The 144,179-nt window shown below is 32.4% G+C and overlaps 2 protein-coding genes and 4 long non-coding RNA genes across 9 annotated transcripts; 3 read left to right on the top strand and 3 right to left on the bottom strand.

Annotated features, from left to right (window-relative positions):
• Nucleotides 1-24,060: 24,060 nt before the first annotated feature.
• LOC143074538 (uncharacterized) lies at nt 24,061-36,486 on the bottom strand. Its single transcript, XR_012977922.1, has 3 exons — nt 36,467-36,486; nt 34,523-34,596; nt 24,061-24,640 (listed from the first exon to the last, which is right to left on the bottom strand). It is a non-coding gene; the product is annotated as an uncharacterized LOC143074538 (long non-coding RNA).
• A 5,600-nt stretch (nt 36,487-42,086) lies between these two features.
• LOC143074537 (uncharacterized) lies at nt 42,087-55,194 on the bottom strand. The gene is made up of 3 exons (XR_012977921.1): nt 55,094-55,194; nt 43,789-43,862; nt 42,087-42,925 (listed from the first exon to the last, which is right to left on the bottom strand). It is a non-coding gene; the product is annotated as an uncharacterized LOC143074537 (long non-coding RNA).
• On the top strand, nt 47,467-52,630 carry LOC143074536 (uncharacterized). The gene is made up of 3 exons (XR_012977920.1): nt 47,467-47,712; nt 51,787-51,962; nt 52,416-52,630. It is a non-coding gene; the product is annotated as an uncharacterized LOC143074536 (long non-coding RNA).
• A 24,695-nt stretch (nt 55,195-79,889) lies between the features above and the next one.
• On the top strand, nt 79,890-106,080 carry LOC143075871 (coiled-coil domain-containing protein 74B-like). Of its 4 annotated transcripts, none has more exons than XM_076251455.1 (9): nt 79,890-79,989; nt 88,877-89,053; nt 89,527-89,716; nt 90,380-90,508; nt 93,560-93,625; nt 95,940-96,078; nt 96,434-96,611; nt 96,907-97,064; nt 103,961-106,080. In XM_076251455.1, the coding sequence occupies exons 2-9, from the start codon at nt 88,919-88,921 to the stop codon at nt 104,097-104,099; spliced, it is 1,134 nt and encodes a 377-aa protein (XP_076107570.1). In that variant the 5' UTR covers nt 79,890-79,989; nt 88,877-88,918; the 3' UTR covers nt 104,100-106,080. The 4 variants fall into 4 exon arrangements, with proteins under 4 accessions (XP_076107570.1, XP_076107569.1, XP_076107572.1 ...); XM_076251454.1 differs by lacking the exon at nt 79,890-79,989 and adding an exon at nt 80,141-80,330; XM_076251456.1 differs by lacking the exon at nt 79,890-79,989 and adding an exon at nt 86,388-86,410.
• A 3,693-nt stretch (nt 106,081-109,773) lies between these two features.
• LOC143075870 (replication factor C subunit 2-like) lies at nt 109,774-132,735 on the bottom strand. The gene is made up of 9 exons (XM_076251453.1): nt 132,555-132,735; nt 130,193-130,304; nt 128,891-128,997; nt 125,807-125,908; nt 123,463-123,563; nt 117,926-118,083; nt 116,354-116,419; nt 114,920-115,114; nt 109,774-110,114 (listed from the first exon to the last, which is right to left on the bottom strand). The coding sequence occupies exons 1-9, from the start codon at nt 132,632-132,634 to the stop codon at nt 110,001-110,003; spliced, it is 1,035 nt and encodes a 344-aa protein (XP_076107568.1). The 5' UTR covers nt 132,635-132,735; the 3' UTR covers nt 109,774-110,000.
• A 3,449-nt stretch (nt 132,736-136,184) lies between these two features.
• Nucleotides 136,185-138,164, top strand: LOC143074534 (uncharacterized). The gene is made up of 3 exons (XR_012977919.1): nt 136,185-136,311; nt 136,627-136,756; nt 138,000-138,164. It is a non-coding gene; the product is annotated as an uncharacterized LOC143074534 (long non-coding RNA).
• Nucleotides 138,165-144,179: the final 6,015 nt, after the last annotated feature.

Genomic DNA, 144,179 nt, shown 5'->3' with positions numbered 1-144,179 from the left:
CATATTTCCCATTTCCATTCTCAATTTCAATGATAATGTGCATTAAGGGTTCATTGTAAGAGTGAAAAGTGCAGTGATATAGACATACACATTTTGTATTTGTATAAATACATTTATGTTTGATATATATACGAATCTGTAACAAATTTTATATTGATAAACAAAATAATTATCTAAGGTTTAACTGTATCTGTTCAAATATTTAAAATCTGCAGACAAAGTGCAAGATATAATAATTTTGATAAACAAGATAGATCATAATAATTGTGTAATATTAATTAATTGGTGATTCGAACATTACAATTGAGGGGGTTCTTGAGAACAAAGGGAAATGTATTATGATGTTGTAATTATTATGAAAGTCAGTAATCATGTTACATATAAAGAAATTAATAATTGAGGCAAATATTTATGAATTAAACTATGTAAGGTTTGGTAATTAAATGATATATATAGCAATGTAACGACAAATAAAAAATAAATCAAGATCGTCGAAGGTCACCATATAAGTCGGCATCAAGTCAGGAATATATGTGTTGTGTCTAACTCTTTCATTTGTTTCGTAAATTTTCATTTGTTGTAGATTTTTTTTTTTTTTTTAGATTTTTTCATTTTATTATATTTTTTATTCTGTATTAAATATTTGAGAGCTAATTTGCTGCTGAGAAAAAAATGAATACGAAATATGTGAATTGAAATCACTAAGTTGTTGCTTTAAATCACACATGGCGTGAATACCTGCGAATTGAGGGATTGTCAAATTTTTCAAGTATACCTCTCGTCTAACATATATGTTTCTTGAACATGTATACGTATCCTTCAATCTCATCTATTACTCATGTACCTTGGTTATGAACGAGGAATTGAAAAGTGTCCAAATTGACATCTCAAGTTTTATACTTTTGATTTACACTTTGCAGTAATTAATCCAAATATTTTAACGACCCTACCTGAAGCTGTTATGTCAGGACAAAATATAAAAAGTTATCGAAAGATTAAAACATTTTGATTAAACTGTTATCGTAAATATTTTGATATTATAGTTTATCTCACAAGAGTTAGCTTGTCATGTAGTTTCTCGTGTTGGTTCCAACGCGGTATCAAGAATACTGGTGAACACATGATTGTGCTTTCATGTTGGTTGTATTCTAGTCTATGTTCATAATTTCTTGGACAAAATATTTTGCTGATCAACAATGCTAGCCATTTTTACACAATTACATCAAATTAGTAAACGACCATAAGAGTTTTCACAAACACCGCGGGGATAAATAAATCAAACAATTGACCCCAAAATAATGACCAATCTAAACGAGTTTAAAAAGAGTTGAATGCACAAATATTTTCCTCAGAGCATTCAAAATATATTATAGTGAGAGAAAAAGCATATAAAACACATGTAAAAGGTATTATTTATATCATGTTGAACTATCATAACTATATATCTGTTGTACAAGCTATGCATGAATTATAATAGTCCAATTTTGTACATATTGTAAATTGAACAAGCATTTTTGGACAAATTATAAAGTTAACATATAGTTTACGAATTTTGATTTGTACATTATTTTGTACAAGTTATATAATTTGTACAGAATGATAACTTACACGATATATGAATCTGGGACAAATCCACGGTAAACAAAAGAAAGTCTGACAAACTAAAAATATCACAGTCGAAAAAGGACCGAATCACCAATAGCAAGGTTCTGAAACGTGGATGCGACAAAGAAGGATAAAAAGTAACATATATGATAAATGTAGCGAATGAAAGTTTCTATTTCATATTTTGAATAATGAAATGTTTGCGAGCTGCTATATAAATAAACCTTGGCATTATCTTACTTGACTCGGTGTTTGAAAGATAGTTGTCACTGCTGCTAATGATTCTAATATTGCATTTTTCTTTAGTAAGTTGGTGATTAAGGCTTCTGGAAGCCTTTAGCTCATATTTCATTATGTTTCAAATAGAATAGAGAACGGACACAGGGAATGTGTCAAATACACAACAACCCGACCAAAGAGCAGAAAACCGCCTACGACAAGTAATGTAAAATTGACAATGGAAATGGGGAATAGGTGAAAGAAACAACCACCCGACAAAAGAGCAGATAACAGCAGAAGGCAACCAATGAGTCTTCAACGCAGCGAAAAAATCCCACACCAGGAGCCGAGCCTCAGCTAACCCCTAAAAAATGTGTACTAGTTCAGTGAAAATTTACATCATATAGTAAATTCAATCTGCCTGTAGCGTCTAGACAATCCAACAGCGGCACCGGGCTTCAGCTAGTCAATTAACAAAAATGTACTTGTTCATTGAAATGAATGCCACACTTAATAAACTCCAAAACATTTAACTGAAGCAAAATTTAAAAAAAAAACACACTCACACTTTTTTTGTGTCGTTGTTCTCCTCTTATATTTATGCGTTTCCCTCAGCTTTAGTTTGTTACCCCGATTTTGTTTTTTGTCCATGGATTTATGAGTTTGAACAGCGGTATACTACTGTTGCCTTTATTTAAGGCTTACAAAGCCTATTGAGACATTATTGCATGTGACTGGAACAAGCAGTAATTTTGGGGCCTTTTATAGCTTGTTGTTCGGTGTGAGCCAAGGCTCCGTGTTGAAGGCCGTACATTGACCTATAATGGTTTACTTTTTAAAAATTGTTATTTGGATGGAGAGTTGTCTCATTGGCACTCACACCACATCTTATATCTACAGAAATGCGAAGGGTGAAAAGGGGGGAAACATGTTTGTGTATCTCAACCCCCTTACCTCTACCGCGGGGCCAATGTGGAGTAAACAAACGCACAACAATTAAACCACACACCATAACTCACCTCAAAATAAATCCGAATTCCATGTTAGAATAGTGAACAGAAGAAAATGATTATGAGCAACATAAATTAACAAAAAAAAACATTAACAGTTATTGAGTTACCAGCTCCAGACCTCAATTAAACTGACCGAAAGTTTATATGTACATGATCATATCTTCATCATATGAGAATAAAACATAACCTCTCCCGTTGAGTACATGTATCATATATAAAATTGAGAATGGAAATGGGGAATGTGTCAAAGAGACAACAACCCGACCAAATAAAATACAACAGCAGAGGGTCACTAACAGGTCTTCAATGTAGCGAGAAATTCCCGCACCCGGAGGCGTCCCTCAGCTGGCCCCTAAACAAATATATACTAGTCCAGTGATAATGAACGCCATACTAATTTCCAAATTGTACACAAGAAACTAAAATTAAAATAATACAAGACTAACAAAGGCCAGAGGCTCCTGACTTGGGACAGGCGCAAAAATGCGGCGGGGTTAAACATGTTTGTGAGATCTCAACCCTCCCCCTAACCAATGTAGAAAAGTAAACGCATAACAATACGTACATTAAAATTCAGTTCAAGAGAAGTCCGAGTCTGATGTCAGAAGATGTAACCAAAGAAAATAAACAAAATGACAATAATACATAAATAACAACAGACTACTAGCAGTTAACTGACATGCCAGCTCCAGACTTCAATTAAACTGACTGAAAGATTATGATTTCATCATATGAACATCAGGCACAATCCTTCCCGTTAGGTCAGATGCCTATTTAATAACATAACTCATAGCATACAAACACTGGCTTTCAAGAATAAGAATAAATGTGTTTATTCCATATTGATAAGATATTAGTAAATTTTTTCTATATGAATGGGATTATGAATAAATAAGCATATTCAACTGCGGAAAAAAGATATTTACCGCGCATAACGTCGCGTGCTTTTACGTGTATAATTTTGGTAAAAAACGTTTGATTTACAATTGGTTTTGGTAAACATTTTTCATTACATTCATTTCTCTTTGAATATGGAGTAAAACAATTTCTGTCTTTTGTTTCGGTAAATATGTGATTTAATTGACTTTGAAAAACTTATATTCACTTCGGCCGTTGGCCTCAGTGTATATCAGTTTTTCAAAAGTCAATAAAACTACACATTTACCTCATCAAAAGACAGTAATTGTATATTACAAATTGATAAAATTTAATAGGTTTTTTCTATATGAACGAGATTTTGAATAAATAAGCATATTCACCTGCGGAAAAAGTATATATTCACCGCTCAAAACGTTGCGTGCTTTTGTACCGTGAAATTCCTCGTCATTAGGTTTCAAGTGTCTAAAATTTGCCATTTGTTTTGTTTCTACAAGCTTTAGTGTTTTTTTTTCATGCCATCATAACCAAGAGAAAAGAAAAAAAACTAACAGCAAAGGATTAAATTATCCAGAAATTTCATTCCAAGTGCATGGAATGTATATACGTAGGACAGATGCAAAAATAAAATGTCTATGTCATAATTTAAATTATATATTATTGTACTTACAAATGGCAATTAATTATTTGTTTATACCAAATAGCTACTAGCAATTTATTATCACTAAAACATATAGTTTTCGGTCAAACATTTCTTTCCGAGCTGACTTGTCCAGTTTCAAAATCCTGATCTCCAAAAAATTGTCGTATCCTTCAATGTAATTTACGAGTCCATAGGCTTATGGCTATGCTTGCACATAATATAACAGACAATCACTAACGTTTTCGTGTTCATTTTATCCTTGTTTATTTATATTATAGAGAATAATTAATTTCAACCCATATTTCAAAGTGAAAAATAAAACTAGAAAAAAGGCATTCAAAAGTTTTGCCTATGTTAAGTTAAGATTGTAATCATACGTACAGGACATCGTCCTAGACAAATTCATCATCTGTATACATGATATAACAAGTTACCGTGTGAATCTTTAATTATTAACTCTAACAACGAAAGAAAAATATCAGAATCATGTCCCGAAACTAAAGCAACTATCAAAAATGTCAATTGAAAGCCGCAATGTAATCTACGAGTCGTAATCTACGAGTCATGTGATCACAGAAAAGGAGTGTATCGATGAAAAAGGAGTGTAACGCATGTAAATATCTTTCCTTTCGACCACCTCTTTCATTCCGAAGTTCCATTGGCGGCATGGTTTAAATTGATGACCAAAAAAATAACGCATCCAAATTGTTTACCATGAGGTAAGTCGAAATATGTTTACTATTCATATTTTAGTACATGTAACAAGTTTTTGAATTACATCTTTTCAAAATCAATTGTTTGTTTTGGCTTTGCAATTTCAATAATTGATAATCATGCGTGAAAATTTTGCGATCACGAGTGCAGAAATGACACAATTAATGTTGTGTAAATTTCAGTCTTTTGTCCCGTAAATTACAACAACTTTAGAAGTAAAAAAAATTAGGTTTGACAGGTTATATGACTACGAATGAAGATTAGTTTAGAACATGTATAAACAATTATCTTTTTTTATTAATCGTAAACATAACAAAATTATCAAAACACTATTAAAAGATTAAAATTAATGCATATAGAGAATATTAAAAATGTTTTTTTACAAGCTGTACCGATTCTAATTTTAAACGTCATCTATTATCTTTAGCCTGTTATTCCATAGAATATCTAATCTTTCTATGCTATTATTCAAAATTTTGAGACTAAGATAAGTTTGTTTGTGATTATTAATGACAAAATACAATGACAATTGTTCCTGTTTGTAGTCTCGTAAATTACATTGTAATTTGATGCGTACAATTCTCATCTGTGAATGAATTTTTGTTATTTCATCCCAAACATCAGTTAAAATTTAAAAAATACATTTGTTTTGGAAAAAACAAATATTATTTTAACATCAGTTCAAATTTAAAAATACATTTGTTTTGATAAAAAAATATATTATTTTTCAGGTCAAAATGGCGAAGTCTAAGTCACAAAGGATGAAAGAATATAGAGAAAGGAAAAAAGCATCTCTAAGAAAGAAGTGGTTGATACAAGAAAGTAATAGAACCAGAGAATATTATAAACCAACAAGTCAACTTAACAGTAAAGAGAAGAAAGCAAGACGTGAACGGATGAGGGATAACGTTTCAGCGTACAGAAAACGACAAATGGCATTGCTCAATAAAACCAATAATGTTGCACTTTTAAATGAAGCCGATCTAGATGAATCAAATCCGGTGGTTTTAATTGCAGATGAAAACGGCGTTTCGTCAACATCCACAAACCAGCCATTGATTGTAAAAATGACAGTAATATCTGCAAAAAGTAAAGAAGGAAAGCAAAGAGCTTCGCATGCATTAAAACGAGCAACCAATGAGATTCGTAACTTAAAGACACATAATAAAATCTTAAGAAAAGTCAGAATACTTTGAGAAAAAGATTGGAACGAGAGAAGAAAAGGAACAGTGAAAAAAAGAACACACCTCGAAGCAAAACTGATGCACTTATCCAAAGAGCCGGTCTGACACCAGGCACAAGAGATACAGAAAATATAAGAAAGAAACTGTTATATGCAGATTGTGTATCAAAGGAAATAAGAGAAACATCAGAAGAAAATCCTACACAGAGAAAGCTGGTTGGAATCGTTGTCTCAGGAAAATTCATGAAAAAATACAAGATGCTTACTGAACTGAAGAAAAGTACGAACATCAACTGGAGAACACAGGCACAACGTTCAAAGAAGCTGAACCATGAAAGACAACCAAGGAATATGTTTCTGAGACAAAAAATTGCCAGTGATGTAGAACAATTTCTTTGTAGGGATGATAATTCAAGATGCATGCCAGGCAAGGCTGATGCTGTTAGGAAAGTCAAGAAGCAGAAACGTATACTAAATGATTATTTACATAATATTCTAATTAAGTTTTGTGCTGAACATACCTACCGAATATCACTGACAACTTTGGCACGTTACAGACCAAAGTATATTTGTCTTCTTAACTATGCATCTAGAAATACGTGTCTTTGCCAAAAGCATCAAGACTTTGCATTAAAACTTCGATGTATGAAGCAAATGGGTGTCACAACCTGTACTAGTCCAGACCAGTACGTAACTATGCATAGAGATAATGGCATACAAAAAGATTTAGAAAAGATAACACTAGAAAAAGTAAATTACAAGCAGTGGAAAAAGGTAAAAATTATTGATGGAAAGGAGAGGATGAAGGTAGTGAATATAGAATTAGGAAAAGACGACTTCAAAGTTGAAATGGTGAACAATTTGAATGCTTCACGTGCCATGTTGATATGGTCAAAGCGCAGTATACTGCAGTAAGAGACATGAAAAAACAACTTCCAAACAACCACGCACTTGTCCAAATGGACTTTGCAGAAAATTATTCTTGTCAGACCTTAGAAGAAATACAGTCAGCATACTGGAATGCTTCGATGGTAACTTTACATCCAACTATTAAACATATTCGTTCAACCGATGGTTCCATAGTCCATTTCAGTACGGTTTATGTTTCCAGTATTCTTTAACATAATACCAGCATGGTGTATACAATACTTAAAGATCCTATCAATCACCCGAAGGACGAAAACCCTGACCTTACCAACATACATTTTTGGACAGATTCACCTACCTCGCAATACAGGAATAAATCTATTGTTGACCTGATAAGTTCCTTCGAAACCAAATTCAGTATCAAGCCTTCATGGCATTATTTTGAATGCGGTCACGAAAAAGGACCATGTGACGGCATAGGTGGCACAACAAAGCGGAACGCTGATAATGCCGTCAAACAAGGGAAAGCTACCATTCAAGATGGACAAGATTTTATGGCATGGACATTAAGTGAATCAGCCAGTCAAATAAGTTATAGATACATATCTACAGAGGAATTTGAAAACAGTAGAAAAGAGATTGAGAATAGACTAAAAGAAATCAAACCAGTGAAAGGTACAATGAAACTTCATGCTGTTGCTGCTATTGCTGATGGACGGATCCTCACGAAGGAGACAACATGCGTATGTCAGGAATGTTTTGGAGATGATGGATTTAAGGAAACAACCAACTGTAATTGGACTGTTCAGTCTGTTCTCAAAAATCGTGATCAGTTGACACCAGATGTCCATCAAACGGAGATTGATGAAGTTGAAATACAAAACAATGAAGTACCTACAGAAATAGAAATATCTTAAGTTGATCACATTAAGATAGGGTCATATGTAGCAGCGATATATGATAACATTGTTTACATTGGTAAAATGTTAGAAATAGATGCACTCGAAAAAGAAATGAACATATCTTTCATGGGTCGAGGAAAACTGGAAGGACATTATAGATGGCCTAGCACAGAGGATACTGTTTGGATAGTTTTCACAAAGATACTTTGCAGAGTTAATGACCCTACTCCGACAGGGAGATCTAGGAGAGTTTTTGTTTTTCAAATTGAAGATGTTGCTGAATCAGAGAGACGTTTCAGAGAACATTTACACTCATGAAGTCTTTTGTATACATAAAAATCATGACTTTTGCTACGACGTCTTTGTCTGGACATAAATAGTGAAATATTTGACTATGATAAAAAAAAAATGTAATTTACGAGCCATTGTGGAAAATCTGACAAAAATATCAATAGCGATGTTTTTTTCAAAAATACAATTTAACAAGAACATTAAATTAGTGCATTTGACTATCGTAAATGTATAGTAAGACCTCTGCTTGGTTAATTTAATAATTGTAATCTACAAGCCAAAAATATGTAATTGACGAGAAACTATTTTATAAGGATAGCAAACAGTTCAGTACATTCAGATTGGATTTCAACAATAAAATTATCACATTATGACCCTTAGTAGATGTCTAAAAAGCTGTTGTATATATTAGGTAAAGCCATTCTAAGTCGAGACTTAATTTGAAAGAAATCTTTTGCAAAACATTAGTTGTGCAAATTTGTCTACCATCTATTTCAATCTGTTAAAATCATTTCATTCAGAATTTTGTTCATTGTTTGAGTTTTATATTTTGCAAAGGAGTTTATCTTTTCATTAAATTAGCTGTATTTGTCACACAATGTGTTTTGGTTCATTTTCAATTGTTAACTTCACAGGTGGTCATCGACTCTTATTACAAAGCCCTTCTTACCCATCTTCCTGTTAGAAGGGAAACAAATATTAATTTTTATGTGATGCTGCAGAAAATTTGGGAAAACGTTGTATAGATATGTATGTTACTATTGGAACACAAGCCAAAGTAAATCTAACAAAAAAAAATTCCGACCTTGATCCTTGAAATATCACGCTTATGTGAGAATTAGTGTTACGTGTATAATTTTTTTTTTTTTTTATGTACAAGTGGTTTCGGTAAATAATTGCCATTACATTTCTCTCGGAATATGGAATAAAACAATGAATGTCTTTTGTTTCGTACATACATCATTAGGGTTAGGGGTACGATCATCCTTAGGGTTAGGGTGACATAAATCATTAGGGTTAGGGTTACAGACAGCATTAGGTACGGGTTATCTACATCATTAGGGTTAAGGTTATATACATCATAAGGATTAAGGTTTGAGACAACATTAGGGTTAGGGTTACAAACATCATTAGGGTTAGGGTAAAAAACAGCATTTTGGTTAGAAAAACATAAATTATTAGGGTTAGGGTTACAGACAGCATTAAGGTTACTGTTACATACATCATTAGGGTTAGAGTTCATACATCATCAGGGTTAAGGTTACATACAACATTATGGTAAGGGTGACATAAATCATTAGGGTTAGGGTTATAGACAGCATTAGAGTTAGGGTTACATACATCATAAGGGTTAGGGTTACATACATCATTAGGATTAGGGTTACATACCTCATAAGGTTTAGGGTTACAAACAGCATTAGGGTTAGGGTTACATACATCATTAGGGTTAGGGTTACATACATCATTAGGGTTAGGGTTACAGACAACATAACGGTTAGGGTTATAGACAGCATTAAGTCCAGGGTTACATACATCATTAGGGTTAGGATTACATACATCATTAGGATTAGGGTTACATACAGCATAAGGGTTAGGGTACCATACATCATTAGGGTTCAGGTTACAGACAGCAGAAAAAGAGGGACGAAAGATACCAAAGGGACAGTCAAACTCATAAATCTAAAACAAACTGACAACGCCATGGCTAAAAATAAAAAAGACAAACAGAAAAACAGAAAAACAATAGTACACACGACACAACATAGAAAACTAAAGAATAAACAACACGAACCCCACCAAAAACTAGGGGTGATCTCAGAAGGGATAGGTTATATACATCATTAGGGTTAGGAGTACATATTTCATTAGGGTCAGGGTTACATACAATATAAAGGGTTACGGTTACATACAGCATTAGGGTTAGTGTCACATCAGCATAAGGGTGAGGGTTTCAGTACTACCTGTGACTTTATCTTATTAATGGTGGTCATAAACATTATATTCACCATGGTGGCCCTATATGTCCATCATCCTACCCCCTGTTGCTTTTTTAATACACAAGATATTATTCAAAAACTTGTCAAGGATAAAGGGAAATCTTGAATGCATTGAAGTGTTAAAATTATATAACTTACAGGTCATGTGTCTCAGGTAAAATGGATATGTATGTGTTTGTCAAATTTAATAACTGTGATAATGACAAGAAATTCAAATATAAAATGAAATAATAAAACTAGTTGAACAAACAGCTTAGTTAAAAAATAAATGTCTCATGACTATTAGTTTTGATATTCTACCTTTTAAATACTTTTTAATCAATTTTAGTTATTTTTTAAATTAAGTCTATTTTTTTGGTAAGTGAAGAATAAATGAATATCATTTTCAAGTATACTGCAAACATTTACAATGCATGTCTTTTTGTTATTGACAAGGTGTTTCTCAAATTAATTTTCTAAAATCAAAATGGTTTATTATTGTAGATAGACTGATCTGCATTCAACATTGTTTAACATATGATTAAGATTGTCTTTAGGACCTACGCTAAATAAAATTTAGGCAATTCATTATTTCTCTATTGAATAAAATATTTATAAGTATTTGAAATATTCATTACAGCAAAATTTGATAATATTTTTATTGTCATATGATATTTTAAACATGATCCATGTTTTAGAGGTTAAGCATTTCTTTACTTTTTGTTCTTGGGTAAGAGACATTATAATGAAAAGGTAAATAATTTTCAAATGGATTATCTCAAAGTTGTTTTGTTAATTTTAATATCACGGAATAGTTGTTCTTCATTAACGTACAACAGGCACAGTTTACACACTCTATCCTTTCTAGGAATTCTATATTGTTCACTATTTTCTATTTCTAAATTATGACCAAAAACTCTCTACCTATTGACACAATCAAGTTTACAGTTTTTATCATAAGTTTTTATTTTAAGATTTTTCTTTAAATTCATTTTTTGTTAAGGGCTTTAAGAGTCTTAATTCATTCAAGTCCCTGCAATTACTAACTGTATCTAAAAGGCCTAGGTTGATTGAAATATTCTTTGTAAATGTATACCAAGAATATGTATCATGCCAGTCCAGCACTATCGACAATATAATACACTTGAAAAAAAAATATGATTTAATTAATAGACCATAAAAGTGTCACCATCTTTAGAAGTGCACTTTATTTGTTCTGGAGACAAATTTTGAAAGAAATTAACCAAACTAAAGATAACATATTTAATAAGTTTCAAGACAATTTCTTTAAATAATTTCTTTTCATAAGATTCACTTTATTCAGATATATAAGAACATTTTTCATTATGATTAGCATTTTTAATGAACATTTATCAAAATTTGATGATAACTAGGTGGGCATTTGGAAAATAAGTCTTTTCAGTGATTGTTTTTGCACAACTCTTGTTTTGAGATTTGAAGAAAATTAAGATAAACAAAATTAGTTTTTTCCTAAACCATATAATGATGCTTGTATTTTTTTCTTAAAAAATTTAGATGTAATCAAAATTTATTGTAAAAGGATTGACATTGATCATCTTATTTTTTTATTTAAAATATCACTTGCATGATTATTAGTTATTATTAATAGTGTAACGAAATGGGGGTCCCTTGAAATGGAACTTGTTTTCCCTAAAATTGTGTGATGATGTTGTTAAAACCTTACCGTTAATTGACTGTTTTTATTATATGAGCCAGTCCATGCGAAATGGTACAAAAACAAAAATTTTCCGAAATTCTAAAATGTGTCCATAATTATTGGTAGTAGACTTGTGATTTATAAAACACATTTACTTTTCCTAATATCCTTAAGCTGTGAGCTACACGCACCTGCAAGTGTTGAGACCCCCCGCCTTTTAGTTTTATCATGATTTTTAATGAATTATTTCATATATTTCAATCATTTTCAAAGTACAGTTTAAATGGCTTGATTTGCCAATTGATAATGTTAACCCCGGTAGCAGTGGGGATAAGGCTCTCGCTTACGATGCTGATATCAATGCAATCAGACCAGGCAACGATTCGAATCCCGTGCAACGACGGTTGATTTATATGATATTAAATAACTTAACTTAAGGTAGCACAATACAAAGATTTTATAACTCATACTCCAAAGTTTTAAAATGCTGTAACTTTCTTAATAATGCTTGAAAATTTATAAAAGTGGTAGTTTTGTATAGCTAACAGATTACTCTTTCAAATAAATGCAATGTTAGTATTATGCAACAATTATGTAACCAATTATAATGTTAACTGTGTCTAAAATATTGTTCACCAAATTTCCACTTCCAAATGAAATTAGCTTCTGCATAGGTATCCCTATAGGGTTTATTTTATTATATGTTGTTCCTATGGCCATTATCTACAAAAGGGTGTCTCAGATTTCAGATAGAATGTATAGAACAAATTTTAGACCTAATTGAACATTATCTTCTTTTATGTGGTTAGGATGTTTACACTAATTAGAGATTTATGAGAGAATGGAACACCATAGAGACAATCTGAGACACCCTTTTGAAGCCCATGATGTGTTGATTAAGATTCCGTTAAAATTTTCTGTATAGTTAAAGAGATGATAGAGCTAAATTCATTCAAGTGAACTTACCCAGACTTTGCCACTAATAATTGATTACATAATGATTGCATAATAAAAATATTGCATTCATTTAAAAGATTAATCTTTTATCTATCTATATATATCTCTTTTATTATTTTCATAAGAAAGTTACAGCATTTCAAAGGTTAGTGATTGGAAGTAAAAAAATCTTTGTATTGTGCTACCTTAACTTAAATTTCAATTTCTAAAACACAAGAGGTCATAGTTTTTGTATTTTCCCTCATGTTTTAATGTTGTCTTTCTTTCCTTAAACCGGTAAAACTGAAGAAAATTATTGACTTTTGTCTCTTTAGTGTCGTAAAATTTTAAGTTTCTAGTCGGTATAGCATTAGTCCGGGGAACATAGGATTTTACACTTGCTCAAATACCAAAAATTCAGATATTTCTACGTCTTTTGCTGTTTTAATTGATAAATTCGGGATAGAATTGACAATCTTATGAATGTTTACATTCATGTAATTTTTTTCGGATAAAATCGTTTTTCAAAAATATTATAACAAACTTTGATAGCTTGTCCTGTAAAGTTTACCAAAAGGACTTTTTGTACCTTTTCGCATGGACTGGCTCATATATTTTTTGCATAACTTTGCTTTTTAACTTTTTATTATTCTTGTCCCTGTTTTTACAATCGGAACAGCTGTGAATTGTTTACTTCAAATGACGTACAACACAATGACGTCATAACCTAATTTTGTTATGACGTTGGCTTTGGATTTGGTAATTTCGGTGAATGGTAGGCCAAAATGGTAAATGGATTACCTAAGTATAAATACGGTGGAGTAAACGGATAAGACTTCAGTACGACTTTACCCTGGGCAAGTAACACACGCTAATTCCAAGCGATTTAAAAAAAATATACATGTACCGAAATCATTTACCAGACTAAGTAGTAACCAGACTACTTCCGTATAGTGTGGGCTTATTAATTCCTTAAAAAGTTGCATTTAGAGAATAACTATTCGAGAGAAACGTTATCTTTTGACATTGAATTTGATTTACCATTTGCCGATAACCAAACTAAACTTTCGAAGTATTTATATTTCCGCTATCCATTTTCTTTACGATATTCTAATAAAGTAAGGTATTTATTTGTTGGACTAGATACTGTTAAGCATGAACTTACGAATAATTTTAGCCATGGCGTTGTCAGTTTGTTTTAGATTTATGAGTTTGACTGTCCCTTCGGTATCTTTCGTTCCTCTTTTATTACCACTGGGTCGATGTCTCTGCTGGTGGACATTTTGTCCCCTAGGACATCATCCGTCCAGTAGCAAAACTACAATTGCATGAACTTACGAAGAATTTTTAGCCATGGCGTTGTCAGTTTGTTTTAGATTTATGAGTTTGACTGTCCCTTTGGTATCTTTCGTCCCTCTTTTATTACCACTGGGTCGATGTCTCTGCTAGTGGACATTTTGTCCCCGAGGACATCATCCGCCCAGTAGCAAAACTACAGTTGCATGAACTTACGAAGAATTTTTAGCCATGGCGTTGTCAGTTTGTTTTAGATTTATGAGTTTGACTGTCCCTTTGGTATCTTTCGTCCCTCTTTTATTACCACTGGGTCGATGTCTCTGCTGGTGGACATTTTGTCCCCGAGGATATCATCCGCCCAGTAGCAAAACTACAATTGCATGAACTTACGAAGAATTTTTAGCCATGGCGTTGTCAGTTTGTTTTAGATTTATGAGTTTGACTGTCCATTTGGTATCTTTCGTCCCTCTTTTATTACCACTGGGTCGATGTCTCTGCTGGTGGACATTTTGTCCCCGAGGATATCATCGGCCCAGTAGCAAAACTACAATTGCATGAACTTACGAAGAATTTTTAGCCATGGCGTTGTCAGTTTGTTTTAGATTTATGAGTTTGACTGTCCCTTTGGTATCTTTCGTCCCTCTTTTATTACCACTAGGTCGATGTCTCTGCTGGTGGACATTTTGTCCCCGAGGACATCATCCGCCCAGTAGCAAAACTACAATTGCATGAACTTACGAAGAATTTTTAGCCATGGCGTTGTCAGTTTGTTTTAGATTTATGAGTTTGACTGTCCCTTTGGTATCTTTCGTCCCTCCTTTATATACTATTTGTATGAATTGTTGATGTTTAACGCATCTTAAAGTTAATACAAGTTGATTTTTATTTAACGAGTCTGTTATTCTTACAAAAACCTAAACGGAACCAAACTAAGATCTACCAGAATACCACAAAGTACCACAAAACCTATACAGAACCAACCTTAGATCTACCGGAATACCGCAAAGAACCACGATACCAGAGTACCACGCTACCAAAGAAGGGTCGCCAGTTATAACTTTAGTTCATATATACTTATACATTGTTATAAAACACATTCTTATAGCAACACACTAAGGGTTACACATTTATAGTTTAACATCAAAGCCTGACCGCTCGGTTTTCGTTACAATAGTAATAACTCATTTAATAATGTTAAGAAACAATTGAATACAATGTACATCATGTACATTTATATAAACCTTTTACTTAAAAATCAATTATTAAAAGTCTGTTTATTTCAAATGCTAGTCAATAACTTTATCTTTGACTTTTTGCCATTTCTACTCAAGATTCTTACTAAGAAGAAAGTAAAAGAATAAGAAACAAAAAAGTTTTAAAGCGACAAAACATACAAAAATGAAAAAAAAAAAAAATTAAAAAATAAAAAAAATAAATAAAATAAAAGACAAAAAAATTATAAAAAAATTAACAGACTAAAACGATATTTTATTCTACATTTTCCAAAAAAGGTGAAATGTCAATTTTAAAAGAAACCCAAGTTATCTGTACAGGTAAATTTTAATGAAACATACCAGCTGAAAACTTCAACCCAGGTTGATTTTAACAGGTAACGTAATTAGATAAAAAAAGCTACCTATGATTTATGACCCCCAATGGCCAAGATCTCAAGATTGAATACACCAATAAATGTTCACCATTGGACGTTGACCATGCAAGAGGGTGTACATAACTAAGAGGATGTCACAGGTTGTACTGTACATATACAGCATTAGGGTCAGGGTTATATACATCATTTATAGGGTTAAGGTTAGGGTTATACACATAATTAGGGTTAGGGTTATACACATAATTAGGGTTAGGGTTACATATATCATTAGGGTCAGGTTTACAAACATTATTAAGGATTAGGGTTACAGACAGCATTAGGGTTAGGGTTACATCAGCATTACGATGAGGGTTACATACAGCATTAGGGTGAGGGTGGCATAAATCATCAGGGTTAAGGTAATGGACAGCATTAGGGTAAGGGTTACAGACATCATTATGGTAAGGGTTACAGACAGCATTAGTGTTAGGGTTACCTGCATCATTAGGGGTAGGGTTACATAAATAATAAGGGTTAGGGTTACAGTCAAAATTAGGTTTAGGGTTACATACATCATTAGGTAAGTGCTATATACATTAGGGTTAGGGTTACATACATTATTAGGGTTAGGGTTACATACATCATTAGAATAAGGGTTGCATACATCATTAGGATTAGAGTTTTATACCTCATAACGGTTAGGGTTACATACATTATTACGGTTAGGTTTGCAGACAGCATTAGGGTTTGGGTTATAGACATCATCAGGATGAGGGTTACATACATTATTTGGGTTAGGGTTACATAAATCATTAGGGCAAGGATTACATTTATCATTAGGATTAGAGTTTTGTACATTATTAGAGTTAGGGTTACATACATCATTACGGTTTGGGTTACATACTTCATTAGGGTAAGGGTTATAGACATCATTAGGGTTGGGGTTGCATACATCATTAGGGTTAGGGGTACGATCATCATTAGGGTTAGGATAACATAGATCATTAGGGTTGAGGTTACAGAGAGCACAAAGGTCAAGGTTACATACATCATTCGGGTTAGGATTACAGACAGCATTAGGATTAAGGTTATATACATCATTAGGGTTAGGGTTATAGACAGCATTAGGGTTAGGGTTACATACATCATTAGGATTTGAGTTACATACATCATTAGGGTTAGGGTTATATACACCCTAAGGGTTAAGGTAAGAGACAACATTCGGGTTAGGGTTAAATACATTTGGGTTAGAAATACATAAATTATTAGGGTTAGGGTTACAAACAGCATTAGGGTTACGGTTACATACATCATTAGGGTTAGAGTTACATACAGCATTAGGGTTAGGGTTACAGACCGCACTAAGGTTAAGGTTACAGACATCATTAGGGTTAGGTTTATAGACATCATTAGGGTTAAGAGTTACAAACAGCATTAGGATCATGGTTACAGACATCATTAGGATTATGGTTACAGACATCATTAGGGTTAGGGTTACATACTACATTAGGGTAAGGGTAATATACATCATTAGGGTAAGGGTTATACATATTATTAGGGTTACCGTATTATACATTATTACGGTTAGGGTTACATACATAATTAAGGTTAGGGTTATAGACATCATTAGGGTACGGGTTACATACATCATTAGGGTTAAGAGTGGCATACCTCATTAGGGTAAGGGTTACATATATCATAAGCGTTAGGGTTACATACATCATTAGGGTAAGGGTTACATACATCATAAGGGTCAAGGTTACAGACAGCATTATGGTTAAGGTGACGTACATCATTAGGATTATGGTTACATACATCATTAGGGTTTTGGCTACATACATCATTAGGGTTTGGGTTACATACATCATTAGGGTTTGGGTCACTTACATCATCAGGGTTAGTTTTACAGACAGCCTTAGGTTTAGGGTAACATACATCATTAGGGTTATGATTACATACATCATTAGTGTAAGGGTTTTATACATCATTAGGGTTAGGGTTATAGACATCATTAGGGCTAGAGTTATAGACATCATTAGGATTAGTCTTACGCACATCATTAGGGTTAGGATTACATACTTCATTAGGGTAAGGGTAATATACATCATTAGGGTTAGGGTTCCATACATCATTATGGTAAGGGTTTAATACATCATTGGGATTAAGGTTTTATTCATCACTACGGTTAGCATTACATACATGATTAAGGTTACGGTTACATACTTCATTAGGGTAAGGGTTAAATACTTCAATAAGGTTAAGAGTTGCATACCTCATTAGGGAAAGGGTTAAATATAATTATTAGGGTTACCGTTTTATACATTATTACGGTTAGGGTTACATACATAGTTAGGGTTAGGGTTATAGACATCATTATGGTAAGAGTTACATACATCATGAGGGTTAAGAGTGGCATACCTCATTAGGGTTAGGGTTACATACATCATAAGCGTTAGGGTTACAGACATCATTAGGGTAAGGGCTACATACATCATTAGGGTTTGGGTCACATATATCATCAGGGTTAGATTTACAGACAGCCTTAGGTTTAGAATGCCAGACATCATTAAGGTTAGGCATACATAATTAGGGTTAGGATTACTTACATCATTAGTGTTAGGGTTACAGACAGCATGAGAGTTAGGGTAGCATACGCCATTAGGGTTAGGGTTCCAGACAGTACTAGGGTAAGGGTTTTATACATCATTAGGGTTAGGGTTACAAATATAATTTGGGTCAGGCTTACAAACATTATTAAGTGTTAGGGTTACAGACAGCATTAGTATTAGGGTTACATAAGCATGACGGTGAGGGTTATACATACAACATTACGGTTAGGGTGACATAAATCATTAGTGTCACGGTTAGGGTTACGGACATCATTAGGGTAAGGGTTACTGACAGCATTAGTGCTAGGGTTACATGCATCATTATGGGTCGGCATTAGAATTAGGGTTACAGACAATATAAGGTTTAGGTTTACAGACAGCATTAAGATTAGGGTTACAGACATTATTAGGATAAAGGTTACATACATCGTTAGGGTAAGGGTTATAGACAGCATTAGGGTTAGGGTTACAGACATCATTAGGGTTAGGGTTACAGACATCATTATGGTTAAAGTACCAGACATAATAAGAATTAGGGTTACAGACATCATTAGGGTTAGGGTTACAGACAACATTAAGGTTAGGGTTACAGACATCATTAGGGTTAGGGTTACAGACAACATTAGGGTTAAAGTTACAGACATCATTAAGGTTACGGTTACATACATCATTAGGGTTAAGGTTACATACATCATTATGGTTAGGGTGTTATACATCATTAGGGTTAGGGTTGCATACATCATTAGAGTTAGGGTTATATACATCATTATGGTTAGGCTTACATACATCAGTAGGATAAGGGTTACAAACATCATTTGGGTTAGGGTTATATATATACATCATTAGGGTTAGAGTTACATACAGCATAAGGGTTAAGGTTACATACATCATTAGGGTTAGGGTTACATACATGTTTAGGGTTAGGCGTGCATACATCTTTAGGGTTAGTGTTATATACATCAATAGGGAAAGGGTTACAGACATCATTACGGTTAGGGTTACAGCCATCATTAAGGTTAGGATTACAGACATCATTAGGGTAAGGGTAACTGACATCATTAAGGCTAGGATCACATACATCATTAGGGTTAGGATCACATACATCATTAGGGTTAGGGTTACAGACATCATAAGGGTTAGGGTAACATACATCACTTGGATTAGGGTAATAGACATCATTAGGGATGGTTACAGACAGTATTTGGGTTAGGAATAAAAACATCATTAGGGTAAGGGTAATATACATCATTAGGGTTAGGGTTCCATACATCATTATGGTAAGGGTTTAATACATCATTGGGATTAAGGTTTTATTCCTCACTACGGTTAGCATTACATACATGATTAAGGTTACGGTTACATACTTCATTAGGGTAAGGGTTAAATACTTCAATAAGGTTAAGAGTTGCATACCTCATTAGGGAAAGGGTTAAATATAATTATTAGGGTTACCGTTTTATACATTATTACGGTTAGGGTTACATACATAGTTAGGGTTAGGGTTATAGACATCATTATGGTAAGAGTTACATACATCATGAGGGTTAAGAGTGGCATACCTCATTAGGGTTAGGGTTACATACATCATAAGCGTTAGGGTTACAGACATCATTAGGGTAAGGGCTACATACATCATTAGGGTTTGGGTCACATATATCATCAGGGTTAGATTTACAGACAGCCTTAGGTTTAGAATGCCAGACATCATTAAGGTTAGGCATACATAATTAGGGTTAGGATTACTTACATCATTAGTGTTAGGGTTACAGACAGCATGAGAGTTAGGGTAGCATACGCCATTAGGGTTAGGGTTCCAGACAGTACTAGGGTAAGGGTTTTATACATCATTAGGGTTAGGGTTACAAATATAATTTGGGTCAGGCTTACAAACATTATTAAGTGTTAGGGTTACAGACAGCATTAGTATTAGGGTTACATAAGCATGACGGTGAGGGTTATACATACAACATTACGGTTAGGGTGACATAAATCATTAGTGTCACGGTTAGGGTTACGGACATCATTAGGGTAAGGGTTACTGACAGCATTAGTGCTAGGGTTACATGCATCATTATGGGTCGGCATTAGAATTAGGGTTACAGACAATATAAGGTTTAGGTTTACAGACAGCATTAAGATTAGGGTTACAGACATTATTAGGATAAAGGTTACATACATCGTTAGGGTAAGGGTTATAGACAGCATTAGGGTTAGGGTTACAGACATCATTAGGGTTAGGGTTACAGACATCATTATGGTTAAAGTACCAGACATAATAAGAATTAGGGTTACAGACATCATTAGGGTTAGGGTTACAGACAACATTAAGGTTAGGGTTACAGACATCATTAGGGTTAGGGTTACAGGCAACATTAGGGTTAAAGTTACAGACATCATTAAGGTTACGGTTACATACATCATTAGGGTTAAGGTTACATACATCATTATGGTTAGGGTGTTATACATCATTAGGGTTAGGGTTGCATACATCATTAGAGTTAGGGTTATATACATCATTATGGTTAGGCTTACATACATCAGTAGGATAAGGGTTACAAACATCATTTGGGTTAGGGTTATATATATACATCATTAGGGTTAGAGTTACATACAGCATAAGGGTTAAGGTTACATACATCATTAGGGTTAGGGTTACATACATGTTTAGGGTTAGGCGTGCATACATCTTTAGGGTTAGTGTTATATACATCAATAGGGAAAGGGTTACAGACATCATTACGGTTAGGGTTACAGCCATCATTAAGGTTAGGATTACAGACATCATTAGGGTAAGGGTAACTGACATCATTAAGGCTAGGATCACATACATCATTAGGGTTAGGATCACATACATCATTAGGGTTAGGGTTACAGACATCATAAGGGTTAGGGTAACATACATCACTTGGATTAGGGTAATAGACATCATTAGGGATGGTTACAGACAGTATTTGGGTTAGGAATAAAAACATCATTAGGGTAAGGGTTACATACAGCATTAGGGTTAGGGTTACATACATCTTTAGGGTTAGGGTTGCATTCATCTTTAGGGTTAATGTTATATACATCAATAGGGAAAGGGTTACAGACATCATTGGGGTTAGGGTTACAGCCATCATTAAGGTTAGGATTACAGACATCATTAGGGTTAGGGTAACTGACATCATTAAGGCTAGGATCACATACATCATTAGGGTTAGGATCAAATACATCATTAGGGTTAGGGTTATAGACATCATAAGGGTTAGGGTAACATACATCACTTGTATTAGGGTAATAGACATCATTAGGGTTAAGGTTACAGACAGTATTTGGGTTAGGAATACAGACATCATTTGGGTAAGGGTTACATACAGCATTAGGGTTAGGGTTACAGACAGCATTAGGGTTAGGGTTACTGACAGCATAAGGGTTAGGGTTATAGACATCATTAGGCCTAGGGTAACAGACATCATTAGGGTAAGGGTTACAGACATCATTAGGGTTAGGGTAATAGACATCATTAGGGTTAAGGTTACAAACATCATTAGGGTCAATAGGATTAGAGACAGCATGAGGGTTACATGCATCATTTGAGTTAAGGTATGAACAGATAAGGGCTAGGGTTACAGACGTCATTATGGTGAGGGTTATTGACAGCATTAGAGTTAGGGTTGCAGACATCATTAGGGTTAGGGTTACAGACAATATAAGGTTTAGGTTTACAGTCAGCATTAAGGTTAGGGTTACAGACATTATTAGGATAAAGGTTACATACATCATTAGGTAAAGGGTTATAGACAGCATTAGGGTTAGGGTTACAGACATCATTAGGGTTAGGGTTACAGACATCATTAGGGTTAGGGTTATTGACAACATTAGGGTTAGGGTTACACACATCATTAGGGTTAGGGTTACAGACATAATTAGAATTAGGGTTACAGACATCATTAGGGTCAGGGTGACAGACAACATTAGGGTTAGGGTTACAGACATCATTAGGGTTAGGGTTACAGACAACATTAGGGTTAAAGTTACAGACATCATTAAGGTTACGGTTACATACATCATTAGGGTTAAGGTTACATACATCATTATGGTTAGGGTGTTATACATCATTAGGGTTAGGGTTGCATACATCATTAGAGTTAGGGTTATATACATCATTATGGTTAGGCTTACATACATCAGTAGGATAAGGGTTACAAACATCATTTGGGTTAGGGTTATATACATCATTAGGGTTAGAGTTACATACAGCATAAGGGTTAGGGTTACATACATCATTAGGGTTAGGGTTACATACATCTTTAGGGTTAGGCGTGCATACATCTTTAGGGTTAGTGTTATATACATCAATAGGGAAAGGGTTACAGACATCATTAGGGTTAGGGTTACAGCCATCATTAAGGTTAAGGTTACAGACATCATTAGGGTTAGGGTAACTGACATCATTAAGGCTAGGATCACATACATCATTAGGGTTAGGGTTACAGACATCATAAGGGTTTGGGTAACATACATCATTTGGGTTAGGGTAATAGACATCATTAGGGTTAAGGTTATAGACAGCATTTGGGTTAGGAACACAGACAGCATTTGGGTAAGGAATACAGACATCATTAGGGTTAGGGTTACAGTAACATACAGCATTAGGGTTAGGGTTACAGACAGCATTAGGGTTAGGGTTATAGACATCATTAGGGCTAGGGTAGCAGACATCATTAGGGTCAGGGTTGCGGACATCATTAGGGTTAGGGTTACAGACATGATTAGGGTTAGGGTTACAGACATCATTAGGGTTAGGGTTACAGACATTATTAGGATTAAGGTTACATACATCATTAGGGTTAGGGTTATAAACAACATAAGGGTTAGGGTTACAGACAGCATTAGGGTTAGGGTTACAGACAACATTATGTTTAGGGTTACAGACAGCATGAAGGTTAGGGTTACATACATTATTAGGATAAAGGTTACATACATCATTAGGGTAAGGGTTACAGACATCATTAGGGTTAGGGTTACAGACATCATTAGGGTTAGGATTACAGACATCATTAGGGTTAAAGTTACAGACATCATTAGGGTTAGGGTCAGGGGTCGAAATTAGCGCTAGTCCGGTAGTCCGGGACTAGTAAAATTTGCGTCGGACCAGTAGATTTTGTAAAACCCAATGGAGAACCTCCCCCAATGTATTACATGCATTTATTCAGTGCTTCGTGGTTTCAGTTACATTATATTTTCTGTTGTTCTTTTTTTTTTTTATATATCAGCTGATGCAAATATTATTGTCTCTTGTTTTATATATAGCTTTCTTTGTCGCTTATATTATTAGTATATTAGTATATGGGGTGAGAGCGAACGGATCAATTCGATTGCAGTATGTGTAGCTGCGGACCAATAGCTCTTATGATCTTTTGAACATTACAGCTCCGGTTCCGCAACTTAGGTATATGTAGATATGTAAATCATATATATTATGAATTACATATGACATTTTAGATATTATTTTTCAATGAAGGTGACCTAAAAAATAATTTTCCACAAAAAAAACAACGAAATAAAAATTAATGTTATAGAGAAATCATTTTTTTTCTCTCAATGAAATTATTTACACAGGAAATGCATAATAATACATCTTTAGGACCATAATGAAGTAAATAAACAGAAAACAGCAGCATACTCTTTTCTATTATTATTTTTCTTTTTAATTTAAACAATGGGTTTTTTCCATACTATATAATTAGTTATAAATATACAAACAATCTTAAAAAAATCATAATCTGCGGAACCGTAGCTAAAATTATACACTACATTAAACATTAAAAGACCATATGCATAGAAGCATGCAGATGTAGACAGATGGAATATACCAAATCGGCCATTTTTTCCCTTCAATCAAATTCCTCCTGTAAATAAGTATTCCGTTTCTATTGTTTAATTTCATCGGGTTAAAATGTCCCGTTAACGTCACATATTCTAATTCATTGTATCTGATTATATAATTATTTTTTTATCATCGAGCTTACGAATTGTATTTCTTGTCATTTGAATTAATTCCGATTCGGATTTGGTCGAAGGTTACAAAAATCAGCACACATATAAGCAATGTTCTTCACTGTGACGTAGTTATCTGTACCAGACCTTTGAGTTCTTTTTGATGCAATATCATGAAGTGGTTCACACATTTTTGGTCCCTTTTCCCAGCCATACTTAACAGGCAAGCAAGTTAAATAACAATTTAGCTGACACGCAAAAGAACCTTCAATTAAAAAAAGTTTGATTTATTATTAAATAATGTAATATATCCGGCACAATTTTAGATGTAGAATAAATGTAAATATTTTATTTTCAATTATAATTATTCCTTACTACGATTTGCCGGATAGAATAACAAGAGAAAAAAACTACCTGAATTGAAAAAGTGGCGAATGATACTATAGGGACATAAATAGGCTGATTATATTTTGTGGTTTCTGCTGTTAAACCTAATTCCTGTTGTTTTCAAAATAACAGCAAAACACATTCGAAATATTGACAAAGGGTATATTTCAGGGGAAACAAAAGCAGATCTACAGTTTTTCGGAAATTTTCAGTGTTAATTGATACTGTTCTGACCTACTCGAGATAATGCCGTTAATTTCTTGATGATCATGTTTTTAAACAAATATATTTTAAACCTTATGCTATATTTGTTGTCAAAGACTACAGGTATCTTGGTGTATTTTTTGCTAGAAGTGGATCATGTTTAACAACAAGAAAAATATTTAAGAGACCAGGAAACAAAAGCAATATATAATTTATTTTAAAAATTTGTCGAAGACAGAATTTTTCAATTGAATCTCAATTAGATATGTTTGACAAAGCCATTTCACCAGTATTACTTTACAGTTCAGAGGTCTGAGGTTTTGGAAATATGGATGTTTTCGAAAAAGAACACTTGCGTTTTTGCAAGATCCTATTAAGCAGATAATACCAAATAGCATTATTTGTGGAGTACTCGGACGATTTTCGATCTCGATCACAGTTAAAATGTGAATGATTTTGGTGTAGATTAGTAAATGGTGAACAGGAAAAAATCTCCTCAATTCTTTACTTATTGCTGTTTTCTATTTTTGGAATTATGACTTTGAAAGCAAATAGTTGAAAGGAGTAGGTCCGGTAAGGGCCGATTTCAGCTTCAAATTTCAGGTTCATCTGATTTTGGACACTTTTTAAACACTCTAGTGTCTATTTCATTTGGGGCAATATGCGCAATTGTTTCTACATAGGCGGTAATGGTAACGTTTTCTTCTGTTGCTCAGCCCATATCATAAACTAGTATATGTATGATGGCTTGTTTCGAAGCTGAGACATTTTTACATATGTGGTTAAATTTTCGGGGTAAGAAGTGTTATTCCTTTTTCCGTAAATTAGCAAACCCCGAGTATCCTTTTGCGATGTGGCTCCTCATGGTAAAAAATCCCATTTTTGACACAATAAGTTCTTTAAAAATTAAATACTTTGAACACATTTAATGGCTCCATAGTTTTTACACATTTATTCTGTGTTCCCTTACTTTCTAAATTAACACAAATGGTTCAGCTCAGTCATTTGTTTATCATAGAAATGTGTCAAATATCACTACACAGAGATCTTTTGTTTACACGTGAAAAATTTAATACTTTGAACACATTTTATGGCTCCATAGTTTTTACACATGTATTATGTGTTCCCTTACTTTCAAAAATGAAAGTGGCCACATCCGTGTTCATCCTCAACCTTTATATATGTTATGTATTATTATCAAATACAACTAACATTTCAATATTAAGAATGAACACAAATGCGGACACTTTCATTTTAGACGGAAACCGTCTAAAATGTAACTAAAATGCTAAAATGTGAAGATTTCAGTAATTTAGCATGACTAGTGCCCGATATATGTGCATTGTATTGTCAAAACCAGCCAAGATTTATGTAGCGGAAGCATTCTCCTTTCCAATAAATACATAAAAGTTCACATTTTTATCAATTTTGTAAAACTGCTATATTTTGGGGCCAAAAAGGGGTCTTACTGGACATTTTCCTTTGTTAACAGCATTTTCGATAAATGTGGTCTATCAAATGTATGGAGATCCAAGTCTCATTTTCTATAGATTGGAGAGAAAACTGTGTAGAACTTAGACCAATATAATTAAAATATTGATCTCTGATTACGTTATACTGTATATGTAGTATAACGTAATCAGAGATCAATATTTTAATTAGATTGAACTTAGACTAAAAGACCAATTTAAACAATAATTGTCGTTTGAAATTTTAAATTCAAGTAAAACAATCTGTTATAAAATATTTAAGAATAAATTCTGTTTTGAACGATATTTGCCCTCATAACTTATGTTAATGCAGATTTAGCTGTCATCGTTTGCCCATTAAGTCTGACAAATGGCATAAAATTCAAAGAGACGAAAGAACCTGCAATGTATGTAACTCAAATGAAATAGGTGATGAGTACCATTATATTTTAGTTTGTAACTTTTTAAGTTCAATCAGAAAGGGAAAAAAATGTTACCGTTATATTGTCCAAAAAATGCAAATACTGCAAAATTAATCAGAGTTATTCTCATCAACTGATATTATTGTATTAGAAAAAACTAGCAAGATGTATTATCGATTGTCGTCCCTCTTGATTGGTTAAATTATGTTCAACATACACAATAAAATAAACTGTCTTTTTCCATATTTGTTTACGCATTTTCTTTTAGTATTATATCATAATTGTATACTAATTTCTCTGTAATTTCTCTGTAACTATGTATGTTAATGAGAATAAAATATTCGTATTCGTATAGTTTTTTAAAACAATACCAACAAAAATTAATACCAAAAATAAAATCATCATTTTAGGGCCCAGAACTCCATCACAGGTTGACGAATTTTCATAGTTGGTAGAACTTGCTTTGCTGATCATGTCATTTTTTGACTAGTTTTTTCACAGGTTTAGATATGTTAGCTAATAATCGTAGTTGTTTTATCAGACAGAGCCTCTAGTTTTTGTTTGTCTTGTATGATTTTCAATCCAAAATTCAGAATGGAGATGGGAATGTGTCAAAGAGAAAACAACCCGACTTTAGAGCAGACAATAGCCTCTTAGTTTCTTTTACATATTTCGGAGTTTAGTAAGACGTCCATTATCACTGATTTAGTATACATCAGAATAAGTGCACATCCCCTAAAAGTAGAGACCGATAGATATGCTAAAACCTATAGCTGTGTTATATTTTAAGTGTTACATTTTAGTGTTATGTCGTTGTTCTCCTCTTATATTTAATGCGTTTCCCTCGGTTTTAGTTTGTTATCCCGATTTTGTTTTTTGTCCATGGATTTATGAGTTTTGAACAGCGGTATACTACTGTTGCCTTATCTATATATATATAAATCACAAAGATTATGAAAAAATGCAACTTAAAGCCCCAGTCCCACTAGACCACGACCGCACCAAGCTCATCGCGATCTAAAATAAATTCAGATCGTGGTGAGATCGCGGTATGAGCGGCATGAATATGTAAAGGAGTAGGTTCAGTAAGACCCCTTTTTGGCCCCAAAATATAGCAGTTTTACAAAATTGTTAAAATGTAAACCTTTAGTTATTTATTGGACAGTAGAATGCTTCTGCTACATAAATATGGGCTGATTTTGACAATACAATGCACACATATCCGGTACTAGCACCATTAAGTCATGCTAAATTACTGAAATCCTCGTAATTCTAGCATTTTAGTTAAATTTTAGACGGTTTTCGTGTAAAACGAAAGTGGCCGCATTCGTGTTCATCCTTAATATTGAAATGTAAGTTGTATTTTATGATAATACATAACTTATATAAAGGTTGAGGATGAACACGGATGCGGCCACTTTCATTTTTACCAAAAACCATCTGAAAAGTGACATTTTTCGGCATATTAGGTAGATTTTTCATATTTGAGCTTGAATCGGATCGTTTTTAATGACTAAATCTGTTAAAATCTTTCACATAAACTACCGGACCTACTCCTTTTGTGATTTCACGATGCAACTACGTCCTCATTACTCTTCTACAACGATCCCGCTACGATTATACTACGTTCTCACCGCGCTTATTCGGCGACCTCACCACGCTTATCAAGATCTTTCTACGCTGATCACGTTCTCACAACGACTTTACTACGAGTTATCCGATTACAACACGATCTTACCACACTTCTACTGCGATTGTAGCACGTTTTACCACGATTATACTACGTTCATACATCGATCTTACTACGTTCTCAGCATTAACGCCAACATCGGGTTTAGAAGTGTTATTCTTTTGCTGCACTTATGATGCTCGACATGTTAATATTGACAGTTGAATATTAGTTGGTCAGTTATATTTGACGATAGTTTTATCTGTACCGTATCAATATAGTTCTATTCAATTCTACTTCTGATTAATAAATAGATTTCTCGGAAACAATACAGTCATGCCACCAAAATCTACTAGAACACGTGGGCGTGGTGGTAGATGTTGATGTAGAGTCAGAGGGGGCTCTGATAGTAACGAATCCGGATCAAGCAGAGTTGTCGGACCTATCAATCCAACCTAAATTACAACCTATTGCTGGTCCATAAAGCTCAAATGACGATATGTTAGTGAACAACGGCTGAGATGACACATATGTGTCAATAGATATAGGAAGATGTGGTATGAGTGCCAATGAGACAACTCTCCGTCCAAGTAAACCATTCTAGGCCAAGGTACGGCTTTCAACACGGGACCCTGGCTCACACCGAACAGCAAGTTATAAAGGGCCACACAAAGTACTAGTGTTAAACCATTCAAGTGAGAAAATGGACAAGAATTCTTAATTACATACAGACAAACAAAACCAAAACACAGATTTAATATATTTTCTGTGAATATGACAATGAGAATGATGGTCGTAGTAAGACCATAGTACGATTCTAGCACGCCCATGACGTCCTCGTCACGCTCTTCCTACGACCTGACTACGTTCAGGTGTCCACCAATTACTCCCTCTAATTTAGATCGTATGTAAAAGTAACCCTACTCTGACACAAAATAGTGCTTTTGATGTCCTTGTTTACTTAAACTAACCAACAAATTTGCAGAAATGAAACTTTTGGTGAAAGAGAAATATATCTAGACGATTTTGAGCGAAAACTTACTTGTCTATGGGTTTGCATTAAAAATTTTGGATTAATGCGCTCCATAGTATACTAATTTAAGATTTCCAGAAAACCAGGGGTTATTTTTGGAGTACCTCTGTTCGAAGGTCAGTTATTTTGTTAGAAGGCTTTAAAGGTATGGTGAAAATATGACATAGAAAGCTGATATATGTACAATTCAGGATATACCTGGTTTCTATGAAGTTAAACTTAAGGTAAAATATTTAGAAAGCTGTGAAAATTGCAAAATTTGGTTGAACAGATAGGGATTTTTAATTGATGGTCTGAAAACTTCACACTACGACCATTATTCTCATTGTCATTTTCACATAAAATATATATCTCCAGGTTATGTTTATCTGTATGTAGTTCTTGTACATTTTCTCTTACGACTCAACCATGCTTCTCGTTTATATAGATTAGACTGATGGCTTTCCGTTTGAATGTTTTTACACTAGTAATTGTTTGGGCCCTTTATAGCTTGCTTGTCGGTGTGAGCCAAGGCTCCGTGATGAAGGCCGTACCTTGGCCTAAAATGGTTTACTTTTATAAATTGTTACTTGGATGGAGAGTTGTCTCATTGGCACTTATACCACATCTTCATATATCTATTGACATATCTGTGTCCTTTCTGCTATCATTCACTAAAATATCGTCATTTGAGCTTTGTGGACCAGCAAAAGGTTGTAATTTAAGTTGGAATGGTCGGTCCGGAATCTCTGCTTGATCAGGATTAGTTACTATCAGAGCTCCGTCAAACCCTAACACCAAGCCCATGTGTTCTAGAAGATTTTGGTGGCATGATTTTCCGAGAAATTTATGTATTAGGTAGCAATACACAGTTAGAAGTTTAGTTTCGCATTATGGCCCCTGTGAATTTTTTAAATATGAAAGTTTTTATACAATAAAATTGATTTTTAGATAATTGAAGAATAATATAGCCTTCTTAGTGGGTTTATATGAACATTAAGATTGTTTTTAACATGTTTTATAGGCCATTTATATGATTGACAGTCCGTATTTTCCTATCCGTACCGTTCATAGGTCCATACATTATTGTAGTGTTTATCAACAAAGATTTTGCGCTCGATCTTTTCAATTCAATTTTATGGAAAAACGAGCAGATAAGCATATGATTTTTTTGGGACCACTTGATAGATATAAACCTATGGATTCAGGAAAGGTATTACTGTAATTGATTGAAATTTTCCTTTAGACCAAATTTTGGAGACTTTTGTGACATGTTCACCCCCCTTTTTGCTATATTTTGTATTTAAGAAATGCAGATTGTTGCCATGGTTACACCAAAGAGGGATTATATTTCACCCTTATGACCATTAGAAATCAAATCTATGGAAGATTCTCTTTCTATAAGTATATACATGCATAACACACATATAAAGCCTTCTTTGTTAGACAGGAGGGGAAAGAGGGTGTTTAAAAATTATGAGTGTCAATTTTAAGTTTTTTTTCCTGACTGGGTATTGCTACCTTAATCAGAAATAGAATGAATCGAATGGTATTGATATGGAACACAATGTTGACGTTATTACTGATAACGTAGTAAGATCGCGGTATGAACGTAGTATATCGTGGTAAGAACGTACTTTAATCGCAGTAAAAGCTTGGTAAGATCGTGTTGTAATTGGATAACTCGTGGTATGGTCGTAGTGAGAACGTGATGAGCGTAGAAAGATCTTGATAACCGTAGAGAGATCGCAGAACAAGCGTGGTGAGAACGTGGTATAATCGTAGCGGGATCGTTATAGAAGCGTAATATGGACGTAGTAGCATGGTGAAAGCAACGAAAATTTACATTTTAATGCCGCTCATACCGTGACCTCACCACGATCTGAATTTTGTTTAGATCGCGGTGTGCGTTGTGCGATCGTGGTCTAGTGGGACTGCTGGGGCTTTACTACGCTTCTACCACGACCTCATTCCGCCACGACCGCACCACAATTGTTTTAAACATGTTCAAAGTTGGCCACGCTCATCACGATCTTGAAGACCTCACCACGACCGTGATACGACCTTACTATACTGCGATCTACACGATCGTACTACGATCATCAAAATTTGCATTTTTTTCACAGATCGTAGTGCGATCGTGGCCTAGTGGGACTGCGGTATTAGATAAAGTTGAAGACGAAGAACATTTTATATGTCAGAGTCCCCTTTATAACGTTTTAAGAAAAGAATTTTATGATAATATTTTAATAGGTTGTAAAAATTTTGAAAAGTTAAGCACAAGTGCCAAATTTAATTGGCTTTTTATACAAGAAAACGTAGATGTATTGAAAAATATTGCTATTTATATTACAGTGAGTTGACTGTTAGTGTTGCTCTCCACCAATTGCAACTCATTCAAAATTTTGACCAAATTGCAAATTGTTTTATTAAACCAAATTGTTCAACTGGTCAGAAAATTGAACAAATTGTTCAGTCAAAATGTGAAAGTGCAAGGTGATAAAATAAAATATACTTACAATCCTATAAGACTTTAACTCCACTTTAATGATGTTGTGACAAAAATTAGTTTATCAGTTTGTATAGTTATATTATATTCATTTCCATGCTGAAGGGGAACCGTTTATTTTGAATTGCTATTAAATTGTCCAAACTAAGCTTGCATATAGTTTTTCTTTCTAAAAGTATTCTATATTTATAAGAATCAGAAATCATTTTAAATAAAACATCATATATTCAGTAAAATATGTGTGAAATAACAATATGCTATTGATAAATTTTCAGGGGAGATAACCTAAAATATTATTCTTTTGAATAAAGACTTTTTGAAAGAAAAGTTATTATCTTCCCCATGGAAACTTCCTACAAACATATATTGCAATTTTACACATATTTTACTGAATATGAAATGTTTTAATTCACATAATGTCTGATTCTTATAAATATAGAATACTTTTTTGAATTGCTATTAAATTGTCCAAACTAAGCTTTCATATAGTGTTTCTTTCTAAAAGTATTCTATCTATAATACTAAAATTACGAGGTCCAATTTGTCAGCCGTCATCACGTGAAAACGACGAATAAAAAAATTCAACTTTATATATAACTAATATAGTACAAAGGTGTAGATTAAAAATTACACCACTCCAGGCCCTTTTGTTTTCCACGTAATTAATATTGCCAATAATTAAGAAGTTCCGGGTCGAGTCCGATACTGATACCAATAGTATATTCACCTGTTACCGATTACCTTATCTGTACGTTCCGCATCTGACAGGCGCACCACCAAACGGTGTATTCAGGATTAATATGTTATATAGTATTACACGGGTCATAATCACAGGGTTGACACTACTTAATTGTCAAATTGTTACCTATTGTAGTATTTTAATCAGTTAGACTTTCTATGATAACAATACGAATACTAAAAATCTGGACTAAAATAAGGTGTATAGGTACAGTTTTCAATTTGTTAGCGGGCATGACGTAAAACAGCGAATCAAAGAATTCAACTTTATTTATGACTAATATAGGACAATGCTGTTGATTAAAAAGTACTCCATTCCAGGACCTTATGTTTTCCAAATAATTAATATTATCAATAATTGATAAGTTCCAGTTCGACGGGTTCAAACAGAAAGATTTGAAAGCGGAGAAAACTGTGTATCTTATAATCGGCATGACTTTATCAAATGACAATACTAATACTAAAATAAGGCTTGCGCATAGTTATATACTTTAATTCAGTCGCGGACCTGCGATATCACGGGTGTGTTCTAGTATTTATAAGAATCAGACATTATATGAATTAAAACATTTCATATTCAGTAAAATATGTGTAAAATTGCAATATATGTTTGTAGGAAGTTTCCATGGGGGAGATAATAACTTTTCTTTCAAAAAGTCTTTATTCAAAAGAATAATATTTTAGGTTATCTCCCCTGAAAATTTATCAATAGCATATTGTTATTTCACACATATTTTACTGAATATATGATGTTTTATTAAAAATGATATCTGATTCTTATAAATATAGAATACTTTTAGAAAGAAAAACTATATGAAAGCTTAGTTTGGACAATTTAATAGCAATTCAAAATAAACAGTTCCCCTTCAGCATGGAAATGAATATAATATAACTATACAAACTGATAAACTAATTTTGTCACAACATCATTAAAGTGGAGTTAAAGTCTTATAGGATTGTAAGTATGTTTTATTTTATCACCTTGCACTTTCATGACTTGGCTGTGGTTTTCTACAGCAGTTGGTTCAAATTTGTGACCAGTTGAACAATTTGATTTTAAAAAACAAATTGCAATTTGGTCAAAATTTTGAATGAGTTGCAATTGGTGGAGAGCAACACTAACAGTCAACTCACTGTAATAAATGTTTGGAACTGAGTAAACTATCAATATAGTATTGATATTTTTTTTATTTAAGACGTTGAGAATATTTGCCTGTTAATAATAGATATTTTGTTATGCCTTTATTATGTGCATGACTCTCATCTGGTTGTGGTATAAGAATTGAAATAGTTAAATTCATATTTATAATTTATGTCAACATTAGTGTAACAATTATAAAAATCATTGTAATAAATTACTTTGCTTTTTATGGGCCCTTTGATTGGAATAAAATTATCTTATGTTATCTTATCTTATACATTTTCAATTTATGAGACAGCTGAAGCACGCATCCTTTGACACATTCCCCATTTCAATTCTCAATTTTATGGAATAAATTTACAAACTTTATATTTTGCATCCTATAAATGAAGCAGACAAGATTATTAATTTCAGTCCATTGAGTAGCTAGGTAGAAGATTTTTGTTAACAGTTTACGGACGACGAACATTGAACAGACAGACGCAATGGTAAAAACTCAAATGACCGTTCTGCCCTGGTGAGTTAAAACGAATTGCCGGTTGTCATCATGATGATAGTTCACATGCGACTGCTTTATCATTAAGTTATATGTGTACCTTCATAATTATACAGAACCACGAATCCGAAAAGGATCAAAACAAAAAACTCAGTCACTGAACATTCCATGATTCTGCAATGCAAACAAAAACATACTTTTAGCTTGAACAATATATTAACATGTAGCAACGGCGTGCCATTTAACGTTTGTTACCAATAGAAACAAAAATTACATTTACATTTAAAGATCACCGAACACAACACAGAATAATTATTATAAGTGAAAGACCAAAAGCGAATCACACTGACGACCAAATGGGGAACTCAGTTATAGGAAGTATAAGATGCACTATGCAGTTTCACTAATGATGTTGCTTATGTAGGAAGTTTGTGAAAAGCTACCTTTAGCGATATGTTACAAAAACAGGAGGAGATCCAATTGGATACAATGGCTACAACTACTGGAATAGATCATAATAGTAAGTTCAAGTTAATGATGTCATATCTTATAGGAGGTTACATGACGATGAAAAGTTACAGTTAATTCCTATAAAAAGATATGTTTTAAATTAATTCAAAAGAGAAATCAACAAGGGTGGATCAATATTTTTAAAAGGGGCGTAATAACAAAACAACGGGCAAACTTTAAAGATGATGCCAAGCAGAGTTTATTTGACGTCTACAAATGGTATCTTTATGCATATTTTTTTGCAGAGCCATTTAATTTTTCATTTGATTAAATGATTTCTGTATAATAACCCATTTTGTTCTTGTAACAATTTCACAAAAATTGAGAAAGGAATTGGAGAAAAAAGTCAAAATAACAACAACCCGACCTTAGAGCAAATAAGAGCCGAAGTCCACCAATTGGGCTTCAACACAGCGATGAAATCCCCCGACCCGCGGGTTAAGCTGACCCATTTACAAAATTGTGTATTAGTTCAGTTAAAATTGACGTGATACTATACTAAAAACATATGTAAAAAAAAAATCAAAATCAAAATCGAACAAGACTATCAAAGGCCAGAGGCTCCTGACTATGGACATGCGCTATAGTGCGGCGTGGTTTAATATGTTTTGTGAGATATCAACCCTCATCCTATACATCAATGGCTAGCCAATGTAGAAAAACAAACGCACAGCAATACGCACAGTAAAGCTCAGTTTAAAAGAAGTTCGAGTCTTATGTTAGAATAGGTAACAAAAGAAACTAAACAACATGACAATAATACATAAATCAACATAGGACTATATATACACTAGCAGTTTCTGACATGCCAACTCCAGACCTCATTTAAACTGATATAAAGTATTATGTCTTCATCATATGGAAATCAATCACAATTAGGGATTTAATATCATACCATCATAAAATATATAAAATGAACATTTCATGGAATCAATTTAAAAATTACATTTAAAAAATAGAATGTATATGTATATAAAAAAATATTTTTTAAGCTGAGTTTGATTGTGTGTATTGATACGTGTTTCTTTATTCTACATAGGCTGAGGTATAAGGGAACTGGAAGGCTGAGATTTCACAAGACATGTTTAAGCTAGCCGTGTTTTGCGCCTATCCCAATAATTCAGGAGCCATTGTCATTTGTTACTCTTGTATGTTTTTTTTTGTTGCTCTTGTATGTTTTTTTATTTAAATTTTGGTTCATTGATATGTTTCGGAGTTTAGCATGACGTCCATTTTCAATGTACTAGTACATATATATGAATTTAAATGACAGCTGAGACCTGCTTCCGGGTTTGGATTTTCTCGCTACATTGTTTTCTGCTCTTTGTTCGGTTTGTTGTCTCTTTGACATATTTCCCATTTCCATTCTCATTTTCAATGACGATGTGCTTTAAGGGTTCATTGTAAGAGCTATATGGTTAAAATACAGTTTTAATAAAATAAAGGTACATATGTTTTCATATACATTGTATTTACCCGCAAGAGTGAAAAGTGCAGTAATATAGACATTAACATTTTGTATTTGTATACATACATGTTTGATATACGAATCTGTAACAAATCTAATATTGATTAACAAAAATGTTATCTACAAATAACTGTATCTTTGTAAATATTTAAAATCTGCAGATTGTCTTTGTTATAAAGTGCATGATATAATAACTTGAATAAACAAGATAGATCATAATAATTGTGCAATACTATTTAATTAATGATACAAACATATAATTGAAGGTGATTTCCTTTTCGTTCTTGAGAACGAAGGGAAATGTATTATGATGTTGTAATTATTATGAAGCAAATATTTATGAACTAGGAGATGTATGCTGTGATAATTGAATGATATAGCAATGTAACGACAAATAAAAAAACATGAAGATCGTTTAAGGCCAACATACAGTCTGCATCAAGTCAGGAGTATGAATTATGTCTCTTTATCTGTTTCGTCAATTTTCTGTTATTGTTGAAATTATTACATTTGTTATTCCCTATTCAATATTTTAGAGGTCAAATTTACTACTGAGAAAAAATGATTACGATATAGTATTTTTCAGTCTGCAAAATATGCAGATTGAAATCACTAAGTTGTTGCTCCGATCCTTCATTTTAAAATCATAATTTGACGTGAACATGGTGAATACCTGCAAATTGGAGGAATGTCAAAATTTTCCAGTATACCTCTCGTCTAAACATACATGTTTCTTGAACGTGTATACGTATCCTTCAAACTCATCTATTACTCATGTACCTTGGTTATGAACAAGAAACTGAAAAGTGTCCAGATTGACATCTTAAATTTTATACTTTTGATTTACACTTTACAGTAATTAATCCAAATATTTTAACAACCCTACCTGAAGCTGTTATATCAGGACAAAATCTAAAAAGTTATCGAAAGATTAAAATATTTTGATTAAATTGTTATCGTAAATATTTGGATATAGTTTATCTCACAAGATATAGCTTTTCTTGTAGTTTATCGTGTTGGTCATGTTGGTTTCAAAGAGGTATCAATAATCCTGCTGAACACATGATTTAACTTTCATGTTGGTTGTATTCTAGTCTATGTTCAGAATTTTTTGGAAAATTTATTTTGCTGATCAACAATGCTGGCCATGTTTACACTATTACATTTAGTGAGTAAACGACCATATTAAAGAGTTTTCACAAACTCCGGGGTAATAAATAAAATAATTGACCCAAAAGATAATGACCGATATGAAAGAGTTAAAAAAACGTTGAATGCAAAAAATACTATTAAAATGTATCATGTTCCGAGGCCACAGTTATTTCGTAGTACATTTCTTTTAGACAATAAACAGTGTATGTAACGTGCGAATCCTGAAATGCCATTTTCACTGTATCCGTGATGAATTTCTTATGTAGAATGATAAATAAACAGACGAAAATTCACGATATTTTAATAAAATGAGAAATAATATACAATATGTACTGTTTTTGTAAATTCATGACGAATGTAATTGATGCGGATGGGTTTTAATCGCGCCTTCAGCCATCCAGGTGTAAAATTGATAGACTACACAGATAGATAAATATTAAGAATAGTTCACGAACAGAGCGTGCAAGAGGTTATAAAAGTAGCAGTCAAGTTTCGTTTGTAGAAAAATGTACCTTTTGACATGATTAATAATGTAATAATTACATTAGATGTATGTTTCATTATAATACGTTATTCTGATTGGCTAACTGCACATCACGTGCTATTCCTGAAACAATTGTACTAGACAATGACATTTATCATTCATGATGACACGAGGTCCCACAATAAAGTGCACAGGTAAATTAAATGAAAACTTGATAAAAATCGTGTTTTCATGATACTAGCTAAAAAATGTAATTATAAGTATTGAATGCTTCTTTTTGTAACTTTATAGGGTTGTAAAAGCGTTGACCATGCGCACATTTTTAGTATGAAGCGCTTTCGCGCTTCATACAAACTGTACTTCGGTCAACGCTTTTACACCCCAATAAATTTACAAAAAGCAGCATTCAATTCTTAAGTATAACTTAACAGGTTTTATTGTTCAGTTTTTTTATATTGAATCAAATTCCACTTTGTTGTTTTTATGGTGCGATTCATGTTTACTGTTGAATAATCATACTAGACTTTCATTTTCACTATAAAGCGATTCTTAACTGTTGTATATGCGATGCATTTTCACAGAAGGATTTTAATTAATTTTCAACATATAAAGTCGTTATTTAGTCGACTCTCTAACATAATTTATGAAGTCAGAATTATAGGATTGATTATATATGCATACTTTGTGAGTGAAAGTCTGAGGTAATATATCAATAAATTCCGTGAACATGGCATTTATTGCTAAAATTGTCAATTCTATATTCTCTGATGATTTGTTTAGACCCGGATCTATATGTAAATTTAAATATATCCTTTCCTGACACGCCATCAGTGTATACATTTATCTTGGACAGCTAAGGTACAACCCGGATTTGATTTTCTGAATATGGTCTAAATATACAGCACATACTTATATGACTTGCTTGCTTTGTTTGTATTTATATTTGCTTAGGCATTATTATTAAGATTGAGCACACATTTATACTAAAAAAGCAAACAAGCCATCCAAACCGTTTAACTACAAGCATAATGAAAATAGTTCTAATGGATGCATCTCAGAAATTGAAACAGCAATCACAAAAAGATCTTCATTTCACGATTGATTGAGTGGTAACGTTTTCGTCTCGCACAAAGAATTGCTCTACATTTGACGCCTGGATGGCTGCATAATTAATTTTTGTAATGCCATTTTATATGCATCTTATAAAGTAAAGAAAGTTCGAGCAACAATCGAGTCTCCTTGATATATATTTGAATTTCTCATAAATCGTTAACTAATATCTTGATCTTTTACTTACGAACAGTACAGAACTATGACGAAAAAAAACCAACATAAAACAAAGTACAGAAAAATATCGATGAACAGTACGTATACACAATGTCCGAAATCATCCATAAGTTGGTTATACCCGTGTGTATTCAAGTGAGCATCTACGACCAGCTTGCTTTTCAAATATCATCAGTATTAAAGTTATTTTTAAGCCTATTTTCAGTTGTTGCTTGTCGAATTATATATCATACAAAACAATAATGAAAATTCATCGCACCTGCAAAAATTCCACATCAGAAATGATTGCTCTTTCAGTGATAATTCGTCGCATCTATCATGGTTAAAATGAAAAGCATCTAGTCAACAATATTATGAATTCAGCTGCTTTAATAAATCTTTTTTGGACTTTAATCTTGTGATTTTACATTAGGAAGTTGTATTCTTGTTAAAAAGGTTAAAAGTTTTATTTAAAAGCAAACAAACGCAGTTTTCCCCCGTCACCTTGTATTCTACAATAGACATACTCGCATATAACAGACAGTGAAAATGAACAAACTGGATTCGCACTTTATAGACACTGATAAATGAAAATTAAAAAAAATCATCTGCGCTTTCTCAATAATATTTTTACAGTGTGTTGTACTACTTTTGGGACAAATTATATCAAAATTATAGAAAACTTTATCGGCTCTAACTGAAGATATGAACAATTTCACGTTATTAGAAGGTCTAGAATTCTTTTGACAGCTTCTGAAGTGTTGATTTTTAACCTTTTTCAGCTAGCCAAATCACTACAGTACTTTACTTTAAAATTCAGGACCAATTCATTTTACAGTGAAATTTCACCCCTAGTTGCTATTTGAGGCATAAAACATGGAGAATAAATTTGGGAGGGGTATAAAAAAAGGTTGGCAAGTAACACTCTGTCAACACTAGGGACTATTACAAAAATCAAAGGACGAAAACTGTGTACTCAGACCTAACATATTGGATCATAGTGAGGAGAAAAAAATATATAAAAGGCCATGTTTTATATCATGTTAAACTATCATATATCCGTTGTACTAGTTATGAGTGAATTATAGTCCAATTTTGTACAAATTGTAAATTATCAAGCATTTTTGGACGAATTATAATTTGCATGTATAATGTAAACATACAGTTTACGAATTATAATTCAAATTATAATTTGTAAAAAATGACAACCTGACACAATATATATATGGAACAAAAACACGGTTAACAAAAGAAAGTCTGACAAATTAAAAAAATCACAGTCGACATAGAAGCGAATCACCAATAACAAGGTTCCGAAACGTGGATGCGGCAAAAAAGAATAAAAAGTCACACATTTGATAAATGTAGCGAAATTGAAGTTTCTATCCTATATTTTAAATAATGAATTAATGTTTGCCAGCTATTATATGGATGGAACTTGGCTTTATCTTACTTGCCTCGGTGTTTAAAAGTTAATTGTCACTGCTGCTAATGATTCCAATGTTATATTTTGTATTAAGCAAGTTGGTGATTTATGCTCCTGGAATCCTTTAGGCTAAGCTCATATTTCATTATGTTTCAAAAAGAATAGAGGACGGAAACCGGGAATGTGTCAAAGACACAACAACCCGACCAAAATGCAGAAAACAGCATAAGGCAACATATTTAGAATTGAAAATGGAAATGGGGAATAGGTCGAACAGACAACCACCCGATACAAGAGTAGATAACAGTCAAAGTCTACCATTGGGTCATCAACGCAGCGAAAAAAATCCGCACCCGGACGTGAACCTCAGCTAACCCCTACAAAATGTGTGCCAGTTTAGTGAAAATTGACGTCATACTAAATCCAATCTGCCGCCAGCGGCGAGACATTCCAACAGCAGAGGTCGGTTTTAGCTGGCCCATAAACAAAAATGTACTCTAGTTAATCGAAATGGATGCCATACTTATTAAACCCTGAAACGTATATATATATGGAGCAAAAATTAAAAATACACATACATATAAGGCTAACAAAGCCTACTGAGACATAACATAACTGCCTATGACTGGGGACAAGCACAAAAATGCGAAGGGTGAAAAAAGGGGAGGCGGTAAACATGTTTGCGATATCTCAATCCCCTTACCTCCAATGCGGCGGCAATGTGGAATAAACAAACGCACAACAATAAAAACACACAGTAAAACTCGACTCAAAATAAATCTAAACTCCATGTTAGAATAGTGAACAGAAGATATTAAGCAATGCCGATGAGCAACATAAATTAACAAAGAACCACTAACAGGTATTGATATACCAGCACCAGACCTCAATTAAACTGACCGAAAGCTTATGTCTTCATCATTTGAAAATAAAAGACAACCTCTCCCGTTGAGTATCATGTCTCCTTATTTTATAACAAAACTTATAGCATACCAAAACTGGATTGAGTAAGAATAAATGTGTTTATTTCCGATGCAAACATCCTACGAGTGAATCAATATTAATCCCCTTAGGTTCCATCTTTAATGACTTTACAACAGTATCGAAACTATAGCCCTTAAGAATAAGTGTGTTTAAAGACTCCTCATTTGAGCCTTAATAATGTATGGCTTGAAGGTGTACAATAGAATGATAGAATTTACCATACTTTATTTTAGAGTTGCTCCAATGATGTTGGATATTTCAGACTCTAGCCAATGAGACAACTCCACAAGAGACCAATTAAATGACAAAGAAAGAGAAAATTAATACATTGAAATATGTACACAGAATCTTTATTTTTGAAAAATGTGAATTTTCAAGAAATTATATTTTAACTTACCCTTCAAATTGGTTGACACGTTTTGTGGACAAAGCAGTAGACTCAAACACGCCTGAATGCTAAAGGGTATACCCAACTTTCTCTTGACAATAAGATTGTACTACCCAATTTTATGATGGTCTCCCCAAAGGATTTTTGTAGGGGGAATGTACACAATTTTTTTTTTTTTAACAGATTAACCTTTTAACTTTCGGGATGTTTTTTCAAAGGATTTTATGCAGTCATATATATGCAACTGAGATCCAGAATTAATTACACCAACCGAAATCGACTGCATGTTTTATTTTTCTTAATTTAAACAGCGTGTTATGTCCAGATAGTACTATAATAAGTGTTTTAACAAGTACATAAAATACTAACAATCTGAAAATTTATACCTGCAATAATCTTTTAAAGACCATAGATACAGATGTAAACAATCTCAATATACCAAATCGGTCATATTGTTTTCACAAATAACTTCTGTAAATAAGAGTCCCGTTTCTACTGTTTATTTTATATAATCAGAGACAATGAATCGGATTATGTGACGCTGACAATATAAAATGTTTTAGCATACAGTTTTAGAGCTATTATGAATAAAATTTTATTTCTTATGTAATTTTGAATTCCGATTTGGCAAAGGTGCAGTTTCACACAAATCTAAACACATGTTCAAAACGTCCAACAATGCAACGTAGTTATCCGTTCCAGATCTTTTAGTTCGTCTTGCTGATGCGTAGTCATATGCAAGCTTACACATTTTTGGTCCTTTTTTCCAGCCAGAACTATCAAGATAGCAATTCCAAGAACAATTGAGAAAACATGGCAAAGAACCTTAATTAAAAAAAAAAGTATGATTGATCATTGTCAACTTAAATTGTCGAGTAAATTTGTATGATTACTTTATAAACCTTTTCTCTAACTTTTGTGCTATTTTCACATTTCTTGATCGGTGTGAGAAATTTTTTTTTTCTCGTTAGTGATATATCTGTTCTCAGCAAATGATTGGTTGAAATTTAATTGTGACGTCAAATTTTCTTGGTTTCTTCTGAATTTTCCTATTGTGACGTCATGAAAAAAGGCGACCATATGGATTTTTTTTGGGAACAAATCTATTTTTTTGGCGACAAGTCGACAACAATTTGTTTCTTTCAATTTTAGCAATACATATAGTGGCAGCTGAGGGTGAAACAAACATTTTTTTTTCTCAGGGTTGAAAACAAATTATTTTTTTCTCCATAAACTGGAAACAAACTTTTTTTTCCAAAAAAATCCATAGCACCCCCCCCCCCCCTTTCACCTCCCCCAACCCCCCAGAAAATCAAATGGTTGCTGCCTTATATAAATCACATATCATAACAATAAAGTTTTTTTTACAGGTGTGACATTTAACTATTCATTAATAACACACACCAATTGTATATATATAGTGTACTCTATGTTCTTTTTTTTCAGATACGCGTATGGGTGGCCACGTTGAATTGTCTTTATAGTTTAATCTATAAATGAAGCAGACGAGATAATTGGTTTCAATCCATTGAGTAGTTTCAGGGGAGAATATTTTTTTTAAAGTATACGTACGACGGACAGGCGGACGAAAATTGATGGCAAAAGCTCACGTGACCGTCTGGTCCTGGAGAGCTAACGACTCGGTTGACTTAGCAAACGTGAAAAGTGTATTATTAATTCATATTTACCTTCTTGATTACACAGTATTACAAATCCCACAACGAACAAAATAAAATAATCTGTCACTGATAATGCCATGATTCTGGAATACAAAAGGACATATTTTGTTTGGTATAAGTTATAGCAACGGCAGAGAACATTTTAACTTTTATTTATTTATTTTTTTTAATTTATTAACAGCATGACGCCACAAAATAGAAACACAAACGGTTTTTTGAGCGGGAAGGATAAAATTGTCTATAATTACCAATATATTAACCTTTTAATGTAGATGTAGTTGTTTACATATGTATCGGAAACGTGGAGGGTAAATATAAACATACAATATAAATTTGTTATTTGTATAAATGCATGTGTGTTTGATCAGTTTAATTGAAGTCTGGAGCTGGCATGTCAGTTAACTGCTAGTAGTCTGTTGTTATTTATGTATTATTGTCATTTTTGTTTATTATCTTTGTTACATCTTAATTCTGACATCAGACTCGGACTTCTCTTGAACTGAATTTTAATGTGCGTATTGTTATGCGTTTACTTTTCTACATTGGCTAGAGGTATACATGGTATAGGTATAGAGGTTGAGAGATCTCTTAAACATGTTTAACCCCGCCGCATTTTTTGCGCCTGACTCCAAGTCAGAAGCCTTTGGCCTTTGTTAGTCTTGTATCATTTTTTAATTTTTGTTTCTTGTGTATAATTTGGAGTTTAGTATGGCGTTCAATATCACTGAACTAGTATATATATATTTGTTTAGGGGGCAGCTGAAGGACGCCTCCGGGTGTGGGAATTTCTCGCTGTATTGAAGACCTATTGGTGACCTTCTGTTGTTGTCTGTTCTATGATCGGGTTATTGTCTCTTTGACACATTCCCCATTTCTATTCTTAATTTTATTGATATTCGAATTTAAGTTATTTTAGTCTAGATGCCATACAATTATCTATCGATTTGACCTCCGAGCGGACGGTCATAAGCGATATAAACGAAAATAAAGAAATTGAAAGCGAACTCGTGCAATTGAATTTTTTCTAGATATGTTTAATATCATATTGTAGGTTAAAAACATATGTTTATGATATTGTTACCAGTATAGGAATGAGTTTGTGTGGATCAAATCAGTCAATCAAGTGATTTATCTTTGATTCGCGTTCAATGTTGACATTCGTTTCCTTTTAATAACATAATTCATTCGTAAGCCCATCTCTAAAGGGTTTTAATTGGAGGTACATATTTTTTTTAATTTACATTTCAACTCTAGAAAATATCACAAACAACAATTAGAATTTTGTCATTTTTTCACTCCTTGTACTGCTTTCTTCTTCTTTCCTCCCATCTTATATAATCCTAGAGGTCACACGAATACGTACCGATTCAATGTGGTCGAATTATTCACATGCAAGTGAATAATTCATTATCGATGTTTCTTAGCTTATTTTGACAAAATTGAACGATAAAAGCGAATTACTGTTTCACTCTTTCAAATGCATAAATGATTGAGTACAAATATATAAAAAAAAAATGTTTTTAGAAATCTCGTATCTAGTGCCCCTTTAATGAGATAAACATTAATCATTTATATTTTAATCGTATCAGTGTAAATATTTATGAAATCAGCAGATTGTCTTGACGTAAAATGTGCAAGATATTACCTTTTGAATAGATAAAATGTATTGTGTTATATTGATGATACAAATATAATTGGTGTAATTTCGTTTTAGGACTTAGATTGGAAATTTAGGATCATGGGCCAAGCTGTTGGGAGGGTTGATTTCCCCGCTTCCATATTCTGTATGGGCATGTCTCGTGACAGGGGTCTGTCATTAAGTGGTTGATTTTTGTTGTTGTTGTATATTATAATTGGGTTTTTTTTATATCACAATTGTTTTTCCTATATTATTGTATAGTACTACATGATATGAATAAGAAGATGTGGTATGGCTGCCAATAAGATCACTTTCTATACAAGTCACAATGTGTAAAAAGTTAACAATTATAGGTCAAAGTCTTCAACAGACTGAGGCTGTAAGTTTTCTCTTTTAAATTGTGTTTCTGTAACATTTGTCCGGCGATTATTATATACTAAAGCAGCGTACTATGTGGTATATGGGTTTACCTTTATGTTGAAACTGTAGTTGTTTAAAACTTTTACAATATTAATTTGTTCTCTGGCGGAGAGTTGTCTTGTTGGCAATCATTCCGCAGTCTCTTATTTTTATATTGTAATTTTTTAGAAATAATTAGTAATAATAAAGGTAAATATATTTTTGAATTAAACAAGATGTAGGGTAGATACTAGATAAACCAATGACATAGTGCTTGTCATGAGTGCTAGAGCAATGCAACGACAAAAGAATTCACATGGCATAGCCAAAGGTCAGCTTACGATCCTTGGCAGTAAATAAGTATCTATACACTAGCAGTTGTTACTAGCCCCGAGTTTTGAAAGTTGTTGTTAAACAGAGCTGCAATATGTAAGATCCGTATAAGCGCTCATATACTGATGGTTGAAAGAGGGAGACAATCTAAATATTCCCGGAAATGAGAGATACTAGCTGCTCTGTATGTAATTCTGGTAAAATTGAAAATGAAAAACATTTTCTTTTACATTGTGAAAAATACTCAACTAAAATGGCCATATTTTACCAAAAAGTTTCAAATATAATCGTTGATCCTAAAAAAAATTCAAAAACATGAACATAATATAATCTTTTTATTAAGGTAAATGATAATTCATACACAATCCTAAAACTGACTTCCTCTTTCATTTCAGACAGTTTGAACCTGCGTAAAGCAGAACAAACTCTATAAAATTGTCAATATATAGATATAGGAAGATGTGGTGTGAGTGCCAATGAGACAACTCTCCATACAAATAACAATTTAAAAAGTAAACCATTATAGGTTAAAGTACGGTCTTCAACACGGAGCCTTGTCTAATTCATAATCATTGTTTATAATGTTACATATTAATATAGTCATTATTTGCAATACTTATTATGTTTGACCAACTATGTAATTGAGATACCATGAGCCTTAACCAGTTATTGTTGGCAGAACTTTGCTATTTGTCCGGCTAGCCGAACGAATACCCAGTCAACAGACTAACAGTGGGCCAACGTTGGCAAATTGTCGGTCCGTTGGTCGACCGTTGGTGTTGGCTGCACAACATTGGCCCAACGTTGGCAAATTGTCGGTACGTTGGTAGCACGTTGGTGTTGGCTGAACAACATTGGCCCAACGTTGGTCTGTTGTTGTAAATTCATATTATTATCTCATGTTGGTTATAAATAATCGGGCAAATGTTGGCATTATGTTAGTAGCAACATAGGGCCGATATGAAATTTTGTTAATAAAAATTGATTATGAAATATTTTACGCTTTATTTCTCTTGGGAGGCGGATAATTTCGATTGCAGCAGGCTTTATGAAAAGTTAATGTTATACCTAAAGTGTTTATCAACTGAAATTACATTTACAACTCTATGTTGGGCCAATGCTGGGCCAACGTTGATCATATATTATAATCTATATATAAGCCAGGTAAAATTTATACTGGAATATCATTACTGTACAGTAATAAAAAAATGTATATCGTAAACATGGATTGCCTGGTTAAAAATTTTAATTTATTGCAATCATTATTTATAATAACTTTATTCATTTAACTTTGTGAAACATTATAATTAAGCAATTATATGCAGAGTGATATTTGATACAGCCAGTCTGTTAATCAAGCACATTCTGATAAGGTTGACCATATGTTCGACAAATTTCAAAGATAGTTGCGATGGTAATTAAGTTTATAAGAAATCTGAATGTAATGGGATGGTCACTTTTGTGATTATTTCCTGTTGTGTATTTGGAAGAAAGCAGTAAAACGAAGAAAACAAAAAGAGAAAATCATGTCATCTAAGATTCAAAGAGAAAGAAAGTAACATGTAAGTTGTAACTTTAAAAAATCTGATATTATACGATCATTAAGAATGACAAATACAATCTCATTTTTTAATCTGAGGGATGTTGTTAAAAATTAAAACATATATTTTATATATTATATTTTAGGATGAACAACATTTCTTATTAAAATGTAATAGATATACCTCAAAGCGAGAAATATTAGAAAATAAAATAAATGTTATATTTCATATACAGCGTAACCCTTACAGAAATGAAAAGTTTGCTGCAATATTGCAACAATATAGCGGCAATATTGCGGCAAACAAATTTGTTTGCAAGAAGTGTTTGCAAGAAAGTTGCAGGTTGTTGCAGCTACCTGCAATATTCCCGCAATGTTACTGCAACAAAATTTGTTTGCAAGAAAATTGCAGCAAGTTTGCTGCAATGTTGCAAGAAAGAATTTGTTTGCCAGAAAGTTGCAGGAACCTTTTCTTTTATTATTTAAGGAATGACTATTTGCAACAACTTTGCAAGAAAAGTTTCTTTAATAATGTCAGACATGTAGTAATGCACCAATATTTCAAGCATTTTAAAATATTACATATGACTTTTTTTTTTTTAAAGATTTAAGGTCAAATAATACACAACATATGGTTTCTTTGAACATTCGGTTATGGAATTACTTCAAATTATCTAAATTTGTTATGGTCATACTTTATTTTACTCAGATATATCTGGATATTTGAATAATTTATTTGAAATAATCTTCAAATAACAATTAATGCTTATAAAGAATTCCTAAACTGCACGTTTATCACAATTATATGATATTTTGTAAGGAAAGAATACTTTGGTATTTATTTCAACAAATTTAATCTAAATAATTGAGTCATAATAATTTTTGTTCTACATGTATTATTATGCCTTTTTGTCACTTTTTTGTGACATTTTTCTTTGAACAATATTTTTAATTATAATATTTTCCATCAAATGAATTTAGCCTCACCTGCAGTTTAATTTCTAGTATCATTATTTTAAAATTATTTATACAAAATTATCTTTCTCATCTCAATTAGTAATATGAGCTGGTGATAGAAATGTAATGTGCCATGCCCATCTGGTTTTCATTTATCTCTGTGTAGTGGTAAAGACAGGAAGTACCATAAATTAATGTACACAGAGTTTGAGGCCAAATTAAGGGCAGAGCATTTCTTCTTTGTATATATTTCCATTATAACTTATAACACCAAAGATAAAAAAAAATGTATTTATAATTATTTTTTATTATAATAAATAACAAATATTCAAGATTTAGGCAATTGATATTTATAATTATGGGCAAATTTCAAAGGGATCACATTGAAACAATACCCTAAGCAACCTTGATCAACATATATTCAAAATTTGAACTGGACATGAACATGCATACAACAAACAAAGATGTCTTCTATCAGGAACAAAGAAATATGAATTTTACAATGGATTTAGACATGTTAGATCCAAAAGTTCCAATTGATTCTATTGACACTGGGTAGTGCAGATGATAGCCTTCAGTTGACATGACTCTTGGATTCAGGAAGATTTATGTTTACACACAATTTGGACAACATCTTTTGGTAAGTACAATGGATTTGAATGTCCACCATTTTGAATAAGTGCATGCTCTTTAACAGTTCAAATAGTGATAAATAAAGAGTCTTCTTAATTTAATAGAGTTGGCAAAAGTATTATACAATAGATTTATGCACATGAATATTATCAAAATTGTGTAAGACAGGAGATATTTTTTTAAATCTTTTTATTACTGTATATATATATGTTTTAGAAATAACATTACTTAAATTGAAACAAAAAATCTTCTAATAAAAGCAGTTTGGTATTAAATTAGAGATCTGTGATTTAACTGCCAATAAGAGGTTTGTCAACAAATGGCAACAATGTATAGCTTTCATATATATATATATACACAACTTATCACAAAAATTAACATTTTAAAGAATAGACAAGACCAATTATGTTATAGTTCAATGAAAAACAAATATTCAAAAAAACAATAACAACCTAGTACTGGCATGAGGTTAAATGTATTCAATAGTTATATGCAATTTCTAGAAGGACTTAATCACTTTTAGACATTGACCCTTTAAGTGAAACAAATTCATGCATAGCAAGTCATTTAACAGTGAGCACCAAATTTTTTATGTTATTTTGAATAGACAGAAAAAATATTAGTCATGCATTTCTTATAATTTAATTCTAAATTCCATTTTAAACCGTAAAAAACTATGAAAAAACGTTGATGACATCACGGTCACATGACTAAATTATGTATATGGGCTGATAACAAAATAACGTCAGCCAATCAGAAGACACGTTACATCCACAATTAAATTATATAGTAGTAACTTATATCTGTATATCTTTATAATTTTAGTTATTTTTTTTATGTCTACTAATTAAAATTCTTCAACTTTTATTTTGCAGTATTTTTGAAATCAGAAAATTCAACTTTAAGGACAGTGAGACTTACAGAGAAACAGAACTAAAAGCTACACAGATGTAACACGACAACCTATAGAGGACAGAGACCATTTTCAACCTATAGAGGACAGAGACATTATTTTTTTTTATTAAAACATGAATTTTTAAATTTTTAGTTTTTAATTCAAATTTTACACCTGAATTGTTGAAAGATTTGATGCAATATTGCCGCAATATTGCAAGAAATTAATTTTCCTGCAATATTGCTGCAACATTGCAGCTAATGAACTTGCCGCAATATTGCTGCAACAATCACAGCTACTGATTTTCCCGCAAACATTTGCAGCAATATTGCCGCAATTTGTTGCGGCAATGTTGCAGCAACTGTTTGCAAGAAAACTAATTTGCATACGAAAAATGAATATTTGCAGCAATATTGCCGCAACTATTTGCAGCAACATTGCCGCAAATATTTGCAAGAAGCCTTATTTTTCTGTGAGGGAACATTACCGCTGACGAAAAAATATCTCTTTTGGTCAATAATAGCTCAGCATTATTACTTAGACTGTCTTCCTCTTTCATATCAGAGTGTCTAAATATAAGAAATAGTGAACTTATATAATACATCATTTTGTAACTTTTCATAATTTAACATGATCTGTTATCATGGAACCTTTCATTCTACCATGTCAATTATTATAGTTGTATGTAATGCCATAGGTCTTAACCATTTATTGTTAATGAGTTTGTGCCAATGAAAATATTTGAATTCGTATTTTTGTATTTTGTATATTAATTTCTGTCATTTTATAATGTTGATCTTGAAGTTTATACGTTTCAGGCGAAATATTTTCTAGATTTTAAATCATTTCAATCCTATTAATCATGATGAAATATTTGCCACCGAACATTAGTATCTTCAAACAAATTGTAAATTACCAATATTTTAATAGTTTTTTTTCTTCTAAAATCTATAACGATAACATGTATGACCATTACTGAAGTTAATGGAAAAAATCTGTCTTAAGATGTACCTTATTCCGTAATGTTTCAGAAATGTGGTATAATAATTTTCTACATCATTGAAATATAAATGAATTTGCTAGTTTTATTGTATTTCTAAATCGCTTCTACTTCATTGAAATATAAATACATTAATTTTGTTAGTTTTATTGTATTTCTAAATCGCATGCAAACATATACGATATATTTGTTAAACCTGATCATACACACACTTGCATGTTTAACAGTGTTTTAGATATAAAATAGAGTATTTATTTCTTAATCTTATTTCTTAATCTTATCTAAATTCATTGCAAGGCCAAGAATATGTTGTAATTTGTATATAATTATACGGACTCAGCTCAATTTAGTTTTTGGTCCTCGGTAAACATGGTAAAACTTTTGCAAAACAAAACCGATATTTGAATAGTTTGTAGGAGTAAATATCAGTCACAAAAAGCTGACGCTTGAAATATAAAAATAGGGGGAGCGGGGGCCGGGGCGTTAAAAAAAAAGACTATACCACACAGACGGATATTTATAAAGGAAAAAGACTATAAATTATTGTCTGAATTACTTGAAGTAGCTTTTCTTTTTAATATACAATTTTACATTCTAATATAAATTTATAGGTCAGGTATTTGAGTACTACAGAAGACAAAATAAATCAGAGTGCAAAAGGAAAAAAAAAGAGAACTAGGAATAATAAGAATTATTGACATTATCCTAGCTAGAAAATGCATGGGAATGGAGATGGGGGAAAATGCATTCTACCATTTGATAGCCCAGAATGAATAACTTTAAGAAAGTAAGGTAACATAATAGCCATCCTTTATGCTACATCGGATTCGAATTTCACAGATATATATGCATAGCATGTTTAATACTACCGTTAATGCTAGTGTGTATAGATTTGACTTTTTTTTAACTAGTTTTATTTATTTATTTAGAACATTTTTTGACAAAGTTTCCTGTAACCTTTTCTACACTCAATTGTCCTGCTTAACCTACCTAGCTTGATCACGGAAGTCTAACCATTATGGTAAAGCATGCAATATGCTTTTTGTCTTGGTTTGTATCATGTGTATAGGCTAGGGAAACATAAAAAAAGAGTATTTTTTCTAACTATTGTACAAAAATGTAATGTGCCAGGACACCAGCAACAATGTATTTTTTATTTATTTATTTATTTTTTAGGAGGATTTAATATATTCTAAATATACATACATTGAGTACTCATTTATTCATTACTTTATTACAGAGTCAGTGAAATAACTTTTATGAAGATATGCTAAACTGGATAAAGGATTTAACATAAGACGTTGCCAGAAATAGTGACAAAAAAAGTGTAGCAAAAAACAAAAGGAACACCCTTGTGAATAAAAACCATGTTGGAATACAGAACTAGAAAAATAGCTGTATGAAATGAATTATCAATGCCTTCATACAGAGCTTGGATATTTCTACATAAACTGTAATCATTATGATATTATGCAAATGGGATAAATGAATTATCATGAATAGACTTTACAATTTTCATTTTAGATCTGATTTAGCAACGTATAGATACAAAGAATTTTTTAAACTTTGCTGGTTGTCTAGCTAATAATAAATTATATTTAATTATACCTTTGTATTTACATTATTTAAGAAAATTGGGTAACATGGATATGTTGATTGCATTCATTAAAATTAGGGTAAAATTCAGAAGTACAATTACTGGAGAGACTGATTGGTTGTTGGTTACTGAAACGTCCATTGTCAAATATTTCATGCATGTTCAGGAAGATGGAGAGAAAGTGGCAAAATACAAAATTTTCGGGTAGTATGTAGGCACAACATGGTATAGTGGATATGAAAAACGCAATAATTGCAACATTTAAAAAAGTAATAGTTTCGCCATGTTGAACTGATGTATGAACCAGGAGTTATATTGCAGCTGTTGCCTGGAAGAGATTGTAGTATCCTTCATATGGATAGAAAAGTTTACAGATTAAACAAACGGAGTGCCAACGTTTGATAACAGTTTGTATTACTAGGGGGTAGCACATGTTTGAAATCTTTAGTGTTAGGGCCTAATCTTGTTACTGGTAATTGAAATTGTTGTTTTCTTCATACTAGTATATAGTCCAATGTGGATAACGAATAATTTGAATAAAATCCTATATATCCCATATTTATTTATATAAGAAGAGAGAAGAATTTACTTGTAAAACAGGTGTGTTCTCATTTCGCCTTAGCTGTGAATTCCAGGTGTACGTACTTGGGTAGTGTTTGACTCGTGCATTTTAAGTTTACTTAACGTAAAGGATTTTGTCTAGCTGAAAAAGGTACAAAACTATTATGTCTGTAGCTGTCAAAGAGAATTATAGACCCCTTGACATAAAGTTATCCATATTTTGAGTGAAAGGTGAGAGATTTTTCTATAATGCCCCCCCCCCCCCCCAAAAAAAGAGTAAAAAACACTGTTTTTCACCGGATTTTTGTGACAAAAATGTCGGTTATTGAATTGGGGATGTACGGCGGGCGGGCGGGCGGCAATCAAATGTTGTCCGTGCATTAACTCATGAACCGTTCAACCAAAGCTTTTAAAATTTTAATATGTTGTTACTGACAACTAAATGAAGGTCATGTTCAATAATGGCAATTTTGGCTTTTACCGTTCATGCAGGAGTTATGGTTCTTGAAAGATTGAAAAATGGAGTTTCCAGTCGTGTCCGTGCATTTACGCATGAACTGTTCTACCAAAGCTTCCCAAATTTTAATATGTTGTTACTGATGACAAAATGGAAGTCAAGTTCAATAATGACGATTTTGACTTTTACCGTTCAGGAGTTATGGTTCTTGAAAGATTGAAATGGAGTTTCCAGTCGTGTCCCGTGCATTTACACATGAACTGTTCTACCAAAGCTTCCCTAATTTTAATATGTTGTTACTGATGACAAAATAGAGGTCAAGTTCAATAATGACGATTTTGACTTTTACCGTTCAGGAGTTATGGTTCTTGAAAGATTGAAAAATGGTGTTTCCAGTCGCCGGTGTCCGTGCATTTTCTCATGAACTCTTCAACCAAAGCTTTTAAAATTTTTATATGTTGTTACTGATGACAAAATAGAGGTCAAGTTCAATAATGACGATTTTGACTTTTACCGTTCAGGAGTTATGGTTCTTGAAAGATTGTGAAATGGCGTTTACATTCACGTTGTTGCATTTACTCATGAACCATTCAATCTAAGCTTTTCAAATTTTAATATGTTGATACTGATGACAAAATGGAGGTCAAATTTGATATTGACCCTTTTCACTTTCACCATTCATCAGTAATGGTTCTTGTGAAATTGCCAGGACACAAATAAATGTTAATAAATCCGGTTTGCTGTCGTTGTGACAGCCTCTTGTTATTTTATTTACGTGAGGGGATCGGGTGTCACAGTGTGCTCCTCTTCCCAAAGTTCTCTTTTCTTTTCTTGTTTTGCAAGACTCATTTTTGGATTATAATTAAGCTAAATTTCATTCAGTTATACCTGCATTTGTAAAGGCCTTTTTCAACTACACTTGCTTTGAACATCTTTTCCACCTGTACACAGCTGTAGCGAATCGAATAATTTTGTAAAACAAATTCTCCGATCAATTATGTATAATTATCTTTTATTTCCCATTTTCCTTGTGATTTCAATTTTTTTTTTAGAGTCCCTTTCATAAGACAATGGCCGGACAAATAGCCACTCCGTTTATTGTTGATGAGTTTGTGCTAATAAAATATTTGTATTTGTATTTGTTAAAATATTTAACAGGAATTAACACGATCTGATATCAGTTACGGTTACAAAAGAGAAGATTATACAAAATGAAACATTTAAAGCCGAATCATAATTTTATTTTAACTTGATAATTTAAATTAAAAAAGGTCAAATATTTTAATTTTTGATTCAGACGTACCTGTGGACAGGCTATATCACAAAGTCATAGTCGGTGTGACAATTTCTGTTCAAAATCCAGGAAGATATTTGACTTTAAAAAATCAACACGTTCACGGTAGAAATATAAATATTTTGATTGTACCTGTGAACAGGCTAAATCACAAAGTCATAGCCGGTGTGACAATTTCTGTTCAAAATCCAGGAAGATATTTTACTTTAAAAAATCAACACGTTCACGGAAGAAATATAAATATTTTGATTTATTTTTATATGTAATCGTCTTCACAGATGACAACATTGATTAATGTTCATAATATCGACATTAACAATGCAGAGTTTTGTAAAAATAGCTACTCCCCCCTTTTTTTTTACTGAAAAGGCTTTGTTTCTTGTAATTGAAATTTAAGATATTTTAAATAAAGTTTCTGAATTTCGGAGACAATAATAACTGTAAGTGTAAAGCAAAATTATATCCGGGTGAAATTTGATCCGGAGGAAAAAATGTCACAGTAGTTGTTATCTTTTTATCCGGAGGAAAATATTTCCCTGGTATATTTTTTCCTTTGCCGTGAAATTCTATCTGAGTAGTTAACTTATTGAATAGTTATTAGAAAAAAATTATCCTTTAAAAATACTATGAAATAATAATAGTGTATTTGAAATAAAGCGAAATTGTTAAAAAAAAATGTATTATAACGGGAAATAATTTCACAAATTATCCTTGAAAAAAATTCCAGAAATATTCAAATTAATATCATCCTTTTAAATAGAAAATTATCATGAAACATAGGGAAGAAAACCAGAAGTAATTTCAACGATCGTAATTGTGAAAATAATATCATGATAAATAAGGTTAGTGAAATACATGTAAAAGTGAGTTGTTTTCAGATCTCAGTACAAATATAAATTTAAAAGTAAGGTAGAAATATAGTTGCATTACTACTGTTAACAGTAATAGAAGAATTTGATTATGATGATATTTTTAACTATATAAATAGTTTTGTCTGGGGACAGAGATGTAGTTGATGATTATATGGAAATCAGATTGATTGATTGATTGATTGTTGGTTGCTTTACGCCGCATTAGCACAAAAAGGCTATATCGCGGCGATGGAAATCAGATAAATCATAGCATAACAATATATTGGAACAAAAGCATGTTTAACAGCTGGATAGTTTTTACCTGTGAAATGTTATCTGTCTTATTAAATCAAGTTGTGAGTCATCTTTTTATATAAATGAATATATAAAAAATAAGATTCAAAGGAAAAATTTCACTATAAAATAGATTCAGAAATATATTATATTAATATCTTTAAAATATAAATTGCTCATATATTTCAATAAATCGTTGTCAAAGCCTATCCCAGCACCCCAACTCCATAGATCATAAGGTGTTTCGAACATCTATTTAGACCAATTAGAATTAACTAATTGACCATGGCCATGTCCATCGTCAGGAGCCCAAGCCATTGCATAGTGACACTTATTATGAAAATACTGTAATTTTTATTAGGGGCTCAAATATTTCAATAAATCGTTGTCAAAGCCTATCCCAGCACCCCAACTCCATAGATCATAAGGTGTTTCGAACATCTATTTAGACCAATTAGAATTAACTAATTGACCATGGCCATGTCCATCGTCAGGAGCCCAAGCCATTGCATAGTGACACTTATTATAAAAATACTGTAATTTTTATTAGGGGCTCCAATATTTCAATAAATCGTTGTCAAAGCCTATCCCAGCACCCCAACTCCATAGATCATAAGGTGTTTCGAACATCTATTTAGACCAATTAGAATTAACTAATTGATCACGGCCATGTCCATCGTCAGGAGCCCAAGCCATTGCATAGTGACACTTATTATAAAAATAAAAGAAATGTACAACAATATGTCCCATGTAGAAATGATTGACGCAGTCAAGCATGCTTGGCCTACGATAATTAAATGTAAACATACGATACTTTTGCCTCCGTTGCGATATATATTGGAACTTCTGAAGATAGTTCTTGAAAATAATGAATTTATGTTCAATGGTAAATTTTATAAAACTTCAACTGGAGTTCCAATGGGAAATAGTTTATCACCTGAAATTACGGATCTGAGAGTTTATGAAGTCTTAAATAGTATTTTAAGGACTTTTCAACATAAACAAAAAATATCAAGTCTCTACAGGTTTAGGGACGATGGCTTTTTTATTTACAATGAAGGTACAGATGTTGAAATATCACAATTCTTTGAACATGCTAATAGACAACATGCACTTCTAAAATTTACACACGAGAAATCACAAACTAAAATGCAGTTTTTAGATGTGCTGGTATTCAAAGGTCTAAGATTTAGAGAAACAGGAATCTTAGACCTCACGACATTCCGAAAAAAGACTGAAAATTATCAGTATTTAGAGAGATCCTCATGCCACCCATCCTCTACTTTCAGAGGCATAATTAAAGGAGAAATGCTTCGCTTTAAGAGATGTACGAACGATCCAGTAGATTTGCAAACACAATATGCGTTATTTTCTGAGCGCCTCATTAAAAGGGGATATCCAAAAAATGAAATTAAAACTGTTATGCAGGAAGTGACTGCAAAACAAAGAATAGACACATTAATGGTAAAGCCCAAATCTGTATTACAGTCGCCTCCCTTGGTATTCTCCACAGTGTTTTCAAGACAGAAATCACACATAAAGAACAATATCTTAAAACACTGGGATAAACTAAAGGATGACGAAGAGGCAAAACTGTTATTTGATAAAAGACCTCTGTTTGCTTTCTGTAGGCATAAAAACTTGAAAGACATAGTAACATCAGCAACTCTGAATAATTAATATGTTGCAGACTATGAAAATAGATTCTATACTTTGTTCATTAAATTGATAAACAAGGTTAAGTAGATAAAGAGTATAGAAAAATATAAGTCAGACAGATCATGAGGTGTCGAGCCCCTAATAAAAAGTACAGTATTTTTATAATAAGTGTCACTATGCAATGGCTTGGGCTCCTGACGATGGACATGGCCGTGATCAATTAGTTAATTCTAATTGGTCTAAATAGATGTTCGAAACACCTTATGATCTATGGAGTTGGGGTGCTGGGATAGGCTTTGACAACGATTTATTGAAATATCACTGGGATACATTGAAGGATGACGAAGAGGCAAACATTTTATTTTATCTGATAAAAGATCTCTGTTTGCTTTCCGTATGCATAAAAACTTGAAAGACACAGTAACATCAGCAACTCTGGGTAATTGATATGTTGCAGATTATGAAAATAGTTTCTAACCTTTGTTCGTTAAAATGATAAACAAAGTTAAGTAGATAAAGAGTATAGAAAAATATAAAACAGATCATGAGGTGTCGAGCCCCTAATAAAAATTACAGTATTTTTATAATAAGTGTCACTATGCAATGGCTTGGGCTCCTGACGATGGACATGGCCATGGTCAATTAGTTAATTCTAATTGGTCTAAATAGATGTTCGAAACACCTTATGATCTATGGAGTTGGGGTGCTGGGATAGGCTTTGACAACGATTTATTGAAATATTTGAGCTATTATCACGCTGTCAGCCTGAGAATTGTTTAGTTGACATCTTGTTGACTTTATGATCTCCTCGTACCACAATAAAGTTGTTATTTGGTGCATTTTGAACACTGCTGCAATTTCCTGTATTTGCTTATTCACTGGAGGAAATATCTATCATCAGCAATGCTAAAAAATGGGGGTTTTACCCACATCGTCTCAAATTGCAATCTGACACTTTAAGGGCAGTCCCACCAGTGATCTGTTATGGCTTTATATTTTATACAGTTTTATAAACAAACTTGAATTACATAAATGCAACTAGCGATGGATATGGTTTAACTGAACTGTGTAACATCAGATAAGTCATTGGAAGATGATAAAACATGTAACGTGTGCCTATACACTTCGTTAGTGATGTTTTTTGACAAACAGCTGTAAAGTGTGTAAATAAAAGTGTAATATCTTATCAGTTCTTGAGTTACGCTTAATTTATAGATAATTGATAGAGCAGAACAAAGAAGGTTAGTTTATCAATGAACCCAATGTAATTATGATGATAAACAAATGTTTACAAATATATCTTTATTTATAGTTGAGAAATAAAACCATCAAAGATAATTTTTGATATTTGTTTACGATAAGTGGTCATAATTAATACGTTATAATTAAATGCAACGGTTATTATCGGCAATAGCAATAGTGCATTGAAAATGTGTTTTTCATTTCTGTCAAAATAGATATTAAATTTGAAAAATATCTATACCGAAAGGTTTAAGGGTTGATTAATTATGTCAATTTCATGTTAAAGTTGTAATACATACATGATAATACAAGGAAAGTAAATGTAAAAACCAATACGTCAGAGATTTTTTAGTGAGAGGAATAAGTTGATAAGAAAGTGCTGAGATTTGCAAAACAAAAATGTATGGTTTTTGATTGTCTGATAAATTAAAAAGTCAAATTGTCAAAATGCATCTGGTAAACGTGTCAGTTTATAAAGCAATGAATGGTGATTGGTTGCAATGTCTAGGAGGGATGTTCTCCTCTTCCCCTTATTTAGTTTCCTAATGAGTAACTGATATCTGATTGGTTGGTGAGTTCATACAGACTTAATAAAGAATCAATATTACATCAAGAAATGAATTGCACACTGCCTTCTGGCGATTTCCTCCGATCTGTAAGCATGGCTAACAGACACTTTAAGAGAGCGAAAAAAAAAAAAAAAAAAGGCTATCATGAAAAAGGCCTTCTATCAGAAAATAGAAAGATATAGATTCGCTCTCTCAAGAGGAAAAAAATCAATTGAAAAAGCACATGAATATGTTAAAATATTCACCACTGAAAGAAAAAAAAAAAAGACGATGTGATTTTGTTACTCAGTAAAGGATTAAAATATCTACCGTCTCCCTCGACCAAATTTGCAAAATCTAGTATTGCATCAGATTTCAATGAATTTGCAAGAAAACTAAGATGTAAATATCATTTTGACAAGGGTGAAAAATTTTTAACGTCATCCCTTTATAACAAAATCTGGATATGAACCGGTTATGCAGGAAGTGACTGCAAAACAAAGAAAAGAAACATTAATGGTAAAGCCCAAATCTGTATTACAGTCGCCTCCCTTGGTATTCTCAACAGTGTTTTCAAGACAGAAATCACACATAAAGAACAATATCTTAAATCACTGGGATACATTGAAGGATGACGAAGAGGCAAACATTTTATTTTATCTGATAAAAGATCTCTGTTTGCTTTCCGTATGCATAAAAACTTGAAAGACACAGTAACATCAGCAACTCTGGGTAATTGATATGTTGCAGATTATGAAAATAGTTTCTAACCTTTGTTCGTTAAAATGATAAACAAAGTTAAGTAGATAAAGAGTATAGAAAAATATAAAACAGATCATGAGGTGTCGAGCCCCTAATAAAAATTACAGTATTTTTATAATAAGTGTCACTATGCAATGGCTTGGGCTCCTGACGATGGACATGGCCATGGTCAATTAGTTAATTCTAATTGGTCTAAATAGATGTTCGAAACACCTTATGATCTATGGAGTTGGGGTGCTGGGATAGGCTTTGACAACGATTTATTGAAATATTTGAGCTATTATCACGCTGTCAGCCTGAGAATTGTTTAGTTGACATCTTGTTGACTTTATGATCTCCTCGTACCACAATAAAGTTGTTATTTGGTGCATTTTGAACACTGCTGCAATTTCCTGTATTTGCTTATTCACTGGAGGAAATATCTATCATCAGCAATGCTAAAAAATGGGGGTTTTACCCACATCGTCTCAAATTGCAATCTGACACTTTAAGGGCAGTCCCACCAGTGATCTGTTATGGCTTTATATTTTATACAGTTTTATAAACAAACTTGAATTACATAAATGCAACTAGCGATGGATATGGTTTAACTGAACTGTGTAACATCAGATAAGTCATTGGAAGATGATAAAACATGTAACGTGTGCCTATACACTTCGTTAGTGATGTTTTTTGACAAACAGCTGTAAAGTGTGTAAATAAAAGTGTAATATCTTATCAGTTCTTGAGTTACGCTTAATTTATAGATAATTGATAGAGCAGAACAAAGAAGGTTAGTTTATCAATGAACCCAATGTAATTATGATGATAAACAAATGTTTACAAATATATCTTTATTTATAGTTGAGAAATAAAACCATCAAAGATAATTTTTGATATTTGTTTACGATAAGTGGTCATAATTAATACGTTATAATTAAATGCAACGGTTATTATCGGCAATAGCAATAGTGCATTGAAAATGTGTTTTTCATTTCTGTCAAAATAGATATTAAATTTGAAAAATATCTATACCGAAAGGTTTAAGGGTTGATTAATTATGTCAATTTCATGTTAAAGTTGTAATACATACATGATAATACAAGGAAAGTAAATGTAAAAACCAATACGTCAGAGATTTTTTAGTGAGAGGAATAAGTTGATAAGAAAGTGCTGAGATTTGCAAAACAAAAATGTATGGTTTTTGATTGTCTGATAAATTAAAAAGTCAAATTGTCAAAATGCATCTGGTAAACGTGTCAGTTTATAAAGCAATGAATGGTGATTGGTTGCAATGTCTAGGAGGGATGTTCTCCTCTTCCCCTTATTTAGTTTCCTAATGAGTAACTGATATCTGATTGGTTGGTGAGTTCATACAGACTTAATAAAGAATCAATATTACATCAAGAAATGAATTGCACACTGCCTTCTGGCGATTTCCTCCGATCTGTAAGCATGGCTAACAGACACTTTAAGAGAGCGAAAAAAACAAAAAAAAAAGGCTATCATGAAAAAGGCCTTCTATCAGAAAATAGAAAGATATAGATTCGCTCTCTCAAGAGGAAAAAAATCAATTGAAAAAGCACATGAATATGTTAAAATATTCACCACTGAAAGAAAAAAAAAAAGACGATGTGATTTTGTTACTCAGTAAAGGATTAAAATATCTACCGTCTCCCTCGACCAAATTTGCAAAATCTAGTATTGCATCAGATTTCAATGAATTTGCAAGAAAACTAAGATGTAAATATCATTTTGACAAGGGTGAAAAATTTTTAACGTCATCCCTTTATAACAAAATCTGGATATGAACCGGTTATGCAGGAAGTGACTGCAAAACAAAGAAAAGAAACATTAATGGTAAAGCCCAAATCTGTATTACAGTCGCCTCCCTTGGTATTCTCAACAGTGTTTTCAAGACAGAAATCACACATAAAGAACAATATCTTAAATCACTGGGATACATTGAAGGATGACGAAGAGGCAAACATTTTATTTTATCTGATAAAAGATCTCTGTTTGCTTTCCGTATGCATAAAAACTTGAAAGACACAGTAACATCAGCAACTCTGGGTAATTGATATGTTGCAGATTATGAAAATAGTTTCTAACCTTTGTTCGTTAAAATGATAAACAAAGTTAAGTAGATAAAGAGTATAGAAAAATATAAAACAGATCATGAGGTGTCGAGCCCCTAATAAAAATTACAGTATTTTTATAATAAGTGTCACTATGCAATGGCTTGGGCTCCTGACGATGGACATGGCCATGGTCAATTAGTTAATTCTAATTGGTCTAAATAGATGTTCGAAACACCTTATGATCTATGGAGTTGGGGTGCTGGGATAGGCTTTGACAACGATTTATTGAAATATTTGAGCTATTATCACGCTGTCAGCCTGAGAATTGTTTAGTTGACATCTTGTTGACTTTATGATCTCCTCGTACCACAATAAAGTTGTTATTTGGTGCATTTTGAACACTGCTGCAATTTCCTGTATTTGCTTATTCACTGGAGGAAATATCTATCATCAGCAATGCTAAAAAATGGGGGTTTTACCCACATCGTCTCAAATTGCAATCTGACACTTTAAGGGCAGTCCCACCAGTGATCTGTTATGGCTTTATATTTTATACAGTTTTATAAACAAACTTGAATTACATAAATGCAACTAGCGATGGATATGGTTTAACTGAACTGTGTAACATCAGATAAGTCATTGGAAGATGATAAAACATGTAACGTGTGCCTATACACTTCGTTAGTGATGTTTTTTGACAAACAGCTGTAAAGTGTGTAAATAAAAGTGTAATATCTTATCAGTTCTTGAGTTACGCTTAATTTATAGATAATTGATAGAGCAGAACAAAGAAGGTTAGTTTATCAATGAACCCAATGTAATTATGATGATAAACAAATGTTTACAAATATATCTTTATTTATAGTTGAGAAATAAAACCATCAAAGATAATTTTTGATATTTGTTTACGATAAGTGGTCATAATTAATACGTTATAATTAAATGCAACGGTTATTATCGGCAATAGCAATAGTGCATTGAAAATGTGTTTTTCATTTCTGTCAAAATAGATATTAAATTTGAAAAATATCTATACCGAAAGGTTTAAGGGTTGATTAATTATGTCAATTTCATGTTAAAGTTGTAATACATACATGATAATACAAGAAAAGTAAATGTAAAAACCAATACGTCAGAGATTTTTTAGTGAGAGGAATAAGTTGATAAGAAAGTGCTGAGATTTGCAAAACAAAAATGTATGGTTTTTGATTGTCTGATAAATTAAAAAGTCAAATTGTCAAAATGCATCTGGTAAACGTGTCAGTTTATAAAGCAATGAATGGTGATTGGTTGCAATGTCTAGGAGGGATGTTCTCCTCTTCCCCTTATTTAGTTTCCTAATGAGTAACTGATATCTGATTGGTTGGTGAGTTCATACAGACTTAATAAAGAATCAATATTACATCAAGAAATGAATTGCACACTGCCTTCTGGCGATTTCCTCCGATCTGTAAGCATGGCTAACAGACACTTTAAGAGAGCGAAAAAAACAAAAAAAAAAGGCTATCATGAAAAAGGCCTTCTATCAGAAAATAGAAAGATATAGATTCGCTCTCTCAAGAGGAAAAAAATCAATTGAAAAAGCACATGAATATGTTAAAATATTCACCACTGAAAGAAAAAAAAAAAGACGATGTGATTTTGTTACTCAGTAAAGGATTAAAATATCTACCGTCTCCCTCGACCAAATTTGCAAAATCTAGTATTGCATCAGATTTCAATGAATTTGCAAGAAAACTAAGATGTAAATATCATTTTGACAAGGGTGAAAAATTTTTAACGTCATCCCTTTATAACAAAATCTGGATATGAACCGGTTATGCAGGAAGTGACTGCAAAACAAAGAAAAGAAACATTAATGGTAAAGCCCAAATCTGTATTACAGTCGCCTCCCTTGGTATTCTCAACAGTGTTTTCAAGACAGAAATCACACATAAAGAACAATATCTTAAATCACTGGGATACATTGAAGGATGACGAAGAGGCAAACATTTTATTTTATCTGATAAAAGATCTCTGTTTGCTTTCCGTATGCATAAAAACTTGAAAGACACAGTAACATCAGCAACTCTGGGTAATTGATATGTTGCAGATTATGAAAATAGTTTCTAACCTTTGTTCGTTAAAATGATAAACAAAGTTAAGTAGATAAAGAGTATAGAAAAATATAAAACAGATCATGAGGTGTCGAGCCCCTAATAAAAATTACAGTATTTTTATAATAAGTGTCACTATGCAATGGCTTGGGCTCCTGACGATGGACATGGCCATGGTCAATTAGTTAATTCTAATTGGTCTAAATAGATGTTCGAAACACCTTATGATCTATGGAGTTGGGGTGTTGGGATAGGCTTTGACAACGATTTATTGAAATATTTGAGCTATTATCACGCTGTCAGCCTGAGAATTGTTTAGTTGACATCTTGTTGACTTTATGATCTCCTCGTACCACAATAAAGTTGTTATTTGGTGCATTTTGAACACTGCTGCAATTTCCTGTATTTGCTTATTCACTGGAGGAAATATCTATCATCAGCAATGCTAAAAAATGGGGGTTTTACCCACATCGTCTCAAATTGCAATCTGACACTTTAAGGGCAGTCCCACCAGTGATCTGTTATGGCTTTATATTTTATACAGTTTTATAAACAAACTTGAATTACATAAATGCAACTAGCGATGGATATGGTTTAACTGAACTGTGTAACATCAGATAAGTCATTGGAAGATGATAAAACATGTAACGTGTGCCTATACACTTCGTTAGTGATGTTTTTTGACAAACAGCTGTAAAGTGTGTAAATAAAAGTGTAATATCTTATCAGTTCTTGAGTTACGCTTAATTTATAGATAATTGATAGAGCAGAACAAAGAAGGTTAGTTTATCAATGAACCCAATGTAATTATGATGATAAACAAATGTTTACAAATATATCTTTATTTATAGTTGAGAAATAAAACCATCAAAGATAATTTTTGATATTTGTTTACGATAAGTGGTCATAATTAATACGTTATAATTAAATGCAACGGTTATTATCGGCAATAGCAATAGTGCATTGAAAATGTGTTTTTCATTTCTGTCAAAATAGATATTAAATTTGAAAAATATCTATACCGAAAGATTTAAGGGTTGATTAATTATGTCAATTTCATGTTAAAGTTGTAATACATACATGATAATACAAGGAAAGTAAATGTAAAAACCAATACGTCAGAGATTTTTTAGTGAGAGGAATAAGTTGATAAGAAAGTGCTGAGATTTGCAAAACAAAAATGTATGGTTTTTGATTGTCTGATAAATTAAAAAGTCAAATTGTCAAAATGCATCTGGTAAACGTGTCAGTTTATAAAGCAATGAATGGTGATTGGTTGCAATGTCTAGGAGGGATGTTCTCCTCTTCCCCTTATTTAGTTTCCTAATGAGTAACTGATATCTGATTGGTTGGTGAGTTCATACAGACTTAATAAAGAATCAATATTACATCAAGAAATGAATTGCACACTGCCTTCTGGCGATTTCCTCCGATCTGTAAGCATGGCTAACAGACACTTTAAGAGAGCGAAAAAAACAAAAAAAAAAGGCTATCATGAAAAAGGCCTTCTATCAGAAAATAGAAAGATATAGATTCGCTCTCTCAAGAGGAAAAAAATCAATTGAAAAAGCACATGAATATGTTAAAATATTCACCACTGAAAGAAAAAAAAAAAGACGATGTGATTTTGTTACTCAGTAAAGGATTAAAATATCTACCGTCTCCCTCGACCAAATTTGCAAAATCTAGTATTGCATCAGATTTCAATGAATTTGCAAGAAAACTAAGATGTAAATATCATTTTGACAAGGGTGAAAAATTTTTAACGTCATCCCTTTATAACAAAATCTGGATATGAACCGGTTATGCAGGAAGTGACTGCAAAACAAAGAAAAGAAACATTAATGGTAAAGCCCAAATCTGTATTACAGTCGCCTCCCTTGGTATTCTCAACAGTGTTTTCAAGACAGAAATCACACATAAAGAACAATATCTTAAATCACTGGGATACATTGAAGGATGACGAAGAGGCAAACATTTTATTTTATCTGATAAAAGATCTCTGTTTGCTTTCCGTATGCATAAAAACTTGAAAGACACAGTAACATCAGCAACTCTGGGTAATTGATATGTTGCAGATTATGAAAATAGTTTCTAACCTTTGTTCGTTAAAATGATAAACAAAGTTAAGTAGATAAAGAGTATAGAAAAATATAAAACAGATCATGAGGTGTCGAGCCCCTAATAAAAATTACAGTATTTTTATAATAAGTGTCACTATGCAATGGCTTGGGCTCCTGACGATGGACATGGCCATGGTCAATTAGTTAATTCTAATTGGTCTAAATAGATGTTCGAAACACCTTATGATCTATGGAGTTGGGGTGTTGGGATAGGCTTTGACAACGATTTATTGAAATATTTGAGCTATTATCACGCTGTCAGCCTGAGAATTGTTTAGTTGACATCTTGTTGACTTTATGATCTCCTCGTACCACAATAAAGTTGTTATTTGGTGCATTTTGAACACTGCTGCAATTTCCTGTATTTGCTTATTCACTGGAGGAAATATCTATCATCAGCAATGCTAAAAAATGGGGGTTTTACCCACATCGTCTCAAATTGCAATCTGACACTTTAAGGGCAGTCCCACCAGTGATCTGTTATGGCTTTATATTTTATACAGTTTTATAAACAAACTTGAATTACATAAATGCAACTAGCGATGGATATGGTTTAACTGAACTGTGTAACATCAGATAAGTCATTGGAAGATGATAAAACATGTAACGTGTGCCTATACACTTCGTTAGTGATGTTTTTTGACAAACAGCTGTAAAGTGTGTAAATAAAAGTGTAATATCTTATCAGTTCTTGAGTTACGCTTAATTTATAGATAATTGATAGAGCAGAACAAAGAAGGTTAGTTTATCAATGAACCCAATGTAATTATGATGATAAACAAATGTTTACAAATATATCTTTATTTATAGTTGAGAAATAAAACCATCAAAGATAATTTTTGATATTTGTTTACGATAAGTGGTCATAATTAATACGTTATAATTAAATGCAACGGTTATTATCGGCAATAGCAATAGTGCATTGAAAATGTGTTTTTCATTTCTGTCAAAATAGATATTAAATTTGAAAAATATCTATACCGAAAGATTTAAGGGTTGATTAATTATGTCAATTTCATGTTAAAGTTGTAATACATACATGATAATACAAGGAAAGTAAATGTAAAAACCAATACGTCAGAGATTTTTTAGTGAGAGGAATAAGTTGATAAGAAAGTGCTGAGATTTGCAAAACAAAAATGTATGGTTTTTGATTGTCTGATAAATTAAAAAGTCAAATTGTCAAAATGCATCTGGTAAACGTGTCAGTTTATAAAGCAATGAATGGTGATTGGTTGCAATGTCTAGGAGGGATGTTCTCCTCTTCCCCTTATTTAGTTTCCTAATGAGTAACTGATATCTGATTGGTTGGTGAGTTCATACAGACTTAATAAAGAATCAATATTACATCAAGAAATGAATTGCACACTGCCTTCTGGCGATTTCCTCCGATCTGTAAGCATGGCTAACAGACACTTTAAGAGAGCGAAAAAAAAAAAAAAAAAAGGCTATCATGAAAAAGGCCTTCTATCAGAAAATAGAAAGATATAGATTCGCTCTCTCAAGAGGAAAAAAATCAATTGAAAAAGCACATGAATATGTTAAAATATTCACCACTGAAAGAAAAAAAAAAGACGATGTGATTTTGTTACTCAGTAAAGGATTAAAATATCTACCGTCTCCCTCGACCAAATTTGCAAAATCTAGTATTGCATCAGATTTCAATGAATTTGCAAGAAAACTAAGATGTAAATATCATTTTGACAAGGGTGAAAAATTTTTAACGTCATCCCTTTATAACAAAATCTGGATATGAACCGGTTATGCAGGAAGTGACTGCAAAACAAAGAAAAGAAACATTAATGGTAAAGCCCAAATCTGTATTACAGTCGCCTCCCTTGGTATTCTCAACAGTGTTTTCAAGACAGAAATCACACATAAAGAACAATATCTTAAATCACTGGGATACATTGAAGGATGACGAAGAGGCAAACATTTTATTTTATCTGATAAAAGATCTCTGTTTGCTTTCCGTATGCATAAAAACTTGAAAGACACAGTAACATCAGCAACTCTGGGTAATTGATATGTTGCAGATTATGAAAATAGTTTCTAACCTTTGTTCGTTAAAATGATAAACAAAGTTAAGTAGATAAAGAGTATAGAAAAATATAAAACAGATCATGAGGTGTCGAGCCCCTAATAAAAATTACAGTATTTTTATAATAAGTGTCACTATGCAATGGCTTGGGCTCCTGACGATGGACATGGCCATGGTCAATTAGTTAATTCTAATTGGTCTAAATAGATGTTCGAAACACCTTATGATCTATGGAGTTGGGGTGCTGGGATAGGCTTTGACAACGATTTATTGAAATATTTGAGCTATTATCACGCTGTCAGCCTGAGAATTGTTTAGTTGACATCTTGTTGACTTTATGATCTCCTCGTACCACAATAAAGTTGTTATTTGGTGCATTTTGAACACTGCTGCAATTTCCTGTATTTGCTTATTCACTGGAGGAAATATCTATCATCAGCAATGCTAAAAAATGGGGGTTTTACCCACATCGTCTCAAATTGCAATCTGACACTTTAAGGGCAGTCCCACCAGTGATCTGTTATGGCTTTATATTTTATACAGTTTTATAAACAAACTTGAATTACATAAATGCAACTAGCGATGGATATGGTTTAACTGAACTGTGTAACATCAGATAAGTCATTGGAAGATGATAAAACATGTAACGTGTGCCTATACACTTCGTTAGTGATGTTTTTTGACAAACAGCTGTAAAGTGTGTAAATAAAAGTGTAATATCTTATCAGTTCTTGAGTTACGCTTAATTTATAGATAATTGATAGAGCAGAACAAAGAAGGTTAGTTTATCAATGAACCCAATGTAATTATGATGATAAACAAATGTTTACAAATATATCTTTATTTATAGTTGAGAAATAAAACCATCAAAGATAATTTTTGATATTTGTTTACGATAAGTGGTCATAATTAATACGTTATAATTAAATGCAACGGTTATTATCGGCAATAGCAATAGTGCATTGAAAATGTGTTTTTCATTTCTGTCAAAATAGATATTAAATTTGAAAAATATCTATACCGAAAGGTTTAAGGGTTGATTAATTATGTCAATTTCATGTTAAAGTTGTAATACATACATGATAATACAAGGAAAGTAAATGTAAAAACCAATACGTCAGAGATTTTTTTAGTGAGAGGAATAAGTTGATAAGAAAGTGCTGAGATTTGCAAAACAAAAATGTATGGTTTTTGATTGTCTGATAAATTAAAAAGTCAAATTGTCAAAATGCATCTGGTAAACGTGTCAGTTTATAAAGCAATGAATGGTGATTGGTTGCAATGTCTAGGAGGGATGTTCTCCTCTTCCCCTTATTTAGTTTCCTAATGAGTAACTGATATCTGATTGGTTGGTGAGTTCATACAGACTTAATAAAGAATCAATATTACATCAAGAAATGAATTGCACACTGCCTTCTGGCGATTTCCTCCGATCTGTAAGCATGGCTAACAGACACTTTAAGAGAGCGAAAAAAACAAAAAAAAAAGGCTATCATGAAAAAGGCCTTCTATCAGAAAATAGAAAGATATAGATTCGCTCTCTCAAGAGGAAAAAAATCAATTGAAAAAGCACATGAATATGTTAAAATATTCACCACTGAAAGAAAAAAAAAAGACGATGTGATTTTGTTACTCAGTAAAGGATTAAAATATCTACCGTCTCCCTCGACCAAATTTGCAAAATCTAGTATTGCATCAGATTTCAATGAATTTGCAAGAAAACTAAGATGTAAATATCATTTTGACAAGGGTGAAAAATTTTTAACGTCATCCCTTTATAACAAAATCTGGATATGAACCGGTTATGCAGGAAGTGACTGCAAAACAAAGAAAAGAAACATTAATGGTAAAGCCCAAATCTGTATTACAGTCGCCTCCCTTGGTATTCTCAACAGTGTTTTCAAGACAGAAATCACACATAAAGAACAATATCTTAAATCACTGGGATACATTGAAGGATGACGAAGAGGCAAACATTTTATTTTATCTGATAAAAGATCTCTGTTTGCTTTCCGTATGCATAAAAACTTGAAAGACACAGTAACATCAGCAACTCTGGGTAATTGATATGTTGCAGATTATGAAAATAGTTTCTAACCTTTGTTCGTTAAAATGATAAACAAAGTTAAGTAGATAAAGAGTATAGAAAAATATAAAACAGATCATGAGGTGTCGAGCCCCTAATAAAAATTACAGTATTTTTATAATAAGTGTCACTATGCAATGGCTTGGGCTCCTGACGATGGACATGGCCATGGTCAATTAGTTAATTCTAATTGGTCTAAATAGATGTTCGAAACACCTTATGATCTATGGAGTTGGGGTGCTGGGATAGGCTTTGACAACGATTTATTGAAATATTTGAGCTATTATCACGCTGTCAGCCTGAGAATTGTTTAGTTGACATCTTGTTGACTTTATGATCTCCTCGTACCACAATAAAGTTGTTATTTGGTGCATTTTGAACACTGCTGCAATTTCCTGTATTTGCTTATTCACTGGAGGAAATATCTATCATCAGCAATGCTAAAAAATGGGGGTTTTACCCACATCGTCTCAAATTGCAATCTGACACTTTAAGGGCAGTCCCACCAGTGATCTGTTATGGCTTTATATTTTATACAGTTTTATAAACAAACTTGAATTACATAAATGCAACTAGCGATGGATATGGTTTAACTGAACTGTGTAACATCAGATAAGTCATTGGAAGATGATAAAACATGTAACGTGTGCCTATACACTTCGTTAGTGATGTTTTTTGACAAACAGCTGTAAAGTGTGTAAATAAAAGTGTAATATCTTATCAGTTCTTGAGTTACGCTTAATTTATAGATAATTGATAGAGCAGAACAAAGAAGGTTAGTTTATCAATGAACCCAATGTAATTATGATGATAAACAAATGTTTACAAATATATCTTTATTTATAGTTGAGAAATAAAACCATCAAAGATAATTTTTGATATTTGTTTACGATAAGTGGTCATAATTAATACGTTATAATTAAATGCAACGGTTATTATCGGCAATAGCAATAGTGCATTGAAAATGTGTTTTTCATTTCTGTCAAAATAGATATTAAATTTGAAAAATATCTATACCGAAAGGTTTAAGGGTTGATTAATTATGTCAATTTCATGTTAAAGTTGTAATACATACATGATAATACAAGGAAAGTAAATGTAAAAACCAATACGTCAGAGATTTTTTAGTGAGAGGAATAAGTTGATAAGAAAGTGCTGAGATTTGCAAAACAAAAATGTATGGTTTTTGATTGTCTGATAAATTAAAAAGTCAAATTGTCAAAATGCATCTGGTAAACGTGTCAGTTTATAAAGCAATGAATGGTGATTGGTTGCAATGTCTAGGAGGGATGTTCTCCTCTTCCCCTTATTTAGTTTCCTAATGAGTAACTGATATCTGATTGGTTGGTGAGTTCATACAGACTTAATAAAGAATCAATATTACATCAAGAAATGAATTGCACACTGCCTTCTGGCGATTTCCTCCGATCTGTAAGCATGGCTAACAGACACTTTAAGAGAGCGAAAAAAACAAAAAAAAGGCTATCATGAAAAAGGCCTTCTATCAGAAAATAGAAAGATATAGATTCGCTCTCTCAAGAGGAAAAAAATCAATTGAAAAAGCACATGAATATGTTAAAATATTCACCACTGAAAGAAAAAAAAAAAGACGATGTGATTTTGTTACTCAGTAAAGGATTAAAATATCTACCGTCTCCCTCGACCAAATTTGCAAAATCTAGTATTGCATCAGATTTCAATGAATTTGCAAGAAAACTAAGATGTAAATATCATTTTGACAAGGGTGAAAAATTTTTAACGTCATCCCTTTATAACAAAATCTGGATATGAACCGGTTATGCAGGAAGTGACTGCAAAACAAAGAAAAGAAACATTAATGGTAAAGCCCAAATCTGTATTACAGTCGCCTCCCTTGGTATTCTCAACAGTGTTTTCAAGACAGAAATCACACATAAAGAACAATATCTTAAATCACTGGGATACATTGAAGGATGACGAAGAGGCAAACATTTTATTTTATCTGATAAAAGATCTCTGTTTGCTTTCCGTATGCATAAAAACTTGAAAGACACAGTAACATCAGCAACTCTGGGTAATTGATATGTTGCAGATTATGAAAATAGTTTCTAACCTTTGTTCGTTAAAATGATAAACAAAGTTAAGTAGATAAAGAGTATAGAAAAATATAAAACAGATCATGAGGTGTCGAGCCCCTAATAAAAATTACAGTATTTTTATAATAAGTGTCACTATGCAATGGCTTGGGCTCCTGACGATGGACATGGCCATGGTCAATTAGTTAATTCTAATTGGTCTAAATAGATGTTCGAAACACCTTATGATCTATGGAGTTGGGGTGTTGGGATAGGCTTTGACAACGATTTATTGAAATATTTGAGCTATTATCACGCTGTCAGCCTGAGAATTGTTTAGTTGACATCTTGTTGACTTTATGATCTCCTCGTACCACAATAAAGTTGTTATTTGGTGCATTTTGAACACTGCTGCAATTTCCTGTATTTGCTTATTCACTGGAGGAAATATCTATCATCAGCAATGCTAAAAAATGGGGGTTTTACCCACATCGTCTCAAATTGCAATCTGACACTTTAAGGGCAGTCCCACCAGTGATCTGTTATGGCTTTATATTTTATACAGTTTTATAAACAAACTTGAATTACATAAATGCAACTAGCGATGGATATGGTTTAACTGAACTGTGTAACATCAGATAAGTCATTGGAAGATGATAAAACATGTAACGTGTGCCTATACACTTCGTTAGTGATGTTTTTTGACAAACAGCTGTAAAGTGTGTAAATAAAAGTGTAATATCTTATCAGTTCTTGAGTTACGCTTAATTTATAGATAATTGATAGAGCAGAACAAAGAAGGTTAGTTTATCAATGAACCCAATGTAATTATGATGATAAACAAATGTTTACAAATATATCTTTATCTATAGTTGAGAAATAAAACCATCAAAGATAATTTTTGATATTTGTTTACGATAAGTGGTCATAATTAATACGTTATAATTAAATGCAACGGTTATTATCGGCAATAGCAATAGTGCATTGAAAATGTGTTTTTCATTTCTGTCAAAATAGATATTAAATTTGAAAAATATCTATACCGAAAGGTTTAAGGGTTGATTAATTATGTCAATTTCATGTTAAAGTTGTAATACATACATGATAATACAAGGAAAGTAAATGTAAAAACCAATACGTCAGAGATTTTTTAGTGAGAGGAATAAGTTGATAAGAAAGTGCTGAGATTTGCAAAACAAAAATGTATGGTTTTTGATTGTCTGATAAATTAAAAAGTCAAATTGTCAAAATGCATCTGGTAAACGTGTCAGTTTATAAAGCAATGAATGGTGATTGGTTGCAATGTCTAGGAGGGATGTTCTCCTCTTCCCCTTATTTAGTTTCCTAATGAGTAACTGATATCTGATTGGTTGGTGAGTTCATACAGACTTAATAAAGAATCAATATTACATCAAGAAATGAATTGCACACTGCCTTCTGGCGATTTCCTCCGATCTGTAAGCATGGCTAACAGACACTTTAAGAGAGCGAAAAAAAAAAAAAAAAAAGGCTATCATGAAAAAGGCCTTCTATCAGAAAATAGAAAGATATAGATTCGCTCTCTCAAGAGGAAAAAAATCAATTGAAAAAGCACATGAATATGTTAAAATATTCACCACTGAAAGAAAAAAAAAAAGACGATGTGATTTTGTTACTCAGTAAAGGATTAAAATATCTACCGTCTCCCTCGACCAAATTTGCAAAATCTAGTATTGCATCAGATTTCAATGAATTTGCAAGAAAACTAAGATGTAAATATCATTTTGACAAGGGTGAAAAATTTTTAACGTCATCCCTTTATAACAAAATCTGGATATGAACCGGTTATGCAGGAAGTGACTGCAAAACAAAGAAAAGAAACATTAATGGTAAAGCCCAAATCTGTATTACAGTCGCCTCCCTTGGTATTCTCAACAGTGTTTTCAAGACAGAAATCACACATAAAGAACAATATCTTAAATCACTGGGATACATTGAAGGATGACGAAGAGGCAAACATTTTATTTTATCTGATAAAAGATCTCTGTTTGCTTTCCGTATGCATAAAAACTTGAAAGACACAGTAACATCAGCAACTCTGGGTAATTGATATGTTGCAGATTATGAAAATAGTTTCTAACCTTTGTTCGTTAAAATGATAAACAAAGTTAAGTAGATAAAGAGTATAGAAAAATATAAAACAGATCATGAGGTGTCGAGCCCCTAATAAAAATTACAGTATTTTTATAATAAGTGTCACTATGCAATGGCTTGGGCTCCTGACGATGGACATGGCCATGGTCAATTAGTTAATTCTAATTGGTCTAAATAGATGTTCGAAACACCTTATGATCTATGGAGTTGGGGTGCTGGGATAGGCTTTGACAACGATTTATTGAAATATTTGAGCTATTATCACGCTGTCAGCCTGAGAATTGTTTAGTTGACATCTTGTTGACTTTATGATCTCCTCGTACCACAATAAAGTTGTTATTTGGTGCATTTTGAACACTGCTGCAATTTCCTGTATTTGCTTATTCACTGGAGGAAATATCTATCATCAGCAATGCTAAAAAATGGGGGTTTTACCCACATCGTCTCAAATTGCAATCTGACACTTTAAGGGCAGTCCCACCAGTGATCTGTTATGGCTTTATATTTTATACAGTTTTATAAACAAACTTGAATTACATAAATGCAACTAGCGATGGATATGGTTTAACTGAACTGTGTAACATCAGATAAGTCATTGGAAGATGATAAAACATGTAACGTGTGCCTATACACTTCGTTAGTGATGTTTTTTGACAAACAGCTGTAAAGTGTGTAAATAAAAGTGTAATATCTTATCAGTTCTTGAGTTACGCTTAATTTATAGATAATTGATAGAGCAGAACAAAGAAGGTTAGTTTATCAATGAACCCAATGTAATTATGATGATAAACAAATGTTTACAAATATATCTTTATTTATAGTTGAGAAATAAAACCATCAAAGATAATTTTTGATATTTGTTTACGATAAGTGGTCATAATTAATACGTTATAATTAAATGCAACGGTTATTATCGGCAATAGCAATAGTGCATTGAAAATGTGTTTTTCATTTCTGTCAAAATAGATATTAAATTTGAAAAATATCTATACCGAAAGGTTTAAGGGTTGATTAATTATGTCAATTTCATGTTAAAGTTGTAATACATACATGATAATACAAGGAAAGTAAATGTAAAAACCAATACGTCAGAGATTTTTTAGTGAGAGGAATAAGTTGATAAGAAAGTGCTGAGATTTGCAAAACAAAAATGTATGGTTTTTGATTGTCTGATAAATTAAAAAGTCAAATTGTCAAAATGCATCTGGTAAACGTGTCAGTTTATAAAGCAATGAATGGTGATTGGTTGCAATGTCTAGGAGGGATGTTCTCCTCTTCCCCTTATTTAGTTTCCTAATGAGTAACTGATATCTGATTGGTTGGTGAGTTCATACAGACTTAATAAAGAATCAATATTACATCAAGAAATGAATTGCACACTGCCTTCTGGCGATTTCCTCCGATCTGTAAGCATGGCTAACAGACACTTTAAGAGAGCGAAAAAAACAAAAAAAAAAGGCTATCATGAAAAAGGCCTTCTATCAGAAAATAGAAAGATATAGATTCGCTCTCTCAAGAGGAAAAAAATCAATTGAAAAAGCACATGAATATGTTAAAATATTCACCACTGAAAGAAAAAAAAAAAAGACGATGTGATTTTGTTACTCAGTAAAGGATTAAAATATCTACCGTCTCCCTCGACCAAATTTGCAAAATCTAGTATTGCATCAGATTTCAATGAATTTGCAAGAAAACTAAGATGTAAATATCATTTTGACAAGGGTGAAAATTTTTTAACGTCATCCCTTTATAACAAAATCTGGATATGAACCGGTTATGCAGGAAGTGACCGCAAAACAAAGAAAAGAAACATTAATGGTAAAGCCCAAATCTGTATTACAGTCGCCTCCCTTGGTATTCTCAACAGTGTTTTCAAGACAGAAATCACACATAAAGAACAATATCTTAAATCACTGGGATACATTGAAGGATGACGAAGAGGCAAACATTTTATTTTATCTGATAAAAGATCTCTGTTTGCTTTCCGTATGCATAAAAACTTGAAAGACACAGTAACATCAGCAACTCTGGGTAATTGATATGTTGCAGATTATGAAAATAGTTTCTAACCTTTGTTCGTTAAAATGATAAACAAAGTTAAGTAGATAAAGAGTATAGAAAAATATAAAACAGATCATGAGGTGTCGAGCCCCTAATAAAAATTACAGTATTTTTATAATAAGTGTCACTATGCAATGGCTTGGGCTCCTGACGATGGACATGGCCATGGTCAATTAGTTAATTCTAATTGGTCTAAATAGATGTTCGAAACACCTTATGATCTATGGAGTTGGGGTGCTGGGATAGGCTTTGACAACGATTTATTGAAATATAAATTGCTCATAATTACCTCCCTTTGATAAATTATGCACATTTGGTCTACTTTTGTGAAACATTTTATACGCTAGTATGTATTGCGATCTGTAATTTCTATATATATATACATTGATGCTTCCACTAGTTAAGAACATGTTGCAGTGCTCTATATGGGTCGTTTTCAAAAAATGTCGAATTTTCAGTACACCCATGCTAACTTTTTTATTTCTAATGGAAATTTCAGTTGTAATGGTTTATATGAAAGCTTGTCGGATTTGTGATTCAGAACATTAATAATAAACACACCTTACATCTATTTTGATAAGATTAAACTGCATTTAAGAGCCATTTTGGGGGTATTTGTCTGCGTACAGTGTCAGAAAAACACATTTCAAATGATTTTTTTGCAATTTTCTGATCGCCTTGATATCTGCAAAAGGGACTTTTTAAGAACGTTTAATATTACTCTAACGAAAAATCGTAGCTTCTATATCATTGTATGTAACATATTATCTACAAACTAAATTGAATCTGCGTACAGGAGGTTCATGTCTTTCCTGTTATCGCTACTTAAATCAGCCGTGAAATTATTCTCCCTATGAATATTGAATCAGTCAGTGTTGATCTCAAAAGTGCAAAGTAATCTTTACATTTAAAACGCCTCGTTTCTTGAACGAAAGTGTAGAGAAAAGAAATTTCAAGACATTTAGTGAAAAAAATATAGCGTACTTTTTTTCATGTCTATGCTGTTACCACCAATTTTGATTAAATACACCAACAGTATACTTGTAAAAAGTGCAATAACGTGTTGGAAACCAAATTCACAATAGAAAAACATAATCACTTCACCAAAGGGAGTAGTTATTTCACAACAGCAATCAAAAACGAAGAAATTTGTCTATCCTGTTATGTCTATCCTGTTACTATGGTTGCTATGGTTACAGTAACAGGATAGACAATTGTAGACAAAAACGTCGTTAATTTTTTTATCTTAACATATAGGTGCAAAACGAATGAAATATTTCGTTGTTTGAAGTCATCTTAAGGTTATAACGTATTAATCTTCCCAATTAAGCATTCGCAGGTTCAATACTGATATCGGTAACAGGATAGACAAAAAGGTAACAGGATAGACTTTTATATAGTAATATATCAGAAACGTACGTTCCTGTTACCAATGAAATATAGAGAAAAGTAAACTAACTTATGAGGGATTTACTTGATGTTGGGTTTATTTGAAAGGGTGAAAAAATGCCGAACAATATAAATTGCTATCTTAGACTTGCATTACTGGTGGTAATTTTTACAACCTTTGAAAACCAATTTTTAGAGACATTTTTCAGTACAACCTGTTAAATTGGCAAATAATCTATTATATTACAGAATGAATATATATAGAAGTTTATTCTCTTGAAAACCATCTTTTTGTCTACGTAAAACAAGCTTTACATTTTATCTAAACCTTTTCTTAATAACCCAAAATTTCTTTTGAAAATGGTAACAGGATAGACAAAATAATGTACCACCGATCAAAAAATGTTTCAAAATATTTTTGTATGACATCATTAAGATTGCATCTTTTAATATGTTGTTCTTAAAGTACTGTTTGTTTTGATTTGCTTATGTAGAGGGTTGTTTGAATAAGTAACTTTTAATAATTTTTTCAATTTCAAAATTCGACATTTTTTGAAAATGACCCATATACACAGTGAAATCATACCCACACATGTACTTATATCAAAAATCATTTCAGTGTTTTACAATTAAAAAGTTTCTGTACTTATCATACGATGATTATAAAAGTCCGTCAATTCACTACAAAATTCCTATTTTTGTCTTTATATATATACACATGTTTCACATTTTGTTTCGGTTCCCCCAGGATACTAGTAAGTCCCTGGTTCCTCTAACCGTGTTGTATACGTAGCTATGTATGTTTTTATAAAAATAACTCATTTCATTAAAATATTAACAACATTATTCCATAAGATCATTTGCTTTCGTGTTACAGTAAAACGAATGAGTCACTCTTCCTTTATGATTTTAAAGTATAAAAAGTAAGTTCTAAAATTTATATTCGGTTCTTCTAAAATTCTTTTTGTGTTATAAATCCATATATTGCTTCATATATCACTGTGTTATAGATATCATGACTCGGTTCTTTTGTTAAATCATTTTTTTTTAAGTGTTACTTTTTCCTTGTGAACTTGCATTATCTGTGCTCATGGAGAATGACTGTATCCCATTATAGATTTTTTTCAAGTGTTTGTAGGAGCGATATTTTTGTCGAATGGCCAAAACTACCAGCTAGTACTCATGGTACTGTTGCTAATTTATCATATGACAATTATTGCTTTATTACAACTAATGTTCATAATAAGAAAGTTTTCTTTTTAAGTAATAATCAGAAACATCATCGCAGAGACGTGCCAAACATTGAAATGTATCTACATGGGAGATAATTTATGACTAAGTAAACAGTAAACGTCCGTTGTAGTGCATTATGTTAAAAATAATCGGTCGTCATCTAGATTCTTACAGAAATTGTCTCCCCTGATTATCATTTGGCTAGCAACCAGTTTTCCTCTTCAGCATCACTTTAAAGACCAGTTTAAGAGATGAATTCCTGATAATTGCCAAGTATGACACTATCCCCCATCCCAAAATGACGTTTTGTATTAAGCAACAGGTTTTTTAAGGCCGATAACTATCGTGAATGGCCAGAAATGTAAAACCGGAAACACTTTCGAGGTCAAATATTTTCTATAGATACGGCGTACCTGTCGTACATTATTTGCATATGAAAAGCCACATGCCATTGTGTGAATTTGATGGAAGTTGGTGATCGCTGTTTTACTGTTTTAAATCGTTTGTGCACATCCTTCTAACTTTGATTTGTAGACGATATATTTTCAAAAATGTGTTCTGCGGGCTGAAAATGGATTGAAAACAAATATTGACTTGTTTTGTTTATGTTTTGGGTGAGTTCTATCAGATTTGTTATTATAGATATAAGGGATTAAAAACAATCTCATAATTGTTGAACTCTGCTGTTTATTGTTGGTTAGACATTTTTAGAGGGGACAGGGTAAATGGAGAAAAAATAGGATACTGGAACTTTGTTTCACAGTATGTGGTAGTGATCATGCTTCAAACTTAATGTACCTGTTATGAATACTCATAACATCACAAGAATTGCAGTTTGCCATATTTTGTTTTGTCTGTTTTTATTACAATTGTTTTATTTCTTTTGCATCTTTTGTGACCATGATGATGTTTTCTAAAGCTTGTTCTACATATTACAAAAATTTTGTACATGTATGGATATTAATCATGATACATTAATTAGAAATCACAATTATTCATTGTCCGAAGGTGCATGTCTTTTGTTAGGTATTTTATAACAGTCTCACTAATTATCACTAAGAAGCAACTAGAAGACAAAAATAATTGACAAGAAGAAAAATCAGTAACAAGAATCAATTTTAGCAATATAAAGTTTAAAAACTATTAAAATATCTAGTAAAAGTTACTTCACATGTAGTACAGTTGAAAATTTGCTGTTTTGAAAAGATTAAATTTTCACCAGATTTAGAATCACTACATACAAAACAAAAAATGTAAATTGACGGATCTTGTTGCTATTTTGTGAGACCCCTTTTATAATATTGTAAGTATATATATATACAGAACAGAACAGAACATATTTTATTTCCAATTAAGAGCCCACAAGTGGCATACAGAGCATACATGAATAAGGAAAAAGAATATTGATTTGGAATATATATGTTCCAGACCATATGAGTATTTGGACCATACACGTATGGTCATGACCATATGGGTATTTACGCATATGGTCCAACCATACATGTATGGTCCGACTGTACGAGTGTCTGGGTAATTAACACTCTGTTACAGTTTTCTTTGAATACTTCTTAACTCTTCATATGGTATGACCGTTACTTAAAAATACGCTATCATATAGGTCATTATATATTATAATAAAGAGATTAACTGAATAAAAATAGGAAGTTTCACACAGTCACTACCTATATAGTAAAAACTATAATAAACACCTTTTATACCGTTGTCCATTACCGATTTGTTATTATGAGTGAACATGGTGAATAGCAATATGACAACTTGAAAAGATAACTTTAAAAAATTTCTCAATAAACTGTTACACAAGAAGTCACCTGGTCACCTGTGATGGTCACTAGCAAGGAACATATTTCATTTAAGTTGTTTTGTGAATATGATGTACTGTAGTCATATTACGATATTTGAAATCTGGAGCTTCATAAACACTGTAGACACATCGGAATAACGCAAAACCTCGGCATCACTGCACGCAGCTGCAAAGAAGGCTATCTTTTCACTAGCAACCAAAAGGTGTAACTGAAAAGGATCGTGCACAACCATGACGTGCAAATGCGAAAAAAGTTATCTTACCGTGTGGAAGTAAATTTGTCACCATAATCCTATACATGCAAGAATGTAATAAGCGATGAAAATTAACTTTGGCATCAATATTTAATTTTATCGTAGTCTTTAAATAAATACATTGTCATATATATATTGTAACCATCATTGGTTTTTTTTGGATAACGTTCATTGTATTATTGAAACATCAGTAACGCATATTTGAAAAAAATACCTATATGGTCAAATTACTCATATGGTACGGCCGGTTAATAACCATACAAGTATAACTCATACATGTATAATGCATATGGTCCGACCATATGAGTATCATATATATATGGTCTGACTATATGAGTATACGCATACAGTCATGACCATATGAGTACGGTCCAAATACTCATGTGGTCGGGAACATATATATATACAGTACAATGTAGATCTGGGCATATTCATCCAGACCACTTTTGTCTTTAGACCTTAATGCATCTGATATTGATTTGTTCTTATGTCTGAAGCCAGGCTTATATTAACTTAATAAGTGTATTCTCCTTTTAGGCTTTTGCTTTTGAATGTTGCTATATAAATGTCATTGTTGGATATATAGAATATAGAATACAAAATTAAAAAGGAACACGATTTTTGCCAATAATATCTTATTTTCCAAAGTTATGATTCTACAGATAATTGCAGATCAATCAACATGACCAAACTCACTGTTAGTCATGATATACTGAGTTTTTGTTCTTACAGCTAGTTCATGTAGTTTAAAACTACAGATGTACAAGATTGCAAGAGTATCTTTTAAAAAATTAAAATGTTTTAAAACCCTACAATTAATGTACACATCAAATTCAGAGGTAAATATAAACTACAAGTACTAGGAAGTCTTAAGCTGTAATTTCATTGGTAAAGAACAATTTGCAATATCCTGTGAAAAAAAGAAACCTTTGTCTCAAAGACTCGCAGTGTCTATATTATTTTTACTTTAAGGAGGCTCACGGATATAAGATTTTCAGAAAATATTAAACATTTATTTTTCATTACAAATTTTATTTATTACCTTTAGTAATTCTTACTTTATCATATATATGGTACAAAAATCATTCCAAAAAATCATTTCGTGTGGGCCCCAGGTGACTTAACATGTAGATATTATTGAAAAAGCTCCAAATTATCTCCATGTGGTGCAAAAATGCCATTTTTTGGCATTAAAATAGTCAATTTGCCAACTACTGATTTGATTCTGTTATTACACACTTTTTAAACAAATTACTTCCCTTTGTCAATCTTAGACTGGTTCCAATATTGCCAATGCAAAGTATGATGATTTGAAAATGATGTATCGGCGGTTAAACTAATTTCTCATAAAATATAATTTCTGATGTCGTAAGTATTTAGCTAAAATACAAATTTATATAATTAAAAGATTTCAAAACCTTAAAGATTACTCACATTACGCACAGGTAAATTTGCTCTATTTGTTAGCTCTCAATTTTTAATAAAAATTAATGTCCCCCATAAGGGAGACAACTATTAAAATGGTCTCTAATTTCAGGGTCAATTATGAGAATTGGCAAATGGACTATGGAAATATCTTTTTTAACTCATCAGAGACCTATATTTTTTGTTGTTGTTTTCAAATAAGCTGTACATACAATGTAAACTAAATAATTGTAAAATTAAAGTGATATCTGTAATTTAGTTCTTTTTTAATTTCGTAGTAATCATGGTAATATAGTGAAATCCTATATTAAATAAAAAAAAATGATTTAGACCCGTGAGCCCCTTAAATTACAAAAGTTAAATATATATATCCCTAATTCACTTTTGAAAATTTGTCTACTCATGGTATAACTGAGGGCATTGTTTTCCTTGATTAACATCTATGTTAAAAAGTTAACAAATAGACTTTTGCAAAAACTGTATATTTTTCATTTATATAAAATTCAGTATGAATTGCCTTGAGTTTTACATACTGTGTCATATGACACATCAATACTTTTTGAATAGATAGATACAATGGCAATGTACTTTATTCTCTAAATCCAATTAACAAAGAGGGACACATAATGATTTAATATTCAATCTGAATTTTTAAGGTGATCTACATTTATATCATATTGTACAAAACTTTACTGAAAATGTGCCATCCACTTTCTACATGTTCTAATTGCAAACATTATAAAAATTAGAAGATGTGGTATAACTGCCAATGAGACAACTCTCCATCAGAAACCAAATGACATAGAATGTTACAACATAAGCAGTCTGTGTCAAACTGTGTTAAGTAGGGTTGGTTGGACCAAAAATAGAAATTTGACATTTCATCTAAAAGATCTGAAAATTTCTGTGTCTGACCGAATGACTTTTTTGTCTGACATTTTGTAGGTAAGGCAGAGTTTAGGATACACTGCATTAGGTCACTGTTTGTTCTTCAACAATGACCAAAACCCAAACAACAAAGTTTGCTATAAACATGATAAAAAGCCCTGAAATGACAAATGTAAAACATTTCAAACTAGAATACTAATGGCCTAATTTATGTACATAGCAATAAATTTTTTAACAAATTATGATATACCGGTACAACAAAAAATAACAAACACTGAGTTACAGGCTCCTGACTTGGGACAGACGCTAACAGAATGTAGCTGGGTTAAACTAGTTTGTTGGCGACAAGCCCTACCCCTCACCTTGCCATGGAGAAATTAGTTTAGTTCTTATAGATCTATGCAAAACAATGTGCAGATTGAATAAATATTAGAAATCTTCTATAAACATGACTGATGACAGATATATATATATAAAGATAAACAATTTTATTTAGGGGCTAGCTGAGAACCACCTCCAGGTGTGGGATTGTCTCACTGCGTTGAAGAACCATTGGTGACCTTTGGCTGTTGTCTGCATTTTGGTTGGGTTGTTGTCTCTTTGACATATTCCCCATTTCCATCATGTCCATTCTCAATTTTAATGATAGATGGAAATAATAAAATTACTAAAAAATAAATCTGTTTAAAAAATTTGAATCTATTTTACCAGACATCAGGGTTATATATCATGAAATATGGAGGGTAAGAGGTTTAAATTTAAGTTTCTTCAAACAAAGATATTTTTGTTAAAATTAATTAACACTGGCTGTTAGCCAATTGAATCATTAGTTCTATTAATGACTTGTTGATCAGTGACATATCATAATATCATCAAGCACTGTTAAAATACATGACACAGACTGTGTGTATTAATTTAGTACTTTGTACTGCAGTGAATTATTTATGGTTTCATTGGTCGTGGAAGTTCAAGGGTAAAAATTGTGTTTATTTATATTTCCCAGATGGACAAATAATGAATATCAGAAGCACTGACAACAAACTAATTATGTAAAATAAAAAGATAAAGGAAAAACATCTTTGATAACAGTAAATGAAATCTTTTTTAATTAACTTTCACAGATATTTTTTGTTGTTGAAAAAAAGCCAAGTTTCACTATGTTGTCCACTTAGTATGGTAGCCTATATACATTGTACTGTGGATGGATTTATGAATGGGATACCAAATTTGTAAATTTCAGGTGTAATGCAAATTTAAATGTTCAACAAAGTATAATTTTTCAATACTAACTTCAAGACTCACAGTCCTGGCTCGTATTCGTAATCATAAAATCAAATATATAAATCCTCAAAAATACTTTGTTTCTTTGATCCACTAAAATTGATACATTTTTTTACCCGCAATAATTACCTGTATTAATAATTCATGTCATTGAATCCACAGTACTTATCATGCTAATATATGAGCTGCGACGGGTAGAAATCGACCTTATGCATGTAAACTATATATGATAATATAGGGCACTTTTTTGTCTTCCTAGAATTAAGTGGTCTCGGTGGCTGAGGGGTCTATACTAGTCAAACTACTATATTCAATAGACAGTCAACACTGTAATTGTAAGTTGAAATCCTGCATAGGTCAGGTCCACTGGCCCCAATTTTAATAGTCTAGGGTTGTCCGTTTTCCTACATGAAGGCTGGTTGTTCTCTAAAAGTACTCTTGCTTCCTCCACCAATTAAAACTAGACTGCCAAGAAGAAACAGCACAAAAAGGGGAAAGTGGTGTTAGACATCAATCAATCATAGAATTAGAAAATAGATTGGTCAGATAATTTGGTTCAAGGGTTCTCAAGACAATCATGATCATAGAATTAGAAAATAAATTGGTCAGATAATTTGGTTCAAGGGTTCTCAAGACAATCATAGAGTTAGAAAATAAATCGGTCAGATAATTTGGTTCAAGGGTTCTCAAGACATTTATGATCGATTGTCTAATTTTTGCTATAAAAAAAATCTTGAAAACTCTACAAGGGTTGAGTTCAATATCTTGACTAGCGGCTACATAGCTGCTATCAATATCTATGTAGCAACTAGTCTATAGCTACACGTTCAATAGTCAAAATCTACGTAGCTGCTACGATATTGAATTCAACCCAGTACTTAAAGTTTAACTACTTAACCTTACCTACTTAACAGCCTAATATTAAAAATTATTTTAATAATAAAGTAATCATGTACCAATTTTGTTCTTTACAGAATTTTGCTGTATTATTGGCTGAAAGTGTATATAGAAAATTTTGCATTTGGTAATATGACTGATTTGAATTTGAACATGTTGAATGATTGAATATACTAACCTTATTCAGGGGTGTGAGACCAAGTAGTAATATTTTATAAACTATATATATACATGTACATGTCTTTTACTCTAAATATATGTAATATCAATTAAAATGATTGACCTATAATGGTTTACTTTTTTTAAATTGTTATTTGGATGGAGAGTTGTCTCATTGGCACTCACACCACATCTTGCTATATCTATTATATAAAAAAGGAATACAATAATTTACTCAAAGACAGGAATGAAAATTGTGTCATTTATAAAAAAATAAAATAAAATCTTGTAATGTTAAGCCAGATATTGCAATGATTTACTCAAAGATATGAAAGATTATTGTCTTTTATGGTTTGTACAAATGCACATGTACAAAATTATGTACATGTACCTGAATAAAAATCCCTAAAATTTCAAACAGATTTAAATCAAGTGTGTCTCTTTAGTTTGTTAAGGTAAATATTATATTATTTGAACTTCTCTGATAGTTAAACATGTTAATCCTATTTATATTAATATATTTTTCATGTGGACTTTTAAAGAGAATTGTGTGATATGTTAATAGCTGATTGTCTTGGTGCAGGTGTTTAAAGAACGGATTTATCTCCCTTGACATGGTACAAGAATTTTCTATATCATGAACATTATTGTAATTCCAAAAGTAGATGGTATAATCTGATTGTTTTCAATTTCATAACTAACCACAGAATTTTAAAGATTTTTCTATGGTCTTTATGCAATAAATATGTAGACTAAATGTATAGTAAAACAAGTTAGATAATAAGAACAATACAGTTAATATATGTTCACATGAAAGTCATTAGACATTATATAATTACAATTCATGCAAATCAAATGTGATGTTTCAGTTCTCAGTAATATGTATACACAACTGTATTAGCTTTTAGTATAAGTTTCCACCATATTTGGTATCAATTAAAAGTTAAATGATTAACAACTGGGTCTACATGGCCAAAAATGGTCAGTCCCTCAGAGCAGGATTCCACTAGAAAATCATTAATGTACATTTCAGGCTGATATCGGGATCTCTGGATGAAATCAGGGACAATATGAAAAAGCCTAATTTATTAATCTGTATCTTATCCTCTACTAAATATACATGTATATTGTTACAATGCACAGTATTGTTTCAATTAATTGTTTATTAGAATTATTTCATAATAATTATGGTTATAGTCTAATTACACTTGTCCATGTAGGAGATAATTTAATGTGATTTGGCTTTTGATACAAACCAATATTATCACCTTACTTTTCACTGTGGTTAACCAGCCGTAGGAAGTTTGATGGCTTGCATCCTACAGAGAATAGTAAACAAGTAATAATTGATGAAAACTTCAATTAATTATTGATTAATTGACAGGAAGATCCACCTGTAAAATCTCACCTTATTCTTCTATGTAAATATTAGGAATTTTATAATGGTTGAGCACTTTAAACATGTTAAATGATCACTTGTTACTGGGATATATTGTAAATACAGGATATTTTAAGGAGGAGAATCACATGGAGCACCATGCAGGTGTGTTATTGTTCAATTAACTATTTATTTCTACTGTAAGTTTACTTTTGATATAATATGAATATCTTTCAAGTACTGTGAGTACCTGTATACATGATATCATGTATAATAAGTTATTGGATTGTTCGCCTGGTTTAATACTAGATGATGGCCGATATATCCATAAAATAAGTTCCATTTATTAACTGGAACATTGTCCCCAGAGACACAAAATATTTACTTAAAAAAAATGCAGGGAAATAGTCTGTGTTGGGGGGGGGGAGGGGGGGTGCTGGGACAATGAACTTGCTATTTTCTGAATAGCCAGCAAGTGAGTGTTTTTATTATAAATATACAGAAAATACGGGAAATCTTTGCATGAATTCAAATTTGTAAAACATTTTTTAAACTACATGAACAATGTACAAAATGTACAAATGATGAATTGACTGGTAAAAATGTCTTTTTTTCAGATAATTTCGTAAAAAAATATTTGTGTATAATTTTTTAGAGAAAATACATGCTGAATTATTTAATATGTTGAATGAACTCAATGAAGCTCTAAATGTGTTGGTGTTTAAACAGTAAGCATTGGCTGAAACTTCCAGATAGCCTATCTAGACGGCTACCAACATAGTTGCCCCTAACCTGAAGAAGAAAATGAAAACTGGATTCATTTATTTTCGTGGGTACCAATTTACCTGGATTGAGGAACACTTGCATTTTCATGGATATTTGATTTCTTGGTTTTTTGAATGTCTGCATTTAATCCTAGCAAATTTGCAATTCGTTGATCATTTAAATTTGTGGTTTCACTGTTTCACGAAATCCATGAAAATTGAATTCACAGAAAGGTCAATATGGAAATCAGGTCCAAAATGTGTAAAATGTTTTTATATATAATATTTGTAGATTGCTAATTACTGAAGAAACAACCATGACAGACTGTGTAGTATGATCAAGCAAGGAGTTGTACAGGAAAAGATAGCTGATCTATCCATGAACCAGTTGCCACCACTCAGTAATCTACCGCAGTGGTCACGCATCAACACACTGGACAGAGGACGCTATCCAAAACCGTTTGTCAAGGTATGTGATATATATATTTAAGGAATGACTGTAATATTTTTCTGTCTAAGAAAAAATAACATGAAAAATTGTGGTGCAAACTAAATAAAGTCAAAGCAGTTTATGCATGTTATGTTACTTCTAATAGACAGAACAAAATATTGCAATCATTCCTTAGAATTTAATTCTAAATTCCATTGCAAAATTCTATCAGCCAATCAGAATTAAGACATGTTACATCCAAAATTTGATAATATGTATACAGATGATATATGAATAAGGGGATGTGAAATGATTGAGAATGATACACAATGAGGTGTACACACTGTATATATAAGTAACTTGTTGTAACTGAAAACCATCAACAAAACATTTGAAATAAATCTCTGCAAATATGGTTGATAAAAAAGTATCTATGAATATTTAATCTACTGTAGAGTGTGCACAACTGTTTTAAAACACAGTGATCATTATTTTTATTTTTGTAAAAAAAGGACAAACACAATCCAAATGTGGATGGAAAGAAGGATGAAGAAAGTGAAGAGGATAAAGACGTAACAGAGATGAATCCGACTCAACGAATCCATCATCTAGAGAGGAGTATTGGGTTCCTTAAACAACAACATCAGGAAGTCCTTAGGTGTTTACATGAGGAAATAGAAGCACTGAAAAAGGAAAACAAAGGTATAATGACATATAATTTTGTACAGATGGTAAGGATTATTTTCAGCCATCTTGTTTGGAAGTATAATATAGGGGTGGAAGAAGAGTAAGAGAAAGGCCAACTATTTGTGAAATTATTAGTATAATTACATTTTTATTAGATTCTCTCAGAACTACAAGATTTCATAGCACTTTTGATAAATTTCCTGCATCTTTCTGCAATAATTTGAACACTTATCAGAAAAAAAGACTAATGTTTTGCATTTGGAGAAACATTGAGGAAACAGCAACATAGTTGCCACTTTCACTGATGAAGTATTTCTGTATGAAATTGAATATTATTGTTTAATCACATGCTCCAACAGCATTGACATTTATAGGAAATACAGACCTTGAAAATATTTACTTCAATTACATAAATCAGTCTTCATACTTAACCACAAGTCCTACAGCATTGGTATGTATAATTGCTCTTGAGCTTGTAACAACAGAATCCAATAAAAATTTCAAAAATGACCTTCTGGCTTAGTGGACTCAAAAGTGAAGGGTGAAGTCTAATAAATACATCATTAGAATTATGGCCCTTTATTATTTTATTTTCAAATTGATATCAATATAATGCATTACAAAAATAATTTTGCAGAAAAAAATGTCACCAAATTGATGTCCTCCTTCTTATTTCAGATCTCCAGTTTAAGATTATAATGAGTCAAAAGAATCAACAACAGTCAGAAAAACGAAGTGCTAGTACTAATAGTCATAAAAGTCGGAAAGAAGAATCTCGTTCACGAGGTGGTGCTGGTATGGATAAAGGTAGATAACTCTCTGAAGAATTTTTGAAATTTTATGTTTTTAATATTTGTATTATAACAGCTGTCAGCCAACTTTAATTAGCTATTTATAGCAGTAAAATATAAGAGTTGTATGGCTGTTGGTAGAACCATACCAGTGTTCCAGCTAGCATGAAATGGAGGGGCGCCGCGCCCCGCCCCCGAAATTTTGCGCCCCTCTGCCTTTTTTAAGCGCCCCTGCGCCCCTCTGAAAAAAAAGTTTAAAAAACAATCTTTTTTCCTCATATCGTCGCCATTTTGTTGAGTTCATTAAGACAACAGATTAAAATTGTTGACACTTGTTACCTGATTATAATCACCTATTTCATATTAGAGTCAATTAGTTAATCAGGTGAAATTTACTACCCTGTCTAATCCCTTTACCCTGAAGCACCAAACATCGAAGTTAAATGAATTGATTATTTAAACACCTGACGATGCAAAATATAATTTATAAAATAAATGTGAACGGTGTTCATTTCTATTGTATTTGTTATTTATTATGTCATTTAAAAAGAATCATTCCAATAGGTCAACACGCAAAATGCATGAAACATGATGTAACTTTGACCTCCGTAGCAGAGTTCAAAAAGTTTATGGGTCACTGAATATTCACAATTCAGATCGTTTTTGTTTTGATGTTTTTATTTTTTAAACTGATCTTTCAAACTAGTTTTAATCCAGAAGAAAGTAAAAACATTGGTTGACTGTACCTTAAGTTGAATATCTATATCCAAATTAAATTAATTAAAACTGTAATCCATGATCACAAATTGAATGCTTTGTTTACAATTGTTGAAAGCCATGTGCTTTTTGGCGGGAAAATTCGGGAAACCCCGTATTAACAGGAAACAGTTACATTTCATTGTTATTTATAGACAGTAGGAATTTCATTTTGGAAATCATTTTGATTACAACTGCTAAGATTTATTCATGAAAAATTATAATAATTTCTTGAGGTGAAACTGATAACTTTTTTTTATTAAAATAATTTACATCTAGGGGTATGGAAAGGGGGTCTGTTTTTTTTGGGTTTTTTTTCAATAATATTACAAAATATATATATAAAGTTCACCAGTCTGAAAATACATGGTTAAATGGATTTTAATTCTGAAAAACTCATGTTTATTAATTTAATTCCTTTATTATTTCCATCATAATAAGAACATTCAAGACTATTAATATGTGATCATATGTATGTGCCTGGTAAGGCCTAAAAAAATTCTACAGGGCCCTTGAAAAAACTTTTGGATCCAGGCTGGCCTTCAGAGAAAATGTTAAGTATTGTTCCTGACTGTATTGCAGATTTATGTAAAGTTTTTAAACTGACATGCACAATTCATTTCACAAGTGTAATAAAAATAATTCTACAAAACAACGCAGCGCATCGCGTTGCAAATTCATCTTAGACCCACCATGCATCAAGAAAAATGTCTTTATGTGGTAATATTAAGTATTTGATTTTTTTCAGTGAGAACGCGCGCTAAAGTGCCCTTTTTAAAAACGCGCCCCTCTATTTTCAAATCCTAGCTGGAACACTGCATACTAAACTGATTGTTGTATTTGGAGTTGCAAATTCCTATGAGAAATTCTGAAAAATAATTCTGATCTTATGAAAAATTGAGCCTTGCTAATTGGAGTTGGTCTACAAAATCATTTACATTTTACTATCTAACTTATTTATTTATTTGGGTTTGGTTTAATTCTACTTTTTTTATATATCTAATGTATTGTATAACAATCTGTACATTTTGTAAGTCTAAAGCAATTCACACATAAATTAACTGTGAGTGTTCTAAATCAATGCATTTTTATAAACATACCACTTTTAACATGTTTAAAATGGGTATGAAGTTGTCTCAGTACTTGGAAATTGGAGTCACAGAGGCCATTTTTTATAATAAATCCATTTAAGGAGGTCATTAGACTACACTGTCAGGTTTTAAGATGGAACCCTTCTCATGGCATGATGCATTTGACCTGAACTCTGATTTAAAATGAATAGGACCGCCAGTTTTCCCTGCAAAAGATTATCAAATGATTATTGTTTTATAGTGGTACTGTAGGTTCATCCAACAATAAAACTAGCCAATACAATATCAGATTTTTGTTTTGTAATAAATATGTTATATACTTTATGATCAGTAAAATTTGCACAAATATTACTTGAAAACACTTATGAAAGTAATTTAGGTTACCTCCCGGTGCAGGAATTTTTTGCTGCGTTGAAGACCTGTTTGGTGACCTTCTGCTGTTGTCTGCTCTATGGTCGGGTTGTTGTCTCTTTGACACATTCCCCATTTCCATTCTCAATTTTACCTACATTTTCTGAGACTTTTAAACATTTGCAAACTGATCAGCTGTTTAAAATAACTCCCCACAAAAACATGAAACAAATACCTTTTGACTGTAACACAATTTTTAATTGTTTAACTTTAACATGACTGCCTTGACATTTTTTTGTAATCTAATCTAACAGTTTTGTGGAAAGTCTGAGATACTTTGATAATTCAAACTTTTAAAAGAAGAATGATTTACTTAACATTGTTTATTTTATTCAGAAAAATATATCAGCCTATTTTCCACATTAGTGTTTTCTGTTGTTTTAATTTGTTTATTGATTATTTTAACTTTTTTCTAACTTTGCATAAAGATTATTCCACATGTACACTGTAAGATATTGAGAGACTAATACAACTTTTTTTCTAGTGGTTGTAATTCAGTAATTTGAATTTTGCAGCAAAAATTATTTATTTAACAAAATGATGACAAAAACTACTGTTGTCACATGAGAAATTCATAAGAAACAAGTTTTAGTCAATAAATCTATTGTAAAATGATTTTCTTTCAAAATAGTATTAAAACAGTTTTTGGGGATTAGTGTTTAAAAAAAATATATTTTTGGCTATTTTGATATTTTTAACATAACATGTTTGTTGAAGCAAAATTTTGAGAAAATATTAGTAAAATGTGGACTAATCTTCTAGCTAACTGTTGTAATTTCATTTTAAACAACTAATTATTTGATTTTCAGAATATTCTTCAAATTCTCTGATCTCACAAACTATAGAAATAACTAGCTCTGCTGGACGATCTCGGGGTAAGATTGTTTACTGTTCCTTATATGCACATGTATATAGCACACAGTGTCAAAAATTCAAGGAACCCAGTAGATAGTGCTAAGATAATTTGACTTTTGAAATAATATATTTTGTCTGTAAATTTCCTATACATAATTTATCTTTTTTTGTATTTAGGCTAAGATTGCAATTCCCTCTTGCAAAGTTAACTTTAGATGGTTTTGCTGTTTTACTTAGTCCATTTTTGTTTATGAAGATTTAGAATTTTTGTCTTTCATAACTTTTGGTTTTAAGCGTACCCAATAGGTTACTTTTATTTTTGTTGTTACCCATTTTTATGGAGTAAGGAAAACTTGTATATTCATGGATATTTAATTTCCTGGTTCACCTGTACCAATGCAATCAACAAAGATTGGAATCCCATAAATAATAACGAATCCACATTATTTCTCAAATATATCTCTTATCCACAGTAAATCATATCATTCCCTTTTCATCCTATTCAGCAAAAATTCAGAAATTATTGTGAGGTTTTTATTTTATATGGGAATAATGCGACTGCGTGAGTATCGCAATAATATGAACTTGCATTTTGATATCCGAAACATACATCGGCAGGGGCGTAGCTTAAAAGGAACGATGTGGAGGCAACTACATCCGAGCGGAGCGAGGCGAAAAATTTTTGGGACCCTATTATGCAGAAGATTTTTTTTTTTTTCGGGTTTCGGTCATAGGACGGTTAAAAGAGGAGCTATATGTAGATAAAAATTTATGAATGTAAAACTATTAATAAATCTTCTGAATATAGTAATACATAAACAACACATATTTGTGATACAAAATTTACTCAAAATTGTCCAAAATCTGCTATTCGGGTCTGGGCAGAAACAAACTTCTCTATTACTTTTGTCAACATTCACACTGAAATCCCGATGAATATGCAGTAAAGCTATGTAACTTTCGTTGTTCATTGTTGATCGTACATTTGTTTTCAATTACATACGTAGTACCGTGACTGATAGATCTCAGGGCCATCATGTCATGGTAGCACTCGCGAGATGTTATAAACCAGCGTACGTGTTCGGCATCGACCGACCTCCCAATTGAATTCGTCAAAATTACATGCTAGGTCAGTTTCGTATGTTTCAGACAGTATTGAGATTTGTTCGTTTGTGATTATTTCCTACAACATGATGAAGCAGATACAGCACAAAGAAGCGATTTTCTGATAACTTGACGCGACTCCACTTTCCAGTTGCCTTATCATATGATCTATGAACGCAAAAAATAATGAGACTTTCCAATACTGTTTTGGCGTTGTTGCAGGGTGATTGGCTCCGGTAGTCTGTCAACCACATCGCCTCGGCATATTTTCAACGATATCGAAGGGATCTGATAATTCTAATGCTGATTGGTACATCTCATTCCAAACTGATGAACTGTAAAATGTGCTCCAAAACTACATATCTTAGACTGAGTATTACAAATTCAAAAGTAAAAATCTTGTAAAAGATACAAGTAACCTTCCGATTTTGTCATAATCTCCAAAAAAAAAAAAATTATTTTGAAACCAAATGTCGTTATTTAATAAAGTTATTTATTTCATCAATTAAAAAAAGTGACAACATAGGTGTTTCCTTTAACATTCAATTTATAATTTTTATTTTGCCATTTCTTTTTTTGCATGCCGAATCAATGTGCACGCAACTTCGGAGCTACAAACTTTTTCTGAATGAACAGCTTCATCAACACTTGTAACAAGGTTGTCAAACTTATAGCCGGGATAGACGGAAAAGACACCAACAGTCTCCGATTCCGATTGACCAACTCATCTCTCTCTCTTCTGCTTTTTTTTTTTTTTTTTTTTTTTGTGAAAACGACGTGTATGCACGTGCTGTCGTGCCTCCGGGTAGCTACGCCCCTGATCGGTATGGTGATTTTTGTCCACACTGAAAAATCGCAATAATAAATGCATGCAATAATTTCTGGATTTACAGTATTTATTGAGCCTTTCTCACACATTTTCACAATAAAATCCTTTGTATGATAAATTCATTGTAATTAAATAAAGATAGATAAAATTTTGCAATTGCAAGAGATCATCGTTTTTTAGAAGGATATTGTTTTTTTCTTAAATTGCTACATTTATCTAAAAGCAAAGTACAAATTATGAGGGAGCATAAGGTTGACTTTTTGTAAAAGACTTTCTTAGGAAACATAAATTTGCATGAATTTTTGCAAAGGATTCAAAATAAGAATCATTGGTAAGAAGTGAAAACCTTCAATAAAAAGAGAAACTAAATATCTAACCAAGACATATTTTGTGTTTTACAGAAGAAAGAGTAGATGAGTTAAAGATTATATTTTTAGAAGAAGAAATTAAAGAATTAAAGCATGCATTAAGAGAAGCAAGGAATCGTAATACTTATCTGACTAACTTATTAGAACAAGCAGAGGATGTTAAAAAGAAACAGTAAGTAACTGTACATTACATTAAAACAAATATTCTGATATCATGGATACTGAAATTAAAAAAATTGAAAAAGTAGAGATGGCCTAATATCAAAGTTCAGATTGAGGTGATGATAGGAAAAATTCACATACTGCTGGGTCACAGGCTAAATATGTCAAAATGTCTCAATAAATAAGATCTTGTTTTCTGATCGCACATTGGTTAGATATGTCTTCTATCCACTGCAAAGAGAATGATTCAAATTGAAGATGATATTGTTTTACGCCACACATATGTATGATGTTGTTTATTACAGGCTCATTGGCTCTTATATCTCCAACAACTGTTTTTTTTTCTAATTTAATTTTCTTTATAGGTCACAGAAGATAGAAACTTTACAATATCAGGTGACACAAGGTGGAGGACCATTAGCTGAACAATTAACTTCAGGGAATATAACTCTCTTCAATAATCCTCAGCGTCCTCCAGCATTGTCTGAGTGTGAAGCTGTTATACGACATCTTCAACATGTAAATGAACAACAAAAACATGAGGTAAGGACAGATAACTCCTGTTAATCCTTACAAACTATTTTTAAGATAATGTGACAAACTGGAAGATATTGAAATAGGTTAACTTTCTTAATTAATCGCAAATAACTATTTTGTTAGTTATACCATAGTTGTGTTTTTTTTTCTGTCTTAATTGAAACTTAAGATATATGGGGTAGTGTGACAGCGTCTCGACAACAGTACACCCAGAAGAGGAATCTGGGAGTTTATACAGTGTGTTGATCACTCTATGACTTTAAATCTAGTTATGAATGTATCTTTACATTTTATATTCCAGCTGGATTCTTTGAAGTCAGATCTGAGGGATGTTTTGTATTCCCACAAGTGGACACCTGATGCCTATCTCCTTGCCAAGGCCTATATAGCTGAAGACGACGCCAAAGAACAAGATAAAACACTACCTAAATTAACTCTTAAAAATCCGTCCAGAAAATTGTAAGTATCAATACAAATTACCATGTCAGAGGCAAACATATTGAAAAAATATACATAACAAGAATGTGTCCTCAGTACACGAATGCCCCACTCGCACTATCATTTTCCATGTTCAGTGGACTGTGAAATTGGGGTAAAAACTCTAATTTGGCATTAAAATTAGAAAGATCATATCATAGGGGACATGTGTACTAAGTTTGAAGTCGATTGGACTTAAACTTCATCAAAAACTACCTTGACCAAAAACTTTAACCTGAAGCGGGACAGACGGACGAACGAACAGATAGACGAACGAACGGACGGACGCACAGACCAGAAAACATAATGCCCCTCTACTATCGTAGGTGGGGCATAAAAACTAGTTACACATCTTTACACATATATTCATGGATCAATAGTCAACAGAACGTCATTGTTCTGCCAAAAGTATAACAGGGAACGTTTGTTACGGCCAGAAATCGCCTTTAAATTGTAGCCAACAAAAGACACAAACCAATAGTAAAATTTAACAATATTTAATATACAAAAGTTTACAAAAGGTATTACACAAATATTACTGTTAACTTAACTGTCAAAATATGAGTCCAATCTGTTATCTTTATCTGTATCCGGAAATCTTTTGGAATCCAATTTGAATATTACGTTCACTACTAATGTCACAATCCAGTATGATGTTGTTTGTAGAATAAAAGTGTCAATCCAAATGCTGTGAATACTAATGTCTATCAATGTCTATGTCCAAGTTTAATTATGAGAGTTTAACTTTAGTGTCTGTATATATAGTGTTGTCATGGAAAATTCTAGAACACTCTATAATGGAACATTGTGGAAAATCCTGGAAAGTTACAACGGAAGTTTCTGGAATAACGTAGAAGTTTAAATTACGCATCTTTTATAAGGATCATTCTAGAAAGTTCCAATCATTCTGTGATTGTTCCAGTGATTCCTAAACTGCACAGTTATAAGATTATTTGGTAAACAACTATCAGGCCATACAACACAAATTAGGCCAACATAAATAAACATAATAATTACAATATCATAACACCTCCCCCCTTAAAAGAAGTTTTAGTGTAACAAAAACTTATCATGAATAATATGAACAAAAATGCATAATATATACAAAGTGATTTAATAAGCTCTAGATAAAGCATCTGCTATTACATTATCTTTACCCTTAATATGTTTTACAATTACATCATATTCTTGTAACAATAAACTCCATCTAGTCAACCTCTGATTTTTGTTTCTCATTTTATGTATGAAGGTGAGAGGATTATGATCAGTACGAACAAGAATAGGATATACAGTGGGATTCAAATATACATCAAAATGTTGAAGTGCTGACAACATTGCAAAACACTCTTTTTCAATAGTTGAATAATTTTTCTGATGTTTATCTAATTTCTTAGAAAAATATGATATAGGTTTCTCAACATTATCATCTGTCTCTTGATATAAAACAGCTCCAATTCCTACATCACTTGCATCAACGGCAAGTTTAAATTGTTTTTCAAAGTCTGGAGTAATCAGAACTGGGCTATTAATTAGAAGTGATTTGCTATTTTCAAAAGCATTTTGACAATATTCACTCCAGATAAATTTAGAATCTTTCCGTAAAAGATGAGTCAATGGTTGAACAACAGTTGCAAAATTTGAACAAAATTTTCTGTAAAAACCAATCATGCCTAAATATCTCATAAGTTGTTTTCTATTTGTAGGAGGAGGAAATTTGGAAATAGCTTCCACTTTAGCCATAATAGGTTTCACTTGACCTTGGCCAACTGTATGCCCTAAATAATCAACAGTGGCCTGACAAAATTCACTTTTACCAAGATTAACAGTCAAATTTGATTGTGACAATCTATCAAAAGTATCATACAAATGTGTTAAATGCTGTTCCCAGCTATCACTACATACAATTAGATCATCAATATAAGCATAACAACAGTTTAAATCTTTTATAACATTATTGATCATTCTTTGAAATGTAGCTGGTGCACTTTTCATGCCAAACGGCATTACAGTATATTGAAATAAGCCATCTGGTGTAACAAAAGCTGATATTTCACGAGCTCTCTGTGTCAATGGAACTTGCCAATAACCTTTCAACAAATCAAATTTGCTCACAAATTTTGCTTGACCAATGTTGTCAATACAATCGTCTATCCTTGGAATCGGATAGGAATCAGATTTTGAGACTGAATTTACTTTTCTGAAATCAGTCACGAAACGAAAGGTTTTATCTGGTTTTGGCACAAGGAGACAAGGAGAGCTCCATTCACTGTTACTCGGCTCAATAATATCATTGTCAAGCATATATTTAATTTCTTTTCTCATAGCTTCAAGTTTGAGTGGATTGAGCCGGTAAGGATGTTGCTTAATTGGAGAAGCATCTCCTACATCAACATCATGACAAACGGCAGTGGTTTTGTTTGGCACATCTGGAAAAAGATTTTTAAAAGAAAATACCAAAGCTTTTATTTCTTCTCTACGATCAAAAGACAGATGTGCAAGTTTTGAATCTAAATTTGACAAAATTTCTGAATTTTTCAATCTAACTGTCTCTTCCATAGTTTTAGAACTAAAAGGTGGTTCAATTACATCTGGTTTGTCATGATTGTTCTCAAATTTAACCATGCCTAAAGTGGCAACTGGTTTACTATCACATTCATTAGTACGCTCAAAATATGGTTTTAACATATTAATATGACACACTCTGTTTTGTTTACGCCGACCTGGAGTTTTTACAATATAATTCAAATCATTGATTTTACTCTCTATTGTATAAGGACCACAATATTTAGCCTGTAAAGGATGTCCAGGGACAGGCAGAAATACAAGTACGCTATCACCAGGCTCAAAAACTCTGTCCCTGGCATCTTTATCATACCATATTTTCATCTTGTTCTGTACATTTTTTAAGTTTTTCTGAGCAATTTGACAAGCAGTATACAATTTTTCTTTAAATCTAGATACATAGTCTAAAAGATTCAAGTCAGTATGTTCAGTAAGCCACTTTTCCTTAATCAATTTTAACGGTCCCCTTACAGTATGACCAAATACCAACTCAAAGGGACTAAATCCAAGGGATTCTTGAACAGCCTCTCGAACCGCAAAGAGTAGAAAGTGAACTCCATCATCCCAGTCTCTGTCAAATTGAAGACAAAAAGTTCTAATCATGTTCTTCAATGTTTGATGAAAACGTTCTAAGGCACCTTGAGATTCTGGATGATAAGCACTTGATCTGTACTGAGCAATCCCTAACTGGTATACGACTTGCTGAAATAAACCTGACATGAAATTTGATCCCTGGTCGGACTGTATAGACTTAGGAAGTCCTACTAATGTGAAAAATTTGATCAAAGCTTTGACGATAGTAGGTGTCTTGATATTTCTGAGCGGAATAGCTTCAGGAAAGCGGGTAGATGTACACATGATTGTCAATAAATACGCATTTCCAGTTTTGGTCTTTGGTAAAGGTCCAACGCAGTCAATTAGAACTCTGCTGAAAGGTTCGTCAAATGCTGGAATAGGCAGAAGTGGTGCTGGTGGTATTTTCTGGTTAGGCTTACCAACAACCTGGCATATATGGCATGATTTGCAGTATTCTGCGACATCATTTCGAAGTCTGGGCCAGTAGAAGTGCTGCAAGATCTTAAGGCAAGTCTTCCTTATACCTAAGTGTCCAGCCAAGGGGGTGTCATGGGCAAGACCAATAATTTCTTGCCTATAAACTTTAGGCACCACCACTTGGTACACCACTCTCCATTCCTCCTCTGGGGTAGCATCAGGAGGCCTCCACTTCCTCATTAAAATGCCGTCCTGATGGTAAAAGCATTCGGCCACTTTGTCTGCTTCCTCCTGTGTTTGAGCCCGCTGGTTGAGCTGAAGAACCTCAGGGTCTTTATGTTGTTCTTCGAGTAAATTATTTCGGTCTAATGAATGGCTGTTTACATCTGGCCATGGCATAATAACATTTTTGTTAACACTAGGGGGTTTTATAATAGCCTTTTCTGAGTTACCAGGATCTTCAATATCAGCTATAAAAGTGTCAGAAAGGTCCATGTAATCAAACTTGTCTTCTTGCAAATTCTCATTTTGTTGTTTTCTAGCCATCGCCCTAGTAACAACACAAGCTGGATACAATTCAGCATCATCTTCAGGTGATTTAACATCCACCACCGGTTCACTGGTAACAATTGGTTCAGCAACCACTTTGTTCCTAGCTAGATCATTTCCTAGCAATAAGGTAACACCCTCAACAGGGAGATTAGGACGAACACCTACAACAACTGGTCCAGTTATTAAATCTGACTTCAGATAAATACGATGGAGAGGAACATCTATACAACCCAACTCTACACCTTGTAACAAAACGGAGGCACCAACAGAAGTCTTCTCGGACAAAGGCAACACACCTTCTAACAATAAAGACTGAGAAGCTCCAGTGTCCCGTAAAATCTTAATAGGCTGAAGAGTGGTATCATCAACAATAGAAATAAACCCATCAGACATAAAGGGTTTATATTCCTCCATGTAATCACAAAAACTGGACTTAAAAGCCTGACTCGCAGGACATTCCAACGTACTGGTAATATAAGGTGTCGTACAAGCACTGGACTTCGGCTTATTATCTCGTTCATTCTTCTTCTGGAGTCTAAAACAATCAGCCATCAGGTGACCATTTTTCTTACAATAAGCACAAATCAGTGACTTCTTCTCAAAAGTATCAAATTTTGGACTAGACATATTATAACTGGACTGACTCTTATTCTGTGGAACAGGCTTACTATCCGTACGCTCAGTGCTTTGATTTTTGGAATTTCCACTGGAAGTATTAACATTTTGACTCTTGAAACTTCTTTTATGTGAAAGAGTATAATTATCTGAAATAACAGCTGCATCATGTATTGACTCAACAGTTTTGTCGTCTAAATGTGTTTTTAAGTCTAAATGAACACATTGTTTGAACTCTTCTAATAACATCAATTGTCTTAGGTTATCAAAATTGTTATCTGTTTTCTTTGACGTAAGCCATTTATCAAATAGATCTTCTTTTTCCCGAGCAAATTCCACATATGTTTGTGAATCAAACTTTTTATAAGATCTAAATTTCTGTCTATATGCTTCTGGTACTAGTTCATAAGCTTTCAAAACCTCCTGTTTTACCATATCATAATCAGAACTTTTTTCTGATGGAAGTGCGGAATAAATTTCAGCGGCCTTACCCTCAAAAACACTTTGCAGCATCGTAGTCCAATATGGTTTCGGCCATTTCAAATTATTTGCAATTTTCTCAAACTGTGGAAAATATTTATCAACTGTTTTTTCACAAAATTTCGGAACCAAACGTATATTTTTTGCTGCATCAAAATAATCTGATTTCGACTGGACTTTAGTGTTGCTTTCTTCCTTGACCATTTCAATTTTCATTTTCTCCATCTCTAACCTTTCCTTCATTTCAAGTTCTTTTAACTTCATTTCAAGTTCTTTTAATTTAAATTCATCTTCTTTTTCCTTTTTATCCATTTCCAATCTTTCCTTCATTTCAAGTTCTTTTACTTTTATTTATCCCGGACGAGCCCCCAATTTCTGTTACGGCCAGAAATCGCCTTTAAATTGTAGCCAACAAAAGACACAAACCAATAGTAAAATTTAACAATATTTAATATACAAAAGTTTACAAAAGGTATTACACAAATATTACTGTTAACTTAACTGTCAAAATATGAGTCCAATCTGTTATCTTTATCTGTATCCGGAAATCTTTTGGAATCCAATTTGAATATTACGTTCACTACTAATGTCACAATCCAGTATGATGTTGTTTGTAGAATAAAAGTGTCAATCCAAATGCTGTGAATACTAATGTCTATCAATGTCTATGTCCAAGTTTAATTATGAGAGTTTAACTTTAGTGTCTGTATATATAGTGTTGTCATGGAAAATTCTAGAACACTCTATAATGGAACATTGTGGAAAATCCTGGAAAGTTACAACGGAAGTTTCTGGAATAACGTAGAAGTTTAAATTACGCATCTTTTATAAGGATCATTCTAGAAAGTTCCAATCATTCTGTGATTGTTCCAGTGATTCCTAAACTGCACAGTTATAAGATTATTTGGTAAACAACTATCAGGCCATACAACACAAATTAGGCCAACATAAATAAACATAATAATTACAATATCATAACACGTTGTATATATATAGCAACCCCACTCAAGAATCTGTGATAATTGTTATGTCAATATGATTTCTATATTTTTATGGTTTTCTTCTGTGAAAGTGTCAACAGAGTTCAAAGGAAGTTGATATAAATATTTATCAGCCAATGTACTCCATTCAACTATGAGAAAAACCCATATTATACTGTGAATTCCTTATAATTCGTTGGATACCAATGCAATTTTTGTGGGTTTCATAGATACAGGTCACCAGGCCTCACGGTCATAAAACTTTTGAGCATGATTTTTGTACTCAGACTCGAAAATCAACCAATCAAATTGCTGGATTTCATGTTTCGAGCATGATTTTTGTGCTCCGAGCACTGAGCAAAGTTTTATGCCTTCAAGGCCTGGAACTCAAATTTTCAAGGATAGTATATTTTCGATAGGCTTTGTATACAGAGATTGGCAAAACCAAGAAATCGAATATCCACGAATGTGCAAGTTTTCAGCAATCCACGAAAATTGATTCTCACGAAAATAAATGAATCCACAGTAGTTGGTTATACAAAATAAAAAAATGTGAAATGGAATAGGAAAAACTAACAGCCTAATTTATGTTCATGAAAAACAAATTTGTCAGACACGAAACAATGACAACCACTAAACTACTTAATATTAAGCCATGTTAAAGATTCTAAAGTTTTAAAATTTGTTTAATTTCAGGCCAGATATAGCTTATATAAATCATGATTCTGTCGTCCTCCCAGCGCTAAAACAAACCATAGGTAATAAAGCTGCCGAAAGGAGAAAGAGAACACAGATTCTACAGAAAGCCAGAACACGAAAGGAGGTGTTACCATAAACCATTCTTAGACTGTGATAATGTTTGTGTGTTATCATGTGTCCATTCTGTTAATGTGTGCAAGTGTGTGATTGTGTAGTGTATGACTTCCATGTTCTTCATTTATCATTTATTTTTTTGTTTATGAAGTCCTATTATTATTTATGCTACATAAATGACCTACGGTACATTTATAAATATAGCAAAAAACTAGCTTATTATAATCTTATTTTACAGTAGGGTAGGGCTTATTACAATTAAAAAGAGAAAGAAGATGCAATTGTGATAATGATAACATTTGTGATACCTTTATGATATCTATCATTCCGTCCTTGACACATTCCTTTTATCTACAATTGTTTTTAAGGTACTTTGCTTTTTTTTATTATTTGTTTGTTCTATGTAAATGATGTATATTTAATTTTAAGTCCTTGAAATGCATGGCTTTTTTTCCAAACAAAATTGCATTGTTTTGAATATTTAACAAGGTATCATATTTTCATTTTTGTTTACAAGTCAGTCTGTCTATAAATTATTTTTTATATGTATTATCTCTGTCCAGTACAAATGATGTGGTGAATTCCTCAGAATTTTTTTTTTAAGTCATCAAAACTTTCTATGACCTTTGAACTTGCATTTATTGTATTGAAAAGGTGTGTAATGTGTTCTGTACATGTATATAAGTGTACTGATTATATACACCAGGTCAATGCATTTTATTCACTTCATTAAATGTCATTCTCACATTTTTACAAGACTTTGTAAATCCCTTGTTGGTCACATCAAGTGTGTTCCAGGAGCTTTTCTCTATTATATGATTTGAATGAATGTATATATGTATAGGTTTTTTTTATATTCTCAAACTCATAACAAAATGAGAAGAATTCTTAATTCCAGAAACAACCTAGGCTGTGTATCACTAAAAAAAAAACACAAATTGTTTCTGAATAAAGTAAATGGTTTTGACACAAGTACTCTTTGTAGAAGGTATTTTTTCTCTTGTCAATTTATTAAAGTTTGTTCAAATTAAGAAACTGATACCTTATTGCACAATGATGTTTGCCATGACATATAATGGCCTAATATGAGGTCTTTTGGGGGCTTTCTGACAGCTCAAGCAACTCATCAGTGCAATTTTAGCCTTAAATATGTAGACAAATCAAATTGTCAATTTCCTTTGTCTACAATAATTGTTGTACTTCTACATGTATATTCCTAGTATTTATTAAGAATATACATTTCTCAGTACAATGTACTGGTAAGAATGAAGTTAATACAGAAGATGGACCTATTTTCCAATCTTTCAATAATTTATGCTTTTCTTAATTTTAAAATTACTATTATTTTGCTTGCTGTTATATCTTGACAGTTTTATACTACAGAACTTTTTATGTTTCAATATTTGTAACTTTACAATTCTTTTGGAAATTCTTTTTATTTGGTTTATTTGTTTGTTACTGTTTCATTAACTATGAATGTCTTTTTTCATAATTTAAACAAGTGAAGGAGTAAAACTGTGATTTTTATGTGTAAACTTCTAAGTCATTCTGTTTATAAAGAAAGATATTTTAATGATAGTACATTTATATTTGTACTTAATTTTTTTCATTTAAACTTTAGTGTCAACTTTTCTTCAATCACTGGCAGCTTCTCATTAATATTTCTATAAATGTGAAAATTTACCTAGATGACTAGCTGGAAGAAAAGCAATCTCCACCATTATTTCAATACAAATGTATTCTATCTTCAGTAAAACATGACAAGTTTTATTTGTCAAAACAATGAATTCATACACAAAATAATGTTATTAGATTTAATTGTATGTTGATCATTACTATTATATGAAATTGTTAAATTATTGAATAAAATACTAGACACCAAAATATAGGTTCTGCCAAAAAAATGAGTCTCCTTCTTTGAAGGCTTGAAAAGTTGACACTTACAAGTTTAACTGTTATTTTCAATGGCTTTTAGAACAATAATAAAAACAAAATTAGTTGAATTGTTTCTTAATGCATTTGCCCTCTGGATTTATAAACTAGTGATTATAAAAAGATAAATTGGAGAATGTGTCCATGGAAACAGATGCCCCCACTTGCATGAACCATTATAAAGAGGCAAACATAGAGAACGGCAAATGTGACACCATCTAAGTTAGAACTTGATCTTAGTTTTGTGATATAAGCACCATGTACAAGTTTCAAAACTTAATTTTGGGAACAGAAACCGATTTTGGTACATAAGGACGTACAGACAGTCAAGGGTAACACTTATTGCCTCCTCTGATGATGACAAGGGCATTAAATTAGGAATTTAAAAATGACTGAAAACACCACAGCAAATTGATGAACCATTGTCTACAATAAATATGCTGTTTTCTGCTCTTTGTTTCTTTGTCACATTCCCCATTTCCATTCTCAATTTTATATAAAAGAACACTAAAAAGAAAGCATTACAACTCGGTTGCCTCAGAAGTGTAAGCAGTTTCTGCTACAAGTATACAAATGTAGAAACATAAATTTGACAAAAAAAAAACCTTCATAGTGTATTCATAAGTTGAAATTCTGCTTATAACTACCGGTACTTGTGTTGTTAGATCATTAGTTCTGTCTTTTCTTTAGTGACTTTTTTAAGTATAGATCTGATGAGGCAAGCCTTTACAACAATTGTAAAGTGCTTGGTCTGTTGTGCTGTAACATCGCAAGATAAGGGAAGGATTGAGTACTTCCCTTTTGAAACTTTTAATCTTGCATGTCCCAAATGAACCTGTTGTTTAGAATCTACAGCCAGAAGTCCATTAGTTATCTCCCCTAGTTTTATGTTTGTTTAAAAAGTGGAGAAAAGTTTTCTCATTTTCCTTTGATAACTTACTATCATGCAGGAACTCAGATCCCTATGGTGTAACTACAATGGTGTTCACTTGTCATGAATGGGACTACTTACCGTGTTTGTAATTACATGAACAACATGACAGGTGCCACATGTGGAGCACTCTGCTTACCCTTCTGGAGCATCAGAAATCACCCCTAGTTTTTGGTGGGGTTGGTGTTGACTGATCTTTAGTTTTTTAAGGTTGTGTCATGTGTACTAGTGTTCTATTATTTGTCTGTTTTTTTTTTCTTTTTTAGCCATGGCGTTGTCAGTTTATTTTCGATCTATGAGTTTAAATGTCCATCTGGTATCTTTTGCCCCTCTTCTATCAAGTATGGGTCTTGCTATAAGTTGGATGGACAATGGTGAATGGTAATTGTTAACATCCATTCTGTTCCTTGGTAATTATATGGATAGTGGTTTCATTGACATTAATATTACACCTTGTTTTTACAATGATGGGCTGGCAGTTAAGAATTGTTTAAAACTATAGAACAACTAGGTAATAATAATCTGTATCTATTGATATCTATCTGATGAGTTTAAGCCTTTTTCAACTGATTTTGATAGTTTGTTCCTATGTTGTACTATTACACCACTGTCCAGGTTAGAGGAGGGTTGGGATCCCGCTAACATATTTAACCCTGACACAATCTGTATGTATGTGCCTGTCTAGGCAGTATGATCTTTGCTCATTGTTGAAGGCCATACAGTACCTAAAGCTGTTAATTTCAGTGTCATTTGATCTCTTGTGAAAAGTTGTCTCATTGGCAATCATACTACTTTCTTTTTAATAATTATAGCATTACTATATATATACCAAATGCTCCGCAGGGCACAGCTTTACACAACCGCAGTGGTCGAACCCTGAACAGTTGGGGCAAGTATGGACACAACATTTAAGCTTGATACAGCTCTGAATTTGGATTGTGATTAAGTAGTTGACACATCATAGGTTTCTGACACAGAATGAATGTGGTCTAAAGAACCTAAAAATTATGTTGGTTTTTTTTTTTTGCTATTGAGCAATACACTATGCTGTTGAATATTAATCCCCACAAAAAAAAAATGTAGAAAAATTCTTTTTAATTTCTGAAATCTGAAATAAGAAAAAGTTTACACCCCTACTCCCCCTCCCACATTTTTTTTTCACAATAAGTACTCATTTAAATACATCATAAAATATTATGACATACAGTCATGGTTAAAATTAATATAAATAAACAGTAACTTCTAAAAATAAATTTACACATCTCAAGACAATTATCATTTCTTAATACATAATTTTCAAGCAGTGTAAGGGAGGTAATCAAGTAATCAAACATATATATATTATATAACAGTGTTCTTTAAATTTTAATTGGATTACCTCCTCTTCACTGCTTTTAAATTTTCTAAATTGTCCTTTAACCATAAAAACCCTTGTTTTCCCCCTTTTTTGTCCCTAGTTGCTTGATGATTTGAACCATACCAGGACCACTTTAATAAACATAATAATGACTTTATATTTGGTCAACGGCTTAGCAGGGATGAGATTTATCCAGTAGATAGGTTTAATGTTTGTCATGTTTGTTGGACATCTACTGACTGTTACTTAATTCACTGGAATATCAGTGGGAATATGTTTTAGTAGCTATGTTTGCATTCTTGTTTTATAAATGGCAATATTTTCTTTGTTGCATATCCCACTATAAGTCACATTTATATGTGATTCCTTCTTCTCTGACATGAACAAAATTTACAAAGATAATCTTAGCAGTGCTTTCGATTGTTTTGACAATTCTATCTTGTCTATAAATGAGGTCAAATATTTTTGACCTCATTTATAAGGTTCAGGGGCTAAATGAAATATTCATTATGCGTCTATGACAAATCTTTTAGGAGTTAAATAAGTTATATTTTCTGTGGATTTTTTATTATTTGTTGGATACCAATTTTAGTGGATACAGTTCTGGTGAATCACGAAACTGAATGTTCAACGAATGACTATTTTTATCTATAGGCTAGACTTCAGCAAAATTACAAAATTAAAATTCAAACATGTAACTTTTCCTTCATCCAAAACTGGTACTCACAAAAATAAATGAATCCACAGTACTAAGTCTAAAAATGGTTTACAGTTCACTTGATAATGCCATTAAGGATGTTCGCTGCTCAGTTTCAAAATAAATAACTTTTCATAAAACTAGTATGTATTGATAGGGAATAAATTGAGGAATCAAAAAAGCAAAAAAAATATAGGGGTCAATGTGCTTGTTTTCGAGATATGAGCCATTGGAATTTTGGCGGGAAAATATTCTCTCTTGATTTTTCCTAGCTTTATCATTGACCAGTTAAAGTTCTCAAATACTATTAAAAAATAAATAAAATTTTATAAGACTTTAACTAATGACTTATAATTATACATGTAAAAGATTTATGAAAAGAAAAATAGGGGTTCATGGGGATTTTTTTCTAATGTATTCAAATGGATAAAACTAGAGAATTCCGAAAATCTGACAAAAATTCCAAAACATGACAAGCAGACATCCTTAACTCATATGTGTAACCATTTCAAATAATCTGGGGGAGAGTTGTCTCATTGGCAATCACGAAAGGATGTCCATTGTCATTTCAATAAAACCTCAATGATCATTGTGGAAAAATAAAATAAGAAAGCAAAAGAAGACAAAGTGCATGAGATTATCTACATGAACATGATGAATTGTGTCAACGTTTCAGAGACAATTGCTGATACAAAATTGGGGGACTAAAACACAACACAAAATGAAGCTGCTATTGGTTCCAAATTTCATATATATGCTTTTTTAGGAATAATAAGCAATTGTGTATTACATATTTTATTTATCACAACTCACATTGAAATGTGATTCCTTCTTCTCTGACATGAACAAAATTTACAAAGATAATCTTAGCAGTATTTTCGATTGTTTTGACAATTTTATCTTGTCTAATTCAATGTTCAGATTATAAAGAACCGCAGAATAATAATGAGATCTGATGGTATTCTTGAGTTTCAAGATGTGACGACAGTCTAATAAGTTACACTTTTCAACTTATAAGTGATGGTGTTCCTGATTTCTTACACAGTCTAGCTAGCATGGCAGCCATTTGCAATAATGAATTAACTCCTTCAGCAATCCTCATATGTGTATAACCTATTTCCTGAAATGAAAAAAATGGTGCTATAAAAATATTCATATTTAATCTATATCTTAACAATATTAATAAGACATTCTGACTTTTAAGTTACAAATATGAAAATTTGTACCAGAAGAATTCTATCTGAATGAAAATGCCAAACAGCTCAAATAGAATGAAGATGTTTTGCCTTTATTTTGCCTTTATTTTGGTATTTCCTTTTCAGAAGATTATCCTAACCAAATTCTATTTTTGTTGGTTTTTTTTGCCGATTCAATGCATTACCTTAAACAGGTTGCACAGTTCACAACAAAACTGTCTCTGTGTACAAAATATTCTTGCAAGGGATATTTTATAGCATTATACATAAAATTATAAATAAGTAAGAGGATAACACAAAAATTCCCATTTGATAGTATTGCAAATTAAAGAAAAGGGACAAATATTGTACAGTACTGTAACAGAAGCCCTTTTCACAAAAAATCTTAAGTGTAAAATTTATCGTAAGTCTAAAATATTCCTTAACAATTCAACTCAATATTGTTATTGTAAGAGTAATTTTACACTTAAGATTTTTCTGTGAAAAGGGCTACTGGATTTTCATTGCCCATGAATTCGAGTGTCTAATAATTTCAAGGTAACTCCAACAAGAATGTGTCAAAAGTACAGGATGCCCCACTCGCATAATTATTTTCCATGTTCAATGATTATGGACCTTGAAATTGGATAAAAAATCTAATTTGGCATTTAAAGTAGAAAGATCATACAATAGGGAACAAGTGTACTAAGATTCAAGTTGATTGGACTTCAGCTTCATTAAAAACTACCTTGACCAAAAACTTTAACCTGAAACTCGCACTTTCATTTTCTATGTTCAGTGGACCGTGAAATTAGGGTCAAAAGTCTAATTTGGTTTTAAAATTAGAAAGACCATATCATAAGGAACATGTGTACTAAGTTTCAAGTTGATTGGACTTCAGCTTCATCAAAAACTACCTTGACAAAAAACTTTAACCTGAAGTGGGAGGAACAGACAGACGAACGAACAGACAGACGGACAGACCAGAAAACATAATGCCCCTCTACTATGGTAGGTGGGGCATAACAATAGTCAATGTTCTCTTATGAAGCCTTAGTTTTGTTTAACAATATAAAATATCAAAGAGCAGATTGCTCTGAGGGATACAATTGCCATTGTTTTCATTGACACATGTATACATGTAGCTGGATAATATTATTTTCAAAACTAATTCAACTGCACATGTAAAATAGTTACAAAATAGCCAATCCTGGTTAAAAGTGTATGAACAATGTACTTAGGCCTATTATGTTTTATTTTTGTACTATCAATTCCAAGTTTACTTTCCACAGCAGTCACTGAGACTCAGAGTGAGAGAAGTATTTCACTTCGTATCTTATCACCTATTTTCCTACGTTAATTCTAGGAGGAACCCCATTCCTAACCCTTTAAATATTTAATTTCCTTTGGGTCAGTGATCATGACTCCTTTCCGTACACATTCCTCGGTTTAAATTGCGATCGTTTTTAATATAATACGACGTTCATCGTCAGAACGAGTTAATTTTTCTCAACGTGTTGTTGATTCAGGATTCACGGAAGTGACTTCCGGAAGGGAGACAACTCGAAATGATAATATGGAAGACTCCATTTCGCCTGAAGGGGTGTTGAAAGTAGAACTTTACGATGTGGACTACATTTATTTTAATTCAAATGATGCATATGATTTAAAATTATGCAACAACAATAACCCTCAATAGCAGACATACATAGAAAGGATTCCATGAGTTATAAATGAATCAATCGAGTGGGGAATCCAGAGCTGCCATTTAACCTAGTACCCCTTGAAAACTAAACGCATGTGCATAATTACCTAAACAAACCCTGTAGTAAGAATGTATATTAAACCTAAATGGTTCTCTATTTTTTATGGAAGTACAATATCAAATATCAGTTTAATAATGGTGACATATAAGTAAAACCCCACTTCAGTTCTTATATGACAGAAATAGATTTATCGGAATTCAGAGAACTCTCACATTTTTATCACAACTGGGGAATTCCCTCTGACGTGTTTCTAAATTTATAAAAACACTAAATATATTAATACTGCTTGATTCTGATTTTCCGTGTTGTTAAAAACACGCATATAAGTCAAGGGAAATATCAAACATGAAGCCTATGAAAAGAACATTATAGTTCAATCCCTTTGTTTGTTTTTACCTTTTAAACCAAGACAATCATAAGAATCTGAGATGGTCCTTAATGTTTAGAATAAACGGTTGACGTGAGGGCATTGTCCTGAGCCACTGGTAAAGTCTACAGATTGCTTGAAAGCAATCGTATCCCAAAAATAAACAAAAATTATTCAATCATCAATACCGTCTTTAGAAGTTGTTATCAGATTAAGTTGCTAGTTGTGTAATAAAGGTGTAATATTTGGCTTGTTACCTTTACTCCTTAATCATGTTAATAGGATTACTGAATGGATAACTGGTGTTGTTTTAACAGTTTGACAGTTCAATTGAACTAACGTAAGGTGAATGCATGAACAATATAGTAGTATAATCTGGGGGTATTTTATTTAATGTTTTGTTTTTTCATGTAAGCCTAGTGTGTAATCTCGTGTATTATTTTTTCATGAATTCATACCTACCAAGCATTTGTGAAAACAACATATCACAACAAAAGTACAATATAGTTTAAGAAAAGTATTCAAATTTTAAAAACTTTAACCACAGAGTGAATGTAATGTTTCCCCGCAGAAAAACTAAGTCCATTTTATATATAAAATATAGAAAAAATGGAATTTTATTTTTACAAAATTTACCTCTGGATACTATCTTATGATCCTAAACAAGCTTCTGTCCAAGTTTGGTAGAAATTCAGAATAGTTTAAGAAAATTATTAAAATTTCAAAAACTTTAACCACAGAGTGAATATTTGTGGACGCCGCCGATGCGACACCGATGACAACGGAATGTAGGATCGCTTAGTCTCGCTTTTTCGACTAAAGTTGAAGGCTCGACAAAAATGTCAGTATTCACTTCAGAAGCTAACAAAACCTTTCAATAGACTTATTAAGAAGGGATATAGTTACGATACTGTTGTCAGGTCATTAAAGATTGCATATTTTGGTGTTAATATTGATTCACTCATAGGGTCTTTGCATCAGGACTAAACACATTTATTTAAAAACCAGTTGATGGCATGACACATGTTATGTTCTTCTCCTATATGTTATGATGGTATGATACTAAATCCCTAATGGGAAGGATTGTGCCTGATATTCATATGATGAAGACATAATTTCAATCAGTTTAATTGAAGTCTGAAGCTGGCATGTCAGTTAACTGCTTGTAGTCTGTTGTTATTTATGTATTATTGTCATTTTGTTTATTTTCTTTGGGTACATCTTCTTACATCAGACTCGGACTTCTATTGAACTGAATTTTAATGTAAGTATTGTTCTGCATTTACTTTTCTACATTGGCAAGAGGTATAGGGGGGGGGGACGAGATCTCATAAACATGTTTTTTTTGCGCCTGCCCCAAGTCAGGAGCCTCTGGCCTTTGTCAGCCTTGTATTATTTTTAATTTTAGTTTCTTTTGTACAAATTAGAGTTTAGTATGGCGTTCATTATCACTGAACTAGTATATATATATTTGTTTAGGGGCCAGCTGAAGTACCCTCCGGTGCAGGAATTTCTCACTGCATTGAAGACCTGTTGGCGACCTTCTGCTGTTGTCTGTTCTATAGTCGGGTTGTTGTCTCTTTGACACATTCCCCATTTCCATTCTCAATTTAAATGTACAAAGAAACAACGTCTGTAATAACACCTTTAAGTTCTGACAGTTATTTTCATATTTTGAAACACATTCCAGGCAACATACTTTCAAATTTCTACTGTTTGTTTTGTTGTTTAGATCACATTTGATTTAAACATGTTAACATTAGGACCATTCCATTAATAAACATTTGGGAGGATAGGAAGGAAGGTTTAATTATTGAATGTGGGTCATGGGTCTTTTTTCAGTGTGAGTCTATTTCCATTATGCAAACTTATCTAAAATTTGATCTTGGTTGTAGGGATATTTTAAAAGTCCCTTCCTACCCTCCCATATACATTTTAATGGAATAGCCCTTATTATTTGTGTCATTTTTAGTGAAACAACATATTATAGGTACAGTCACTACTGGTTTGTTGGATAACTTCATAATGAATAAATTTGTTTAGCAGAATTGATTAAAAATTGTTGAATATTTTCACCTTTTTGGGATTATTTTAGCAATTCGTCAATATTACCTAAATTTAAATTGTTATAAATACCGCAAAAAAGAGATAACTCTGTCAGAATTCCTATAATAACAGTGTGTGTGTTATTTTCTCTTATAACTTGTTTAAACTATACCCTTGACTGTTGGACAATGTATAAATTCTAACTTGAGAAGCTCTGGCATGCTACCATTCTTACCTTTATAAATTCTAATTTGAGAAACTCTGGCATGCTACCATTCTTACCTTTATAAATTATAATTTGAGACACTCTGGCATGCTACCATTCTTATCTTTATAAATTCTAATTTGAGAAACTCTGGCATGCTATCATTCATGATTCTTACCTTTATAAATTCTAATTTGAGAAACTCTGGCATGCTACCATTCTTACCTTTATAAATTCTAATTCGTGAAACTCTGGCATACTACCATTCTTACCTTTATAAATTCTAACTTGAGAAACTCTGCCATGCTGTAATTCTTACCTTTATAAATTTTAATTTGAGAAATTCTGGCATGCTGTAATTCTTACCTTTATAAATTCTAGCTTGAGAAACTCTGGCATGCTGTGATTCTTACAGACTCTGAACACAATAGTGATGATATCTTCAGGAGAATAGCCAAGTCTCCATAAATGTGCCATTGTTTTGTAAGCTTCATCTATGTTACCATTGACACAATGTTGTAACATGTCTTTGATAAGAACAGGATGGGGTTCATCACAAACCTGTAAAAAGACATGATTTATAACTAACATTGAAGTCACAAAGTGTATAATATAGATTCTTCTAACAATCAGTAGGGTATCAGATACAGGAGCTATTACCAATGAGAACTGCAGAAATCCAAAAATTATCAATTTTTATAAATGCATGGTAGGTCTAAGGAGAGGCAGCGGTGGATTTGCAAATGAGTGTTTTGCAAATTAAAAGTGTCCAGTGTTTTGTAAATGGATATGGAAATGCATAATTAGGATTTATCATTTCCTACTGTTTAACTGGTTTCAGTTGGGACTATTAGAACCTCCTTTTGAAGTTCTGTATACCTAAATTTTTCATAGATACTTTATTACATGTTTAAAGCCCTTTCTAGTCATCTATATATGCATTGATTTATTTTTGCAATTTTTCTTTGATGTTTTTCTTAGGAAGACTATTTGCAACAATTTTTATGCACAATATTTTTGCCTTGTAAAAGTCACAAAAATAATTACTTTGCTGAAAAAAATTTGTTCTACAGAATTTTGAAATCGTCAATCTTTGATTTCAATTTTCTCAGTTTAAAATTTTTACTCAATAAAGCAAGATTTTCCTGTAGTAGACAGACACTTCCCCTCTGAATTATCATTTTCTGGAAAGTTGAAGGTTAAGAATGTCTGAAGTATCTAAATATTGATAACCTTGGGGTTTTCTTTCAGACACATCATCAAAAGCAAATAGTGAAACCTGTATAAACCAAACCTAATACTGTGGATTCATAAATTTTCATTTTACCAATTTTCGTGGAGTTCGTGGTTACAGGTGAACCACTGAATTAAATGTTCAACGAATGACAAATTTTCTACAGACTTGTATGTAGACTTCATCAAAACCACGAAATTAAATATCCACGAACATGCAAGCTTTCCCTTATCCACGAAAATTGGTACCCTTAAAAATAAATGAATCCACAGTATGGACTTACGCTTTTGTTTGGTTTAATCAGGTTCAGTACAGATGCAATTTGATACGACTGGAGTTTAGAACATGTATGGTATGAGGGATATTCTTGCTGTGTTGAAGACCCATTGGTGGCCTTTGGCTGTTTTCTGCTCTTTGGTTGGATTGTTGTCTCTTTGACACATTCTCAATTTTATGTAGACAAGTTTTAGGTTTTTGCATTGAAGATTCTGTTTGATAGGTTTTACTGAACAAGTTATGGTTCATCATCTTGAAGAAATTAAATAGATCTGTCATAAATCACTTACCTTGAAAACATTTTCACTATTTACATGACCAAACCCTTGAAACGTTGATTGCAAATTGTTTAATGCCTGTAAAGATATAAACATGAAAATTTTATTTTCTTAACAGTTGTTGATTTTTGCTATTAATCACCATCTACTCAGTTCATTGAAATTAATTTTGCTGCTCCAAATGAGCTTTTTACTGCATGTAAAACAAATGTCACTCAAAAAGGAGCAATATATTTTCTATAATGTATGTTATCCTGTAATTTAGTGGTTGTCTTTGGTTCATGTTTGTCATATTTGTTTTTCTTGAATTGCATGAAGTATTCTCTTTGTAATTGTTTCACATTTTTCATGTCAGTGCCTTTTACAGCTGACTTTAAAGTATGAGCTTTTCTCATTGTTGAAGGCTGTACATGAACAGTTTCTTGATTGCTTTTATCTTTGTTATTTGACTTCTGATGGATAGTCTCACTGGCAATCATACCACATCTCCTTATTTTTGTATTGTAATGAGTAGACATCTACATAAATATATCAGCATGAATCCCCCACAAACTTGTTAGGTCTAAATAAACTCATAGATACCAGGACTAAATTTCGTATATACGCCAGACACGCGTTTCATCTACAAAAGACTCATCAGTGACGCTCGAATCCAAAAAAGTTAAAAAGGCCAAATAAAGTACGAAGTTGAAGAGCATTGAGGACCAAAATTTCTAAATGTTTTGCCAAATCCAGCTAAGGTAATCTATGCCTGAGGTAGAAAAGCCTTAGTATTTCAAAAATTCTAACTTTTGTAAACAGTTAATTTATAAATATAACCATATCAATGATAATTTATGTCAGCACAAACGTTCTGACTACTGGGCTGGTGATACCCTCGGGGAAATAAATCTCCACCAGCAGTGGCATGTGGGAGAGTATGATGGGACTTTCAAAATATTCATACAACCAAGAACCATTAAGATTATTTTGCATAATGGTAATAGATGCATATACTGAAAAAAACACCAATGACCAATATTCAATGATTAAAACTTCTCTTCCTACCCTCCCACATACATTTTAATGGAATAGCCCTTATAATTTCTTGGTTTTTCATGTGATTAAACTCTTGATCAGCTATTATCTAAAAGCTGAAGATACAGTAACATATAGACAATGCCAAAAATAAATAATTCATAAGTTGGTCAAAGACGGAATCCCTTGACTTAAAGCATATTGTCTTCAATACACAAAACAAACTTTTGAATTACAAGCATGAGCATCTCTTTAAAATTGTGTGGCTTGTAAATATAAACAAAAGAAGTGGTATGATTGCCATGGGACAACTCTCCAAAAGAGACCTCTTTTCAGGAAAATTTTACTAGTCCAACTACATTTTTAATGGCTCACAAGATGGGGCTTTTGGTTAGTTGTTAAGACTTCATACACTTGATAATATAGGACAAGAAATGTTACTCTAAAGGAAACAAGTGATATACAATCGTAAATTCATTGAAACCTTAACAAAGAAATAATAATATTTGTTTAGTACTTCATTCATCAGTTAATACAGCACATTCTATTTTACAAAGAAAACCTCACCTGTCTCATATCACCCTGTGCTGTAAACACAATGGCTTCTAATCCATCATCAGTATAGCTGACTTTTTCTTCTTCACACACTTCTAATAATCTTTTAAGCACTTGTTGGTCTGTTAGTTTGGAATATCTGAGAACTGCACATCTGGACTGTATTGGTTCTGTAATTGTCAACCATAGTAGTGTTAAGCATTGCAAAACAACCATCAAAAACAATTGCCGAGCTGATGTTCATGAGTCTTTTAATACAGAAACTTTCTTGCATTCTCTTAAAATTTTCTGTAATTACATAGAAACTGTAACTATTTGTGGGGGATCTATTTTTTTTGGTTTTTGTTCCGCTTAATCACAAATTACAAAATACAGTAAGTGATAACCTTATACAAGAATCTGTTAAATACTTGAAGATGCAAGTAATTTTTTCTTGTATATATAAATTAATTTATCAGACTTGAAATTAATTTTAAAATTCTTGAATTATCTCCCCTTATCATGATTATGCTTTTACAATAAACATGAGTCAACAAAACATGCTGCAATTTTTTTACTGGTTTCCAAACTTAACTTTGAATTAAGAGTTCAACCTTTAACCTCAAGAACAAACTAGAGGCTCTAAAGAGCCTGTGTCGCTCACCTTGGTCTATGTGCATATTAAACAAAGGACACAAATGGATTCATGACAAAATTGTATTTTGGTGATGGTGATGTGTTTGAAGTTCTTAGTTTACTGAACGATTTTGCTTCTTACAATTATATCTATAATGAACTTTGCCCATTAGTAACAGAGAACTATATTTGGTAAAAATTTACATATATTTACCAAATTAATGAAAATTGTTAAAAATTGACTATAAAGGGCAATAACTCCTTAAGGGGTCAATTGACCATTTAGGTCATGTTGACTTATTTGTAGATCTTACTTTGCTGAACATTATTGCTGTTTACAGTTTATCGCTATCTATAATAGTATTCAAGATAACCAAAAACGGCAAAATTTCTTTAAAAATTACCAATTGGAGGGCAGCAACCCAACAACCAGTTGTCCAATTCATCTGAAAAATTCAGGGCAGATAGATATTGACTTGATTAACAATTTAACTTCTTGTCAGATTTGCTGTAGATGCTTTGAATTCATAGTTATAAGCCAAAAACTGCATTTTACCCCTATGTTCTATTTTTAGCCGTGGCGGCCATCTTGGTTGAATGGCCAGATCATCAGACACATTTTTCAAACTAGATACCCCAAAGATGATTGTGGCCTAGTAGTTTCAGTGGAGATTTTGTAAAAGATTACTTAGATTTATGAAAAATGGTTAAAGATTGACTATAAAGGGCAATAACTCCTAAAGGGGTCAACTGACCATTTTGGTCATGTTGACTTATTTGTAGATCTTACTTTGCTGAACATTATTGCTGTTTACAATTTATCTCTATCTATAATAATATTCAAGATAATAACCAAAAACAGCAAAATTTCCTCAAAATTACCAATGCAGGGGCAGCAACCCAACAACCGATTGACTGATTCATCTGAAAATTTCAGGGCAGATAGATCTTGACCTGATAAACATTTTTATCCCGTCAGATTTCCTCAAAATGCTTTGGTTTTTGAGTTATAAGCCAAAAACTGCATTTTATCCCTTTGTTCTATTTTTAGCTGTGGCGGCCATCTTGGTTGGTTGACCAGTTCACGCCACACATTTTTTAAACTAGATACCCCAAAGATGATTGTGGCCAAGTTTGGATTAATTTGGCCCAGTAGTTTCAGAGGAGAAGATTTTTGTAAAAGATTACTTATTAACGAAAAATGGTTAAAAATTGACTATAAAGGGCAATAACTCCTAAACGGGTCAACTGACCATTTTGGTCATGTTGACTTATTTGTAGATCTTACTTTGCTGAACATTATTGCTGTTTACAGTTTATCTCTATCTATAATAATATTCAAGATAATAACCAAAAAACAGCAAAATTTCCTCAAAATTACCAATTCAGGGGCAGCAACCCAACAACCGATTGACCGATTCATCTGAAAATTTCAGGGCAGATAGATCTTGACCTGATAAACATTTTTATCCCGTCAGATTTCCTCAAAATGCTTTGGTTTTTTGAGTTATAAGCCAAAAACTGCATTTCACCCCTATGTTCTATTTTTAGCGGTGGCGGCCATCTTGGTTGGTTGACCAGGTCACGCCACACATTTTTTAAACTAGATACCCCAAAGATGATTGTGGCCAAGTTTGGATTAATTTGGCCCAGTAGTTTCAGAGGAGAAGATTTTTGTAAAAGATTAATTTAATTTATGAAAAATGGTTAAAATTGACTATAAAGGGCAATAACTCCTAAACGGGTCAACTGACCATTTTGGTCATGTTGACTTATTTGTAGATCTTACTTTGCTGAACATTTTTGCTGTTTACTGTTTATCTCTATCTATAATAATATTCAAGATAATAACCAAAAACAGCAAAATTTCCTCAAAATTACCAATTCAGGGGCAGCAACCCAACAACCGATTGACTGATTCATCTGAAAATTTCAGGGCAGATAGATCTTGACCTGATAAACATTTTTATCCCGTCAGATTTCCTCAAAATGCTTTGGTTTTTGAGTTATAAGCCAAAAACTGCATTTTACCCCTATGTTCTATTTTTAGCGGTGGCGGCCATCTTGGTTGGTTGACCAGGTCACGCCACACATTTTTTAAACTAGATACCCCAAAGATGATTGTGGCCAAGTTTGGATTAATTTGGCCCAGTAGTTTCAGAGGAGAAGATTTTTGTAAAAGATTAATTTAATTTATGAAAAATGGTTAAAAATTGACTATAAAGGGCAATAACTCCTAAACGGGTCAACTGACCATTTTGGTCATGTTGACTTATTTGTAGATCTTACTTTGCTGAACATTATTGCTGTTTACAGTTTATCTCTATCTATAATAATATTCAAGATAATAACCAAAAACAGCAAAATTTCCTCAAAATTACCAATTCAGGGGCAGCAACCCAACAACCGATTGACTGATTCATCTGAAAATTTCAGGGCAGATAGATCTTGACCTGATAAACATTTTTATCCCGTCAGATTTCCTCAAAATGCTTTGGTTTTTGAGTTATAAGCCAAAAACTGCATTTTATCCCTTTGTTCTATTTTTAGCCGTGGCGGCCATCTTGGTTGGTTGACCAGGTCACGCCACACATTTTTTAAACTAGATACCCCAAAGATGATTGTGGCCAAGTTTGGATTAATTTGGCCCAGTAGTTTCAGAGGAGAAGATTTTTGTAAAAGATTACTTATTAACGAAAAATGGTTAAAAATTGACTATAAAGGGCAATAACTCCTAAACGGGTCAACTGACCATTTTGGTCATGTTGACTTATTTGTAGATCTTACTTTGCTGAACATTATTGCTGTTTACAGTTTATCTCTATCTATAATAATATTCAAGATAATAACCAAAAACAGCAAAATTTCCTCAAAATTACCAATTCAGGGGCAGCAAGCCAACAACCGATTGACCGATTCATCTGAAAATTTCAGGGCAGATAGATCTTGACCTGATAAACATTTTTATCCCGTCAGATTTCCTCAAAATGCTTTGGTTTTTTGAGTTATAAGCCAAAAACTGCATTTTACCCCTATGTTCTATTTTTAGTGGTGGCGGCCATCTTGGTTGGTTGACCAGGTCACGCCACACATTTTTTAAACTAGATACCCCAAAGATGATTGTGGCCAAGTTTGGATTAATTTGGCCCAGTAGTTTCAGAGGAGAAGATTTTTGTAAAAGATTAATTTAATTTATGAAAAATGGTTAAAATTGACTATAAAGGGCAATAACTCCTAAACGGGTCAACTGACCATTTTGGTCATGTTGACTTATTTGTAGATCTTACTTTGCTGAACATTATTGCTGTTTACAGTTTATCTCTATCTATAATAATATTCAAGATAATAACCAAAAACAGCAAAATTTCCTCAAAATTACCAATTCAGGGGCAGCAACCCAACAACCGATTGACCGATTCATCTGAAAATTTCAGGGCAGATAGATCTTGACCTGATAAACATTTTTATCCCGTCAGATTTCCTCAAAATGCTTTGGTTTTTTGAGTTATAAGCCAAAAACTGCATTTTACCCCTATGTTCTATTTTTAGCGGTGGCGGCCATCTTGGTTGGTTGACCAGGTCACGCCACACATTTTTTAAACTAGATACCCCAAAGATGATTGTGGCCAAGTTTGGATTAATTTGGCCCAGTAGTTTCAGAGGAGAAGATTTTTGTAAAAGATTAATTTAATTTATGAAAAATGGTTAAAATTGACTATAAAGGGCAATAACTCCTAAACGGGTCAACTGACCATTTTGGTCATGTTGACTTATTTGTAGATCTTACTTTGCTGAACATTATTGCTGTTTACAGTTTATCTCTATCTATAATAATATTCAAGATAATAACCAAAAACAGCAAAATTTCCTCAAAATTACCAATTCAGGGGCAGCAACCCAACAACCGATTGACTGATTCATCTGAAAATTTCAGGGCAGATAGATCTTGACCTGATAAACATTTTTATCCCGTCAGATTTCCTCAAAATGCTTTGGTTTTTGAGTTATAAGCCAAAAACTGCATTTTATCCCTTTGTTCTATTTTTAGCCGTGGCGGCCATCTTGGTTGGTTGACCAGGTCACGCCACACATTTTTTAAACTAGATACCCCAAAGATGATTGTGGCCAAGTTTGGATTAATTTGGCCCAGTAGTTTCAGAGGAGAAGATTTTTGTAAAAGATTACTTATTAACGAAAAATGGTTAAAAATTGACTATAAAGGGCAATAACTCCTAAACGGGTCAACTGACCATTTTGGTCATGTTGACTTATTTGTAGATCTTACTTTGCTGAACATTATTGCTGTTTACAGTTTATCTCTATCTATAATAATATTCAAGATAATAACCAAAAACAGCAAAATTTCCTCAAAATTACCAATTCAGGGGCAGCAACCCAACAACCGATTGACCGATTCATCTGAAAATTTCAGGGCAGATAGATCTTGACCTGATAAACATTTTTACCCCATGTCAGATTTGCTCTAAATGCTTTGGTTTTTGAGTTATAAGCCAAAAACTGCATTTTACCCCTATGTTCTATTTTTAGCCGTGGCGGCCATCTTGGTTGGTTGACCGGGTCACGCCACACATTTTTTAAACTAGATACCCCAATGATGATTGTGGCCAAGTTTGGTTTGATTTGGCCCAGTAGTTTCAGAGGAGAAGATTTTTGTAAAAGTTAACGACGACGGACGACGACGGACGACGGACGCCAAGTGATGAGAAAAGCTCACTTGGCCCTTTGGGCCAGGTGAGCTAAAAAGAGGAATCTTTATGCCTATGGGAGATAACTCTACATCCAAAAACTTCTACCTGGATATTTTTATCACTGTTCAGAATTTAACATACTAAAACTATGATATTATTTTGGAGTTAACTTCAAATAAATCTATTTTTCCAATCCATATGATAGATATGATATACATGTATTACCAATAATCTTATCTGAAGCATTACAAGCTAAGGCAAATCTGGTTGTTTTTGAGTAAATTTCCATTGTTCTTCTCAAAGCCTGTTGGGCACCATCTGTCATACTGCAAACATATAACAACATATTTTTAATTTTAGTTTCTTGTGTATAATTCGGAGTTTAGTATGACGTCCATTATCACTCTACTAGTATACATATTTTTTAAAGGGGCCAGCTGAAGGATACCTAGGGGTGCAGGAGTTTCTCGCTACATTGAAGACCCATTGGTGGCCTTCGGTTGTTGTAAGCTCTATGGTCGGGTTGTTGTCGCTTTGACACATTCCCCATTTTCTTTTTCAATTTTATATATATGCTTTTTTAAGTCTTACTTAAATAAACAAGAACATTTTTAGGTGTTTATCATAAATACAAGGACTTTGTTTAAATCACCTGTCACTTTTTTCAAAATTTTAAAATATCTGAATGCTGAATGTCCTTAATGTGTTCCAGTTTTATCATGTTTATCATATTATAACAACTGTTTGAAAAAAATAGGGTCAAAATGTATCAGGGCTATTCCAGAAAAAAATGTAGGGGGTTGGAAGGCACATTGTATTAATCAGAGCAACTTTTCACACTATAATGCACTATAATTCTCAATTACAATTGTCTGGGTGGCGGGTGCTGACAAAAATTGCCTTCCAACCCCCCCATACATTTTTTTTCTGGAATAGCCCTCAGTTAAGATGAGCCAAATCAAGAACTTTTTTCTTTTATTTATCAACATTGTAAACCTACATAGTACACGTGGATCATACCAAAGCAATAAATGTAGGTATTTCCAACTCTTAAAAATTTTCCATGAGGAAATACAACAATTATTTTTACTTTATTGTATACAAGCCACCAACTTTTATATGGTACAGTCGATTCCACTTAATTGCATACCGCTTAATAGCATAATTCAGTTAATTGCATAGTTTTCTCCTGCACAAAACCATTTCCCATTCATCTAATGTTAATTTGTCCGGTTATATGCATAGCTCTACAAGTGGCCTTTCGGTTTATTGCATAGAAAATTATTGCCGTCTAGATATGCTTAGTTAAAACTGACGAGATTTTTGACCGGAAACGGCAATTTGGTAAGTATAATTTTCTTGAATGCATCCTTATTTTCGTTATTATTTCATATTTACTTTTGTGTTATTAAAATAAAGTTTTAAAACAGTTTCTTTCATGTTTATATTATGGAATTTGATTTAAAAATAAACCTCGATGTCTACACAGGTAAAGTTTCCCATGTTCTATTTTAAGCCTCAAGGTCATAAAAATGTCAAACAGATAATTGTTGTAAAAACACTGACCATTCTATCTCAAACATGAAAGGGTGTTAATAATTGATTAGATTTAAACAATTGTCCATAGATTACATTTGGGGTTAATTTTAAAAACAATAACTCCTGCTAATTATCGATCATGACATAACCAATGTGAACTCTAGATAGTAATTGGGTTTGGGGTAATCTGTATATTAATGTTAAATATTGTAGGGCATTTATATATGGTTAAAGAATTTTATACATCAATCATTTATTTTTGATATTTTCTGAAAAGAGCATTCACTTTTAATTATTATATTTTCTCACTTTCAACACTTGTGTCCAGCAAATAACCCGTACAGTGCCCCATTTACTGCTTTGCATATACGAAACTAACGAGGTGTTACTTCACTTTCCAACTGCATATCAAAGGCAATTCATTACACATCTATTGATAAAATAGTTATAAACTGTGAAGTATTGTTTAAAAGTTTATTTTAATCAAAGCATAGCAATGTACATTGTACATATGGGTCATAGAAACAAATCTATTTTTAGAACAGTTTATTTTCGTATCCCAGGTAAAGGAAAAGTCAGAACGCAAATAAACTAAAACAAAATGTGTTTATAATCTTTATTTAAAGAAACACATATGACACTAGACATATAAATTTTATTAGAATAAATCAACATTCAGTATGTTGTATGTGGATTACAGGCGTTCATCTTTCTTCAAGGGTTTCCTGATCTGTTCTATCGATGTTATTTGACTCTGTCATTTGGCATTTCGGATATAAGCATACTCCGCTTTATTGCATAATTTTGTCTGACAAATAGGCTATGCAAATAACCGGAATCTACTGTATTGTTTTATGACCTGTAACAGTGGAAAGACAAGTAGGAATGTACATTGAACACAAAACCGTTTGAATGTTGTTAAAGAACTGTATTATATACACTTAAAACAAGATGAGTTTGAATTAAATCTTTATTATTACAAACTTTTTTCTCTTGGGTTAATTTTCTGTTTCCGTACAATATGTCTTACCTGTCTGCCTCATCCAGAATTACTATTTTATGGCGACCTTTAGGCAAGGTTACTTTCTGTTGAGCAAACATTTTTATTTTGTTCCTCACCACATCAATTCCTCTGTAAAATAAGAAATAAGTATATATAATCAAATATCAGATTGCTCTGAGGGATACGATAGCCATTGTTTTCATTGACACATAATGTAGCTGGATAATATTATTTTCACAACTAATTCAACTGCACTTGGAAAATGTAATTTACGTAATCTGTATAGTTACAAAATAGCCAATCCTGGTTAAAAGTTTATGAACAATGTACTTAGGCCTACCAGTATTGTGTTTTATTTTTGTACTATCAAATCCAAGTTTACTTTCCACAGCAGTCACTGAGACTCAGAGTGAGAGAAGTATTTCACTTCGTATCTTGTCACCTATTTTCCCTACGTTAATTCTAGGAGGAACCCCATTCCTAACTCTTTAAAAATTAATTTCCTTTGGGTCAGTGATCATGACTCCTTTCTGTACACATTCCTTGGTTTAAATTGCGATCGTTTTTAATATAATACGATGTTTATCGACAGAACGAGTTAATTTTTCTCAACGTGTTCCGTTGTTTTGATTCAGAATTCACTGAAGTGACTTCCGGAAGGGAGACAACTCGAAACGATAATATGGAAGACTCCATTTCGCCTGAAGGGGTGTTGAAAGTAAACCTTTACGATGTGGACTACATTTATTTTAATTAAGATGATGCATATGATTTAAAATTATGCAACAACAATAACCCTCAATAGCAGACATACATAGAAAGGATCCCATGAGTTATAAATTACTCAATTGAGTGGGGAATCCAGAGAAAGCATTTAACCTAGTACCCCTTGAAGTCAAGAAAACTATACGCATGTGCATAATTACCTAAACAAACCCTGTAGTAAAAACGTATATTAAACCTAAATGGTTCTCTATTTTTTTTTACGGAAGTACAATATCAAATATCAGTTTAATAACGGTGACATATAAGTAAAACTCCACTTCAGTTCTTATATGACAGAAATAGATTTATCGGAATTCAGAGAACTCTCGCATTTTTATCACAACTGGGGAATTCCCTCTGACGTGTTTCTAAATTTATAAAAACACTAAACATAAATACTGCTTAATTCTGATTTTCCGTGTTGTTAAAAACATGCATATAAGTCAAGGGAAATTTCAAACATGAAGATTATGAAAAGAACATTTAATATAGGAAAGTTGTTTAAGTTCAATCCCTTTGTTTGTTTTTACCTTTTAAACCAAGACAATCATAAGAATCTGAGATGGTCCTTAATGTTTAGAATAAAACGGTTGACGTGAGGGCATTGTCCTGAGCCACTGGTATAAATAGACAATAATAGTGCATTGACTCGACATATCAACGCTATAAGGATGAGGCTTAGAAACGGGGAAATGCGAGGCTGTGCCGAGCTATTTCCCCGTTCAGGCCGAATCCTTATATCGTTGATATGTCAAGTCCATGCACTATTATTGTCTTTATACTGCAATCTAAAAAAACATTTTCAATTGTGGTTTTTAAATGCGTTAAGGTTATTTATTTGATTTAAATATTGGGGGAAATCCCCTTTAAAAAGGCCTCATATCATGCTCGCAGAGAAATATACAACACAATGAATACATTTACCTGTTGAAACCCACACTCGATGGTGAACAAAATCGTTTGAGTATGGACTAAAATATCAACCATAAGCATAAGACATAATGATTTATAGGTTGCAAACAAAAAATATAAACAAATGAAATATGTTTTTCCAATAATTGCAAAAGAAACAACGTTGAGTCGTTCCACACATTGTTGTATGCATTGGAAACAAGAACAGGTTGAAGAGGTTGTATGAATAATTAAATATTATTTCGGCAACTTCTATTTAAATATTCATGAGTAAAAGTGATATCGGGCCAGTGACTGTATATGACATAGAAATATACAGTCAACGCATTTTGACTGCTCAAAAAGAACGAGTGCAGTATAAGTCTACAGATTGCTTGAAAGCAAGCGTATCCCAAAAATTTAATAGAAAAAAATATTTAGAACATTCAATCCAACAATACACCTTATCGCTATTTGTCCACCAATACTGGATATCACACAGGTTCCTTTAAATTTTAACGTCATAAAACAAAATATACTTGCGCCACAATGGAAAAGTGACTATTGTTGACGTCAAAAGTTCAAGTGGACAGGTCAGCCGGGAATAGGGATAAGGTGTATATGGTTCGTAAATTACAATTCTGCACCAAAATATTTTTTAACTATCATTCCCAATATTCCAATATTTTGATTTTTAAACAAAGTTTTGCTAGAACTTGTATGTCTGAATAAAATTTTGATAGTCTTGGGCATTGGATAAGTACAAAAATGAAGCAAAATGTGCAGACTATTATTGTGAATTCATTATTATTCTTGGGATAAAATGTTGATGGATTTTGTAGGAAAACAAACTTAAAGATCCAGATCAATGATACAACATGTACAACTCTCTATTGTAGCCCTATAACATGTACAACTCTCTATTGTAGCCCTACAACATGTACAACTCTCTATTGTAGCCCTACAACATGTACAACTCTCTATTGTAGCCCCACAACATGTACAACTCTCTATTGTAGCCCTACAACATGCACAACTCTCTATTGTAGCCCTACAACATTCTTAGGTTACTTTCTTGTCCATTTTTAACATTAAATGACACCTAGTCAATTATGCTCCTGTCTTTAATGGTACATTTTTGCACTGAAGATGTTGAATCCATATCTACTTAAATGCGAACTCTGGTTGATGAATCTCAACAAAATCAAAGCTTTCTCTTTTAGTGTGTTTTTTGTTGTGCATATACATTTTTTGTGTCATGGATGATTACAATACCCCATATCTTTTGTTTTTGTATTATACATCATTTCTTTAATTAAGTGAGGTGAAAGATTGGGAAATGGATTGCCTTTTCAAAATCTGTTACTTTTCTCAGTTAGACAGGTTAACTCTTTGAATCACTTCCTTAGACACTAAAAGCAATCATTTACTCTTCCTTTTCTTCATAAACATTACCTTTCATTAGATGCATTTAGTTCAAGTACTGCATCTCTGAATGAGGTTCCCAACAGGGCTCTAGCTAAACATAAAATACTTGTTGTTTTTCCAGTTCCAGGAGGACCCTGCAAATAGAAATATACTGACAATGTTAAGAATTGTACTGACTGTGTAAAATCAACATGTTAATGTAAGTAACTACAAAGTAAAGTGTTTTTGAAATTTATATACCATGAGCATATTAATGGTTGTGCAAAAACAGATCTTTGGTAGGAACATGATTGTGTGTTTTTCGATAAATGACTCTATTGTATGTGTTTTTCGATAAATGACTCAATTCTATGTGTTTTTCCAAAAATGACTCTATTGTATGTGTTTTTAGATAAATGACTCTATTGTATGTGTTTTTCGATAAATGACTCAAATGTATGTATTTTTCGATAAATGACTCAATTCTATGTGTTTTTAGATAAATGACTCTATTGTATGTATTTTTCGATAAATGACTCTATTGTATGTGTTTTTAGATAAATGACTCTATTGTATGTGTTTTTAGATAAATGACTCTATTGTATGTGTTTTTAGATAAAAGACTCTATTGTATGTTTTTTTTTCTCGATAAATTACTCTATTATATGTGTTTTTAGATAAATGACTCTATTGTATGTGTTTTTATATAAATGACTCTATTGTATGTGTTTTTCAATAAATGACTCAATTGTATGTATTTTTCGATAAATGACTCAATTCTATGTGTTTTTAGATAAAAGACTCTATTGTATGTTTTTTTTTCTCGATAAATTACTCTATTATATGTGTTTTTAGATAAATGACTCTATTGTATGTGTTTTTCGATAAATGACTCAATTGTATGTATTTTTCGATAAATGACTCAATTCTATGTGTTTTTAGATAAATGACTCTATTGTATGTATTTTTCGATAAATGACTCTATTGTATATGTTATTAGATAAATGACTCTATTGTACGTGTTTTTCGATAAATGACTTCATTCTATGTGTTTTTAGATAAATGACTCTATTGTATGTGTTTTTAGATAAAAGACTCTATTGTATGTTTTTTTTTTCTCGATAAATTACTCTATTATATGTGTTTTTAGATAAATGATTCTATTGTTTGTGTTTTTAGATAAATGACTCTATTGCATGTGTTTTTCAATACATGACTCACTGATACTACCTCTACTGGCTATTAAAGCCTCACACAGTCTATCACTGATAATAACCCAATGTTTATTTTTCATACTCAGCATCCAATATATTTATATTCATCACTTAGAAATCTTAAAGCTTAAATTACCGCTATTATGATGTTTGGCACATTTCCCTCTCTAGCAAATACTTCTAGTCGACTAATTGTTTCATCATTACCAACAATGCTGTGTAGTTTGACTGGTCTGTATTTTTCAACCCTATGAAATAAATGAAATGGACTAATGGTATAAAAGAAATAGCTATACAGGCAAATTAGTCATAATTCATGTATATCATGTATATATATTCAATTGTATAGGAACAAAGTTATAGTTGGATTTGTTTACTTCAGGCCTAATAAAAATAAATATTTGTATTTCTGCAAGTCATATTTACCCTTACCATGCTTACTGTTGGCGACTACATTAAATATTTTTTTTTTATCATTTTTAAACAAGCATTAACATGATTAATAACTTATCAAGATCAAACTTTGAAATTCTAGCCAACCTGTTAAGCCAGGAGATTTCTGAATGTAATTTATCTATTGTTTACTATAGATCGACTATAATTTTAGTATCTTTTTTGCTCTGACATAAATCAAGTACTAGTTTTGGCATGTACACAAATCTGGGACACATGATTTTCTGTCTAGATGTGCCATATATATAACAAATCCAGGAGAGGTCCAGACACCTCCTGGTTACAATGGCTGATCATGAGTGCTTTCATCATTGTAAAGACTAATATTATTCTTTACTGATCATGCTGATAAAACCTATCTAAAAATGTGCTTCTCATCCATCTTTTTACTAGAAAGTGACTAACATTATCATGCATTAGATTGATAAGGTGACATGCATGTGATCCCCTAATGAGATCAAAATTTAGAAAAAATACCTTTGCTCATTTTAGTTTTTATTTGAGAGAAACCGATATCTTCTCTTCTAATGCATATATCTTCACTATGTTCACCTGACCTGGACACACAGTAATGAGGGTCATAATTAACCAGAGATGCAAACAGTTTTGTTTTCCTGTCAGACAATGGGGCCTACAGGGTACCAAGTTTTGCCAGACCCATCAAATTTCTGCCAGACCCATATTTTCACTCAAAAATCAAATAAAATTATGCTATTGAACAAACGTTAATTTTGATTTTGTTGATATTATTATCATTTAAAAATAACCTGCGATTCATAACAATTGTAGTTCATTGAATAATACATTACATAATATTGATCTGATTAAAAGTTATTCTTCACAAGAGTACTTGGAAACAAGATAGTCATTGGTAGTTTCATTCTGTTCAAATTCAAAATCTGACTCATAGTCGTACAAAGACCGCTTTACAGCTTTATCAACTTGAATAGGTGACTGGTTTGGTCTTTTACCGGGTTTCGACCCACTTACAAATTTTATCGGCCATGACATATTTCCTGAACTTATCAACTATGCTTAATAGACCTCCTTCCTAGAGAGCGAATTTCTAAAACAAAAAACATGACGGAAATACGGAGAATTGTTCGGGGCGAGATGGACAAGGTACGAAAGACTATTACTGGGCGGAAATACTGGTTCCCGGAGTTAGAAAATGCGGGGGAACAGGACATTTACTTTTATTAAAGATGATCGCAATTTTATAAACAAAATACTCTGCCGGGGCCGACGGGGATTTCAGTTTTGGCGGACCCAAGCGGACTTAAATATTGCCGGTCATCAGGTCCTGCACAGCTACGAGTTTTGCCGGACCTGCATAAATTCTGCCCCTTAGGTCCGATGGGTCCGACGATTAGTTGCATCTCTGATTAACTGTACCTTCATGTCACTGACTGTTAAAAAATCTTGCCAAATGACATCAACAGTAACTTTATAAGTGCAACAAGGTCTATATTTTTAAAAAAACGATAAAATGTTAACTTTCTTTTTAAGATGTTAAAAAATTATGATTTTGACCAATCACCTTATTTTTTTTCTAATGACAGTAAAATTTTAACCAATTTAATCTTACTATAGGCGAAAATGGCTGACGGTAAAAGGTATTGCTACCAAGGACAGGCCCTCATGACATTTTATCACTTCCACCTTTCTGGGATGCATTTAATTTGGTACAAGTTTGTTTGTGTTGTAATATTCGTAAGTAGAATGGAGCAAAGAAGAATATTTTATGTGTACTTTTCTAATCCTTCATGTACATGATGTATGGTTAGCAGCCTTGAGACTTAACTTTTGAGTCTACAAGCCAGAAGCTCAATGTTGTTTTTTTTTTATTTTAGTTGGATTCTGCTGGATTTTAGTGAAGAATTTAACAATCCCAAAAGCAATTTTGCAAGCCACTGCTGTAGGATTCGTGGTTAAGCGTTAAGACTGGGTTAGTATTCAGAGGGGAATACAGATTATCTCCAGGTACATGTTTGCGAAGATCTCAATATCAGTTATGTCTAAGATTTCATAATTTTCTGTCTTACCAAGGCATTTCATATGAAGTTTTTGGAGTAGGCTTCTGGGGAACTGCCTCTTCTATCTCCATTTCTTGTGTTTCTGCCATGACTTGTGGTTTTAAATGATAATGACAGATCTCTCAGATATATAACAATAAATTGTGTGTTAAAAAATTTGCCGCGAATTCTACCGGAAATTATCATAATCTTGTAGTCTGTAACAAAGACGGTCATCGATAGTTTCCGGATTTAGTATTTTCTCCTTTTATTCTTAGACATCGTTCATCTATTTCACGATTCATACACATATCCATAATGGCTTTGCTGCCAATGAAAAAAAGTTCTTTCATAAATAGGGTTCATTCATATTAGTGAAAATCAAATACTTTCTGAAAAAAAAAAAAACGACTGATCAAGTTATTGCTATAATCAGAGACATATACATACAATATATGTCTCTGCTATAATCAGAGACATGTATTATATAATAAATATATGTCTCTGGCTGCTATAATTAAAGTAAATAAATTACTGAAGAATGTCTTAATAATAGAGTGATAAGAATATAAGGCTTGACATAATATAATTGTTGAAAGCAGAGACATATATCATGTCTAGAGGATTAACATGATTTTAAGTACAGAGTAGAAATCTCTTAGACTAATAACTTCATGAATTCAAAAATTACATTTCGCTATATAATCTATATAGGTGTCTGGTATAATCTTCATTCCTTTTCATTTTTTTTTTTTTTGTGCATTTAAATCATTTCTTTGTCATGTTTAATTGTTCATACTAAAGCGAACTTCAATTAGTCGTTACACTAGTCATTACGGGACCTTATTACACATGTTATAGCTTACTGTTTGATGTGAGGAAACTTCGGGTTCCGTGTTGAAGGCCTACTTTGGCGGGTCTATAAACTTTTTATACATATAACCGTGACTTGGAGAGTACTCCCATTGGCACTCATTCCACATCTTTTTTTATATTAAGTTAATGAATCCAAGGATTTACTATACAAATCCTTGATGAATCTATTAAAGTAATGATAAACTATGTTAGTTTTGGAACGATGGCTTCCGTTTAAATTATCATGATTTGTACATGTGAGAACGAATTTGAGCGGACTAGCTTAGTTGTCATTTTTGCCTAAAATCTGCATTTTAATAGTGGAAAAGCCCGGTCTACCTGTCATATTTATATTTAGCTTTAGCATGTTTAGGTAAAACCGGAAAGTACTGATTGAAACTATAAGGTTTGTAATGTTTGTTGAACAGCTGTTTGGTGATTTAAAAAAAAACAACACATATTAAGATGGAGGTGCGCGAATTTTAACGATTTTAAAGATTTCGTATTATTATGGTGTGTAATATATATAGAAGAAGAAGATATTATATTTCCAGTTATGGTTCCCAAAGGGCATAGACATTACAGCATCAATACTTTTCATAATACAATCCAAACAATAAGATAAAGAAAGTAATGTTCTTAAAGAATAAGAAGATAAAGAATCTATAATATTTGAAAGAAAAAAAATATCTACTGCTTTTTAATGCAAGTGTGGTTGATATAGATAACAAAAAAAAACAGCCCCAAAAAGAAAGAATAAAAAGATATTCATATATGTATAGTACACAATAAGTTGGATCAATTAAACCTATAAATAACTAGCCAAAAAGAAACAAAATTATAAATTGATACGACTACTGTCAGTGAATACAGGTTAACTAATTCTGCAGTCTTAATTTGCAAGTCTGCAAAATGCAGATTGATTAAAATTTCCCCTCGGTTTTAGTTTTGGCAATATGGTACACATTTTTGAAAATGTATCTGATGCCCTTGTATTTAATTTCATAAAAGATATTATTTGTTTATATTTGATGTAGTTCTTTTCTTTATTGATAAGATAAATGGACACAAAAGCCAATAATGTCATCTATTTTGTATCAATTTTTGTCCAGTTCTGCCAACTTCCCTGATAGAATGCAAGATATGTCAGTTGGGGGTTTGAATATTATTAAATTTCTACTTATTAAATATTGAAATATGATCCCTGTTAATTTAAAAATACTAATGCACCGTTTACCTCTTTACAATGTTGATAGTTCAAAAACCTATAAATTAAGAACTGTCGATTCAAAACAAAGATTCGTTAATAGTAGAGAGGAAAGAACGTATAATGTCAGAAAAATTCAAACGCAAGGTAAATTTCGTTCAAATCCATTTACCTAGAAAAGTACTCTTCATATGTTCTTTACACAATATTATACAAAATGTAATGAGAAGCGTTATTGAAAATTAAAAAGTCCATTACAGCTCGAAAGGCAGGAAAACTATTGTACATGCATAAACTAAATTAAACCATATCTATTTCTTTTAAATTTATTTCTTTTTATTATGCAAAATTAATGAAACAAGGTATCTTTTCAAATTTGCAAGGTTCAACTGAAAAATCTACGGTAGAAAGAAGCTATAGAGGAAACAGCATTTTCGTCATTGGATGCGACAGTGAAGATTTATTTCATATGTAGCAACATCTATATATAAGACGTTAGTGTAGTCATTTTACATCTCTTTCAGCTCGCTGCAGTTTGCCTATTGTGGACATTGATTAAACAGAATGAAGGGACTACAATTCCTTCTACAGGTACATGGTTTTTACAAATGTTGCTAACTTATATCAATTGGCCGAGGTTCTTGGTTATGTTTTCTGTATGATAGAAGACCACACATAACATACAGACAAATCAGAGAAAGCGTAATATCATTTCAACTTTAAAAAAAAAAAGAAAATAAAAAATAAACAACTCTTAAGACTTCTAATTCGATTGAACAAGATAACATAAAGCTCGACCTACGAGCTTAATAATATGATCTGGAACGTTGAGTTGAAAAAAAAACACCATTACAGATCAACCGAATTATAAATACGGATGAAAATATGATTAATATGAATATTTTACACTCAGTGCCAGACCAGCACCGTGATTCGGCTTTAAATGTGGTATCATGCACTTGGCAGGAGTACATGTATCCTGACCTGGACACATTACGTATATTTGAATTGCAATACCTTGCTCCAAACCGACCAGTGTCTTTTTATGCAGTCTTAGTTCTTTCTTTCGCAAAAATAATGCTGTTTGTTGGCTCGCTACTTCCATATTTTAATGCTTATTGTAATATTTGGCTATAGCACGCCACAAAGAGGGTAACCGGGACGAAGAATACTTTCGCAATAGTAACAATAATAACAGCTAGGATGTTGATAATAAGATATATCACATATAAAATGCTTTATTTCTTATGCAGCAAAAATACTGCAATCTGATTGGTTGACTACCCCGGTGTTGGCTCGCTACTTCCATATTTTAATGCTTATTATAATATTTGGCTATAGCACGCCACAAAGAGGGTAACCGGGACGAAGATTACCTTCTCAATAGTAATAATAATAACAGCTAGGATGTTGATAATAAGATATATCACATATAAAATGCTTTGTTCGAAAGACAACCAAAGGTTTTTTGACAATCGTGAGTTTATGTCATACAGACCACTTTTTGTAAGATCACGAACAATGTACATTTTTCTGCGACAAGTGACAATACAATTTGAGATAAACTAACGATACTATCCATCTCTTTTTGTTTTTTAAGAATCATTGGAAAAAGAGAAAGCTGTGTCATTTTTAAATTCCAATTCTAAAGAAACGAAACAGTCCGTACAGGAAATGTGTGATGACGACTACTCATTTTGTTCGAATAACCAAGGAACATGTCTGGTAGGTTTTGATATATTTTTCTGCCATGTACTTAATTACATATGAACCATGATATTATTACTGGGTGAGCATGCATACGCAACGGTTCCTTTTCAGTCAACTGGGAGTTGTAATTAATCTTTGGGAGAACAATGTTTTGGAATATATCTTAATAAATAAAATAATATGGTTGTTACGGACCGTAATGATATCATAATTATATGGAGGGAGACACCCTAAATTTGTTCATTATACTATATTATATATATAAATGAAATGAGAAAAAGCTAAGACCGAGAAAAGCCGTTTTGATACTTTTGAAGACATCCATTTCAGTATGAAGATGCCTTTGAGCACAGATGTGATAAATGCTCGATCTTCCAGTCGTGTTATGCAGATCACTCAACTGGAACTTTTCATGGCAACCACAACAATTGTTACGATTGGGCACCAAGTTTCTGTCATGGTAAGTACAAATGTGTATAAGATATGGAAACAAAGAATATAGAGAATTATAGGAAAAATTATGAAGAATTTATTAAATAGCATTAAATTTCAAAGAATGCAGAAATGGGGATACTCGGCATATTGAATAATTTTGCCCGGAATTACAAAATACGATTCAGTCAACTGAAACAAAATTGATACAAAAAATAACCTTCGGAAGATCAGTATTTAACTACAATTGGATTATAATTGGTAGTTTACCGATGATTGATTCTTTCAAATTCTAAACATATACAAACTAGAAACAATTGAGGAAATGCAAAAAGAGGGTCGAAAGATACCAGAGGGACAGTCAAACTCGTAGATCGAAAATAAACTGACAACGCCATGGTTAAAAAATAAAAAGACAAACAGACAAATTATTGTTCACAAGACATAACATACAAAACTAAAGACAAGCAACACGAACCCCATCAAAAACTCGGGGTGATAGCAGGTGCTTCGGAAGGGTAGGCAGACCCTGCTCCACAAAATAAGCATGACCGCGCGCTTCACCTAGATCTTTGATATATACCAGAAACAAACGGTAATCAAACATTTAAAGTCATGAATGATATACTGTTTGATTCTAAAGAGAGTTAGAAGTGTTTGTTATTCAAATTTCTTTATATATTACCTACGCGACTACCTACATGTGTCAAGCTGTACTTTTAAATAACAAATAGATCTGTCTGTCAACATAAAGTCGAACAGTAGTCAGAATAGTGTATACTTATTGACTGGGTATGAGTGAAATAGTAACTTAAAGTTTATTGTCCAGAGGAGTAACTATTGTCCTGAGAAATAGCCGAGGGAAATAGTTGTATCCAAGGGACATTAAACTTACCATTCCACGAATATCCAGTCAATTAGTGTTTTATTATATCGAAAAAGACAACAGACAATAACTGGCGGTGATAAAACGTAAAAAAAAAAAAAAAAAAAAAAAAATAACAAGAAACCCACACCATAACATTGACTTCATATATATATGTTCAAATGCTAAGGCTACGTCTTGCACTGACATCATTGATTGTAATATTTGCCAATGGACGTTAACATGGTTAACACCTATTCATTTTCATTATTAAGTCAAACAAAGAAATAGCGGTTAAGGATCACTATTGATGGCATTGGGCTGTTTTCTGCTCTTTGATCGGATTGTTATCTCTTTGAAAAAAATCCTATTTTCATTCTCAATTTTGATAAATTATATTTTTCAGCTGTTCCAAGTTTTAAGCAGGGGAAAGGATCGTTTGTGATTCTTATGGTCCAGACGTTTATAATACTGCTGCTGATTCTCACAATCATCATTGTGTGCGTGAAATGCAGAAAAATAAAACGTCAGAAAGTATCAGATATCAATGAAAAGGATACAGACACAAAGGATAATGGTATACACATTTTATTTCAGAAATTGTGAACCTGATCATAATCACAACTTTATTTTTTTTTATCAAATTAAGACTTAAACATTCCAGACCTGTACAATTATAAAAAGAAGCAACCAATACTTATAGCTTCTTTGTATACTACAACTATGAAATTGAGAGTCGTTTGTTTTTCAATGAATTGTGACGCCGTCATAGCTTTTGTATTTTACCAATCATGTTTATACGGAAATAAAATATGATATTTGAATGCATCGCGAATGTTGTTAATTAACCAATCAAAATTACGGATTCTAAAGAAACATTCATAGAATTGAGTGGTTCTTTTTATAATTTTGTTTGGGTGAATAGGTGTTAACCGAAGCAATTTTATGCAGTGTGGAAGCTCTTCTTTTTTCCCAAAGCACTTTAAATTGTCACCGATGATAGCCCGTGTAGTGAGTCGAAGCTTTGTATTTTATACGTAAACTAAATATGATCTTGGAGTGCCTCTCAGTTATTGTCACTAATCAAAAGTACGAATTCTGATCGATTCTTATGAAAACAGTAAAATCACAAAAATACTAAACTCCGGGGAAAATTTAAAACGGAAATTCCCTAATCAAATGGAAAAATCAAAGGATACATCAAACGAATGCATGGACAACTGTCACATGTGTCATATTCCTGACTTGGTACAGGCATTTTCAAATGTACAAAAATTGGTGGATTGAATCTGGTTTTATAGCGCCAAACCTCTCACTTTTATGACAGTCGCATCAAATTCCGTTGAGAAAGATACATGCTGGGTAATTGTTAAACTATACTGTGATTATATTTGGTCATATTATCTTATTTTTAACATTTATTAACAATTATTGTTTTCGTCACAGACACAAAGTTGTCAAAAGAGATCAAAAGAGGCGAGGACCAGGTCCACTATGATGCTTCAAACGGTATACGTAGGTTTAACTTGAGACAGACACGCAACATTCAAATATAGGTACATCGAATGTTGAACATAATATTATGACTCATATACATAAAAAAAACGGTAACATTTGACTATCTGACTAAAAAATACTGATGTATGATTGCAAATATATTTTATGATTTATAGAGAAATATTCTATGCTGCAAAGATAAACATCTAAACATGACATATCTTTTGTTTTCTAGATCGAACAGATATAAAACGCCAACCGGAAGCTTGGAAGGATACTGTCGTAGTTCCGGATGAAGATTATCCCATACCTGATCACAACATAAAAAGAAATCAAGTGGCACCTGGTAGAGCAAAGACATGTAAGTTGACAATATATTCATTTTGAAACGAAATTTACAATTTATTTCATAATTGAAAAAGTAAATCTTTTTGGACAAGGACACTACTGAAATTTTGTAGGCACCAAAAAAATAAATAGGAGCAGACAATAAATACGCTCAATTCAAACTTTCAACAAGGAAGTTGCTCAATCAGTTTCAGTTCAAGCTGAATAATTTGTATGTACATGTAGCTTTTGTAAATCTACATTCAAATATGCATTATCCATTTTAGATAACTATATGGATGATAATTTTGAAGATCAACAGTCGGTACCCCCAGTGAGTACTGAATATAGACAGACTGGTAATAAAAGATATGTCAAGACTCCGAGGTATGGTCGGAATGGCGAACAACGGACACATTATCATGATTCTGGGAATGCCATAGAAGTCCAACAAAATGTGCGTGCATCTGACCAACCAATAATGGTCCAGGAAACCTACAACACCGTATCAAATATACCACAACAAAACCAAGTTTCCTACCAACAACGACAACCAGTTCAAACTGTTGTAACCAACAGTTACAATCAGCCACAACAAAATATTCAACAACAAGCAGCACCACTACAAATCGTCCAACAACCAACAATGATTCAGGCACAACCCAATCTACAGCAAAACATGCCACAACATTTTTCGACAACCAATCAACAACCTGCAACAAATTTTCAACAACAACAGAATGTACCACAACTCCAACAACAACCAACGATGATGGCAGTTCAACTCCCACAGATCACAAATCAATATCTACCATCCGTACAACCTCAACCTGTTATTGGAAATGTTACAACCCAACAACCACAACAGGATTATAGTTCAGGATTCGTAGCCAACAACCCTGTTTTACAACCACAAGGAGGCATTCAAAATGGTGTTCAGAACACCGAGTTTCAATAAAATATAGATTGTTGGGAACCTCGCAATGCGCGCGTAACTGTCATATTTTGAGAAAATCATTAATGTATATTCATTGAAGACGTAACCACACGGAAATAACAACGTTTATTTATTCATTTTATTTTTACAACCACGAGTTATGAGACTCAATCTATATAATATGTATTTTAAAAATGCATGTCGATCCTGTTTTGTGTGTGTGTGTAGCTATGCGCATGTTTTAACATGTTCTTTGTTATAAGTTAAAACAAAGATTCATTCATTCATTCATTCATTCATTCACATGTGTCTATTTATTTGTTTGGTTTCTTAGATGTTGAATTATTTTTTATGTCATTGGATTGCTATTTGAATAATGTAAATCATCACTTTATACTGAAATTTGCTAAATGTGTTTGAGCTTTTCATTTTGCCATTTGACTACGGGGTCTCCGTTTTGAATGTTCCTCGGAGTTCGATATTTTTTCTTTTTGATATGTGTATGAACAGTCAACCGATTTTTAAAAGAAGAGAAAGAGTTCCTGGAGAGAACGTTAACCTTATGTAGGCGAACTGGTTGTTCTATTCAATTAAACTCAAGTGTTGATAGCCATCGAAACAACAGATGAACTAATTAGTTAACTATGCCACGAAAACTCCATCGATTCAAGTAGATTAAATCTAGCCGAATCTCATATCAACAGCAGTGAGTTTCAATCAAATTGAAGTCGGAGTGCCGAAAAAAGAAACACCGACCTTCCGCATGGAAACTGACAGGGGTAATCCTATCGTACAATGAAGATTTAAAATTACTATATCTGCTATTACATACATATATTAACTGTTTACCAAACATTGTTTTCATTTGCAATACGAAAAACGCAATTACTCATAGGGCTTTATAGGCTGAAGCGGTTTTGTTTGTACTATTGCATTACTTTAGGCAACAATAGTTTATGGATGGTCAGGCTTATAAAACTATTTAGAATTTTTCGAAGACAATCCAAGGTAATAAATATAAATTGAGAAAAAGGTATGAACTTAAAAAAACCAAGTTCAACATACCCGTTTTCATGTGCGATACAGGCATGCCACCACATGAATCAATTCATTATTTTTTTGTGAATATGCAACACTGCCTTAAAATGAGCTCCGCATACATTGTAATTTGGAACAGTATGGCCAGCATAGGCTAACCACTGATGGTAAAAAATAGTCAATTTATAAATGATAAATAAATAAACTCATCATATATACCATACTTAAAATTTTATACCTCAGTTGCGTGCATTTGAAAGACTCAAAGGTGACTAAAAATTTAAAGTACTAAATAAATCACGAAGTCCAAGGATTTATGTAATCTGAACAAGCCACATCTGTATAAGATGATTATTAATCATGTTAATAGAAACATTCTTTTAGTGATACTGCAATATGACACATATGCATATTGCTACAAACCATAAAGTGCACACAAAAGTCTTTAAATATGCAGAATACACGCCTGGTAAGCCATCAAATCTAAGCCAAATGGTTTAGCGAGAAAATGTTTTCTGGCACTTCTTGTAGAGCTTAGCACTGAATATTTGAAGGTTTTAAGTAAGCGCTGGAGAAATAAAGACTAGCACGCAAGATGTAAAGTCTAGCGCTGTAGATGCAAAGGTATAAGGCAGCAATACACAGTTAGGAATTCGGTTTTGCAATTACATCTCGGTGAATTGGTCCAAGAAGAAAGTTTGTGGGCAATACTATTAGTTGCATAGTGAGCTAGTGACCTAATACGGTATATATGGGGTCAGTAAATTCCATATGGGGTGAGAGCGAATCCCCATATGGAATTTACTGACGCCATATATACCGTGTTAGGTCACTAGCACACTATGTAACGAATTTATCTTAACGACTATCTTAGAGTGTGAAATTTAGACTAATGACCTATCAAAATTGGCAAGTGTTCAATACTGTAGTCATTAAGGAAAGCTAAACCATTTGAAAAAGTTTTCTGGCACTTCCTGTAGAGCTTAGCACTGAATATTTGAAGGTTTTAAGTAAGCGCTTGAGAAATAAAGACTAGCACGCAAGATGTAAAGTCTAGCGCTGTAGATGCAAAGGTATAAGGCAGTAATACACAGTTAGGAATTTGGTTTTATAATTCCGTCCCGGTGAATTTGTCCAATAAGAGTTCAAAATTGATGGGCATTACAATGAATCATTTATTATTATCTAGCTGAGGAATAATATAACATGAAGACTGATTTTTGTTCATTGTCTATATCAGATTCGACCTCAGTAAAGTGGTTGTCATTAGATGTATAGCTTGTTTCGTTTTGACATTAGTTTTGTATGAATCTTGTAGGTTTATTAATACAGATTTTAAAGAAAAGTGTTCTAATGCATAGAAAACGATGTGTGAAGTCTAGTATGGTAAGTAAGCGCTGGGGAAATAAAGTCTTCAGCATGAGATGCGAGGTCTAACGCAGCAGGATATAAGTCGACCGCTGTAGGTTTAACTAAGCAATACACATTTAGGAGTATGGTTTTGCAATTCGGCCCGGTGTATTTGTCCAAAACGTTGCTATGCAATACAAATTATTATTAGATGGCTGAAGCATTTTTCGATAAAATTGGTTTGAATGGTTTGAGGGTATAAAAAGTTATTAAAGACATGTCAATAATTTCTTGACCTGATGTCGGTACGGATATGATACAAGGACTGTCAAACAGAAAATTCACAGTTAAACATGTGGAAACCAATCTTGATGTTCATATAAAGCCCTTTGAACAGTACATTATTCAGCTACATATATATATATATATATAAATGGATTGCATTGTCTACCAATTTTCTTATTGTACCAATTCCACGGATCGGAATTGCAAAAACAAATTCCTGTGTATTGCTACTTAATTACTGAACGGCTTACTTTTTTTTAGCCACGATTTTAAGTATTCGTATTGTCATGCTGACAATAAGGTGTTAGGTTTTCTCTGCTGTGAAAATCTTTTTATTTCAACAAGTCCTAGTTTCCTTACCTTGAGTCGGCATCTAAGTATGTCCCTACTGGTTTTTCGTTTAGGTGCCATTGTATTTGTACAATTTTATGGTGACCAAATCCCTTATTTCGCACAATTGCTTTTGTATTTTTATATATTTTGTGGATTAGTAAATCAGCTCAATGTGTGATTTTATATATTTTTTTGTATTGCACATTTTGTTTTGGGGGAATGTGAACTTTCTTGTAGTAAGACCCGTTACAGCCATCCTGTGAAATTGGTTAATGCTAACATTAATATGTATCTATGCCGTTTGTTAAATGTTCTTCTTTACACATAAGCAACGTTGGCGCTTCTTTTAAAGGAGGAAGATATAGAATATACATACATTTCGAAACTACATGTGGCATTTGGTATCGGGATCGAATTCGACCCGGAACTTGAACTTATATTATAAATATTATAAATAAATACTTAAGTTTGTACTTCAACTTTTAGATGTTCTTTCTTCGTCATCATCAATATTTGTTATGTCTTCCATTTTCTGTGAAAGTGTTTTTTTTTTTTTACAATATGGTTAAAACACACGATCAATATATGACAACAAAGACAATTGCTAATCCGTTTGTTTCCTTATGTGATTTCTTAATGCTGATTTCGTAAAAAAAAAAAATGATTTACCACATGTCAAATTAAGTCGGCTCATTTATGGTCATATTTATAATTTAACTGTTTACAACACTTGTGAATTTTGAAAAATTAAGGCTTTTCTACCTCAGGAATAGATTACCTTAGCTGTATTTGGCAAAACTTTTAGGAATTTTGATCCTC

The sequence above is a fragment of the Mytilus galloprovincialis genome, chromosome 5, assembly GCF_965363235.1.
Source record: "Mytilus galloprovincialis chromosome 5, xbMytGall1.hap1.1, whole genome shotgun sequence".
Lineage (NCBI taxonomy): Eukaryota > Metazoa > Mollusca > Bivalvia > Mytilida > Mytilidae > Mytilus > Mytilus galloprovincialis.
This window is presented reverse-complemented; position numbering and strand designations above follow the sequence as displayed.

What these genes read in the sequence shown, in the direction of transcription:
- LOC143075870 (XM_076251453.1), bottom strand. Translation starts at nt 132,634, where the DNA reads ATGGCAGAAACACAAGAAATGGAGATAGAAGAGGCAGTTCCCCAGAAG. An exon ending in CTAAATGCATCTAATGAAAG is followed by an intron (nt 125,909 to 128,890) that starts GTAATGTTTATG and finishes CTTATTTTACAG; the next exon opens with AGGAATTGATGTGGTGAGGA. An exon ending in TGCTTCAGATAAGATTATTG is followed by an intron (nt 118,084 to 123,462) that starts GTAATACATGTA and finishes TGACAATTACAG; the next exon opens with AACCAATACAGTCCAGATGT.
- LOC143075871 (XM_076251455.1), top strand. Translation starts at nt 88,919, where the DNA reads ATGATCAAGCAAGGAGTTGTACAGGAAAAGATAGCTGATCTATCCATG. An exon ending in ATCCAAAACCGTTTGTCAAG is followed by an intron (nt 89,054 to 89,526) that starts GTATGTGATATA and finishes TTGTAAAAAAAG; the next exon opens with GACAAACACAATCCAAATGT. An exon ending in TGGTGCTGGTATGGATAAAG is followed by an intron (nt 90,509 to 93,559) that starts GTAGATAACTCT and finishes TTTGATTTTCAG; the next exon opens with AATATTCTTCAAATTCTCTG.